General features: G+C 49.7%; 1 protein-coding gene across 3 annotated transcripts; it reads left to right on the forward strand.

Moving 5' to 3' along the window:
• The first annotated feature begins 4,574 nt into the window (after positions 1 to 4,574).
• On the forward strand, positions 4,575 to 106,918 carry LOC139273388 (high affinity immunoglobulin epsilon receptor subunit beta-like). 3 transcript variants are annotated; one of them, XM_070890234.1, is made up of 10 exons: positions 4,575 to 4,610; positions 46,605 to 48,015; positions 59,349 to 59,493; positions 63,130 to 63,249; positions 75,785 to 75,949; positions 78,046 to 78,159; positions 81,237 to 81,293; positions 87,977 to 88,090; positions 102,286 to 102,411; positions 106,047 to 106,918. In XM_070890234.1, exons 2-10 carry the CDS (start codon positions 47,969 to 47,971, stop codon positions 106,083 to 106,085), a joined length of 927 nt encoding a protein of 308 aa, XP_070746335.1. In that variant the 5' UTR covers positions 4,575 to 4,610; positions 46,605 to 47,968; the 3' UTR covers positions 106,086 to 106,918. The 3 variants fall into 3 exon arrangements, with proteins under 3 accessions (XP_070746335.1, XP_070746333.1, XP_070746334.1); XM_070890232.1 differs by lacking the exon at positions 4,575 to 4,610 and adding an exon at positions 24,601 to 24,685; XM_070890233.1 differs by lacking the exon at positions 4,575 to 4,610 and adding an exon at positions 24,601 to 24,685 and having other exon boundaries at positions 47,070 to 48,015.
• Positions 106,919 to 119,648: the final 12,730 nt, after the last annotated feature.

Here is a 119,648-nt window from a genome sequence, read left to right on the forward strand (position 1 = left end):
CCCCTTATTCTAAGACCATGCCCTCTAGTTCTAGTCTCCCCCATCAGTGGAAACATCCTCTCTGCATCCACCTTGTCAAGCCCCCTCATAATCTTATACGTTTCGATAAGATCACCTCTCATTCTTCTGAACTCCATTGAGTAGAGGCCCAACCTCCTCAACCTTTCCTCATAAGTCAACCCCCTCATCCCCGGAATCAACCGAGTGAACCTTCTCTGAACTGCCTCCAAAGCAAGTACATCCTTTCGTAAATATGGAAGCCAAAACTGCACGCAGTATTCCAGGTGTGGCCTCACCAATACCCTGTATAACTGTAGCAAGACTTCCCTGCTTTTATACTCCATCCCCTTTGCAATAAAGGCCAAGATACCAATGGCCTTGCTGATCACTTTATCCCATCCAATATTTCACTCTCTTCCTCCTTAACTTCAACGTTGGCATCGTCTCCCTCTTTTGTGAAGATAGCTGCAAAGTATTCATTCAGTACCTAACCCACATCCTCCGCCTCCACACATAGGTGACCATTTTGGTCCTGAATAGGCCCCACTCTTTCCTTAGTTATCCTCTTGCTCTCCATGTAATTATAAAACATCTTTGGGCTTTCATTGATTCTACTTGCCAGTATTTTTTCATGCCCTCTCTTTACTGTCCTAATTTCCTGTTTAATTTCACCCCTACACTTTCTATACTCGTCTAGGCTTTCTGCAGGATTCAGCTCTCAATGTCTGATATAAGCCAAAAAAAGGAACATTATCTTACCCTGTCGGAAGGAGGGGAGGAAGGGAAGGAGAAAGGAAGGAAGGAGGGGACAGAGGGAGGGAGGGAGAAAGGGAGGAAGGAGGGGACAGAGGGAGGGAGGGAGAAAGGGAGGAAGGAGGGGACAGAGGGAAGGAGGGAGGGAGAAAGGGAGGAAGGAGGGGAAAGAGGAAGGGAGGGAGGGAGAAAGGGAGGAAGGAGGGAGGAAGGGAAGGAGAAAGGAAGGAAGGAGGGGACGGAGGGAGGGAGGGAAGGAGGGAGAAAGGAAGGAAGGAGCGGACAGAGGGATGGAGGGAGGGAGAAAGGAAGGAAGGAGGGGACGGAGGGATGGAGGGAGGGAGAAAGAGAGGAAGGAGGGGACAGAGGGATGGAGGGAGGGAGAAAGAGAGGAAGGAGGGGACAGAGGGAAGGAGGGAGGGATGGAAGGAATGGAGGGAGAGAGGACGGGTTGGAGGATTCTACATTTATGACTTTCTCGACCTGATGATGCAGCAAAGCCCTTCACAGCCAATGAAGTAGTTTTGAAACGCAGACACTGCTGTAATGTAGGAAATGTGTCGGCAGCCAATATGCGCGCAACAAGCTCCCACAAACAACAATATCATAAGTGAGCAGACCATCTGTTTTACTGATGCTGGTTGAAGGATAAACGTTGACCTGATCTTCCAATTGTGTCGTGGGACACAACACTTGGTGTCGTTTCCAACACTGCTGATCGTTATTGAAGATGACGGGACAAGATGATAAAAAAACGGATCCTTGTCTTTATAAACAGAGGCGTGCAGTACAAAAGCATGGAAGTTATTGCTAAACCCTTTATAAATCACTGCTCCGGCCCCAGCTGGTGTATTGTGTCCAATTCTGGGCACCACACTTTAGGAAGAACACAAAGGCCTTGGAGAGGATGCAGAGATTTACCAGAATGGTACCAGGGCTGAGGGAATTCAGTTACGTGAGGAGACTTCGAGAAACTGGGATTATTCTCCTGAGATCAGAGTAGTGATGGGACTCAAACCCACAACTTTCTGGCTCAGAGGGGAGACAGTGTTACCCACTGTTAGTATGTAGGTACAGCAAGTGATCAGGAAGGCAAATGCAATGTTGGCCTTTATTGCAAAGGGGGATGGAGTATAAAAGTAGAGAAGTTTTGGGAGCACTTGTTTTGGGAGTCTCGTGTCGGGCATGCAGGCGATGTGGCCCGCCCAGCGGAGCTGATCGAGGGTGATCAGTGCTTCGATGCTGGAGATGTTGGCCTGAGAGAGGACACTGACGTTGGTGTGCCTCTCCTGCCAATGGATTTGCAGAATCTTGTGGAGGCAGCGGTGGTGGTACTTCTCCACTGTTTGAGGTGCCTGCTGTACATGGTCCATGTCTCTGAGCCATACAGGATGGCGGGTATCACCACTGCTCTGTAGACATTGAGCTTGGTGCTGGGTTGGAGGTCCTGGTCTTCAAACACTCTCTTCCTCAGGCGACCGAAGGCTGCACTGGGACACTGAAGGCGATGTCTGCCCTTGTTGACAGTAGTTTCCCGAGGTATGGGAAATAGTCCACATTGTCCAAGGCCTCGATGTGGATTTTGATAACCGGGGGATAGTGCTGCGTGGCGGGGGTCTTTGTCTTACGGATGTTTAGTGTAAGGCCCGTGTTCTCGTACACCTCGGTGGAGGTGTTGACGATGGGTTGGAGTTCGTCCGCCGAGTGTACACAGACACAGGCGTCGTCCGCGTACTGTAGTTCAATGATGGAGGACGGGACGGCCTTGGATCTGGCCTGGAGGTGGCGGAGGCTGAACAGGTTCCCGTTTGTCCTGCAATTTAGCTCCGCTCCAGCGGGCAGCTTGCCGAGGGTGAGATGGAGCATTGAACCAAGGACGATCGAGAAGGGCGTTGGTGCGATGACACTGCCTTGCTTAAGCCCCGGTCCGAATGTGGAATGGGTGGATCAGTTGGTCAGGATCATGGCTTGCATGTTATCGTGGAGCAGGTGGAGAATGATGAACGACGAGTTCGGGGCGAAGGAGCTGTGAGAGACTGTGGAGGGAGCGGCCGAGGCCCGGGAGAGGCGCGGGTTCGGGGCCAGGGGACAGCACGGGCCCAGCCCACACTGCGATATGTGTGCGCGCACTAGGTCCGTGCAGCAGAGCTGGTCTCCAGTTAGTCCTGGTTAACCCTTGCCACTGGACCAAGACCTAGCTCTGTCAAGCCCGTGTGGTGGCTGGTGTGCAACGGTCACCCCACGTTAAAAAAATCCACACACAGGCATCTTCCACCATCGTTGGTTCGATGGTGTAATGGTGAGCACTCTGGATTTTGAATCTAGCGATCCGAGTTCAAAACTTGCAAAGGTTCACCAGACTGATTCCCGGGATGGCGGGACTGACCTATCAAGAAAGACTGGATCAACTGGGCTTGTATTCACTGGAGTTCAGAGAATGAGAGGGGACCTCATAGAAACGTTTAAAATTCTGACGGGTTTAGACAGGTTAGATGCAGGAAGAATGTTCCCAATGTTGGGGAAGTCCAGAACCAGGGGTCACAGTCTAAGGATAAGGGGTAAGCCATTTAGGACCGAGATGAGGAGAAACTTCTTCACCCAGAGAGTGGTGAACCTGTGGAATTCTCTACCACAGAAAGTAGTTGAGGCCAATTCACTAAATATATTCAAAAAGGAGTTAGATGAAGTCCTTACTGCTCGGGGGATCAAGGGGTATGGCGAGAAAACAGGAATGGGGTACTGAAGTTTCATGTTCAGCCATGAACTCATTGAATGGCGGTGCAGGCTAGAAGGGCCGAATGGCCTACTCCTGCACCTATTTTCTATGTTTCCACCCTTTGAGGATGTAGTTCGGGATCTTCTTCCAAAACTCCTGTGAACTCGTCTTTTTTTTTTGGCGTGGAAGCAAGTCATCCGCGTTTCGAGGGACCGCCTATGATGATGATGGAGAATGGTAACAAACTTTTGAGGGCAGCCGAATCTGAGGAGGACATAGAAACATAGAAAATAGGTGCAGGAGCAGGCCATTCAGCCCTTCTAGCCTGCACCGCCATTCAATGAGTTCATGGCTGAACATGAAACTTCAGTACCCCATTCCTGCTTTCTCGCCATAACCCTTGATCCCCCGAGTAGTAAGGACTACATCGAATCCTTCTTGAATATATTTAGTGAATTGGCCTCAACAACTTCCTGTGGTCGAGAATGCCACAGGTTCACCACTCTCTGGGTGAAGACGTTTCCAGGACGCCCCCTAGTCCCTCACGGTTGACGGTGACGAAGGCGTTTGTGAGGTGGAAGGGGCGCGGTGTCGGCAGGAGGGGAAAGCGAGCGGGCACGGGCTCGACGGGCCGAATGGCCGCCTTGTGGGCAATGACCGTTGTGTGATTGTCTGGGTCTAAACGGCCGGCGGGCCAAGGATCGGTGACAAATGTGCATTGTTCAGTCTGGCCAAGAGAGGGGGGATTGGAACAAAACCAATTCTTGCTGATTGACATCAGTCCTGCCCCTTTAACAACTCATCAAGTTCAAAACTATCAAAATGGCGCCTTCTCTCCAACCGCCCCCCGCCGTTCAAATCCCGCCGCGCGCCCGGTGACGCAGCGGGTGCAGAACGTCACTACGTCTGTGACGTAGGGAGGTGATTGATCATTGCCAACAGAGAGGGGGCGGGGACTGACGCTTTTCCCAGGCAGCGAGGGAGCGCGAAGGGAGGCGGGGTCAAAGTGCTGCTGCGCGCGCAGCGGCTGATTGGCAGCTCCAGGCCGGGCGGCGCCGTGACGTCAGCGCGTGTTCGGGGGCGGGCGCGCGGCGCGGTTTGAACAAAGTGTCGGCGGTTCGAGAGGGAAGCGCGAGAGCGGGTGAGTGATTGTCTGACGTAATGAGGGATTGTCTGACGTAGTGAGGGAGTGAGTGATTGTCTGACGTAATGAGGGAGTGAGTGATTGTCTGACGTAGTGAGGGATTGTCTGACGTAGTGAGGGATTGAGTGATTGACGTAGTGAGGGATTGTCTGACGTAGGGAGGGAGTGAGTGATTGTCTGACGTAATGAGGGATTGTCTGACGTAGTGAGGGAGTGAGTGATTGTCTGACGTAATGAGGGAGTGAGTGATTGTCTGACGTAGTGAGGGATTGTCTGACGTAGTGAGGGATTGAGTGATTGACGTAGTGAGGGATTGTCTGACGTAGGGAGGGAGTGAGTGATTGTCTGACGTAATGAGGGATTGTCTGACGTAGTGAGGGAGTGAGTGATTGTCTGACGTAATGAGGGAGTGAGTGATTGACGTAGTGAGGGAGTGAGTGATTGTCTGACGTAGTGAGGGATTGTCTGACGTAGGGAGGGAGTGAGTGATTGTCTGACGTAATGAGGGATTGTCTGACGTAGGGAGGGAGTGAGTGATTGTCTGACGTAATGAGAGTTTGTCTGACGTAGTGAGGGATTGTCTGACGTAGGGAGGGAGTGAGTGATTGTCTGACGTATGAGGGATTGTCTGACGTAGGGAGGGATTGTCTGACGTAGGGAGGGAGTGAGTGATTGTCTGACGTAGTGAGGGATTGTCTGACGTAGTGAGGGAGTGAGTGATTGTCTGACGTAATGAGTGATTGTCTGACGTACGGAGGGAGTGAGTGATTGTCTGACGTAATGAGGGATTGTCTGACGTAGGGAGGGAGTGAGTGATTGTCTGACGTAATGAGGGATTGTCTGACGTAGTGAGGGATTGTCTGACGTAGGGAGGGAGTGAGTGATTGTCTGACGTAGGGAGGGAGTGAGTGATTGTCTGACGTAGTGAGGGATTATCTGACGTAGTGAGGGAGTGAGTGATTGTCTGACGTAGTGAGGGATTGTCTGACGTAGGGAGGGAGTGAGTGATTGTCTGACGTAGTGAGGGATTGTCTGACGTAGAGAGGGAGTGAGTGACGTAGTGAGGGAGTGAGTGATTGTCTGACGTAGTGAGGGATTGTCTGACGTAGAGAGGGAGTGAGTGACGTAGTGAGGGAGTGAGTGATTGTCTGACGTAGTGAGGGATTGTCTGACGTAGAGAGGGAGTGAGTGACGTAGTGAGGGAGTGAGTGATTGTCTGACGTAGTGAGGGATTGTCTGATGTAGAGAGGGAGTGAGTGACGTAGTGAGGGAGTGAGTGATTGTCTGACGTAGTGAGGGATTGTCTGACGTAGGGAGGGAGTGAGTGATTGTCTGACGTAGTGAGGGATTGTCTGACGTAGAGAGGGAGTGAGTGACGTAGTGAGGGAGTGAGTGATTGTCTGACGTAGTGAGGGATTGTCTGACGTAGAGAGGGAGTGAGTGACGTAGTGAGGGAGTGAGTGATTGTCTGACGTAGTGAGGGATTGTCTGACGTAGGGAGGGAGTGAGTGATTGTCTGACGTAGGGAGGGAGTGAGTGACTGTAAGACGTAGTGAGGGAGTGAGTGACGTAGTGAGTGATTATCTGACATAGTGAGGGAGTGAGTGAGGTAGTGAGTGATTGTCTGACGTAGTGAGGGAGTGAGTGAGGTAGTGAGTGATTGTCTGACGTAGTGAGGGAGTGAGTGAGGTAGTGAGTGATTGTCTGACGTAGTGAGGGTGTGATTGTCTGACGTAGTGAGGTAGTGAGTGAGGTAGTGAGTGATTGTCTGACGTAGTGAGGGAGTGAGTGACGTAGTGAGTGATTGTCTGACGTAGTGAGGGAGTGAGTGACGTAGTGAGTGATTGTCTGACGTAATGAGGGATTGTCTGACGTAGTGAGGGAGTGAGTGATTGTCTGACGTAATGAGGGATTGTCTGACGTAGTGAGAGAGTGAGTGATTGTCTGACGTAGTGAGGGAGTGAGTGATTGTCTGACGTAATGAGGGATTGTCTGACGTAGTGAGGGATTGTCTGACGTAGTGAGTGATTGTCTGACGTAGTGAGGGAGTGAGTGATTGTCTGACGTAGGGAGGGAGTGAGTGATTGTCTGACGTAATGAGGGATTGTCTGACGTAGTGAGGGAGTGAGTGATTGTCTGACGTAGGGAGGGAGTGAGTGATTGTCTGACGTAGGGAGGGATTGTCTGACGTAGGGAGGGATTGTCTGACGTAGTGAGGGAGTGAGTGATTGTCTGACGTAGGGAGGGAGTGAGTGATTGTCTGACGTCGTGAGGGATTGTCTGACGTAGGGAGGGAGTGAGTGATTGTCTGACGTAGTGAGGGAGTGAGGGATTGTCTGACGTAGTGAGGGAGTGAGGGATTGTCTGACGTAGGGAGGGAGTAAGTGATTGTCTGACGTCGTGAGGGATTGTCTGACGTAGGGAGGGAGTGAGTGATTGTCTGACGTAGTGAGGGATTGTCTGACGTAGGGAGGGAGTGAGTGACGTAGTGAGTGATTATCTGACGTAGTGAGGGAGTGAGTGAGGGAGTGAGTGATTGTCTGACGTAGTGAGGGAGCGATTGTCTGAGGTAGTGAGGGAGTGAGTGACATAGTGAGTGATTGTCTGAGGTAGTGAGGGAGCGATTGTCTGAGGTAGTGATGGAGTGAGTGATTGTCTGACGTAGTGAGGGAGTGAGTGATTGTCTGACGTAGTGAGGGAGTGAGTGAGGTAGTGAGTGATTGTCTGACGTAGTGAGGGAGTGAGTGATTGTCTGACGTAGTGAGGGAGTGAGTGAGGTAGTGAGTGATTGTCTGACGTGGTGAGGGAGTGAGTGAGGTAGTGAGTGATTGTCTGACGTAGTGAGGGAGTGAGTGACGTAGTGAGTGATTGACGTAGTGAGGGAGTGAGTGAGGTAGTGAGTGATTGTCTGACGTAGTGAGGGAGTGAGTGACGTAGTGAGTGATTGTCTGACGTAGTGAGGGAGTGAGTGAGGTAGTGAGTGATTGTCTGACGTGGTGAGGGAGTGAGTGAGGTAGTGAGTGATTGTCTGACGTGGTGAGGGAGTGAGTGATTGTCTGACGTAGTGAGGGAGTGAGTGAGGTAGTGAGTGATTGTCTGACGTGATGAGGGAGTGAGTGATTGTCTGACGTAGTGAGGGAGTGAGTGAGGTAGTGAGTGATTGTCTGATGTAATGAGGGAGTGAGTGATTGTCTGACGTAGTGAGGGAGTGAGTGAGGTAGTGAGTGATTGTCTGATGTAATGAGGGAGTGAGTGATTGTCTGACGTAGTGAGGTAGTGAGTGACATAGTGAGTGATTGTCTAAGGTAGTGAGGGAGTGAGTGAGGGAGTGAGTGATTGTCTGACGTAGTGAGGGAGTGATTGTCTGAGGTAGTGAGGTAGTGAGTGAGTGATTTACGTAGTGAGGGAGTGAGTGACGTAGTGAGTGATTGTCTAAGGTAGTGAGGGAGTGAGTGAGGGAGTGAGGGATTGTCTGAGGTAGTGAGGGAGTGAGTGACGTAGTGAGTGATTGTCTGATGTAGTGAGGGAGTGAGTGAGGTAGTGAGTGATTGTCTGAGGTAGTGAGGGAGTGAGTGAGGGAGTGAGGGATTGTCTAAGGTAGTGAGGGAGTGAGTGAGGGAGTGAGGGATTGTCTGAGGTAGTGAGGGAGTGAGTGACGTAGTGAGTGATTGTCTGACGTAGTGAGGGAGTGAGTGAGGTAGTGAGTGAGTGATTGTCTGAGGGAGTGAGGTAGTGAATGAGTGATTCTCTGACGTAGTGAGAGAGTGAGTGACGTAGTGAGTGATTGTCTGACGTAGTGAGGGAGTGAGTGAGGGAGTGAGGGATTGTCTGAGGTAGTGAGGGAGTGAGTGATTGTCTGACGTAGTGAGGGAGTGAGTGACGTAGTGAGTGATTGTTTGACGTAGTGAGGGAGTGAGTGAGGGAGTGAGGGATTGTCTGAGGTAGTGAGGTAGTGAGTGATTGTTTGACGTAGTGAGTTAGTGAGTGAGGGAGTGAGTGATTGTCTGACGCAGTGAGGGAGTGAGTGAGGTAGTGAGTGATTGTTTGACGTAGTGAGGGAGTGAGTGAGGGAGTGAGGGATTGTCTGAGGTAGTGAGGGAGTGAGTGACGTAGTGAGGGATTGCCTGACGTAGTGAGGGAGTAAGTGACGTAGTGAGTGATTGTCTGAGGTAGTGAGGTAGTGAGTGAGGTAGTGAGTGATTGTCTGACGCAGTGAGGGAGTGAGTGAGGTAGTGAGTGATTGTCTGACGTAGTGAGGGAGTGATTGTCTGACGTAGTGAGGGAGTGAGTGATTGTCTGACGTAGTGAGGGAGTGAGTGATTGTCTGACGTGGTGAGGGAGTGAGTGAGGTAGTGAGTGAGTGATTGTCAGACTTGAGGTAGTGATTGTCTGAGGGAGTGAGTGAGTGATTATCTGACGTAGTGAGGGAGTGAGTGATTGTCTGACGTAGTGAGGGAGTGAGTGATTGTCTGACGTGGTGAGGGAGTGAGTGATTGTCTGACGTAGTGAGGGAGTGAGTGAGGTAGTGAGTGATTGTCTGATGTAGTGAGGGAGTGAGTGAGGTAGTGAGTGATTGTCTGACGTAGTGAGGGAGTGAGTGATTGTCTGACGTAGGGAGGGAGTGAGTGATTGTCTGACGTAGTGAGGGAGTGAGTGAGGTAGTGAGTGATTGTCTGACGTAGTGAGGGAGTGAGTGAGGTAGTGAGTGATTGTCTGACGTAGTGAGGGAGTGAGTGAGGTAGTGAGTGATTGTCTGACGTAGTGAGGGAGTGAGTGAGGTAGTGAGTGATTGTCTGACGTAGTGAGGGAGTGAGTGAGGTAGTGAGTGATTGTCTGACGTAGTGAGGGAGTGAGTGAGGTAGTGAGTGATTGTCTGACGTAGTGAGGGAGTGAGTGAGGTAGTGAGTGATTGTCTGACGTAGTGAGGGAGTGAGTGACGTAGTGAGTGATTGTCTTACGTAGGGAGGGAGTGAGTGATTGTCTGACGTAGTGAGGGATTGTCTGACGTAGGGAGGGAGTGAGTGATTGTCTGACGTAGTGAGGGATTGTCTGACGTAGGGAGGGAGTGAGTGATTGTCTGACGTAGTGAGGGAGTGAGTGATTGTCTGACGTAGGGAGGGAGTGAGGGATTGTCTGACGTAGTGAGGGATTGTCTGACGTAGTGAGGGAGTGAGTGATTGTCTGACGTAGTGAGGGATTGTCTGACGTAGGGAGGGAGTGAGTGATTGTCTGACGTAGTGAGGGATTGTCTGACGTAGGGAGGGAGTGAGTGACGTAGTGAGGGAGTGAGGGATTGTCTGACGTAGTGAGGGATTGTCTGACGTAGGGAGGGAGTGAGTGATTGTCTGACGTAGTGAGGGATTGTCTGACGTAGGGAGGGAGTGAGTGATTGTCTGACGTAGTGAGTGATTGTCTGACGTAGTGAGGGAGTGAGTGACGTAGTGAGGGAGTGAGTGATTGTCTGACGTAGTGAGGGATTGTCTGACGTAGGGAGGGAGTGAGTGATTGTCTGACGTAGGGAGGGAGTGAGTGATTGTCTGACGTAGTGAGGGAGTGAGTGATTGTCTGACGTAGGGAGGGAGTGAGTGATTGTCTGACGTAGGGAGGGAGTGAGGGATTGTCTGACGTAGTGAGGGATTGTCTGACGTACGGAGGGAGTGAGTGATTGTCTGACGTAATGAGTGATTGTCTGACGTACGGAGGGAGTGAGTGATTGTCTGACGTAATGAGGGATTGTCTGACGTAGTGAGGGATTGTCTGACGTAGGGAGGGAGTGAGTGATTGTCTGACGTAATGAGTGATTGTCTGACGTACGGAGGGAGTGAGTGATTGTCTGACGTAATGAGGGATTGTCTGACGTAGGGAGGGAGTGAGTGATTGTCTGACGTAGTGAGGGAGTGAGTGATTGTCTGACGTAATGAGGGATTGTCTGACGTAGTGAGGGAGTGAGTGATTGTCTGACGTAATGAGTGATTGTCTGACGTACGGAGGGAGTGAGTGATTGTCTGACGTAGTGAGGGAGTGAGTGATTGTCTGACGTAGGGAGGGAGTGAGTGATTGTCTGACGTAGGGAGGGAGTGAGGGATTGTCTGACGTAGTGAGGGATTGTCTGACGTAGGGAGGGAGTGAGTGATTGTCTGACGTAGTGAGGGATTGTCTGACGTAGGGAGGGAGTGAGTGATTGTCTGACGTAGTGAGGGAGTGAGTGATTGTCTGACGTAGTGAGGGATTGTCTGACGTAGGGAGGGAGTGAGTGATTGTCTGACGTAGTGAGGGATTGTCTGACGTAGGGAGGGAGTGAGTGATTGTCTGACGTAGGGAGGGAGTGAGTGATTGTCTGACGTAGTGAGGGATTGTCTGACGTAGAGAGGGAGTGAGTGACGTAGTGAGGGAGTGAGTGATTGTCTGACGTAGTGAGGGATTGTCTGACGTAGAGAGGGAGTGAGTGACGTAGTGAGGGAGTGAGTGATTGTCTGACGTAGTGAGGGATTGTCTGACGTAGGGAGGGAGTGAGTGATTGTCTGACGTAGTGAGGGATTGTCTGACGTAGGGAGGGAGTGATTGTCTGACGTAGTGAGGGATTGTCTGACGTAGGGAGGGAGTGATTGTCTGACGTAGTGAGGGATTGTCTGACGTAGGGAGGGAGTGAGTGATTGTCTGACGTAGTGAGGGATTGTCTGACGTAGGGAGGGAGTGAGTGATTGTCTGACGTAGGGAGGGATTATCTGACGTAGTGAGGGAGTGAGTGATTGTCTGACGTAGTGAGTGATTGTCTGATGTAATGAGGTAGTGAGCGGTTGTCTGACGTAGTGAGGGAGTGAGTGATTGTCTGACGTAATGAGGGATTGTCTGACGTAGTGAGGGAGTGAGTGATTGTCTGACGTAATGAGGGATTGTCTGACGTAGGGAGGGAGTGAGTGATTGTCTGACGTAGGGAGGGAGTGAGTGATTGTCTGACGTAGGGAGGGAGTGAGGGATTGTCTGACGTAGTGAGGGAGTGAGTGATTGTCTGACGTAGTGAGGGAGTGAGTGACGTAGTGAGTGATTGTCTGACGTAGTGAGGGAGTGAGTGACGTAGTGAGTGATTGTCTGACGTAGTGAGGGAGTGAGTGAGGTAGTGAGTGATTGTCTGATGTAATGAGGGAGTGAGTGATTGTCTGACGTAGTGAGGGAGTGAGTGAGGTAGTGAGTGATTGTCTGACGTAGTGAGGGAGTGAGTGATTGTCTGACGTAGTGAGGGAGTGATTGTCTGAGGTAGTGAGGTAGTGAGTGAGTGATTTACGTAGTGAGGGAGTGAGTGAGGTAGTGAGTGATTGTCTGACGTAGGGAGGGAGTGAGTGATTGTCTGACGTAGGGAGGGAGTGAGTGATTGTCTGACGTAGTGAGGGAGTGAGTGAGGTAGTGAATGATTGTCTGACGTGGTGAGGGAATGATTGTCTGAGGTAGTGAGGTAGCGATTGTCTGAGGTAGTGAGGGAGTGAGTGATTGTCTGACGTAGTGAGGGAGTGAGTGACATAGTGAGTGATTGTCTGAGGTAGTGAGGGAGCGATTGTCTGAGGTAGTGAGGGAGTGAGTGATTGTCTGACGTAGTGAGGGAGTGAGTGACGTAGTGAGTGATTGTCTGACGTAGTGAGGGAGTGAGTGAGGTAGTGAGTGATTGTCTGACGTAGTGAGGGAGTGAGTGAGGTAGTGAGTGATTGTCTAAGGTAGTGAGGGAGTGAGTGAGGGAGTGAGTGATTGTCTAAGGTAGTGAGGGAGTGAGTGAGGGAGTGAGTGATTGTCTGACGTAGTGAGGGAGTGAGTGAGGTAGTGAGTGATTGTCTAAGGTAGTGAGGGAGTGAGTGAGGGAGTGAGTGATTGTCTGACGTAGTGAGGGAGTGAGTGAGGTAGTGAGTGATTGTCTGACGTAGTGAGGGAGTGAGTGACGGAGTGAGTGATTGTCTGACGTAGTGAGGGAGTGAGTGAGGTAGTGAGTGATTGTCTGACGTAGTGAGGGAGTGATTGTCTGAGGTAGTGAGGTAGTGAGTGAGGTAGTGAGTGATTGTCTGACGTAGTGAGGGAGTGAGTGAGGTAGTGAGTGATTGTCTGACATAGTGAGGGAGTGAGTGAGGGAGTGAGTGATTGTCTGATGTAGTGAGGGAGTGAGTGAGGTAGTGAGTGATTGTCTGACGTAGTGAGGGAGTGAGTGAGGTAGTGAGTGATTGTCTGACGTAGTGAGGGAGTGAGTGACGTAGTGAGTGATTGTCTGACGTAGTGAGGGAGTGAGTGAGGTAGTGAGTGATTGTCTGATGTAATGAGGGAGTGAGTGATTGTCTGACGTAGTGAGGGAGTGAGTGAGGTAGTGAGTGATTGTCTGACGTAGTGAGGGAGTGAGTGATTGTCTGACGTAGTGAGGGAGTGATTGTCTGAGGTAGTGAGGTAGTGAGTGAGTGATTTACGTAGTGAGGGAGTGAGTGAGGTAGTGAGTGATTGTCTGACGTAGTGAGGGATTGTCTGACGTAGTGAGGGAGTGAGTGACGTAGTGAGTGATTGTCTGACGTAGTGAGGGAGTGATTGTCTGAGGTAGTGAGGTAGTGAGTGATTGTCTGACGTAGTGAGGGAGTGAGTGTCTGACGTAGTGAGGTAGTGATTGTCTGAGGTAGTGAGGGAGTGAGTGAGGTCACGAGAGTCTGAGGTAGTGAGGGAGTGATTGTCTGACGTAGTGAGGGAGTGAGTGAGGTAGTGAGTGAGTGATTGTCTGAGGGAGTGAGGTAGTGAATGAGTGATTCTCTGACGTAGTGAGAGAGTGAGTGACGTAGTGAGTGATTGTCTGACGTAGTGAGGGAGTGAGTGAGGGAGTGAGGGATTGTCTGAGGTAGTGAGGGAGTGAGTGAGGGAGTGAGGGATTGTCTGAGGTAGTGAGGGAGTGAGTGATTGTCTGACGTAGTGAGGTAGTGAGTGAGGGAGTGAGTGATTGTCTGACGTAGTGAGGGAGTGAGTGAGGTAGTGAGTGATTGTTTGACGTAGTGAGGGAGTGAGTGAGGGAGTGAGGGATTGTCTGAGGTAGTGAGGGAGTGAGTGATTGAGGTAGTGAGGGAGTGAGTGATTGTCTGACGTAGTGAGGGAGTGAGTGACGTAGTGAGGGATTGTCTGACGTAGTGAGGGAGTGAGTGATTGTCTGACGCAGTGAGGGAGTGAGTGATTGTCTGACGTGGTGAGGGAGTGAGTGATTGAGGTAGTGAGGTAGTGAGTGAGTGATTGTCAGACTTGAGGTAGTGATTGTCTGAGGGAGTGAGTGAGTGATTATCTGACGTAGTGAGGGAGTGAGTTACGTAGTGAGTGATTGTCTGACGTAGTGAGGGAGTGAGTGAGGTAGTGAGTGATTGTCTGACGTAGTGAGGGAGTGAGTGAGGTAGTGAGTGATTGTCTGACGTAGTGAGGGAGTGAGTGAGGTAGTGAGTGATTGTCTGACGTAGTGAGGGAGTGAGTGACGTAGTGAGTGATTGTCTGACGTAGTGATGGAGTGAGTGAGGTAGTGAGTGATTGTCTGACGTAGTGAGGGAGTGAGTGAGGTAGTGAGTGATTGTCTGACGTGATGAGGGAGTGAGTGACGTAGTGAGTGATTGTCTGACGTAGTGAGGGAGTGAGTGACGTAGTGAGGGATTGTCTGAGGTAGTGAGGGAGTGAGTGATTGTCTGACGTAGTGAGGGATTGTCTGACGTAGTGAGGGATTGTCTGACGTAGTGAGGGATTGTCTGACGTAGTGAGGTAGTGAGGGAGTGATTGTCCGACGTAGTGAGGTAGTGAGTGAGTGAGGTAGTGAGTGAGTGATTGACGTAGTGAGCGAGTGATTGTCTGACATAGTGAGGGAGTGAGTGATTGAGGTAGTGAGGTAGTGAGTGAGTGATTGTCAGACTTGAGGTAGTGATTGTCTGAGGGAGTGAGTGACGTAGTGAGTGATTGTCTGACGTAGTGAGGGAGTGAGTGAGGTAGTGAGTGATTGTCTGACGTAGTGAGGGAGTGAGTGAGGTAGTGAGTGATTGTCTGACATAGTGAGGGAGTGAGTGAGGTAGTGAGTGATTGTCTGACGTAGTGAGGGAGTGAGTGAGGGAGTGAGTGATTGTCTGACGTAGTGAGGGAGTGAGTGACGTAGTGAGTGATTGTCTGAGGGAGTGAGGTAGTGATTGTCTGACATAGTGAGGGAGTGAGTGATTGAGGTAGTGAGTGATTGTCTGACGTAGTGAGGGAGTGAGTGATTGTCTGACGTAGTGAGGGAGTGAGTGATTGAGGTAGTGAGGTAGTGAGTGAGTGATTGTCAGACTTGAGGTGGTGATTGTCTGAGAGAGTGAGTGAGTGATTGTCTGACGTAGTGAGTGATTGTCTGACGTAGTGAGGGAGTGAGTGAGGTAGTGAGTGATTGTCTGAGGGAGTGAGGTAGTGAGTGAGTGATTGTCTGAGGGAGTGAGGTAGTGAGTGAGTGATTGTCTGATGTAGTGAGGGAGTGAGTGAGGTAGTGAGTGATTGTCTGAGGGAGTGAGGTAGTGAGTGAGTGATTGTCTGAGGGAGTGAGGTAGTGAGTGAGTGATTGTCTGATGTAGTGAGGTAGTGAGTGATTGACGTAGTGAGGGAGTGAGTGACGTAGTGAGTGATTGTTTGACGTAGTGAGGGAGTGAGTGACGTAGTGAGTGATTGTTTGACGTAGTGAGGGAGTGAGTGAGGGAGTGAGGGATTGTCTGAGGTAGTGAGGGAGTGAGTGACGTAGTGAGGGATTGTCTGAGGTAGTGAGGGAGTGAGTGAGGTAGTGAGTGATTGTTTGACGTAGTGAGGGAGTGAGTGATTGTCTGAGGTAGTGAGAGAGTGAGTGACGTAGTGAGTGATTGTCTGAGGTAGTGAGGGAGTGAGTGAGGTAGTGAGGGATTGTCTGAGGTAGTGAGGGAGTGAGTGAGGTAGTGAGTGATTGTCTGATGTAGTGAGGGAGTGAGTGACGTAGTGAGGGATTGTCTGAGGTAGTGAGGGAGTGAGTGAGGTAGTGAGTGATTGTCTGATGTAGTGAGGGAGTGAGTGAGGTAGTGAGTGATTGTCTGACGTAGTGAGGGAGTGACTGAGGTAGTGAGTGATTGTCTGACGTAGTGAGGGAGTGAGTGAGGTAGTGAGGGATTGTCTGACGTAGTGAGGGAGTGAGTGAGGTAGTGAGGGATTGTCTGAGTAAGTGAGGGAGTGAGTGAGGTAGTGAGTGATTGTCTGACGTAGTGAGGGAGTGAGTGAGGTAGTGAGTGATTGTCTGATGTAGTGAGGGAGTGAGTGAGGTAGTGAGTGATTGTCTGACGTAGTGAGGGAGTGAGTGACGTAGTGAGGGATTGTCTGAGGTAGTGAGGGAGTGAGTGAGGTAGTGAGTGATTGTCTGAGGTAGTGAGGGAGTGAGTGACGTAGTGAGGGATTGTCTGAGGTAGTGAGGGAGTGAGTGAGGTAGTGAGTGATTGTCTGAGGTAGTGAGGGAGTGAGTGAGGTAGTGAGAGATTGTCTGACGTAGTGAGGTAGTGAGAGATTGTCTGATGTAGTGAGGGAGTGAGTGAGGTAGTGAGTGATTGTCTGACGTAGTGAGGGAGTGAGTGAGGTAGTGAGAGATTGTCTGATGTAGTGAGGGAGTGAGTGACGTAGTGAGTGATTGTCTGAGGTAGTGAGGGAGTGAGTGAGGTAGTGAGAGATTGTCTGACGTAGTGAGGTAGTGAGGGAGTGATTGTCTGACATAGTGAGGTAGTGAGTGACGTAGTGAGTGATTGTCTGAGGGAGTGAGGGAGTGAGTGATTGAGGTAGTGAGGTAGTGAGTGAGTGAGGTAGTGAGTGATTGTCAGACGTGAGGTAGTGAGTGAGTGATTGTCTGACGTAGTGAGGGAGTGAGGGTCTGAGGTAGTGAGTGAGTGAGGCAGTGAGGGAGTGACTGAGTGAGGGAGTGCAGTGAGGGTCTGAGAGAGTGAGGGTCTGAGGTAGTGAGTCAGTGAGGGAGTCAGGGTCTGAGGTAGTGAGGGAGTAACGGAGTCAGGGAGTGAGGTAGTGAGGGAGTCAGGGTCTGAGGTAGTGAGGGAGTGTAGTGAGGTAGTGAGGGACTTAGGGTCTGAGGGAGTGAGGCTCGAAGGGCTGAATGGTCTACTCCTGCACCTATTTTCTATGTTTCTTCCACAGCTCTCTGAGGCAGCGAATTCCACAGATTTACAACCCTCTGAGAGAAGAAATTTCTCCTCATCTCAGTTTTAAATGGGCGGCCCCTTATTCTAAGACCATGCCCTCTAGTTCTAGTCTCCCCCATCAGTGGAAACATCCTCTCTGCATCCACCTTGTCAAGCCCCCTCATAATCTTATACGTTTCGATAAGATCACCTCTCATTCTTCTGAATTCCATTGAGTAGAGGCCCAACCTCCTCAACCTTTCCTCATAAGTCAACCCCCTCATCCCCGGAATCAACCGAGTGAACCTTCTCTGAACTGCCTCCAAAGCAAGTATATCCTTTCGTAAATATGGAAACCAAAACTGCACGCAGTATTCCAGGTGTGGCCTCACCAATACCCTGTATAACTGTAGCAAGACTTCCCTGCTTTTATACTCCATCCCCTTTGCAATAAAGGCCAAGATACCATTGGCCTTCTTGATCACTTTATCCCATCCAATATTTCACTCTCTTCCTCCTTAACTTCAACGTTGGCATCGTCTCCCTCTTTTGTGAAGATAGCTGCAAAGTATTCATTCAGTACCTAACCCACATCCTCCGCCTCCACACATAGGTGACCATTTTGGTCCCGAATAGGCCCCACTCTTTCCTTAGTTATCCTCTTGCTCTCCATGTAATTATAAAACATCTTTGGGCTTTCATTGATTCTACTTGCCAGTATTTTTTCATGCCCTCTCTTTACTGTCCTAATTTCCTGTTTAATTTCACCCCTACACTTTCTATACTCGTCTAGGCTTTCTGCAGGATTCAGCTCTCAATGTCTGATATAAGCCAAAAAAATTAACATTACCTTACCCTGTCGGAAGGAGGGGAGGAAGGGAAGGAGAAAGGAAGGAAGGAGGGGACAGAGGAAGGGAGGGAGGGAGGAAGGAGGGGAGGGAGGGAGGAAGGACGGGAGGGAGAAAGGGAGGAAGGAGGGGACAGAGGGAGGGAGGGAGGAAAGAGGGGACAGAGGGAGGGAGGGAGAAAGGGAGGAAGGGGGGGACGGAGGGAGGGAGGGAGAAAGGAAGGAAGGAGGGAAGGAGGGAGGAAGGAGGGGACGGAGGGAGGGAGGGAGAAAGGAAGGAAGGAGGGGACGGAGGCATGGAGGGAGGGAGGGAGGAAGGAGGGGACAGAGGGAAGGAGGGAGGGATGGAAGGAATGGAGGGAGAGAGGACGGGTTGGAGGATTCTACATTTATGACTTTCTCGACCTGACGATGCAGCAAAGCCCTTCATAGCCAATGAAGTAGTTTTGAAACGCAGACACTGCTGTAATGTAGGAAATGCGTCGGCAGCCAATATGCGCGCAACAAGCTCCCACAAACAACAATATCATAAGTGAGCAGACCATCTGTTTTACTGATGCTGTTTGAAGGATAAACGTTGACCTGATCTTCCAATTGTGTCGTGGGACACAACACTTGGTGTCGTTTCCAACACTGCTGATCGTTATTGAAGGTGACGGGACAAGATGATAAAAAAACGGATCCTTGTCTTTATAAACAGAGGCGTGCAGTACAAAAGCATGGAAGTTATTGCTAAACCCTTTATAAATCACTGCTCCGGCCCCAGCTGGTGTATTGTGTCCAATTCTGGGCACCACACTTTAGGAAGAACACAAAGGCCTTGGAGAGGATGCAGAGATTTACCAGAATGGTACCAGGGCTGAGGGAATTCAGTTACGTGAGGAGACTTCGAGAAACTGGGATTATTCTCCTGAGATCAGAGTAGTGATGGGACTCAAACCCACAACTTTCTGGCTCAGAGGGGAGACAGTGTTACCCACTGTTAGTATGTAGGTACAGCAAGTGATCAGGAAGGCAAATGCAATGTTGGCCTTTATTGTAAAGGGGGATGGAGTATAAAAGTAGAGAAGTTTTGGGAGCAGGAGCAGGCCATTCGGCCCTTCGAGCCTGCACCGCCATTCAATGAGTTCATGGCTGAACATGAAACTTCAGTACCCCATTCCTGCTTTCTCGCCATAACCCTTGATCCCCCGAGTAGTAAGGACTACATCGAATCCTTCTTGAATATATTTAGTGAATTGGCCTCAACAACTTCCTGTGGTCGAGAATGCCACAGGTTCACCACTCTCTGGGTGAAGACGTTTCCAGGACGCCCCCTAGTCCCTCACGGTTGACGGTGACGAAGGCGTTTGTGAGGTGGAAGGGGCGCGGTGTCGGCAGGAGGGGAAAGCGAGCGGGCACGGGCTCGACGGGCCGAATGGCCGCCTTGTGGGCAATGACCGTTGTGTGATTGTCTGGGTCGAAACGGCCGGCGGGCCAAGGATCGGTGACAAATGTGCATTGTTCAGTCTGGCCAAGAGAGGGGGGATTGGAACAAAACCAATTCTTGCTGATTGACATCAGTCCTGCCCCTTTAACAACTCATCAAGTTCAAAACTATCAAAATGACGCCTTCTCTCCAACCGCCCCCCGCCGTTCAAATCCCGCCGCGCGCCCGGTGACGCAGCGGGTGCAGAACGTCACTACGTCTGTGACGTAGGGAGGTGATTGATCATTGCCAACAGAGAGGGGGCGGGGACTGACGCTTTTCCCAGGCAACGAGGGAACGCGAAGGGAGGAGGGGTTAAAGTGCTGCTGCGCGCGCAGCGGCTGATTGGCAGCTCCAGGCCGGGCGGCGCCGTGACGTCAGCGCGTGTTCGGGGGCGGGCGCGCGGGGCGGTTTGAACAAAGTGTCGGCGGTTCGAGAGGGAAGCGCGAGAGCGGGTGAGTGATTGTCTGACGTAGTGAGGGATTGTCTGACGTAATGAGGGATTGTCTGACGTAGTGAGGGATTGTCTGACGTAGTGAGGGAGTGAGTGATTGTCTGACGTAGTGAGTGATTGTCTGACGTAATGAGGGATTGTCTGACGTAGTGAGGGAGTGAGTGATTGTCTGACGTAGTGAGGGAGTGAGTGATTGTCTGACGTAATGAGGGATTGTCTGACGTAGTGAGGGAGTGAGTGATTGTCTGACGTAATGAGGGATTGTCTGACGTAGGGAGGCAGTGAGTGATTGTCTGACGTAATGAGGGATTGTCTGACGTAGGGAGGGAGTGAGTGATTGTCTGACGTAGTGAGGGAGTGAGTGATTGTCTGACGTAATGAGGGAGTGAGTGATTGTCTGACGTAGGGAGGGAGTGAGTGATTGTCTGACGTAGTGAGGGAGTGAGGGATTGTCTGACGTAGGGAGGGATTGTCTGACGTAGTGAGGGAGTGAGTGATTGTCTGACGTAGTGAGGGAGTGAGGGATTGTCTGACGTAGTGAGGGAGTGAGTGATTGTCTGACGTAGTGAGTGATTGTCTGACGTAGTGAGTGATTGTCTGACGTAGTGAGGGAGTGAGGGATTGTCTGACGTAGTGAGGTAGTGAGTGATTGTCTGACGTAGTGAGGGAGTGAGTGAGGGAGTGAGTGATTGTCTGACGTAGTGAGGGAGTGAGTGAGGGAGTGAGTGATTGTCTGACGTAGTGAGGGAGTGAGTGAGGGAGTGAGTGATTGTCTGACGTAGTGAGGTAGTGAGTGAGGTAGTGAGTGATTGTCTGACGTAGTGAGGTAGTGAGTGAGGTAGTGAGTGATTGTCTGACGTAGTGAGGTAGTGAGTGATTGTCTGACGTAGTAAGGGAGTGAGTGACGTAGTGAGTGATTGTCTGACGTAGTGAGGGAGTGAGTGAGGTAGTGAGTGATTGTCTGACGTAGTGAGGGAGTGAGTGACGTAGTGAGTGATTGTCTGACGTAGTGAGGGAGTGAGTGATTGTCTGACGTAGTGAGGGAGTGAGTGATTGTCTGACGTAGTGAGGGAGTGAGTGAGGGAGTGAGTGATTGTCTGACGTAGTGAGGGAGTGAGTGATTGTCTGACGTAGTGAGGGAGTGAGTGAGGGAGTGAGTGATTGTCTGACGTAGTGAGGGAGTGAGTGATTGTCTGACGTAGTGAGGGAGTGAGTGAGGGAGTGAGTGATTGTCTGACGTAGTGAGGGAGTGAGTGAGGGAGTGAGTGATTGTCTGACGTAGTGAGGGAGTGAGTGAGGTAGTGAGTGATTGTCTGACGTAGTGAGGGAGTGAGTGAGGTAGTGAGTGATTGTCTGAGGGAGTGAGTGACGTAGTGAGTGATTGTCTGACGTAGTGAGGGAGTGAGTGAGGTAGTGAGTGATTGTCTGACGTAGTGAGGGAGTGAGTGATTGTCTGACGTAGTGAGGGAGTGAGTGATTGTCTGACGTAGTGAGGGAGTGAGTGAGGGAGTGAGTGATTGTCTGACGTAGTGAGGGAGTGAGTGAGGGAGTGAATGATTGTCTGACGTAGTGAGGTAGTGAGTGAGGTAGTGAGTGATTGTCTGACGTAGTGAGGGAGTGAGTGACGTAGTGAGTGATTGTCTGACGTAGTGAGGGAGTGAGTGATTGTCTGACGTAGTGAGGGAGTGAGTGAGGTAGTGAGTGATTGTCTGACGTAGTGAGGGAGTGAGTGAGGGAGTGAGTGATTGTCTGACGTAGTGAGGGAGTGAGTGACGTAGTGAGTGATTGTCTGACGTAGTGAGGGAGTGAGTGAGGTAGTGAGTGATTGTCTGACGTAGTGAGGGAGTGAGTGAGGTAGTGAGTGATTGTCTGACGTAGTGAGGGAGTGAGTGATTGTCTGACGTAGTGAGGTAGTGAGTGATTGTCTGACGTAGTGAGGGAGTGATTGTCTGAGGTAGTGAGGTAGTGAGTGAGGTAGTGAGTGATTGTTTGATGTAGTGAGGGAGTGAGTGACGTAGTGAGTGATTGTCTGATGTAGTGAGGGAGTGAGTGACGTAGTGAGTGTCTGACGTAGTGAGGGAGTGATTGTCTGAGGTAGTGAGGTAGTGAGTGAGGTAGTGAGTGATTGTCTGACGTAGTGAGGGAGTGAGTGACGTAGTGAGTGATTGTCTGATGTAGTGAGGGAGTGAGTGACGTAGTGAGTGTCTGACGTAGTGAGGGTCTGAGGTAGTGAGTGAGTGAGGGAGTGACTGAGTGAGGGAGTGCAGTGAGGGTCTGAGAGAGTGAGGGTCTGAGGTAGTGAGTCAGTGAGGGAGTCAGGGTCTGAGGTAGTGAGGGAGTAACGGAGTCAGGTAGTGAGGGAGTCAGGGTCTGAGGTAGTGAGGGAGTGTAGTGAGGTAGTGAGGGACTTAGGGTCTGAGGGACTGAGGCTCGAAGGGCTGAATGGTCTACTCCTGCACCTATTTTCTATGTTTCTTCCACAGCTCTCTGAGGCAGCGAATTCCACAGATTTACAACCCTCTGAGAGAAGAAATTTCTCCTCATCTCAGTTTTAAATGGGCGGCCCCTTATTCTAAGATCATGCCCTCTAGTTCTAGTCTCCCCCATCAGTGGAAACATCCTCTCTGCATCCACCTTGTCAAGCCCCCTCATAATCTTATACGTTTCGATAAGATCACCTCTCATTCTTCTGAATTCCAATGAGTAGAGGCCCAACCTACTCAACCTTTCCTCATCAGTCAACCCCCTCATCCCCGGAATCAACCGAGTGAACCTTCTCTGAGCTGCCTCCAAAGCAAGTATATCCTTTCGTAAATATGGAAGCCAAAACTGCACGCAGTATTCCAGGTGTGGCCTCACCAATAACCTGTATAACTGTAGCAAGACTTCCCTGCTTTTATACTCCATCCCCTTTGCAATAAAGGCCAAGATACCATTGGCCTTGCTGATCACTTTATCCCATCCAATATTTCACTCTCTTCCTCCTTAACTTCAACGTTGGCATCGTCTCCCTCTTTTGTGAAGATAGCTGCAAAGTATTCATTAAGTACCTAACCCACATCCTCCGCCTCCACACAAATAGGCCCCACTCTTTCCTTAGTTCTCCTCTTGCTCTTCATGTAATTATAAAACATCTTTGGGCTTTCATTGATTCTACTTGCCAGTATTTTTTCATGCCCTCTCTTTACTGTCCTAATTTCCTGTTTAATTACACCCCTACACTTTCTATACTCGTCTAGGCTTTCTGCAGGATTCAGCTCTCAATGTCTGATATAAGCCAAAAAAAGTAACATTACCTTACCCTGTCGGAAGGAGGGGAGGAAGGAAGGAGAAAGGAAGGAAGGAGGGGACAGAGGAAGGGAGGGAGGGAGGAAGGAGGGGACAGAGGGAGGGAGGGAGGAAGGAGGGGACAGAGGGAGGGAGGGAGAAAGGAAGGAGGGGACAGAGGGAGGGATGAAGGAGGGGAGGGAGGGAGAAAGGAAGGAAGGAGCGGACAGAGGGATGGAGGGAGGGAGAAAGGAAGGAAGGAGGGGACGGAGGGAGGGAGGGAGGAAGGAGGGGACAGAGGGAAGGAGGGAGGGATGGAAGGAATGGAGGGAGAGAGGACGGGTCGGAGGATTCTACATTTATGACTTTCTCGACCTGACGATGCAGCAAAGCCCTTCACAGCCAATGAAGTAGTTTTGAAACGCAGACACTGCTGTAATGTAGGAAATGTGTCGGCAGCCAATATGCGCGCAACAAGCTCCCACAAACAACAATATCATAAGTGAGCAGACCATCTGTTTTACTGATGCTGGTTGAAGGATAAACGTTGACCTGATCTTCCAATTGTGTCGTGGGACACAACACTTGGTGTCGTTTCCAACACTGCTGATCGTTATTGAAGATGACGGGACAAGATGATAAAAAAACGGATCCTTGTCTTTATAAACAGAGGCGTGCAGTACAAAAGCATGGAAGTTATTGCTAAACCCTTTATAAATCACTGCTCCGGCCCCAGCTGGTGTATTGTGTCCAATTCTGGGCACCACACTTTAGGAAGAACACAAAGGCCTTGGAGAGGATGCAGAGATTTACCAGAATGGTACCAGGGCTGAGGGAATTCAGTTACGTGAGGAGACTTCGAGAAACTGGGATTATTCTCCTGAGATCAGAGTAGTGATGGGACTCAAACCCACAACTTTCTGGCTCAGAGGGGAGACAGTGTTACCCACTGTTAGTATGTAGGTACAGCAAGTGATCAGGAAGGCAAATGCAATGTTGGCCTTTATTGTAAAGGGGGATGGAGTATAAAAGTAGAGAAGTTTTGGGAGCAGGAGCAGGCCATTCGGCCCTTCGAGCCTGCACCGCCATTCAATGAGTTCATGGCTGAACATGAAACTTCAGTACCCCATTCCTGCTTTCTCGCCATAACCCTTGATCCCCCGAGTAGTAAGGACTACATCGAATCCTTCTTGAATATATTTAGTGAATTGGCCTCAACAACTTCCTGTGGTCGAGAATGCCACAGGTTCACCACTCTCTGGGTGAAGACGTTTCCAGGACGCCCCCTAGTCCCTCACGGTTGACGGTGACGAAGGCGTTTGTGAGGTGGAAGGGGCGCGGTGTCGGCAGGAGGGGAAAGCGAGCGGGCACGGGCTCGACGGGCCGAATGGCCGCCTTGTGGGCAATGACCGTTGTGTGATTGTCTGGGTCGAAACGGCCGGCGGGCCAAGGATCGGTGACAAATGTGCATTGTTCAGTCTGGCCAAGAGAGGGGGGATTGGAACAAAACCAATTCTTGCTGATTGACATCAGTCCTGCCCCTTTAACAACTCATCAAGTTCAAAACTATCAAAATGACGCCTTCTCTCCAACCGCCCCCCGCCGTTCAAATCCCGCCGCGCGCCCGGTGACGCAGCGGGTGCAGAACGTCACTACGTCTGTGACGTAGGGAGGTGATTGATCATTGCCAACAGAGAGGGGGCGGGGACTGACGCTTTTCCCAGGCAACGAGGGAGCGCGAAGGGAGGCGGGGTCAAAGTGCTGCTGCGCGCGCAGCGGCTGATTGGCAGCTCCAGGCCGGGCGGCGCCGTGACGTCAGCGCGTGTTCGGGGGCGGGCGCGCGGGGCGGTTTGAACAAAGTGTCGGCGGTTCGAGAGGGAAGCGCGAGAGCGGGTGAGTGATTGTCTGACGTAGTGAGGGATTGTCTGACGTAATGAGGGATTGTCTGACGTAGTGAGGGATTGTCTGACGTAGTGAGGGAGTGAGTGATTGTCTGACGTAGTGAGGGATTGTCTGACGTAGTGAGGGAGTGAGTGATTGACGTAATGAGGGATTGACGTAGTGAGGGAGTGAGTGATTGTCTGACGTAATGAGGGATTGTCTGACGTAGTGAGGGAGTGAGTGATTGACGTAGTGAGGGATTGTCTGACGTAGTGAGGGAGTGAGTGATTGACGTAGTGAGGGATTGTCTGACGTAGTGAGTGATTGTCTGACGTAGTGAGTGATTGTCTGACGTAGTGAGGGAGTGAGGGATTGTCTGACGTAGTGAGGGATTGTCTGACGTAGTGAGGGAGTGAGTGATTGTCTGACGTAGTGAGGGATTGTCTGACGTAGTGAGGGAGTGAGTGATTGTCTGACGTAGTGAGGGATTGTCTGACGTAGTGAGTGATTGTCTGACGTAGTGAGGGAGTGAGTGATTGTCTGACGTAGTGAGGGATTGTCTGACGTAGTGAGGGAGTGAGTGATTGTCTGACGTAGTGAGGGATTGTCTGAGGGAGTGAGTGATTGACGTAGTGAGGGAGTGAGTGATTGTCTGACGTAGTGAGGGATTGTCTGACGTAGTGAGGGAGTGAGAGATTGTCTGACGTAGGGAGGGAGTGAGTGACTGTCTGACGTAGGGAGGGAGTGAGTGATTGTCTGACGTAGTGAGTGATTGTCTGAGGGAGTGAGGGATTGTCTGACGCAGTGAGGGAGTGAGTGATTATCTGACGTAGTGAGGGATTGTCTGACGTAGTGAGGGAGTGAGAGATTGTCTGACGTAGGGAGGGAGTGAGTGACTGTCTGACGTAGGGAGGGAGTGAGTGATTGTCTGACGTAGTGAGTGATTGTCTGACGTAGTGAGTGATTGTCTGAGGGAGTGAGGGATTGTCTGACGCAGTGAGGGAGTGAGTGATTATCTGACGTAGTGAGGGATTGTCTGACGTAGTGAGGGAGTGAGAGATTGTCTGACGTAGGTAGGGAGTGAGTGACTGTCTGACGTAGGGAGGGAGTGAGTGATTGTCTGACGTAGTGAGTGATTGTCTGACGTAGTGAGTGATTGTCTGACGTAGTGAGGGAGTGAGTGATTGTCTGACGTAGTGAGGGAGTGAGGAATTGTCTGACGTAGTGAGGGAGTGAGTGAGGTAGTGAGTGAGTGATTGTCTGAGGTAGTGAGGGAGTGAGTGATTGTCTGACGTAGTGAGGGAGTGAATGAGTGATTGTCTGACGTAGTGAGTGATTGTCTGACGTAGTGAGTGATTATCTGACGTAGTGAGGGAGTGAGTGACGTAGTGAGTGAGTGATTGTCTGAGGTAGTGAGGGAGTGAGTGATTGTCTGACGTAGTGAGGGAGTGAATGAGGGATTGTCTGACGTAGTGAGGGAGTGAGGGATTGTCTGACGTAGTGAGTGATTGTCTGACGTAGTGAGGGAGTGAGTGATTGTCTGACGTAGTGAGGGATTGACGTAGTGAGGGAGTGAGTGACGTAGTGAGGGAGTGAGTGATTGTCTGACGTAATGAGGGAGTGAGTGATTGTCTGACGTAGTGAGGGAGTGAGTGATTGTCTGACGTAATGAGGGAGTGAGTGATTGTCTGACGTAGGGAGGGAGTGAGTGATTGTCTGATGTAGTGAGGGATTGTCTGACGTAGTGAGGGAGTGAGGGATTGTCTGACGTAGTGAGGGAGTGAGGGATTGTCTGACGTAGTGAGGGAGTGATTGTCTGAGGTAGTGAGGGAGTGATTGTCTGACGTAGTGAGTGATTGTCTGACGTAGTGAGGGAGTGATTGTCTGAGGTAGTGAGGGAGTGATTGTCTGACGTAGTGAGTGATTGTCTGACGTAATGAGGGAGTGAGTGACGTAGTGAGCGATTGTCTGACGTAGTGAGGGAGTGATTTTCTGAGGTAGTGAGTGATTGTCTGACGTAGTGAGGTAGTGAGTGAGTGATTGACGTAGTGAGGGAGGTAGTGAGTGAGTGATTGTCTGAGGTAGTGAGTGATTGTCTGAGGTAGTGAGTGAGTGAGGTAGTGAGTGAGTAATTGAGGGAGTGAGGGAGGGAGTGAGTGAGTGAGGTAGTGAGGGAGTGAGTGAAGTGAGTGAGGGAGTGATGTAGTGAGTGATTGTCTGAGGTAGTGAGGGAGTGAGTGATTGTCTGAGGTAGTGAGGGAGTGATTGACGTAGTGAGTGATTGTCTGACGTGAGGTAGTGAGTGATTGTCTAACGTAGTGAGGTAGTGAGTGATTGACGTAGTGAGGTAGTGAGTGATTGTCTGACGTAGTGAGGTAGTGAGTGATTGACGTAGTGAGGTAGTGAGTGATTGTCTGACGTAGTGAGGTAATGAGTGAGTGATTGTCTGATGTAGTGAGGGAGTGAGTGATGTAGTGAGTGAGTGATTGTCTGAGGGAGTGAGTGAGTGATTGTCTGAGGTAGTGAGTGAGTGATTGTCTGAGGGAGTGAGTGATTGTCTGAGGTAGTGAGCGAGTGATTGTCTGATGTAGTGAGTGAGTGAGGTAGTGAGTGAGTGATTGTCTGAGGGAGTGAGTGATTGAGGTAATGAGGTTGAGTGAGTGAGGGAGTGATTGTCTGAGGTAGTGAGTGAATGATTGTCTGAGGTAGTGAGGGAGTGAGTGAGGGAGTGATTGTCTGGGGTAGGGAGTGAGGGAGTGATTGTCTGAGGGAGTGAGGTAGTGAGTGATTGTCTGAGGGAGTGAGGTAGTGATTGAGGTAGTGAGGTAGTGAGTGATTGTCTGAGGTAGTGAGTGATTGTCTGAGGTAATGAGGTAGTGAGTGATTGGTTGAGGTGGTGAGTGAGTGATTGTGTGAGGGAGTGAGGTAGTGAGTGATTGTCTGAGGTAGAGTGAGTGAGGTAGTGAGTGAGTGAGGTTGAGAGGGAGTGAGTGAGGTGGGGAGTGAGTGAGTTGGCGAGTGAGTGAGGTAGTGCGTGAGTGGTTGAGGTAGTGAATGTAATCCTCAGGTAGTGAGGGAGTGAGGTAGTGAGTGACATCCTGAGGTAGTGAGGGGGGGACTGAGGTAGTGAGGGAATGAGGTAGTGAGTGAGGTAGTGATGGAGTGAGTGGGTGAGGGAGCGAGGTAGTGAGGAAGAGAGGTAGTGAGGGACTGAGGTAGTGAGGGAGAGAGGTAGTGAGGGACTGAGGTAGTGAGGGTCTGAGGTAGTGAGGGAGAGGGAGAGAGGTAGTGATGGAGTGAGGTAGTGAGTGACATCCTGAGGTAGTGAGGGTCTGAGGTAGTGAGGATCTGAGGGAGGGAGTGAGTGAGTGAGGTAGTGAGGGACTGAGGTAGTGAGTGAGGGAGTGAGTGAGAGAGCGAGGAAGTGAGGATCTGAGTAGTGAGGGTCTGAGGGAGTGAGGTAGTGATTGTCTGAGGGAGTGAGATAAGAATTAGGAACAGGAGTAGGCCATCGAGCCCCTCGAGCCTGCTCCGCCACTCAAAGATCATGGCTGATCTGGCTGTGGACTCAGCTCCACTTACCCGCCCGCTCCCCGTAACCCTTAATTCCCTTATTGGTTAAAAATCTATCTATCTGTGACTTGAATACATTCAATGAGCTAGCCTCAACTGCTTCCTTGGGCAGAGAATTCCACAGATTCACAACCCTCTGGGAGAAGAAATTCCTTCTCAACTCGGTTTTAAATTGGCTCCCCCGTATTTTGAGGCTGTGCCCCCTAGTTCTAGTCTCCCCGACCAGTGGAAACAACCTCTCTGCCTCTATCCTGTCTATCCCTTTCATTATTTTAAATGTTTCTATAAGATCACCCCTCATCCTTCTGAACTCCAACGAGTAAAGACCCAGTCTGCTCAATCTATCATCATAAGGTAACCCCCTCATCTCCGGAATCAGCCGAGTGAATCGTCTCTGTACCCCCTCCAAAGCTAGTATATCCTTCCTTAAGTAAGGTGACCAAAACTGCACGCAGTACTCCAGGTGCGGCCTCACCAATACCCCGTACAGTTGCAGCAGGACCTCCCTGCTTTTGTACTCCATCCCTCTCGCAATGAAGGCCAACATTCCATTGGCCTTCCTGATTACCTGCTGCACCTGCAAACTCACTTTTTGGGATTCATGCAGGTCTGTGATGCCCTTAGATGTCCGGGGCTGCACGCGCGCTACACTGAATGGATCAGCGTGTGTCTACCCTACGCCGCCAGGTGTGGGTAACCCGTTGAACCCCATTCGTGATAGGGATTGGAAATTGCGATTATTTCCCATGAACGAGGAATTCCCAGTAAGTGCGGGTCATAAGCTCGCGTTGATTAAGTCCCTGCCCTTTGTACACACCGCCCGTCGCTACTACCGATTGGATGGTTTAGTGAGGTCCTCGGATCGGCCCCGCCGGAGTCGGCAACGGCCCTGGCGGAGCGCCGAGAAGACGATCAAACTTGACTATCTAGAGGAAGTAAAAGTCGTAACAAGGTTTCCGTCGGTGAACCTGCGGAAGGATCATTATCGGCCGGGGGCCCGCACGTGGCGGCCCGTCACACCCGTTTGACACTTCAGCCTGAGGCGTGGTGGCCAGCAGGAGTGCTTCCCGGGATGCTGCAGGCCCGGAGCCTTGGTCGACCGCGTCCGGCGCCTCTTGCGCGGGCGAGAGGTTGGTTCCGGAAAAAAAAGCACAACGAAGAACCGAACTCGCACGAACAGGCACACGTCGCACCCAACCGGCTCGGCCCGGATGTGAAACGAGCGAGATGTGGGTCAGCAGATGAGAGTCGTGTTACAGAGAGAGAGCGAGAAGAGAGTTGAACGTTCGCGCACGCACACAGAAGACGTTTCGGTCGGCTTGAGACAGGGACGGCCCTGGCATGCTTGGTCTTTTCGGTCAGCTGGTCTGCGGTTGCACGACGGGCAGAGCAAGGTAGAGGTGTCCTGGCTTTTGATACAAATGCCTCGCCCTCGTCTTTCTGCTGCCTACTGCCGCTCCACACCGCACGACCCCCGCTGTTCGTTGGTCCTGTGTGTACCTTGGCCTGCGGCCCTTCTTTCGACTTCCGTCTCGTCCAGTCTTGTGCGTGTGGCTGTCTCTCTCTCTCTCGCTCTCTCGCCATTGCTCCCGCTGTTTTCCCCGCACCGCACACTGCTCGTCCGGACCGGCAATGGACTTGCCACCGTCTTGCAACATTACACCGCAGTCGAATTGAAGGGAGCTTCTGCGGGCTCGAATGTTGCCTGGCGGCTCGTCGTCGGGACCTCGGCGAACGGCCACTGTGAGCTCCGCAGGGACTGAACCGGTGATGCAGGCCCGGCTTTCTTTCCCCACGCGGTGACACTTTGGTCGCACTAGTCACTCTCCCTTTACTGGTACAGGGTACCTAAACGCTCCCCTGAGGTGGTGAGATAGTGAGGGGCATCGTGAGATAGTGAGAAACTGAGATAGTGAGGGACATCCTGAAATAGTGAGAGACTGAGATAGTGAGGGACTGAGATAGTGAGGGGCATCCTGAGATAGTGATTGACTGAGATAGTGAGGGACTGAGATAGTGAGGGACATCCTGAGATAGTGATTGACTGAGATAGTGAGGGACATCCTGAAATAGTGAGAGACTGAGATAGTGAGGGACTGAGATAGTGTGGGGCATCCTGAGATAGTGATTGACTGAGATAGTGAGGGACATCCTGAAATAGTGAGAGACTGAGATAGTGAGGGACTGAGATAGTGAGGGACATCCTGAGATAGTGATTGACTGAGATAGTGAGGGACATCCTGAAATAGTGAGAGACTGAGATAGTGAGGGACTGAGATAGTGAGGGACATCCTGAGATAGTGATTGACTGAGATAGTGAGGGACATCCTGAAATAGTGAGAGACTGAGATAGTGAGGGACATCCTGAGAAAGTGAGGGACATCCTGAGATAGTGAGAGACTGAGATAGTGAGGGACATCCTGAAATAGTGAGAGACTGAGATAGTGAGGGACTGAGATAGTGAAGGACATCCTGAGATAGTGATTGACTGAGATAGTGAGGGACATCCTGAAATAGTGAGAGACTGAGATAGTGAGGGACACCCTGAGATAGTGAGGGACATCCTGAGATAGTGAGAAACTGAGATAGTGAAGGGCATACTGAGATAGTGAGGGACACCCTGAGATAGTGAGGGACTGAGATAGTGTGGGAAATCCTGAGCTAATGAGGGACTGAGATAGTGAGGGGCATCCTGAGAAAATGAGGGGCACCCTGACGTGGTGAGATAGTGAGGGGCATCCTGAGATAGTGAGTGACACCCTGAAATAATGAGGGACTGAGATAGTGAGGGACTGAGACAGTGAGAAACATCCTGAGATAGTGAGGGACATCCTGCCGTAGTGAGGGACTGAGATAGTGAGGGGCATCCTGAGATAGTGAGGGACACTCTGAGGTAGTGAGCGACTGACATAGTGAGGGACATCCTGAGATAGTGAGGGACACCCTGAGATAGTGAGGGACTTCCTGAGATAGTGAGGGACATCCTGAGATAGTGAGGGACTGAGATAGTGTGGGACATCCTGAGATAGTGAGGGACATCCTGAGATAGTGAGGGACTGAGATAGTGTGGGACATCCTGAGATAGTGAGGGACATCCTGAGATAGTGAGGGACTGAGATAGTGAGGGACTGAGATAGTGTGGGACATCCTGAGATAGTGAGGGGCATCCTGAGATAATGAGGAACACCGTGAGGTGGTGAGATAGTGAGGGGCATCGTGAGATAGTGAGGGACATCCTGAGATAGTGATTAACTGAGATAGTGAGGAACATCTTGAAATAGTGAGAGACTGAGATAGTGAGGGACTGAGATAGTGAGGGGCATCCTGAGATAGTGAGCGGCACCCTGAGATAGTGAGAGACTGAGATAGTGAAGAGCATCCTGAGATAGTGAGGGACACCCTGAGATAGTGAGGGACTGAGATAGTGTGGGAAATCCTGAGATAGTGTGGGAAATCCTGAGCTAGTGAGGGACTGAGATAGTTAGGGACTGAGATAGTGAGGGGCATCCTGAGAAAATGAGGGGCACGCTGACGTGGTGAGATAGTGAGGGGCATCCTGAGATAGTGAGGGACATCCTGAGATAATGAGGGACTGAGATAGTGAGGGACTGAGACAATGAGAGACATCCTGAGAAAGTGAGGGACATCCTGACGTAGCGAGGGACTGAGATAGTGAGGGGCATCCTGAGATAGTGAGAGACACCCTGAGGTAGTGAGGGACTGACATAGTGAGGGACACCCTGAGGTAGTGAGGGACATCCTGAGATAGTGAGGGACATCCTGAGATAGTGACGGACATCCTGAGATAGTGACGGACATCCTGAGATAGTGAGGGACTGAGATTGTGTGGGACATCCTGAGATAGTGATTGACTGAGATAGTGAGGGACATCCTGAGATAGTGAGGGACTGAGATAGTGAGGGGCATCCTGAGATAGTGTGGGACACCCTGAGATAGTGATTGACTAAGATAGTGAGGGACATCCTGAGATAGTGAGGGACTGAGATAGTGAGGGGCATCCTGAGATAGTGAGGGACATCCTGAGATAGTGAGGGGCATCCTGAGATAGTGAGAGACGTCCTGAGATAGTGAGGGACATCCTGAGATAGTGAGGGGCATCCTGAGATAGTGAGTGACATCCTGAGATTGTGAGAGATTGATTAGTGAGGGACTGAGATAGTGAGGGGCATCCTGAGATAGTGAGGGACATCCTGAGATAGTGAGGGACTGAAATAATGAGGGGCATCCTGAGATAGTGAGGGACTGAGATAGTGAGCGGCAACCTGAAATAGTGAGGGACATCCTGAGTGAGGGACTGAGATAGTGAAGGGCATCCTGAGATAGTGAGGGACACCCTGAGATAGTGAGGGACTGAGATAGTGAGGGACTGAGATAGTGAGGGGCATCCTGAGAAAATGAGGGACAACCTGACGTGGTGAGATAGTGAGGGGCATCCTGAGATAGTGAGGGACACCCTGAGATAGTGAGCGACATCTTGAGGTATTGAAGGACTGAGATAGTGAGGGACATCCTGGGGTAGTGAGCGACATCTTGAGGTATTGAAGGACTGAGATAGTGAGGGACTGAGATAGTGAGGGGCATCCTGAGATAGTGAGGGACTGAGATAGTGAGGGACATCCTGAGATAGTGAGGGACAGAGATAGTGAGGGACTGAGATAGTGAGGGACATCCTGAGTTGTGAGGGACTGAGATAGTGAGGGACATCCTGAGATAGTGAGGGACTGAGATGGTGAGGGGCATCCTGAGGTAGTGAGGGACTGAGATAGTGAGGGACATCCTGAGGTGGTGAGGGACTGAGATAGTGAGGGACATCCTGAAATAGTGAGGGAGTGAGATAGTGAGGGACTGAGATAGTGAGGGGCATCCTGAGATAGTGAGGAACACCCTGAGATAATGAGGGACTGAGATAGTGAGGGACATCCTGATAGTGAGGGACACCCTGAAATAATGAGGGACTGAGGTAGTGAGAGACTGAGATAGTGAGAGACATCCTGAGATAGTGAGGGACTGAGATAATGAGGGACATCCTGAGATAGTGAATGACTGAGATAGTGAGGGACATCCTGAGATAGTGAGGGACTGAGATTGTGAGGGACATCCTGAGGTAGTGAGGGACTGAGATAATGAGGGACATCCTGAGTTAGTGAGGGACTGAGATAGTGATGGACCTCCTGAGATGGTGAGGGAAATCCTGAGATAGTGAGGGACTGAGACAGTAAGAGAAATCCTGAGATAGTGAGGGACACTCTGAGATAGTGAGGAACTGAGATAGTGAGGGACATCCTGAGATAGTGAGGGACTGAGATAGTGAGGGACATCCTGAGATAGTGAGGGACAGAGATAGTGAGGGACATCCTGAGATAGTGAGGGACTGAGATAGTGAGGGACATCCTGAGATAATGACGGACACCCTGAGATAGTGAGGGACTGAGATAGTGAGGGACATCCTGAGTTAGTGAGGGACTGAGATGGTGAGGGGCATCCTGAGGTAGTGAGGGACTGAGTTGGTGAGGGACATCCTGAGGTGGTGAGGGACTGAGATAGTGAGGGACATCCTGAAATAGTGAGGGAGTGAGATAGTGAGGGGCATCCTGAGATAGTGAGGAACACCCTGAGATAATGAGGGACTGAGATAGTGAGGAACATCCTGATAGTGAGGGACATCCTGAGATAGTGAGGGACTGAGATAGTGTGGGACACCCTGAGATAGTGATTGACTGAGATAGTGAGGGACATCCTGAGATAGTGAGGGGCATCCTGAGATAGTGAGGGACTGAGATAGTGTGGGACACCCTGAGATAGTGATTGACTGAGATAGTGAGGGACATCCTGAGATAGTGAGGGACTGAGATAGTGAGGGGCATCCTGAGATAGTGAGGGACATCCTGAGATAGTGAGAGACGTCCTGAGATAGTGAGGGACATCCTGAGATAGTGAGGGGCATCCTGAGATAGTGAGTGACATCCTGAGATAGTGAGAGATTAATTAGTGAGGGACTGGGATAGTGAGGGGCATCCTGAGATAGTGAGGGACTGAGATAGTGAGGGGCATCCTGAGATAGTGAGGGACTGAGATAGTGAGCGGCAACCTGAAATAGTGAGGGACATCCTGAGTGAGGGACTGAGATAGTGAAGGGCATCCTGAGATAGTGAGGGACACCCTGAGATAGTGAGGGACTGAGATAGTGAGGGACTGAGATAGTGAGGGGCATCCTGAGATAATGAGGGACAACCTGACGTGGTGAGATAGTGAGGGGCATCCTGAGATAGTGAGGGACACCCTGAGATAGTGAGCGACATCTTGAGGTATTGAAGGACTGAGATAGTGAGGGACATCCTGGGGTAGTGAGCGACATCTTGAGGTATTGAAGGACTGAGGTAGTGAGGGACTGAGATAATGAGGGACATCCTGAGTTAGTGAGGGACTGAGATAGTGATGGACCTCCTGAGATGGTGAGGGAAATCCTGAGATAGTGAGGGACTGAGACAGTAAGAGAAATCCTGAGATAGTGAGGGACACTCTGAGATAGTGAGGAACTGAGATAGTGAGGGACATCCTGAAATAGTGAGGGACTGAGATAGTGAGGGACATCCTGAGATAGTGAGGGACAGAGATAGTGAGGGACATCCTGAGATAGTGAGGGACTGAGATAGTGAGGGACATCCTGAGATAGTGACGGACACCCTGAGATAGTGAGGGACTGAGATAGTGAGGGACATCCTGAGATAGTGAGGGACTGAGATGGTGAGGGGCATCCTGAGGTAGTGAGGGACTGAGATAGTGAGGGACATCCTGAGGTGGTGAGGGACTGAGATAGTGAGGGACATCCTGAAATAGTGAGGGAGTGAGATAGTGAGGGGCATCCTGAGATAGTGAGGAACACCCTGAGATAATGAGGGACTGAGATAGTGAGGAACATCCTGATAGTGAGGGACATCCTGAGATAGTGAGGGACTGAGATAGTGTGGGACACCCTGAGATAGTGATTGACTGAGATAGTGAGGGACATCCTGAGATAGTGAGGGACTGAGATAGTGAGGGGCATCCTGAGATAGTGAGGGACATCCTGAGATAGTGAGAGACGTCCTGAGATAGTGAGGGACATCCTGAGATAGTGAGGGGCATCCTGAGATAGTGAGTGACATCCTGAGATAGTGAGAGATTGATTAGTGAGGGACTGAGATAGTGAGGGGCATCCTGAGATAGTGAGGGACATCCTGAGATAGTGAGGGACTGAGATAGTGAGGGGCATCCTGAGATAGTGAGGGACTGAGATAGTGAGCGGCAACCTGAAATAGTGAGGGACATCCTGAGTGAGGGACTGAGATAGTGAGGGACACCCTGAGATAGTGAGGGACTGAGATAGTGAGGGGCATCCTGAGATAATGAGGGACAACCTGACGTGGTGAGATAGTGAGGGGCATCCTGAGATAGTGAGGGACACCCTGAGATAGTGAGCGACATCTTGAGGTATTGAAGGACTGAGATAGTGAGGGACATCCTGGGGTAGTGAGCGACATCTTGAGGTATTGAAGGACTGAGATAGTGAGGGACTGAGATAGTGAGGGACATCCTGAGATAGTGAGGGACTGAGATAGTGAGGGACATCCTGAGATAGTGAGGGACTGAGATGGTGAGGGGCATCCTGAGGTAGTGAGGGACTGAGATAGTGAGGGACTACCTGAGGTGGTGAGGGACTGAGATAGTGAGGGACATCCTGAAATAGTGAGGGACTGAGATAGTGAGGGGCATCCTGAGATAGTGAGGAACACCCTGAGATAATGAGGGACTGAGATAGTGAGGGACATCCTGATAGTGAGAGACATCCTGAGATAGTGAGGGACTGAGATAATGAGGGACATCCTGAGATAGTGAATGACTGAGATAGTGAGGGACATCCTGAGATAGTGAGGGACTGAGATTGTGAGGGACATCCTGAGGTAGTGAGGGACTGAGATAATGAGGGACATCCTGAGTTAGTGAGGGACTGAGATAGTGATGGACCTCCTGAGATGGTGAGGGAAATCCTGAGATAGTGAGGGACTGAGACAGTAAGAGAAATCCTGAGATAGTGAGGGACACTCTGAGATAGTGAGGAACTGAGATATTGAGGGACATCCTGAGATAGTGAGGGACTGAGATAGTGAGGGACATCCTGAGATAGTGAGGGACATCCTGAGATAGTGAGGGACTGAGATAGTGTGGGACATCCTGAGATAGTGAGGGACATCCTGAGATAGTGAGGAACACCCTGAGATAATGAGGGACTGAGATAGTGATGGACATCCTGATAGTGAGGGACACCCTGAGATAATGAGGGACTGAGGTAGTGAGAGACATCCTGAGATAGTGAGGGACTGAGATAGTGAGGGAGTGAGATAGTGAGGGACATCCTGAGATAGTGACGGACACCCTGAGATAGTGAGGGACATCCTGAGATAGTGAGGGACTGAGATGGTGAGGGGCATCCTGAGGTAGTGAGGGACTGAGATAGTGAGGGACATCCTGAGGTGGTGAGGGACTGAGATAGTGAGGGACATCCTGAAATAGTGAGATAGTGAGGGACTGAGATAGTGAGGGGCATCCTGAGATAGTGAGGAATACCCTGAGATAATGAGGGACTGAGATAGTGAGGAACATCCTGATAGTGAGGGACATCCTGAGATAGTGAGGGACTGAGATAGTGTGGGACACCCTGAGATAGTGATTGACTGAGATAGTGAGGGACATCCTGAGATAGTGAGGGACTGAGATAGTGAGGGGCATCCTGAGATAGTGAGGGACATCCTGAGATAGTGAGAGACGTCCTGAGATAGTGAGGGACATCCTGAGATAGTGAGGGGCATCCTGAGATAGTGAGTGACATCCTGAGATAGTGAGAGATTGATTAGTGAGGGACTGAGATAGTGAGGGGCATCCTGAGATAGTGAGGGACATCCTGAGATAGTGAGGGACTGAGATAGTGAGGGGCATCCTGAGATAGTGAGGGACTGAGATAGTGAGCGGCAACCTGAAATAGTGAGGGACATCCTGAGTGAGGGACTGAGATAGTGAAGGGCATCCTGAGATAGTGAGGGACACCCTGAGATAGTGAGGGACTGAGATAGTGAGGGACAACCTGACGTGGTGAGATAGTGAGGGGCATCCTGAGATAGTGAGGGACACCCTGAGATAGTGAGCGACATCTTGAGGTATTGAAGGACTGAGATAGTGAGGGACATCCTGGGGTAGTGAGCGACATCTTGAGGTATTGAAGGACTGAGATAGTGAGGGACTGAGATAGTGAGGGGCATCCTGAGATAGTGAGGGACTGAGATAGTGAGGGACATCCTGAGATAGTGACGGACACCCTGAGATAGTGAGGGACTGAGATAGTGAGGGACATCCTGAGATAGTGAGGGACTGAGATGGTGAGGGGCATCCTGAGGTAGTGAGGGACTGAGATAGTGAGGGACATCCTGAGGTGGTGAGGGACTGAGATAGTGAGGGACATCCTGAAATAGTGAGGGAGTGAGATAGTGAGGGACTGAGATAGTGAGGAACACCCTGAGATAATGAGGGACTGATATAGTGAGGGACATCCTGATAGTGAGGGACATCCTGAGATAATGAGGGACTGAGGTAGTGAGGGACTGAGATAGTGAGAGACATCCTGAGATAGTGAGGGACTGAGATAATGATGGACATCCTGAGATAGTGAATGACTGAGATAGTGAGGGACATCCTGAGATAGTGAGGGACTGAGATTGTGAGGGACATCCTGAGGTAGTGAGGGACTGAGATAATGAGGGACATCCTGAGTTAGTGAGGGACTGAGATAGTGATGGACCTCCTGAGATGGTGAGGGAAATCCTGAGATAGTGAGGGACTGAGACAGTAAGAGAAATCCTGAGATAGTGAGGGACACTCTGAGATAGTGAGGAACTGAGATAGTGAGGGACATCCTGAGATAGTGAGGGACTGAGATAGTGAGGGACTGAGATAGTGAGGGACATCCTGAGATAGTGACGGACACCCTGAGATAGTGAGGGACTGAGATAGTGAGGGACATCCTGAGATAGTGAGGGACTGAGATGGTGAGGGGCATCCTGAGGTAGTGAGGGACATCCTGAGGTGGTGAGGGACTGAGATAGTGAGGGACATCCTGAAATAGTGAGGGAGTGAGATAGTGAGGGACTGAGATAGTGAGGGGTATCCTGAGATAGTGAGGAACACCCTGAGATAATGAGGGACTGAGATAGTGAGGGACATCCTGATAGTGAGGGACACCCTGAGATAATGAGGGACTGAAGTAGTGAGGGACTGAGATAGTGAGAGACATCCTTAGATAGTGAGGGACTGAGATAATGAGGGACATCCTGAGATAGTGAATGACTGAGATAGTGAGGGACATCCTGAGATAGTGAGGGACTGAGATAGTGAGGGACTGAAATTGTGAGGGACATCCTGAGGTAGTGAGGGACTGAGATAATGAGGGACATCCTGAGTTAGTGAGGGACTGAGATAGTGATGGAACTCCTGAGATGGTGAGGGAAATCCTGAGATAGTGAGGGACTGAGACAGTAAGAGAAATCCTGAGATAGTGAGGGACACTCTGAGATAGTGAGGGAATGAGATAGTGAGGGACATCCTGAGACAGTGAGGGACTGAGATAGTGAGGGACATCCTGAGATAGTGAGGGACTGAGATAGTGAGGGATATCCTGAGATAGTGAGGGACTGAGATAGTGAGGGACATCCTGAGGTAGTGAGGGACACCCTGAGATAGTGAGGGACTGAGATAGTGAGGGACATCCTGAGATAGTGAGGGACGTCCTGAGATAGTGAGGGACATCTTGAGACAGTGAGGGGCATCCTGAGGTAGTGAGGGGCATCCTGAGATAGTGAGGGGCATCCTGAGATAGTGAGGTAAATCCTGAGATAGTGAGGGACTGAGATAGTGAGGGACATCCTGAGGTGGTGAGGGACTGAGATAGTGAGGGACATCCTGAAATAGTGAGGGAGTGAGATAGTGAGGGACTGAGATAGTGAGGGGTATCCTGAGATAGTGAGGAACACCCTGAGATAATGAGGGACTGAGATAGTGAGGGACATCCTGATAGTGAGGGACACCCTGAGATAATGAGGGACTGAAGTAGTGAGGGACTGAGATAGTGAGAGACATCCTTAGATAGTGAGGGACTGAGATAATGAGGGACATCCTGAGATAGTGAATGACTGAGATAGTGAGGGACTGAAATTGTGAGGGACATCCTGAGGTAGTGAGGGACTGAGATAATGAGGGACATCCTGAGTTAGTGAGGGACTGAGATAGTGATGGAACTCCTGAGATGGTGAGGGAAATCCTGAGATAGTGAGGGACTGAGACAGTAAGAGAAATCCTGAGATAGTGAGGGACACTCTGAGATAGTGAGGGAATGAGATAGTGAGGGACATCCTGAGACAGTGAGGGACTGAGATAGTGAGGGACATCCTGAGATAGTGAGGGACTGAGATAGTGAGGGATATCCTGAGATAGTGAGGGACTGAGATAGTGAGGGACATCCTGAGATAGTGAGGGACACCCTGAGATAGTGAGGGACTGAGATAGTGAGGGACATCCTGAGATAGTGAGGGACGTCCTGAGATAGTGAGGGACATCTTGAGACAGTGAGGGGCATCCTGAGATAGTGAGGGGCATCCTGAGATAGTGAGGTAAATCCTGAGATAGTGAGGGACTGAGATAGTGAGGGACATCCTGAGATAGTGAGGGACACCCTGAGATAGTGAGGGGCTGAGATAGTGAGTGGCACCCTGAGATAGTGAGGGACTGAGATCGTGAGGGTCATCCTGAGATAGTGAGGGACTGAGATAGTGAGGGTCATCCTGAGGTAGTGAGGGACTCAGATAGTGAGGGACTGAGATAGTGAGGGACATCCTGAGATAGTGAGGGACTCAGATAGTGAGGGACTGAGATAGTGAGGGACATCCTGAGATAGTGAGGGACATCATGAGATAGTCAGGGACTGAGATAGTGAGCGACATCCTGCTATAGTGAATGACTGAGAAAGTGAGGGACATCCTGAGATAGTGAGGGACATCATGAGATAGTGAGGGACTGAGATAGTGAGCGACATCCTGAGATAGTGAGTGACTGATATAGTGAGGGACATCCTGAGATAGTGAGGGACATCCTGAGATAGTGAGGGACTGATAGTGAGGGACATCCTCCGGTAGTGAGGGACTGAGATAGTGAGCGACATCCTGAGTTAGTGAGTGACTGAGATAGTGAGGGACATCCTGAGATAGTGAGGGACTGAGATAGTGAGGGACATTCTGTGGTTGTGAGGGACATCTTGAGATAATGAGTGGCATTCTGAGATAGTGAGGGACACCCTGAGATGGTGAGGAACACCCTGAGATAGTGAGCGACTGAGATAGTGAGGGACATCCTGAGATAGTGAGAGTGAGGGACAGCCTGAGAAGTGAGGGACTGAGAAAGTGACGGACTGAGCTAGTGAGGGACATCCTGAGAAAGTGAGCGACATCTTGAGGTATTGAAGGACTGAGAAAGTGAGGGACATCCTGAGATAGTGAGTGACTGAGATAGTGAGGGACATCCTGAGATAGTGAGGGACTGAGATAGTGAAGGGCATCCAGAGATAGTGAGGGACACCCTGAGATAGTGAGGGACTGAGATAGTGAGGGACATCCTGAGGTGGTGAGGGACTGAGATAGTGAGGGACATCCTGAGATAGTGAGGGACATCCTGATATAGTGAGGGACTGAGATAGTGAAGGGCATCCTGAGATAGTGAGGGACTGAGATAGTGAGGGACTGAGATTATGAGGGACACCCTAAGATAATGAGGGACTGAAGTAGTGAGGGACATCCTGAGATAGTGAGGGACATCCTGATATAGTGACGGACCTCCTGAGATAGTGAGGGACTGAGATAGTGAGGTACATCATGAGATAGTGAGGGACTGAGATAGTGAGGGACACCCTGAGATAGTGAGGGACCTCCTGAGATAGTGAGGGACTGAGATAGTGAGGTACACAGATAGTGAGGGACATCCTGAGATAGTGAGGGACATAAGAGAGATAGAGGTGACAACACCTGAGAGAGAAGGAGGTGTCAACACCTGAGAGAGATAGAGGTACCAACACCTGAGAGAGATAGAGGTGACAACACCAGAGAGAGATAGAGGTGTGAACACCTGAGAGAGATAGAGGTACCAACACCTGAGAGAGATAGAGGTACCAACACCTGAGAGAGATAGAGGTGTGAACACCTGAGAGAGATAGAGGTACCAAAACCTGAGAGAGATAGAGATGTCAACACCTGAGAGAAATAGAGGTACCAACACCTGAGAGAGATAGAGGTGTCAACTTCTGAGAGAGATAGAGGTACCAACACCCCTGAGAGAGATAGAGGTGACAACACCAGAGAGAGATAGAGGTGACAACACCAGAGAGAGATAGACGTGTGAACACCTGAGAGAGATAGAGGTCTGAACACATGAGAGAGATAGAGGTACCAACACCTGAGAGAGATAGAGGTCTGAACACCTGAGAGAGATAGAGGTGTGAACACCTGAGAGAGATAGAGGTGTGAACACCTGAGAGAGATAGAGGTGTGAACACCTGAGAGAGATAGAGGTGACAACACCTGAGAGAGATAGAGGTGTGAACACCTGAGAGAGATAGAGGTACCAACACCTGAGAGAGATAGAGGTACCAACACCTGAGAGAGATAGAGGTACCAACACCTGAGAGAGATTGAGGTGACAACACCTGAGAGAGATAGAGGTACCAACACCTGAGAGAGATAGAGGTACCAACACCTGAGAGAGATAGAGGTACCAACACCTGAGAGAGATAGAGGTGACAACACCTGAGAGAGATAGAGGTACCAACACCTGAGAGAGATAGAGGTACCAACACCTGAGAGAGATAGAGGTACCAACACCAGAGAGAGATAGAGGTACCAACACCTGAGAGAGATAGAGGTACCAACACCTGAGAGAGATAGAGGTACCAACACCTGAGAGAGATAGAGGTACCAACACCTGAGAGAGATTGAGGTGACAACACCTGAGAGAGATAGAGGTACCAACACCTGAGAGAGATAGAGGTACCAACACCTGAGAGAGATAGAGGTACCAACACCTGAGAGAGATAGAGGTGACAACACCTGAGAGAGATAGAGGTACCAACACCTGAGAGAGATAGAGGTACCAACACCTGAGAGAGATAGAGGTACCAACACCTGAGAGAGATAGAGGTACCAACACCAGAGAGAGATAGAGGTACCAACACCTGAGAGAGATAGAGGTGTGAACACCTGAGAGATAGAGGTACCAATACCTGAGAGAGATAAAGATACCAACACCAGAGAGAGATAGAGGTGTGAACACCTGAGAGAGATAGAGGCACCAACACCTGAGAGAGATAGAGGTGTGAACACCTGAGAGAGATAGAGGTACCAACACCTGAGAGAGATAGAGGCACCAACACCTGAGAGAGATAGAGGCACCAACACCTGAGAGAGATAGAGGTGTGAACACCTGAGAGAGATAGAGCTGTGAACACCTGAGAGAGATAGAGGCACCAACACCTGAGAGAGATAGAGGCACCAACACCTGAGAGAGATAGAGGCACCAACACCTGAGAGAGATAGAGGTGTGAACACCTGAGAGAGATAGAGGTACCAACACCTGAGAGAGATAGAGGCACCAACACCTGAGAGAGATAGAGGCACCAACACCTGAGAGAGATAGAGGTACCAACACCTGAGAGAGATAAAGATACCAACACCTGAGAGAGATAGAGGTCTGAACACCTGAGAGAGATAGAGGTGTGAACACCTGAGAGAGATAGAGGTACCAACACCTGAGAGAGATAGAGGTGTGAACACCTGAGAGAGATAGAGGTGTGAACACCTGAGAGAGATAGAGGTACCAACACCTGAGAGAGATAGAGGTGTGAACACCTGAGAGAGATAGAGGCACCAACACCTGAGAGAGATAGAGGCACCAACACCTGAGAGAGATAGAGGCACCAACACCTGAGAGAGATAGAGGTGTGAACACCTGAGAGAGATAGAGGTACCAACACCTGAGAGAGATAGAGGCACCAACACCTGAGAGAGATAGAGGTACCAACACCTGAGAGAGATAAAGGTACCAACACCTGAGAGAGATAGAGGTCTGAACACCTGAGAGAGATAGAGGTGTGAACACCTGAGAGAGATAGAGGTACCAACACCTGAGAGAGATAGAGGTGTGAACACCTGAGAGAGATAGAGGTGTGAACACCTGAGAGAGATATAGGTACCAACACCTGAGAGAGATAGAGGTGTGAACACCTGAGAGAGATAGAGGTGTCAACACCTGAGAGAGATAGAGGTGCCAACACCTGAGAGTGATAGAGGTGTGAACACCTGAGAGAGATAGAGGTGTGAACACCTGAGAGAGATAGAGGTGTCAACACCTGAGAGAGATAGAGGTACCAACACCTGAGAGTGATAGAGGTGTCAACACCTGAGAGAGATAGAGGTACCAACACCTGAGAGTGATAGAGGTGTGAACACCTGAGAGAGATAGAGGTGTCAACACCTGAGAGAGATAGAGGTACCAACATCTGAGAGAGATAGAGGTACCAACACCTGAGAGAGATAGAGGCACCAACACCTGAGAGAGATAGAGGTGTGAACACCTGAGAGAGATAGAGGTACCAACACCTGAGAGAGATAGAGGCACCAACACCTGAGAGAGATAGAGGTACCAACACCTGAGACAATATACTTGAGAGAAGCATACTTGTGAGAGAGGAGCTTACACCTGAGGGAGTTGCTTATACCTGAGGGAGGAGCACATAACGAAGAAAGGTGCATATACCTGAGCCAGGATATCGAGTGGAGCAAACATCCCAGAGACGAGCTTACACCAAAAAAGGATACCCGAGAGAGATCGAAGAACATGCATCTGTGAGAGTGGTGGAAATACCTGCCTGGGAAATAAATAAAGACATGAACGAGATTTGAACAAATACAGGAATAAGAACATAAGAATTAGGAACAGGAGTAGGCCATCGAGCCCCTCGAGCCTGCTCCGCCATTCAACAAGATCATGGCTGATCTGGCCGTGGACTCAGCTCCACTTACCCGCCCGTTCCCCATAACCCTTAATTCCCTTATTGGTTAAAAATCTATCTATCTGTGACTTGAATACATTCAAATGAGCTAGCCTCAACTGCTTCCTTGGGCCGAGAATTCCACAGATTCACATCCCTCTGGGAGAAGAAATTCCTTCTCAACTCGGTTTTAAATTGGCTCCCCCGTAATTTGAGGCTGTGCCCCCTAGTTCTAGTCTCCCCAACCAGTGAAAACAACCTCTCTGCCTCGATCTTGTCTATCCCTTTCATTATTTTAAATGTTTCTATAAGATCACCCCTCATCCTTCTGAACTCCAACGAGTAAAGACCCAGTCTACTCAATCTATCATCATAAGGTAACCCCCTCATCTCCGGAATCAGCCGAGTGAATCGTCTCTGTACCCCCTCCAAAGCCAGTATATCCTTCCTTAAGTAAAGTGACCAAAACTGCACGCAGTACTCCAGGTGCGGCCTCACCAATACCCTGCACAGTTGCAGCAGGACCTCCCTGCTTTTGTACTCCATCCCTCTCGCAATGAAGGCCAACATTCCATTCGCCTTCCTGATTACCTGCTGCACCTGCAAACTAACTTTTTTTGGGATTCATGCACAAGGAAACTTGGGGGGTGTCAGGACCACCCTCCAGGAGCTGCCTGTCTTTTACAGGGACCTCATCAGGGTCTGGAACAAAGTCTCCACCAAGCGCAGCTCTCCGCCGGCTGGAGTGGCGGCTGTCCTGCAGGAGCCGCTGCTCGGGAATCCGTACCTCCACGGCCGAGGTTTTATGTGGCGGTCGGAAGAGAGGGCTGTGGCGGGTGAGGTGACCAGGGTCAGGGACCTGCTCGATGGCGGAGGAGCGGGCTGGATGGCGCCAGGCACGCTGGCGCGGCGCCTAAATTCAACCGACGTCCGCCACGCGGCCGAAGCCATCGAGTCGCTAAAAACAGCTCTGGGCCCTGACTCCGTTAGGTGCATCGAGGAGGCTCAAGCACGTGGGGAGATCCCGTCAGAACTGACCCCCGTCCGGACGGAATTCCTCATTGGCGCCAAATCCCGGAACCTCCCTCGGGGGCCGGCGCCTCACAACTTGAGCCGCCTCGGGGAAATCCCCTCCGTGCCTTTCAGTTCCGCGCGGAGGGGTTTCCTGTACGGGCTGCTCCTCCACACTCTCAACTTTGCCATCCTCGCCGGCCGTCCGGACACGCCATGGCGTACCATCTTGCCATCCGGAGGAGGCGGGGGTCCCCGATGGAGGGCACTCTACGCGGGGGTCCTCCCACTATTCATCGGGGACTTGGCCTGGAGGGTGGTGCACGGAGCAGTGCCGTGCAACAAATTTTTAAGCCGGTTCACGGACTCCCAGGCCGCCTGCAATTTCTGCGGTCTGGAGGAGTCCGTGTTCCATGTTTTTACTGAGTGCACGAGGTTGCAGCCCCTGTTTCATTATCTAAAGGGGCTGCTCCTGAAATTCTGGCTGCACTTCAGTCCCACTCTCCTGATCTTTGGGCACCCTGTGCGGAGGGGAGCGGGTAGGTCCGAGGGCCTCCTCGTAGGACTGCTCCTGGGCACGGCCAAGGGTGCCATCAGCCGGTCCAGGCAGCGGGCGGTCGAGGGGGTCGTTCAACCTGACTGCCTGCCTCTCTTCCGCGCGTACATCCGCGCCAGGGTGTCCCTGGAGATGGAGCACGCGGTGTCCACCGGTACGCTCGCGGCCTTCCGCGAGAGGTGGGCACCGGAGGGACTGGAGTGCATCATCACGCCCGGCAACCAAATTTTAATTTGATTTTACGTTTTAAAGTTTAATTTGTTTTAATTGCCGGTGCTTTTAGTGTCCCCCTCCCCTTTTATAGGGGGCACTGGAAAAAATTTGATTTTAGCGCCCAAAAAAAAAAACCAAAAAAAAGAAAACCACAAAAAAAAACCACAAAAAAGAAAAAAAAGGCCTTGTAAATGTCTGCTGTGTCATCCAGGGCGGGTGGCACGGTTTAATGTTTTATGTTTTACAGGTAGACTCTAAAAGAGTTTCATGCACAAGGACCCCCAGGTCCCTCTGCACTGCAGCATGTTGTAATTTCTCCCCATTCAAACAATATTCCCTTTTACTGTTTTTTTTCCAAGGTGGATGACCTCAAATTTTCCGACATTGTATTCCATCTGCCAAACCTTAGCCCATTCGCTTAACCTATCCAAATCTCTTTGCAGCAAACAACTCCGATTTGAGAAGGAGAATAGGGCACCTGAGAGAAGCGGGATGAGGATATACAACCTGAGAGTGGAGTAATCAACCCAAGGGAACGACTAGTGAGAGACAGAGCTTACAGCATCTATGAGAGGAACTTACACCTGAGAGAGGCAAAAACATTTGAGATAGAAGATTGCCTTACTTGAAGGGGAACGGGGTACAAATACTTGAGATTACAGCATCCGAGAGTGGGGAACAATACCTGAGGGAGAGGATTACAACATGTGAGAGAGATAGAGGGACACAACACTTGAGAGAGAGGGAACAGCTGAGAGCAAATACAGTAACTAAGAGAAGGTACTGTTCCTGAGAGAAGGGACTGTACCCGAGAGAGAGATTACAGCCAAAAGCATACAGCACCTGTGAGAGGTGATTATCTTTGAGGGAGGAGCATTCACCTGAAAGAAGCATATACTTCTTTGCAGAGCATTGCGATCGGGGCCCAGGAGAGGCGTGAGGACTGTACACTTCTGAGAGACGCATACAACACCTGACAGAGGAGTAGACAACACCTGGAAGGAGAGCATACATGTGAGAGAGGAGCATAGAGCACCTGAGAGTGGAGGGAACACCTCAGAAAGAGTGATATTCACCCGAGAGAGTGATATATACCTGAGAGTGATATACACCTGAGAGTGATATATCCGAGAGAGTGATATACATCTGCAAGAGTGATATACAACAATTGAGAGTGATTTCCACATGAGAGAGTGATATACAACACCTGAGAGAGTGATATACACCTGCAAGAGTGATATACAACAATTGAGAGTGATTTCCACATGAGAGAGTGATATACACCTGAGAGAGTGATATACAACACCTGAGAGTGATAAACACATGAGAGAGTGATATACACCTGAGAGTAATATACAACTCCTGAGAGAGTGATATACACCTGCAAGAGTGATATACAACACCTGAGAGAGTGATATACATCTGAGAGTGATATACACCTGAGTGATACACCTAAGAGAGTGATCTACACCTGAGAGAGTGATATACACCTGCAAGAGTGATATACAACACCTGAGAGAGTGATATACACCTGAGAGAGTAATATACATCTGAGTGATACACCTGAGAGAGTGATATACAACACCTGAGAGAGTGATATACATCTGAGTGATACACCTGAGAGAGTGATATACAACACCTGAGAGAGTGATATACAACACCTGAGAGAGTGATATACATCTGAGTGATACACCTGAGAGAGTGATTATACACCTGAGAGAGAATCATATACCTGAGAAAGAGACTACAACGCCTGGGAAACGAGAAAATCAAACACCCAGAGCGTGAATTCACCTGAGCAAGCGTGATGAACCTGAGAGAGGATGCCACTGATAGAGAGGATTCAAGCTCCGAGTGAGTATTAATTGGAGATGACAAATATTTAACCTATTTGTGTGACATTACTCTGTGCACTATTTTAATGCAGGTCTGAAGACAAAGCCCCAACCTTTCTGATGGAGCCATTTTGGACTAATAGGGAGGTTCCCTGGCAGTGACATGTGTTGGGCTCTCGGAGGGGCAGTACTGAGGGAGCGCCACACTATCGGAGGGGCAGTACTGAGGGAGCGTTGCACTGTCGGAGGGGCAGTACTGAGGGAGCATCGCACTGTCGGAGGGGCAGTACTGAGGGAGTGCTTCACTGTCGGAGGGGCAGTGTTGAGGGAGTGCTGCACTGTCAGAGGGACAGTACTGAGAGAATGTTGCACTATCGGAGGGGCAGTACTGAGGGAGCAACTGTGGGAGGGGCAGTACTGAGCGACCAATCTGTTGAATCTTCTGATGCCAGCTGGGGAGGCATTAGGGGCTTACAACAGACCTCACCCTCTCCGGGGTAAGAGGAGTACAATTAGCCAGCTTTCTGTGAGCCATGATAGAAGTGCGGGCATTGGTCGAGGACAGTTTGTGTCATAGGAGCAGGAGTCGGCCATTTAGCCCCTCGAGCCTGTTCCCCATTCAGTGAGATCATGGCTGTTCTGTGACCTAACTCCATATTCCTGCCTTTGCCCCATATCCCTAAATACCTTTGGTTTACAAAAATCTATTCTTCTTCGATTTAAAATTAACAATTTACCTATTAATAAATGGCCATTTGTGGAAGAGATTGCCAAACTTCTGCTACGGTTTGCGTGTTGAACTGTTTCCTAATCTACATATAGATTGGGCTAACCTAACTGGTAGCAATGCGGTGGAGGAGGATTTCCTGGAGTGTATCAGGGATGGTTTTCTAGACCAATATGTCGAGGAACCAACCAGAAAGCTGGCCATCCTAGACTGGGTGATGTGTAATGAGAAGGGACTAATTCACAATCTTGTTGTGCGAGGCCCTTTGGGGAAAAGTGACCATAATATGGTGGAATTCCTTATTAAGATGGAGAGTGACAAAGTTAATTCGGAAACTAGGGTCCTGAACTTGAGGAGGGGTAGCTTCGACGGTATGAGGTGTGAATTGGCTAGAATGGACTGGCAGAGGATACTTAAAGGGTTGATGGTGGATAAGCAATGGCAAACCTTTAAAGATCACCTGGATGAACTTCAGCAATTGTTCATCCCTGTCTGGAGTAAAAATAAAACTGGGAAGGTTGCTCAACCATGGCTAACAAGGGAAATTAAGGATAGTGTTAAAACCAAGGAACAGGCATATAAATTGGCTAGAAAAAGCAACAAACCTGAGGACTGGGAGAAATTTAAAATTCAACAGAGGAGGGCTAAGGGTTTAATTAAGAAGGGGAAAATCGAGTACAAGAGGAAGCTTGCAGGAAACATAAAAACTGACGGTAAAAGCTTCTATAAATATGTGAAGAGAAAAAGATTAGTAAAGACAAACGTAGGTCCCTTGCAGTCGGATTCAGGTGAATTTATAATGGGGAACAAAGAAATGGCAGACCAATTGAACCAATACTTCGGTTCTGTCTTCACAAAGGAAGATACAAATAACCTTCCGAATGTACTAGGGGACAGTGGGTCTAGTGAGAATGAGGAACTGAAAGATATCCTTATTAGGCGGAAAATTGTGCTAGGGAAATTGATGGGATTAAAGGCCGATAAATCCCTGGGTCCTGATAGTCTGCATCCCAGAGTGGCCCTAGAAATAGTGGATGCATTGGTGATCATTTTCCAACAATCTATCGACTCTGGATCAGTTCCTATAGACTGGAGGGTAGCTAATGTAACGCCACTTTTTAAAAAAGGAGGGAGAGAGAAAGCGGTAATTATAGACCGGTTAGCCTGACATCAGTAGTGGGGAAAATGTTGGAATCAATCATTAAGGATGAAATAGCAGCACATTTGGAAAGCAGTGACAGGATCGGACCGAGTCAGCATGGATTTATGAAAGGGAAATCATGCTTGACGAATCTTCTGGAATTTTTTGAGGATGTAACTAGTCGAGTGGACAAGGGAGAACTAGTGGATGTGGTGTATTTGGACTTTCAAAAGGCTTTTGACAAGGTCCCACACAAGAGATTGGTGTACAAAATCAAAACGCATGGTATTGGGGGTAATGTACTGACGTGGAGAGAGAACTGGTTAGCAGACAGGAAGCAGAGAGTCGGGATAAACGGGTCCTTTTCAGAATGGCAGGCAGTGACTAGTGGGGTGCCGCAGGGCTCAGTGCTGGGACCCCAGCTCTTTACAATATACATTAACGATTTAGATGAAGGAATAGAGTGTAATATCTCCAAGTTTGCAGATGACACTAAACTGGGTGGCGGTGTGAGCTGTGAGGAGGACGCTAAGAGGTTGCAGTGTGACTTGGACAGATTAGGTGAGTGGGCAAATACATGGCAGTTGCAGTATAATGTGGATAAATGTGAGGTTATCCATTTTGGGGGAAAAAAACACAAAGGCAGAATATTATCTGAATGGCGGCACACTAGAAAAAGGGGATGTGCAACGAGACCTGGGTGTCATGGTACATCAGTCACTGAAAGTGGGCATGCAGATACAGCAGGCGGTAAAGTTGGCCTTCATAGCTAGGGGATTGGACTATAGGAGCAGGGAGGTCTTACTGCAGTTGTACAGGGCTTTAGTGAGGCCTCACCTGGAATATTGTGTTCAGTTTTGGTCTCCTAGTCTGAGGAAGGATGTTCTTGCTATTGAGGGAGTGCAGCGAAGGTTCACCAGACTGAATCCCGGGATGGCAGGACTGACATATGAGGAGAGACTGGATCAACTGACCCTTTATACACTGGCGTTTAGAAGGATGAGAGGGGATCTCATAGAAACATACAAGATCCTGACAGGACTGGACAGGTTAGATGCGGGAAGAATGTTGCCGATGTTGGGGAAGTCCAGAACCAGGGGACATAGTCTTAGGATAAGGGGTAGGCCATTTAGGACTGAGATGAGGAGAAACTTCTTCACTCAGAGAGTTGTTAACCTGTGGAATTCCCTGCCGCAGAGAGTTGTTGATGCCAGTTCATTGGACATATTCAAGAGGGAGTTAGATATGGCCCGTACGGTTCAGGGGATCAAGGGGTATGGAGAGAAAGCGGGAAAGGGGTACTGAAGGAATGATCAGCCATGATATTGAATGGTGATGCAGGGTCCTAGGGCCGAATGGCCTACTCCTGCACCTATTTTCTATGTTTCGATGTTTCTAACTTTACTCCCGAAGACATGGCTCGAATTTTTAGACTCTGTCCCCTAGTCCTAACTCCCTAAGCTGTGGAAATAGTTTTTCTCCACCCTATCCGTTCCCATTAATATTTTTAAAACTTTGATCAAATCACCCCTTAACCTTCTGATTTCCAGTGAATACAACCCTAGTTTGTGTAATCTCTCCTCGCAATTTAACCCTTGAAATCCAGGTATCATTCTGGTGAATCTACGCTGCACTGCCTCCAAGGCCACATCTACCTCTGGAACATCGCCCTGCCTCAGCCCATCTGCTGCTGAAACCCTCACCTGTGCCTTTGTTACATCCAGACTTGACTATTCCAAAGCTCACCTGGCTGGCATCCCATCTTCCACTCTCTGTAAACTTCAGTCATCCAAAACTCTGCTGCCCGTTTCCTAACTCGCACCAAATCCTGTGCACCCAGCAACACGCCCCGGTGATCACTGACCAACATCGGCTCCATTTTCAAATTCTCATCCTTGTATTCAAATCCCATCGTGGCCTCACCCCTCCATATCTCAGCAACCTCCTCCAACCCTACACCCCTCCCTATCTCTGTAACCTCCTCCAACCGTTCAACCCTCCCTATCTCAGCAACCTCCTCCAGCCCTACACCCCTCCCTATCTCTGTAACCTCCTCCAGCCCCTACAACACTCCCTATCTCTGTAACCTCCTCCAACCGTTCAACCCTCCCTATCTCTGTAACCTCCTCCAACCGTTCAACCCTCCCTATCTCTGTAACCTCCTCCAGCCCTACAACCCTCCCTATCTCTGTAACCTCCTCCAACCGTTCAACCCTCCCTATCTCTGTAACCTCCTCCAGCCCCTACAACCCTCCCTATCTCTGTAACCTCCTCCAACCGTTCAACCCTCCCTATCTCTGTAACCTCCTCCAACCGTTCAACCCTTCCTACCTCTGTAACCCCCTCCAACCGTTCAGCCCTCCCTATCTCTGGAACCTCCTCCAGCCCTACAATCCTCCCTATCTCTGTAACCTCCTCCAACCGTTCAACCCTTCCTACCTCTGTAACCCCCTCCAACCGTTCAACCCTCCCTATCTCTGTAACCTCCTCCAGCCCTACAATCCTCCCTATCTCTATAACCCCCTCCAACCGTTCAGCCCTCCCTATCTCTGGAACCTCCTCCAGCCCTACAATCCTCCCTATCTCTGTAACCTCCTCCAACCGTTCAACCCTTCCTACCTCTGTAACCCCCTCCAACCGTTCAACCCTCCCTATCTCTGTAACCTCCTCCAGCCCTAAAACCCTCCCTACCTCTGTAACCCCCTCCAACCGTTCAACCCTCCCTATCTATGTAACCTCCTCCAACCGTTCAACCCTCCCTATCTCTGTAACCCCCTCCAGCCCCTACAACCCTCCCTATCTCTGTAACTTCCTCCAGCCCCTACACCCCTCCCTATCTCTGTAACCCCCTCCAGCCCTGCACTCCTCCAATTCCAGCCTCTTGTGCATCCCCCGATTTCCATCGCTCCAACATTGGCGGCTGTGCCTTCAGCTGCCTGGGCCCCTGAGCTCTGGAATTCCCTCTCTAAACCGTCTGTCCACCTCTTCTCCTTTAAGTACGTTCCTCTTTGACCAAGCTTTTGGGTCCCCCGCCCTAATATCTCCTTATGTGGCTCGGTATGAACTTTTGTTTGATTTACGCTCCTGTGAAGTGCCTCGGAACATTTTTACTGCATTAAAGGTGCGGTATAAATGTTAAGTCGTTGAGTGTTCCGCGAGTTATGACGTACATATATCGTGTCAAGCTTGCACCTCACGTGATAGTTAAAAAAAAACGAATGGGACTAAAGGTGGACAAGTCCCCTGGACCTGATGGCCTGCATCCTCGGGTCTTAAAAGAAATGGCTGTTGAGATAGTGGATGCATTTGTTGCAATCTACCAAGATTCCCTGGACTCTGGAGAGGTCCCAGCGGATTGGAAAACCACAAATGTAATGCCCCTATTTAAGGGCTCAATTTTCCCCAGTGATTTGCGCCGTTTTATTGGAGCAGGCTGCTTTTTTTGGCCTAAGTTAAAAAGCCACAGTTTCCTCAATCAAGCGTAACTCAGTTAGTGACGATTTCTTTAGGTACGTTTTTCTTTCAGCCAAAGGGGACGTAAGGCAAGTTTGGCCAGCTGAGAGTTACTCCAGTTCTTCTTAGGCCAGCGTATGTGGCCTCGGCAGAAAAACCTTCTGGACAGTTAAAGGAATTGGCGCAGGTAAGTGCAGCAGATGCCCAGACAGCAGGAAAGGTGGGAGAGGGAGAGATCGGGACTGGGAGAAGCGGACCGGCAAGCCCTTCGACCAGGATGGGGGTAGCGGGACCGGCTTTAATAGATTGGAGGTAAGTTGCTGCAATATATTTTAATGCGGTTTTTAAATTGCTTTAATGTGTTGGGAGCTGGCTGTATGTTTCACTTTGCAGCCTTGGCTTGCAATGTGTCCCTGGTTCCCGTGGCAACCCCGATCTTTTTGGCGCCGATCAAGGCTCCACCTCCAAAACTAAAGAACAGGTTAGGCCAGGCTAAAATGAAGAAATACAACTTAGAGCTTTTTTTTTGGCGTACTTGGGGCCCCCAAAAACGGGCATAACTCTTCAAGTTCGCCACAAAAAAGCTTTGGTGAAAATTGAGCCCGAAGAAAGGAGGGAGACAGAAAGCAGGAAACTATAGGCCAGTTAGCCTAACATCTGTGGTTGGGAAAATGCTGGAGTCCATTATTAAGGAAGCAGTAGCAGGATCTTTAGAAAATTATAATGCAGTCAAGCAGAGTCAGCGTGGTTTTATGAGAATCCTGGGGTTGCGATTGGATTTGGAGGCGGCGAGCGCTTCCAGTTCACCGTCATGGTCGCGGGTTCTGGCCGGTTGTGGGCAGTGTGCAGCCCGCGCCTTGGCTCCGGGTCCCGGAGTTAGCGGGATCGTGACACGGCTTGAGGTTCATTTGAATAAATGGGAAGTGGGAGCAGGGGTGGGCCGTTCGGCCCCTCGAGCCTGCTCAGTGGAGATCGTGGCTGGTCATCTGCCTCGATTCCTGCACTATCCCCATAATATCTAAAGTCCTATCGACCTGTCTTGGGTGTGCTCGGTGACTGGGCCTCCGCGGTCCTCTGGGGTGAAGAGTCCCGGGACTTCGCCGCGCTCTGGGTGAGGGGGTGTCTCCTCGTCTCGGTCCTGGATGGCCGACCCCTTGTTCTGGGACTGTGTGATCCCTGGCTCTGGACTCTCCAGCCAGGGGAAACATCCTCCCTACATCTGCCCTGTCGGGCCCTGTGGGAGTTTTGTGAGTTTCAGTGCGAGCATCTCATTCAACTAAATTCTACAGAAACCCGGAGATCTTTGTGGGAAGCTTACTTCTGGGCCAGTGGCGAATGCCTTCATTTCGCTGCTGGCTGCAAATTCTGGGCAATATCTTCGTCCTTCCAATGAGCTGTCGATTGTGGAAGTGGTGATTTTGTAGTCTCAGATGTTTCCTTCTGCAGAACTTCTTAGCAATGAATTAAAACACGGGAGTGTCTTTTAATTAGGTTTATTGTCTAAACTGACCATTGCTTTAAGGTTACTTTATTTTGGGGAGGGCACCAGTAAATGGGGGGAATAGGGCAGGCGCACTAGTAAATGGGGGGAATAGGGGAGGGGCACCAGTAAATGGGGGAATAGGGGAGGGGCACCAGTAAATGGGGGGAATAGGGGAGGGGCACCAGTAAATGGGGGGAATAGGGGAGAGCACCAGTAAATGGGGGGAATAGGGGAGAGCACCAGTAAATGGGGGGAATAGGGGAGGGGCACCAGTAAATGTGGGGGAATAGGGGAGAGCACCAGTAAATGGGGGGAATAGGGGAGGGGCACCAGTAAATGGGGGGAATAGGGGAGAGCACCAGTAAATGGGGGGGAATAGGGGAGGGGCACCAGTAAATGGGGGGAATAGGGAGGGGCACCAGTAAATGGGGGGAATAGGGGAGAGCACCAGTAAATGGGGGAATAGGGGAGGGGCACCAGTAAATGGGGGGAATAGGGGAGGGACACCAGTAAATGGGGGGAATAGGGGAGGGGCACCAGTAAATGTGGGGGAATAGGGGAGAGCACCAGTAAATGGGGGGAATAGGGGAGAGCACCAGTAAATGGGGGGGAATAGGGAGGGGCACCAGTAAATGGGAATAGGGAGAGCACCAGTAAATGGGGGGAATAGGGAGGGGCACCAGTAAATGAGGGGAATGGGGAGAGCACCAGTAAATGGGGGGGAATAGGGAGGGGCACCAGTAAATGGGGGGAATAGGGGAGAGCACCAGTAAATGAGGGGAATAGGGGAGGGGCACCAGTAATGGGGGGAATAGGGGAGGGGCACCAGTAAATGAGGGGAATGGGGAGGGGCACCAGTAAATGGGGGAATAGGGGAGGGACACCAGTAAATGGGGGGAATAGGGGAGGGGCACCAGTAAATGGGGGGAATAGGGGAGAGCACCAGTAAATGTGAGGGGAATAGGGGAGAGCACCAGTAAATGGGGGGAATAGGGGAGAGCACCAGTAAATGGGGGAATAGGGGAGGGGGCACCAGTAAATGGGGGAATAGGGAGAGCACCAGTAAATGGGGGGGAATAGGGGAGAGCACCAGTAAATGGGGGGGAATAGGGGAGAGCACCAGTAAATGGGGGGGAATAGGGGAGAGCACCAGTAAATGGGGGGAATAGGGGAGAAGCACCAGTAAATGGGTGGGAATAGGGGAGAGCACCAGTAAATGGGGGGGAATAGGGGAGGGGCACCAGTAAATGGGGGGAATAGGGGAGGGGCACCAGTAAATGGGGGGAATAGCGGAGAGCACCAGTAAATGGGGGGAATAGGGGAGAGCACCAGTAAATGGGGGGAATAGGGGAGAGCACCAGTAAATGGGGAGAATAGGGGAGAGCACCAGTAAATGGGGGGAATAGGGGAGAGCACCAGTAAATGGGGGGAATAGGGGAGAGCACCAGTAATTGGGGGGAATAGGGGAGAGCACCAGTAAATGGGGGGAATAGGGGAGAGCACCAGTAAATGGGGGGAATAGGGGAGAGCACCAGTAAATGGGGGGAATAGGGGAGAGCACCAGTAAATGGGGGGGGAATAGGGGAGAGCACCAGTAAATGGGGGGGAATAGGGGAGAGCACCAGTAAATGGGGGGAATAGGGGAGAGCACCAGTAAATGGGGGGAATAGGGGAGAGCACCAGTAAATGGAGGGAATAGGGGAGGGGCACCAGTAAATGGGGGGGGAATAGGGGAGAGCACCAGTAAATGGGGGGGAATAGGGGAGAGCACCAGTAAATGGGGGGGAATAGGGGAGAGCACCAGTAAATGGGGGGGAATAGGGGAGAGCACCAGTAAATGGGGGGGAATAGGGGAGAGCACCAGTAAATGGGGGGGGAATAGGGGAGAGCACCAGTAAATGGGGGAATAGGGGAGGGGCACCAGTAAATGGGGGGGAATAGGGGAGAGCACCAGTAAATGGGGGGGAATAGGGAGGGGCACCAGTAAATGGGGGGGAATAGGGGAGAGCACCAGTAAATGGGGGGGAATAGGGGAGAGCACCAGTAAATGGGGGGGAATAGGGGAGAGCACCAGTAAATGGGGGGAATAGGGGAGAGCACCAGTAAATGGGGGGAATAGGGGAGAGCACCAGTAAATGGGGGGAATAGGGGAGGGGCACCAGTAAATGGGGGGGAATAGGGGAGAGCACCAGTAAATGGGGGGAATAGGGGAGAGCACCAGTAAATGGGGGGAATAGGGGAGGGGCACCAGTAAATGGGGGGGAATAGGGGAGAGCACCAGTAAATGGGGGGAATAGGGGAGAGCACCAGTAAATGGGGGGAATAGGGGAGAGCACCAGTAAATGGGGGGAATAGGGGAGAGCACCAGTAAATGAGGGGAATAGGGGAGAGCACCAGTAAATGGGGGGGGAATAGGGGAGAGCACCAGTAAATGAGGGGAATAGGGGAGAGCACCAGTAAATGGGGGGAATAGGGGAGAGCACCAGTAAATGGGGGGGAATAGGGGAGAGCACCAGTAAATGGGGGGGAATAGGGGAGAGCACCAGTAAATGGGGGGAAATAGGGGAGAGCACCAGTAAATGGGGGGGAATAGGGGAGAGCACCAGTAAATGGGGGGGAATAGGGGAGAGCACCAGTAAATGGGGGGAATAGGGGAGGGACCAGTAAATGGGGGGAATAGGGGAGAGCACCAGTAAATGGGGGGAATAGGGGAGGGGCACCAGTAAATGGGGGGAATAGGGACCAGTAAAATGGGGGGGAATAGGGAGGGGCACCAGTAAATGGGGGGAATAGGGGAGGGGCACCAGTAAATGGGGGGAATAGGGGAGAGCACCAGTAAATGGGGGAATAGGGGAGAGCACCAGTAAATGGGGGGGAATAGGGGAGAGCACCAGTAAATGGGGGGAATAGGGGAGAGCACCAGTAAATGGGGGGGAATAGGGGAGAGCACCAGTAAATGGGGGGGAATAGGGGAGGGGCACCAGTAAATGGGGGGGAATAGGGGAGAGCACCAGTAAATGGGGGGGAATAGGGGAGAGCACCAGTAAATGGGGGGGAATAGGGGAGAGCACCAGTAAATGGGGGGGAATAGGGGAGAGCACCAGTAAATGGGGGGGAATAGGGGAGAGCACCAGTAAATGGGGGGGAATAGGGGAGAGCACCAGTAAATGGGGGGAATAGGGGAGGGGCACCAGTAAATGGGGGGAATAGGGGAGGAGCACCAGTAAATGGGGGGAATAGGGGAGAGCACCAGTAAATGGGGGGAATAGGGGAGAGCACCAGTAAATGGGGGGAATAGGGGAGAGCACCAGTAAATGGGGGGAATAGGGGAGAGCACCAGTAAATGTGGGGGAATAGGGGAGAGCACCAGTAAATGGGGGGGAATAGGGGAGAGCACCAGTAAATGTGGGGAATAGGGGAGAGCACCAGTAAATGGGGGGGAATAGGGGAGAGCACCAGTAAATGGGGGGGAATAGGGGAGAGCACCAGTAAATGGGGGGAATAGGGGAGAGCACCAGTAAATGTGGGGAGATGAGGACGAAAAGAATCTGCAAAGGGTTATATATAGACAGGCTAAATGAGTGGGCAAACTTTTTGCAGAAGTATAATGTGGGAAAGTGTGAGATTATCCACTTTGGTAGGAAAAATAATAAAGCAAATTATTATATAAATGGGGAGAGATTACAAAGTGCTGCAGTACAGCGGGACCTGGGGGTCCTTGTGCATGAAACACAAAAAGTTAGTATGCAGGTAAAGCAAGTGATCAGGAAGGTAAATGGAATGTTGGCCTTTATTGCAAGGGGGGATAGAGTATAAAAGCAGAGAAGTCCTGCTACAACTGTACAGGGTATTGGTGAGGCCACACCTGGAGTACTGCGTACAGTTTTGGTCTCCGTATTTAAGGAGGGACACACTTGCATTGGAGGCAGTTCAGAGAAGGTTCACTAGGCTGATTCGGGAGATGAAAGGGTTGTCATGAAGAAAGGTTGAGCAGATTGGGCCTATACGCATTATGTTTAGAAGAATGAGAGTTGATCTTATTGAAATGTATAAGATACTGAGGGGGCTGGACAGGGTAGATGCAGAGAGGATGTTTCCCGTCGTGGGGGAATCTAGAACTAGGGGGCATAGTCTCAGAATAAGGGGCCGCCCATTTAAAACTGAGATGAGGAGGAATTTCTTCTCTCAGAGGGTTGTAAATCTGTGGAATTCTCTGCCCCAGAGAGCTGTGGAGGCTGGGTCATTGAATATATTTAAAGTGGAGATCGTCAGATTTTTTGATTTTTGAGCGATAAGGGAGTAAAAGGTTATGGGGAGCGGGCGGGGAAGTGGAGCTGAGTCCATGATCAGATCAGCCATGATCGTATTGAATGGCGGAGCAGGCTCGAGGGGCCGATTGGCCGACTCCTGTTCCTATTTCTTATGTTCTTAAAGTTCCGTTTTCTGCAGTATGCATTGCAGCTCCCTTCAGTGAGGATTCGCTTCAGTTAGAAACACTCCGGGTCAGAAAATGTTGTGAAATCTGTTGCTCTTTTTCTAATTTTGCAGCTTGGATGATCCGACTACAGGCAACTGGGCCAATGATCTGCCAGCAACAGCCCCAGAGAGTGGAATGGTAACGCCAGCCCCCAGTGCTGTCACCACACCACCAAATACACCCAAGCTGCAACACCCTAACACCCTAACGTTCAGTGTAAGCACACCCAATCTGTTCGCCAAGCGTGCCCTGTAATCTGCAGGCAGTCATTGTATCTCGCTGTCTGTCTTTGCGCCCGCTGGGCATGTGCTCGCCGTTTCTCCGTCCTGTTTGTGTCCCTCTGCCCCATCCCAGCCCCTTCTCTCTCGCTGAGTGTATGTCAAGAGCGACTATGTGCTGCCCCGTGTCCTAACTCGCACCAAGTCCCATCACCCCCCCCATCTGTGCTCGCTGACCTACATTGGCTCCCAGTCCGGGCAGCATCTCCATTTTTAAGTTGTTATCCTTGTTTTCAAATCCCTCTATCACCTCGCACCCCTCCTTGTGATGTCTTTAATACTCTTATAAATGACGCCACGAGGTCTAGTATTGTACTTGAGCTGTTGTGACCTTAGTCCCATTTATTGTAACTCCAGAGTGAGGCACAAGCACAGTGGGCAGCCTTTTATACTGGGCCCTGCACACCTACGCAGGTGACCCTCAGGTCTCCCACTGCAATGCCCTCTGGTGGCACACCTTATGTGACTACAGTTAGTATACATGGTCTACACACATGACATTCCTTATGTCTGTAACCTCCTCTAATTTTGAAGTTAAAGCTGCTCTAGAGGGGAGCCTTTGAATGTTTATTTTATTGTTAAAGCTTACCGAGAAATTCTCCGCGATCCTCAGGGCTTCTAAATGTGCGTCGTTGTTGGAATAATGAATCCAGTTCCACTCAATTCCTGCAGCAAAAATCGCTGCTGAAGGAAGATGGATAAACCCAGAAACAAGAGTCGGCCATTCAGCCCCTCGAGCCTGCGATTTAAAAGAACCTCACCCACTTCTTGGAATAGTGACTATGGGCCCAAGTTTGCCCAGGAGTTGCTCCTATTTTTTTGGAGCAACTAGATTTTTTTTTGGAGTATCTTAAAAATTGCAATTCTGCCCATTTAATCTGCTCCATTCTAAGTGAGTTAGTTAAGTTTTTTTTTTAAGTTTAGTTTTTTTTTTCAAAAGGGGGCGTTACCAGCCACTTACGCCTGTTTTGGCCATTTAAGCAAGTTTAGACAGCTAAAAGTTACTCCAAACTAACTTAGGCCAGCGTATGTGGCCACTTGTGACCGCACAGAAAAACCTTGCTGTGAGCTAAGAAATCAGCGCAGGTAGCCAGAGATGGCGAAGCGGAGGGGGGGGGCGGGGGGGGGGTGAAGGGAAGTGAGAGGACCTTGCAAAGCACTAAACACCTTCACAACAACATTGAAGAAGCATAAGTACATTTAAAGCACCAAGCACTAAACAAAGCACAAAAATAAGCATTCAATAACAAATAAAAAATACAAGGAAGCTGGGAGGACCTGCTCCTAGCACCCAGACTTACAAAGCACAAAAAGCAACAAGCAATTAATTAACAAATAAAAAGTAGAAGGAACCCTGCACCAAACGCACCGAGACCAAAGTAATAAGCAATCAATCAATCAATAAATAACAAATAAAAAATACAAGTCCTACCTTAGGGCAGGCAGCGGGTCACCGATGAGGGAGCCCATTCGGCCAGGGCGAGGGGCCCCTCCCACACAGCCTGCAGAGCGTCACAGAGATTCGCACTGCCAGGAGCTACTGCACATGCGCGCACACTCTAGCGCGCATGTGCAGAGCTCCCGGCACTGTTTTCAACGTTGGGACCTGGCTCCGCCCCCCCTCCCCCCCCCCCCCCCTCTGGATTTGGTGCGCTACGCCGAAAGTCGAAGAAGCCCTGAGGAGTGCGGAGAATTCCTCGGTAAGTTTTAGGCGCGGTTTATCTTCTACAGAGTCGGCGCACCTCACGGAGGTGCTCCGTTCGAAGCGGGGGGGGCGGGGGCGGGGCCAAACTTGGGCCCATAGGATCTTTAACTTTAACAGCTCAATTTTAAAATTCTCCTCCTTGTGCTCAAATCCTTCGTGGCCTCGCTCCTCCCTATCTCTGTAACCTCCTCCAGCCCCACAATCCTCCATAATCTCTGCGCTCCTCCAATTCTAGCCACCTGGGCATCGCCGATTTTAAGCGCTCCACCATTGGTGGCCGTGCCTTCAGCAGCCCAGGCTTTTTAAGCTCTGGACTTCCCTCCCTAGACCTCGCTACCTTTCTACTCCTTTGAGACACTCCTTAAAACCTACCTCTACGATCCAGCCTTTGTCATCTGTCCTAACAGCTCCTTACGTCTCTCGGTGTCAAATCTTGTTTGTTCAGCGTTCCTGTGAAGCATCTTGGGACATTTTACGATGTATAAATACAATGTAGGGAGCAGGGTCGCCGGGGGGGAGGGGGGAGGCCACGGAGGGCTTTGAACACCAGGATGAGAATTTTAAAATCATGGCTTTGCCGGACTGAGAGCCAGTGTAGGCCAGCGAGCACGGGGTGGGGTGGGGTTTTGGTGGGTGGGGTGGGGGGGGTTTGATGGGTGGAGTGGGGGGGGGGTTTGATGGGTGGGGTGGGGTGGGGGGGTTTGATGGGTGGGGTGGGGAGGGTTTGATGGGTGGGGTGGGGTGGGGGTTTTGATGGGTGGGGTGGGGGGGTTTGATGGGTGGGGTGGGGGGGTTTGATGGGTGGGGTGGGGGGTTTGATGGGTGGGGTGGGGGGGGTTTGATGGGTGGGTGGGGGGGGTTGATAGGTGGGGTGGGGGGGGGGTTTGATGGGTGGGGTGGGGTGGGGGGGTTTGATGGGTGGGGTGGGGGGGTTTGATAGGTGGGGTGGGGGGGGGGTTTGATGGGTGGGGTGGGGTGGGGGGGTTTGATGGGTAGGGTGGGGGGGTTTGATGGGTGGGGTGGGGAGGTTTGATGGGTGGGGTGGGGTGGGGGGTTTGATAGATGGGGTGGGGGAGGGGTTTGATGGGTGGGGTGGGGTGGGGGGGTTTGATGGGTGGGGTGGGGGGGTTTGAGGGCTGGGGTGAGGTCGGGGGTTTTGATGGGTGGGGTGGGGTGGGGGGTTTTGGTGGGTAGGGCGGAGTGAGGGGGGAGGTTTAGGGGGGTTGGTGAGTGGGACTGGGGGGGGCGTTGGGGGTGTTTGGTGGGTAGGGCGGAGTGGGGGGTGGGGAGAGGTTTAGGGGGGTTGGTGAGTGGGGCTGGGGGGGGGTTTGGTGGGTAGGGCGGAGTGGGGGGGGAGAGGTTTAGGGGGGTTGGTGAGTGGGGCTGGGGGGGGGGGTTTGGTGGGTAGGGCGGAGTGGGGGGGGAGAGGTTTAGGGGGGTTGATGAGTGGGGCTGGGGAGGGCGTTGGGGGTGTTTGGTGGGTAGGGCGGAGTGGGGGGTGGGGAGAGGTTTAGGGGGTTGGTGAGTGGGGCTGGGGAGGGCGTTGGGGGTGTTTGGTGGGTAGGGCGGAGTGGGGGGTGGGGAGAGGTTTAGGGGGGTTGGTGAGTGGGGCTGGGGGGGGTGTTTGGTGGGTAGGGCAGAGTGAGGGGGGAGGTTTATGGAGGATGGTGAGTGGGGCTGGGGGGGGGGTGGTTTGGGGTTGTTTGGTGGGTAGGGCGGAGTGGGTGGGTTGGGGCTTTGGTGGGGGTTTGAAGGTTGAACGGGACTTGGTGCTCGTTAGGATACGGGGCCAGCAGAGTTTGGGATGTTGTGAGTTTTGTTTCTGTCAGAGACACTGTATTAAAAGAAAGTATGCATTCCCTCTTCTAGCCCAGTGCCCAGGAACAGCCAGTGGATACCAGTGCCTTTGAGATGCAACCACCACCACCATCTCCCCATTTCACCAGGTTGGCACCAAGTACACCTCAACAAAGTCCGCAGCAGTTTAATGTAAGACTATCCTTCCATCCAAGTGCTTGAACTGTTTGTCACGCAATTTATAAACGCTCCTGATCGTCATAAGAAATAGGAGCAGGAGTCGGCCATTCGGCCCCTCGAGCCTGCTTTGCCATTTAATGAGATCACGGCTGATCTGATCATGGACTCAGCTCCACTTCCCTGCCCGCTCCCCATATCATTCAAAATTCTGTCAACCTTCGCCAATGACCCAGCCTCCATAGCTCTCTGGGCCAGAGAATTCCACAGATTTACAACTCTCTGAGAGTTCTAAATGGGCGGCCCCTTATTCTGAGACTATGCCCCCTAGTTCTAGATTCCCCCATGAGGGGAAACATCCTCTCTGCATCTACCCTGTCCAGCCTCCTCAGAATCTTATACATTTCAATAAGATCACCTCTCATTCTTCTAAACTCCAATGAGTATAGGCCCAACCTGCTCAACCTATCTTCATAAGTCAGCCCCTTCATCTCCGGAATCAATGTGGTGAACCTTCACTGAACAGCCTCCAATGCAAGTATATCCCTCCTTAAATACGGAGACCAAAACTGTACGCAGTACTCCAGGTGTGACCTCACCAATACCCTGTACAGGTGTAGCAGGACTTCTCTGCTTTTATACTCTATCCCCCTTGCAATAAAGGACAACATTCCATTTACCTTCCTGATCACTTGCTGTACGTGTTTCATGCACAAGGACCCCCAGGTCCCTCTGTACTGCAGCATTTTGTAATCTCCATTTAAATATTAATTTGCTTTTTAATTTTTCCTGTCACAGTGGATAACCTCACACTTTCCCACATTATACTCCATCTGCCAAATGTTTGCCCACTCACTTATCCTGCCAATATCCCTTTGCAGATTCTTTGTGTCCTCCTCACAACTTGCTTTCCCACCTATCTTTGTATCATCAGTAAACTTGGCTACATTACACTCAGTCCCTTCATCCAAGTCATTAATATAGATTGTAAATAGTTGGGGCCCCAGCACCGATCCCTGTGGCACCCCACTAGTCACTTTGCCAACTGGAAAATGACCCATTTATCCCGACTCTCTGTTTTCTGTTAGTTAGCCAATCCTCTATCCATGCTAATGTGGAAAGAAACCACCCAGAGTCATGCGTAAGCTATGATGTGAGAAACTTTATTACAAGCATGCAGGGGGAAAGAACTTTAGCAAAGACTCTCTCCGATCGAACAATTACATCAGATTTTATATATGATTGGGCAGAAGCGTAAACTTGACAATTTACAAAGATAAGAAATGTCCATATATGTCTGTGACTGACAGCTGCTCGACCATTGGCTCTGTCCATGTGACAGGTTAATGTCGATGTCCATGTCTCTTCCACAACTAGAACAGAGTCTAGCACGTAGGCTTTGAAAGATGCTTTCCGTTATCGCAAATGTTTCAGTTTCAAGGCCTTTACATCTCACTTTCTGTGGTTCTTCAACCACCATATCTGAAGTCACAAGTTCAACATAATGTCCTTTGTTCTAAACTGTTGAAGCCTGCAGTTTTAACATTGTTAGCTTACAAATGGCCAAGTTACCCATCAAGCCTTGCGATTACAATGGCTTGTTACTAACATAGCCATGGCATCCATTAAAAGGTCATCCTGACTTACACGTGATGGAATAATCACAGGTTCTCATCACATCAGCACATTAGATCTTATGATCAGCCATGATCTTATTGAATGGTGGTGCAGGCTCAAAGGGCCGAATGGCCTACTCCTGCACCTATTTTCTAAGTTTCTATTAAGCAATGCTACTATGCTATTAGCCCCTTAAGCCAGCTCCAGACCCTCCAGGTCGCCACATCAGCCCCTCCTGTTAGCCCCCCCCTGATCGGACCTTGTCTGATCCAGGTAGGACACACCAAACCCCGAACTCTCTACCCGTGAGTTTGTCCAGGGATCCTACTGGACTCCCGCGAGTGTCTAATTCATAAATTTCAAGGTTCTCTCAGAGCTTCACCGATGTCCTGGTGACATTGGCTGGACTTGGAACCATAGAAAGGCCAGTCCTAAATGACAGACTGATTCATTGGTACCTCCTTCTCTGGGAGCGGTTCTGTGACTATGGACACTGGGGCGTACCCTTTGTTTGGCATCGCTACCATCTGCACCGCTTGTGACAGCATGAGTGTTTGGTAGCACAGACTGACAATCAGGACAAGCACTGAGGCGATTGCGGCTGCCATTCTCCCTATTTCCAACCAATGATACTGCATTCGGCCTGTTCAGCGGTGCAATTTCGGCCTCCTCCAGTGCCTTGGCCATTCCTTTGACCAACTCTCGCTGAACCTGCCCCCTAGCGATGATCTGCCAACGTTGACGGATGTATTGTGGTCAGGGCCTTTGCTACCGCTGCCCGAGCGACCTTCCCTGGTATGTCATCCACCTCCAGCTCAACATCCCACCGTGGGCTAAAGACCGGGCCTGTGAGGGCTCCACCTGCCAGGTGGAAGTCTCCCAAGGTGAAGGAGGCTGAGATTCGGAGACAGGAAGTATAATTATTCTCACATATCAATCCTCCGTTAGAGGTAGTTCTTTTTGTCAGACAGAAGACACCACAGGGTCAGAGATGCTTGTACTGCCCTGGAAGCACCTTCTAGAGGCTCGACTGCAGAGTTATTATCTATTGGTTTCAGGGTATTGCACTATGTAGTGCTACGATTCGGTGCAGCACTTGCCCGTAGTCATAAGGAGTGTGTTACTGGTGCCTGGTACAGTACACCCTCTGGTCCCTACTCGGTAAAACCAACTTGTCTGTGACCACTCCCCAGAAATTCAAATTTATATCCCTCTGGATACATCCCATTCTTGTGTGCCTGCGGTATCATCATTAACAATTAAACATGTCTGTTGAAACCCCCACCCCATTTGCGGGTCGTGTTACCAACAGCTCCTGTTTATTTTCCTCTACATTCGTCAGATCTGAACTCCTGACCGCCCCGTATGCATGCCGGGATACTGTCCCAAACCTGAAGTGTTCGATGTCTGATTCCACACTATCAATCAGGTCCCGAGCCAGCATGCCACATGGACTGTAAATCCGTTGGCCACCATTAGGGCTTTCCCTCGGTCTTCTGTGCCTCGGTGTAACCCTGTTCCCTGCACTCCTACTGCGCCACCCAGGAGGCGTAGCTAGCCAGGCCCGTGATTTGCCACGAACTTAGGACCGAGTTGGCACTTCCAAACAAGCCCCCCTACTTCCCCCAAAATACCCGGCCTCAGCCGCCCCTTGCGAGTCCCTACTTCGGGGGCTGTGCAGTCCTTATAATCACTAAGTAATTGCTGCAATTTATGTTTCGCCCAGGTAATTAATGCTGGGTGATCATTACAATGCCGGCACTATACTGCTCAGGTTATCTGTAAAGTGAGTACAGTTACATCATATAATAGTGCCTTCGGGCCCCCGACTCTGATCATGCCATCCGCTGGAGGCGACACCGTGGTGGGACACCGCGACGGCTTTCGATATCCACATGTTGTTAAGTCACAGCATCAAAGTACGTCCCAACCGCTTCATGACATCGCTGCACAATTCTTGCCGATATTGTCCCTCAAGTCCTGGTCCCCACATGAATGGGGGCAATTCAGTCCACCCTGCGACAATATTATCACACCCGTCTCATTTCCGCTCAGCCCCGGATGTGGCGAGCAGCAGTACTACCAATGTCGCAGTCCCGTGACCGTTCTATCTCCAACCGAATCCACGCTAGTTTGCAGTTGTGTATAGAAACATAGAAAATAGGTGCAGGAGCAGGCCATTCGGCCCTTCAAGCCTGCACCGCCATTCAATAAGATCATGGCTGATCATTCACCTCAGTACCCCTTTCCTGCTTTCTCTCCATAACCCTTGATCCCTTTAACCATAAGGGCCATCTCTCACTCCCTCTTGAACTTTCTCTCCATACACCTTGATTCCTTTAACCGTAAGGACCATATCTAACTCCCTCTTGAACTTTCTCTCCATACCCCTTGATCCCTTTAGCTGTAAGGGCCATATCTAACTCCCTCTTGAATATATCCAATGAACTGGCCTCAACAACTTTCTGTGGTAGAGAATTCCACAGGTTCACAACTCTCTGGGTGAAGAAGTTTTTCCTCATCCTGGGCCTAAATGGCTTACCCCTTATCCTTAGACTGTGTCCCCTGGTTCTGGACTTCCCCAACATCGGGAACATTCTTCCTGCATCTAACCTGCCCAGTCCCGTCAGAATGATCACTTCTGGATCTGGTGACAGGGACCCAGACCTGATTGACGGCGCCTCCTTGCGTGGTGCTGGGACGAACCTCGAGTTCACATGACCAGCCGCCTGGGGCCTTTGTGATGAGCAAAGAGGTCGTTCCAGTCGGGCTGGTTGTCTGGGTGCGGACAGTTCATAGTCGCTGGAACTGATAGAGTCCCAATATGCTTGTCCCGTATTACACTCAGGATTTGTTTTCCATACCTTCGTCTTATGGGTATGTGAGGTGACTGGATCCGTGATCCATATATTGGGTTACTTCAATCACTCCCCTTGTCCTTCCTGTGGCAGTTGCACATTTTGTCCAAAGTGCAAACAAGTGCTCTTATCAATGTGCACGGTGGACACCTCCCACACTGTTGCAGTTGTCAGGAGGGTGATCACTGCTGTTGCTGTCCAACAGGCCGCCATTGAGCTATGGATTTATCTGAAATAAAGTCATGTTGGTAGAAACAGAATGTGAATTATATGTCTTAACATAGAAACATAGGAACATAGAAAATAGGTGCAGGAGTAGGCCATTCGGCCCTTCGAGCCCGCACCACCATTCAATGAGTTCATGGCTGAACATGCAACTTCAGTACCCCATTCCTGCTTTCTCGCCATACCCCTTGATCCCCCGAGTAGTAAGGACTACATCTAACTCCTTTTTGAATATATTTAGTGAATTGGCCTCAACTACTTTCTGTGGTAGAGAATTCCACAGGTTCACCACTCTCTGGGTGAAGAAGTTTCTCCTCATCTCGGTCCTAAATGGCTTACCCCTTATCCTTAGACTGTGACCCCTGGTTCTGGACTTCCCCAACATTGGGAACATTCTTCCTGCATCTAACCTGTCTAAACCCGTCAGAATTTTAAACGTTTCTATGAGATCCCCTCTCATTCTTCTGAACTCCAGTGAATACAAGCCCAGTTGATCCAGTCTTTCTTGATATGTCAGTCCCGCCATCCCGGGGATCAGTCTGGTGAACCTTCGCTGCACTCCCTCAATAGCAAGAATGTCCTTCCTCAGGTTAGGAGACCAAAACTGTACCCAATACTCCAGGTGTGGCCTCACCAAGGCCCTGTACAACTGTAGCAACACCTCCCTGCCCCTGTACTCAAATCCGCTCGCTATGAAGGCCAACATGCCATTTGCTTTCTTAACCACCTGCTGTACCTGCATGCCAACCTTCAATGACTGATGTACCATGACACCCAGGTCTCGTTGCACCTCCCTTTTTCCTAATCTGTCACCATTCAGATAATAGTCTGTCTCTCTGTTTTTACCACCAAAGTGGATAACCTCACATTTATCCACATTATACTTCATCTGCCATGCATTTTCCCACTCACCTAACCTATCCAAGTCATTCTGCAGCCTCATAGCATCCTCCTCGCAGCTCACACTGCCACCCAACTTAGTGTCATCCTCAAATTTGGAGACACTACATTTAATCCCCTCGTCTAAATCATTAATGTACAATGTAAACAGCTGGGGCCCCAGCACAGAACCTTGCGGTACCCCACTAGTCACTGCCTGCCATTCTGAAAAGTACCCATTTACTCTTACTCTTTGCTTCCTGTCTGACAACCAGTTCTCAATCCACGTCAGCACACTACCCCCAATCCCATGTGCTTTAACTTTGCACATTAATCTCTTGTGTGGGACCTTGTCGAAAGCCTTCTGAAAGTCCAAATACACCACATCAACTGGTTCTCCCTTGTCCACTCTACTGGAAACATCCCCAAAAAATTCCAGAAGATTTGTCAAGCATGATTAACCTGGGACCAAAGTTTCCATCCACTTCCTCCTGGCGTACGTATCCAAGTATACGCACGTAATACCCTGTATCTAACCTCAGGCAGTCCCGATGGCTTGGGTTTGGATTCTTGCCTATCCTGATCCGCTGCTTCTTGCTGCTGTTTTACTTCCACACTCCTGAAGTTGTTTGCACGGTTCTGTTCCATACCGCGTAATCCTATCCCTCAGCGGCCCTGTTTCACTATTCCCCCTTCTATCACACCTTCCGGTAGTCTCACAGCCCTCCCAGTCATCAATTCGTAGTAGGCAGGCCTATCGTCCGGCTGGGGTTTGCCCGCAGACTCATTAATACGGTCGGGAGCACCTATCCAGTTTTTACCCGTGCTTGCAATCGCTTTGGCTACAGCTGTTTTCAAGGTTCTTACTCATACGTTCTACCATTCCGGAACTTTGAGGGTGGTAAGGGATGTGGAACCTCTGTTTTACCCCCCCAATAACTGACATGTCCTGTTTATGACTCTACCCGTAAAGTGGCTCCCCCTCTCCCCCATCGAGGTATCACTTCCTCCGCTACAATTCTTGCAGCAGTATCGGCGGTTCAATTTCACGTTGGAAAGGCCTCCACCCAATGGGTGAAATGGTCCATTATCACCAGACAGTCAGTTTTGCTTCTCTTTGGAAGGGGGAACCGGTGAGGTCAATTTGTAGATTCTCCCACGGTCCCTTCGGCCTTGGCCGATTTCCCAAATGGCCCTTTATTTCCTTCCCTGGGTTATACTGCGCCCGGATCAAGCAGCTCTGGCAGCACTTTGCCACATCTCTGCCCAATCCCGACCACCACCAGTACCTCCTCAGTGAGTGTAGCATCCCATGCTTTCCCTGATGTATATTCCCATGATAGATTCCCAGTCGATTCTGCCTGATACACTCAGGGGGGGCTACCACCTGTTCTGTCCCTTCCAACTTCCACACTCCAGTCACATCTTCCTTCGCCCCGTCTCAACTTCCATACCTCTCTCTTCCTCTGACGTATCTTTGAGTAGCTGCACCATATTTACTTCCTCTGGTCTGAGCGGCCCCCAAGGCCGGAGAAGGGGGCGTATTTTCGGTGGCCTCTTTATCCGCCATGCCAGCCCATTCGTTTCCTTTCTGTATCCAATCGCCGCCCCTCTGATACACCTCTACCTTAAATACTGTCACCTCCACTGATAATTAGAACATAAGAATTAGGAACAGGAGTAGGCCATCTAGCCCCTCGAGCCTGCTCCGCCATTCAACAAAATCATGGCTGATCTGGCCGTGGACTCAGCTCCACTTACCCGCCCGCTCCCCGTAACCCTTAATTCCCTTATTGGTTAAAAATCTATCTATCTGTGACTTGAATACATTCAATGAGCTAGCCTCAACTGCTTCCCTGGGCAGAGAATTCCACAGATTCACAACCCTCTGGGAGAAGAAATTCCTTCTCAACTCGGTTTTAAATTGGCTCCCCCGTATTTTGAGGCTGTGCCCCCTAGTTCTAGTCTCCCCGACCAGTGGAAACAACCTCTCTGCCTCGATCTTGTCTATCCCTTTCATTATTTTAAATGTTTCTATAAGATCACCCCTCATCCTTCTGAACTCCAACGAGTAAAGACCCAGTCTACTCAATCTATCATCATAAGGTAACCCCCTCATCTCCAGAATCAGCCGAGTGAATCGTCTCTGTACCCCCTCCAAAGCCAGTATATCCTTCCTTAAGTAAGGTGACCAAAACTGCACGCAGTACTCCAGGTGCGGCCTCACCAATACCCTGTACAGTTGCAGCAGGACCTCCCTGCTTTTGTACTCCATCCCTGATGCCTTCACTAATGCTTCATGTTTAATGTGGCCCTCCCTGAGAATGTTACAAACCTCCTGTGGCCCCATGAGGCCACATAGACATGGATGATGCCAAACGCATGCCGACTATCGCTGTAAATATTCACTCGTTTCCCTCGGCAAGCCTGTAACCCTTCAACGAGGGCTACCAGTTTGGCTAGAAGGGCCGAATGGCCTACTCCTGCACCTATTTTCTATGTTCTATGTTTCTGTGCTACCTGGACGGAATCCCCTCCTTCCAGTGCCCCTTATCGGACCCACCCGACCATCCTTCCTCACGACTGCCCACCCTGTGTAAATTTCCTGGGAACCATCGACAAACATTACTTCACATTCCCCTTCAAGTGGGCTATCTTTTACCCCACAACTATCCTCATCCGCTACTGCTCGCTCACATTGATGACCCTCGCCTTCCGTTAGTATGGCGCCTGCGGGGTTTAATCCAACTATATGGACTTATCCTTTGGGATAAGCACTGCTTCCCACGTGGCTCTTCGGCTATCCGACACTGCTCTTAACCTTCCGGTCCGGGGAAGTGTGAGGTTATCCGTTTTGGCAGGAAAAATGAAAAAGCAAATTGCAAAATGCTGCAGTACAGAGGGACCTGGGAGGTCCTTGTGCAGTTAGTATGCAGGTGTAATGTTGGCCTTTATTGCAAGGGGGGATGGAGTATCAAAGTAGGGACGTCCTGCTACAACTGTACAGGGTATTGGTGGGACCACACCCGGAGTACTGCGCGCAGTTTTGGTCTCTTTATTTTAGGAAGGATATACTTGCACTGGAGGTTCACGAGGTTGATGCCTGAGATGAGGGGGTTGACTTATGAAGAAAGGTTGACCTGGTTGGGCCTCTACTCACTAAGTTTAGAAGAATGAGAGGTGATCTTATGGCGGGGGGGGGGGGTTCCACATGGTAGATGCAGAGAGGATGTTTCCCCTCGTGGGGGAATCTGGAACTAGGGGGCATAGTTTCAGAATCAGTGGTAACTGACGAGGAGGAATTTCTTCTCTCAGAGGGTTGTAAATCTGTGGAATTCTGTGCCCCAGAGAGCTGTGGGGGCTGGGTCATTGAATATATTTAAGGTGGAGATAGACAGATTTTTGAGCGATTTTGTTATGTACTGAAGCACTGTACTCCCATACGGGGTCAAGTTCACGCCGGCCAAGGCTTAGATCATCGCTTGGTGGAATATAGCGGGACTATTGTAGAATCCCTGTGGCAGCCGAGTCCAAGAGTACTGCTGGTCTGCCACAGTGACCACAAGCTTGCTTTGTGACTCCGGAGCCAAGACAGGCTCCAAAATCCACTGGAGACATCTAATACTGTAAAAATGTTATGTTCTGGGCTTAGACCATTGAGAATTGTGGCCGGGCTCGCTACAATTGGGCGCAGTCTCGGGATGCATTTATTTAACGCCGGATAATCTATCGTAAGGCGCCCAAGAGTCGTCCGGTTTCCTAACCGGCCATACCGGGGAGTTGGTTGTTGAAATGGTCTTTTTTAATAGACCTGCCTTCGGTAATTCCTGAACGATTGACCTCACCGCTGATCTTGCCTCTGGTTTAATAGGATACTGTTTATGTGGTTTCTGGGTTTCCACCCTCGACCGCGGCGGGTGTCATATTGACCCTCCCGCAATCCTGTTTGTGTCGAGCCCATAGCTCCGAAACTTGGGAACGCACAAGCCCAAAGACTCCCTCAGCCGTCCAGTCCCGGGGTCACAGGGGTAGCGGAAGCCCACCCAGGCCGTATGTTGGGCGACGCCTCCCGGCCCGTGACTGTGCTTTCTGGTTCCTCGGCCAGTTCCGCCACACGACCTCCCCCTGCCCTGGGTCAGTTGTAGCTCCCGCTTCTCGTAAAATATGTCCGTCCCCAATATTGTTCCCTCGTTATTCAGACAAACCCAGAAGTTAGAATTCTTCCCAATTCCAACAATTGTGACTCACTCCTTCTTGCCTGAAATGGTTTGCTTCCTACCCCAGTTCTGTACGTTGTCTTATTCGTAAAGGTTGGTCGGCTATCGACACAGCCGTTCCCGCATCCACATCACATCTCACACTGCCGGCCCCCTAACAGTGCTATGGTGTACATCCAGAGGTGGCCTGAGCCGGCTGAGGTGCCGAGGCGACCTATTTATCGACCTTGGAGGCCGGTTTAATTATCTCCAGGATCTGATCTAGGGTGAGCGTGGTTATTGAGGGTGCAGGTGACGCTGTTCCTATCTGCTGCCAGGGAGCCTCTCCTTGGCTCCCCCCGCCCTTCGCATAACATTGTTGTTATTCTTCTTGAGGCGTCGCCCAACATACGGCCCGGGCGGGCTTCCGCTACCCCTGTGACCCCGGGACTGAGGGCGTCTTTGGGCTTGTGTGTTCCCAATTTTCGGAGGTATGGGCTCGACACGAACGGGATTGCGGGAGGGTCAATTCGGAATTTCTTCTCCCAGAGGGTTGTGAATCTGGAATTCTCTGCCCAGGGAAGCAGTTGAGGCTAGCTCATCGAATGTGTTCAAGTCACAGATAGATAGATTTTTAACCAATAAGGGAATTAATAAGGGTTACGGGGAACGGGCGGGTAAGTGGAGCTGAGTCCACGGCCAGATCAGCCATGATCTTGTTGAATGGTGGAGCAGGCTCGAGGGGCTAGATGGCCTACTCCTGTTCCTAATTCTTACGTTCTTATGTTCTTATGTTTGGTGTGTCCCACTTTCCCGCAGTTATCACATTCCATCGTGAACCTTTCCTTTCTCCGCTCTGTTTTACCTCTTCCATGCGGACATTCCCGTGCCATGTGGCCTGGCTTCCCGCAGTTAAACCAATCGTCTATTCCTCCTCCAGTAGCAGCCCCTACAGTGTCTGTTCTCCTGGAAGGCTTTTTCTCTTTCCTTCTATCTACCAACCCGCCACCATGGCATACGTATTCCCGACCGGAATTCCCATTTCTAAAATTTCTTGATGCGCAGCGCTCAATCCCCCCCTTTAAAATTTTTTTAATATACCACATCGTCCCTCCCGGGATCTGGCAACCCCGAAAATTCCTCATATGCCTTAAACTTCCTTTTCTGTGACTTCTGCTCGCAGGGCGGGAGATTGGCGGAGCGCGCTTTGATGACGCGCTTAGGAAGGTTCGGCAGGAGTGGGGCAGGAGTGGGGGCCACCGGGAAAAAAACCATCGAGGAGAATTTCCCGAGCGGCAGTCATTCGACAGAAAATTGTCAGCCGTTCGACACCGCTGTGTGGCCGCCACTCTCCGGCAGTAACAGGCCTTATCGGGGGGGGGGGGGGGGCTGGATTTCGGCCCCTCTGGCTCTCTGCGCAATGATTTTAACCTAATCCACCCGCCTTGGGGCTTGGCGACTATTTTCCCCACCTGGTCCGTGTTGCCTTTTTTCAGTTCAATGTGGAAATACCAGCAAGGGCTTCCTTGTCCTGTGGTGGGTGGGTACTCACAATGTCCCTCCTGCTTCCAAATGGTCGCCTCGTGTAGCAATCGTGCTCCATTTCCATGAACCCTTGTCCTTGGTTCCAAAGGGAACGTCAGCATTGTTGGGATCTGGTGCTCCCCACAGTGCAAACCAAGTGGACCAAGAAACATAGAAACATAGGAAATAGGTGCAGGAGTGGGCCATTCGGCCCTTCGAGCCTGCACCGCCATTCAATATGATCATGGCTGATCATGCAACTTCAGTACCCCATTCCTGCTTTCTCTCCATACCCCTTGATCCCTTTCGCCGCAAGGGCCACATCTAACTCCCTTTTGAATATATCTAACGCCCTGGCCTCAACAACTCTCTGTGGTCAAGAATTCCACAGGTTCACCACTCTCTGAGTGAAGAAGTTTCTCCTCATCTCGGTCCTAAATGGCTTACCCCTGATCCTTAGACTGTGACCCCTGGTTCTGGACTTCCCCAAGGCTGAGAGTGAACCGATAAGTCATTGGGGCCAGTCTTGGTCGGTGACTTGACGTTGGGATCTTGTAGACTGGCAGTTCCATGACTCATGTTGAGTTAATTATCTATTACTTCCATCCGTCAGCCCCTGTATTGGTCGTGCATGGTCAGATACTGTGCTGAGAATCGGCAACTCAATGCTACCATGTACAGAGGCCTTCTTGTCCTCAAAACTCACAGAACCAACCACACCAAATAGAAATGCTTGAAGCTAACCATGTTGTTGAGTATATTCTCTGGAGCTTAGAAGAATGAGAGGCGATCTCATTGAATCGTATCAAATTCTTAAAGGGTTTGACAGGGGAGATGCTGAGAGGATATTTTCTCCCTGGCTGGAGAGTCTAGAACTAGAACCAGGGTTCACAGTATCAGGAGAAGGGGTCGGCCATTTAGGACTGAGATGAGGAGACATTTTTTCACTCAGAGGGTGGTGAATCTTTGGACTTCTCTACTCCAGAGGGCTGTGGATGCACAATCGTCGAGTACATTCAAGACAGTGATCGAGCGCTGTTTGGATACTAAGGAAATCGAGGGATTATGGAGATCGGGCAGGAAGCTGGAGTTGAGGTAGAAGATCAGCTATGATCGAGTGAATGGCGGTAGCAGGCTCGAGGGGCCGTGTGGCCTATTCCTGCTCCTGTTTCTTACGTTCTTAAATGCTTTCTCTTATCAAGACTGACAAAATTCCCAACAGGGTGATGACTGATGTTGTTCTCTCTGCAGAAACCGTCTGTCTCCAAACCGGCAGATACTCGAGAAGTTGACAAGGAAGCTCACCACGAAGCGCCGGAGCCTACAGCAGTCCCAGTGGCGATCCAGGTCACCTCCAGTGCATCTGCAGCCTCGGCTGAGCTGTGGGTTCTTCGGAGAGAACTGAAAGCTTTGGGAGTAAACATCAAATCTCTTTTCTTTCCTAAGTTTGAAATGATGGCAGTACTTGGTGTGCACCCGCCCCCTTTCTCTGCTCGCGATGCAAGCATCACGAGGGTTCATTAAAGAACCGCTTTCCCAGAATTGTGTACATTAAGTGGGGCTGTGAGACATTCTGAACCCTGGTTACGCACGGAATCAAAGTGCCCCTACCCACTTTATATTCTCGTCCTGTGGCATTGCTCACAGGCAGAGTTTTTTTTTTTAAATAGGTAGGTGTGACGAGCTGACGCCTCTCCATGGGCTAGGTCATAAATTGAGTCCCAGGGGCCCAGGGTCTTGACCAGGCCTTTATTTTCAACATGGTTAAAATTTCAGTTCCGATGTTGAAGTTTTCATTGTTTACATTTATTTCAACTTCTTTCGTTCAGCCAAATGGTGTCGATTTATTTCAACTTTCTCAAAAGTTCAGTTTCTGGAGGTTTAAATTGGCTTTCTTCTGTTTTTGTTGCACCAAGTTACTCTTGGAGCACTGTGCACAGTTTCGATCTCCATATCACACTGGAAGTTACTGTGTACAGTTCTGGTCTCCATATCACACTGGGAGTTACTGTGCACAGTTCTGGTCTCCATATAACACTGGGAGTTACTGTGTACAGTTCTGGTCATATCACACTGGGAGTTACTGTGCAGAGTTCTGGTCATATCACACTGGGAGTTACTGTGCACAGTTCTGGTCATATCACACTGGGAGTTACTGTGCACAGTTGTGGTCTCCATATCACACTGAGAGTTACTGTGTACAGTTCTGGCCATATCACACTGGGAGTTACTGTGTACAGTTCTGGTCTCCATATCACACTGGGAGTTACTGTGCACAGTTCTGGTCTCCATATCACACTGGGAGTTACTGTGCACAGTTCCAATCTCCGTATCACACTGGGAGTACTGTGTACAGTTCTATTCTCCATATCACACTGGGAGTTACTGTGCACAGTTCTGGGCTCCATATCACACTGGGAGTTACTGTGCACAGTACTGGTCATATCATACTGGGAGCACTGTGCACAGTTCTGGCCATATCACACTGGGAGTTACTGTGCACAGTTCTGGTCTCCATATCACACTGGGAGCTACTGTGTACAGTTCTGGCCATATCACACTGGGAGCATTGTGCACAGTTCTGGTCATATCACACTGGGAGTTACTGTGCACAGTTCTGGTCTCCATATCACACTGGGAGCATTGTTCACAGTTCTGGTCATATCACACTGGGAGTTACTGTGCACAGTTCCGATCTCCATATCACTCTGGAGTTACTGTGCACAGTTTTGGTCTCCATATCACACTGGGAGTTACTGTGCACAGTTCTGGTCTCCATATCACACTGGGAGTTACTGTGCACAGTTCTGGTCTCCATATTACACTGGGAGTTACTGTGCACAGTTCTGGTCTCCATATCACACTGGGAGTTACTGTGTACAGTTCTGGTCTCCATAATCACACTGGGAGTTACTGTGCACAGTTCTGGTCTCCATATCACACTGGGAGTTACTGTGCATAGTTCTGGTCTCCATATCACACTGTGAGTTACTGTGCACAGTTCTGGTCTCCATATCACACTGGGAGTTACTGTGCATAGTTCTGGTTTCCATATCACACTGGGAGTTACTGTGTACAGTTCTGGTCTCCATATCACACTGGGAGTTACTGTGTACAGTTCTGTTCTCCATATCACACTGGGAGTTACTGTGCATAGTTCTGGTTTCCATATCACACTGGGAGTTACTGTGTACAGTTCTGGTCTCCATATCACATTGGGAGTTACTGTGTACAGTTCTGGTCATATCACACTGGGAGTTACTGTGTACAGTTCTGGTCTCCATATCACATTGGGAGTTACTGTGTACAGTTCTGGTCTCCATATTATAGACCAATCTTACCCCCAAGGCATCAACCAGCAAGCAGTAGAGCGAGGTAGCGCAGTCTATACTGATGTACGATCATCTGTTGAGGTTTCCTCCAAATATCTAAAACGTTTCAGTAATTAATTGCTTTATCTTTGCCTTGTAAAATTATCCTTTTTCTGTTTTTCATCGTTCCCTTCTATTCAGGCCACCCAGATATTGATTGGCTTTATCCAGCTTGTCTTCGGTGTCCCTCTCTCCATGTCTATGATCTATTCAGTAGCAGGAAAATCTGGAGTCTCGTTCTGGACCGGAATTTGGGTCAGTTTGCCCCTTGACCTCCTGGTCAAACCGCGGCGGTCTTGTTTACATAAGAACATAAGAATTAGGAACAGGAGTAGGCCATCTAGCCCCTTGAGCCTGCTCCGCCATTCAACAAGATCATGGCTGATCTGGCCGTGGACTCAGCTCCACTTACCCGCCCGCTCCCCGTAACCCTTAATTCCCTTATTGGTTAAAAATCTATCTATCTGTGACTTGAATACATTCAATGAGCTAGCCTCAACTGCTTCCCTGGGCAGAGAATTCCACAGATTCACAACCCTCTGGGAGAAGAAATTCCTTCTCAACTCAGTTTTAAATTGGCTCCCCCGTATTTTGAGGCTGTGCCCCCTAGTTCTAGTCTCCCCGACCAGTGGAAACAACCTCTCCGCCTCTATCTTGTCTATCCCTTTCATTATTTTAAATGTTTCTATAAGATCACCCCTCATCCTTCTGAACTCCAACGAGTAAAGACCCAGTCTACTGTTGAAGGCAGCGGCGGCCATTGTTACAGTACCACACAGAGGACCTTTACAGAGAGCGCTAATCGAAACTCCCGGAGAGAGCTCCTGAAGAGATTGGGTAGATTTTATCGAATTAGGAATTAGCAGACACTTCTGCACCCAAAGGGTGGTAGAAGTGTGGAACCCTCTCCCACAGGGTTTTGAGAAACAAGGGTAAGGGATATGGAGCCAACGGTGGCTTGGATGGAGTTAGGATACAGACAATCTCACTGAATGGCGGACCAGGCTCGAGGAGCTGAATGGCCTCCTCCTGTTCTTATTGGCTGCAGAGTGCAAAGCTCAGTGGCCACTGGGTGGGTGGAGGGTGACCCGAGGCAGGCCGACCTCCCAACAAATTCTGGCCGTGGGCACTCCGATCTACCCCAGTCTGTCAACTCCTCTTTGTATGACCAAGATGAGTTGGCCGCAGTTGTACAAAAGCTGCTCTGGTAATGCTCCAGCTTCCTGCGCCAGCTTTATACTCATCCCCACGTGGCCCAGAGGAAGAGACCTTTCCACACCAGGGATCGTTTCTGTATAAAGTCCTTGCATCCTGTCAACCTATCAAAACCGTTTAAGGTCCCTCATGTCCGCAGGGCCGAGTCCCTCTGGTCGCTGCACCCAGCGGCGTTGCAAACATATCTGGAGAGATTTTGGGGATGAAGTCAGACATGGGTGTTGCTGGTGGGGGTGACAGGAGAAACAGACAGAATCGCCCATTGTAGGACACGGCCCGGTATTCAGTCCTATTGAAGCCAGCAGAGCTCAGTATCGGGCTGAGTATGTCATGGGCGAGCGATGCAATAGCGCCAGTTTTGTGTCACCCTTCCTGCCCAAAAGCCAATTTCAGCCCCTTTATCCAATCAGAATCACTGGGGTCCATGGATGCTGGTGACCTCAGGGTGACCCTAACCTTTGAGTGTTTGGTTGCGGAAGATACCACAAGCCGAACTCGATCCTGTGCTCGCCTGAGGTCCAAACACACGCACTTTCCAGCGGGGATCACTGGATCGTGTGATCAGGAGCAGGATCGCTGGATGATTTTTTTTTAAAATTCATTCGCGGAATTTGGGCTGCACTGGCAAGGCCGGGGCATTTATTGCCCATCTCTAATTGCCCCTTGAGAAGGTGGTGGTGAGCTGCCTTGTGGAATGGCTACAGTCTGTGTGGCGAAGGTTATTCCCACAGTGCTGTTCGGGAGGGAGTTCCAGCATTTTGATCCAGCGACGATGACGGAACGGCCGATATATTTCCAAGTCAGTGACTCGGAGGGGAACGTGGAGGTGGTGATGTTCCCATGCGCCTGCTGCCCTTGTCCTTCTAGGTGGTAGAGGTCACGGGTTTGGGAGGTGCTGCAGAAGAAGCCTTGGCGAGTTGCTGCAGTGCATCTTGATAGTACGCACTGCATGTTATGGTCTTCCCTAATCCAGGGACGCTAAGGTCAGTTACAGGATCCCTGCTTAGCAAACCTCAGTGAATGAATCCTGGGTTCGGACCGGTCAATAAAATACATTCCACAACATACAGCACACTTAGCTCCGTTTGAACCCCTTTCACTCACCATCCTGAGACGCGTTGACAGGGGCAGGGAGTTCCTGTCATGGCCGTATTGATAGCAGCGGGTAGAGATTCTACTTTACCGCAATCGGCAATCCGGGAGCAAACTGCATTCAAAATAGTGCCAGTTTTCCAAATTGAATTTTTGGCTCAAATTTCCACTCAAACTCATTTGCCGATCACCACATGCAAAATCCTCCACCAACCAGCACAATCGGGCAGCACGTAATTGTTCTTTGGTTTTTTTTTTGCATTAAAAAATATTCCTTGATGCAAGTTTGTGGTAACCTGTTGTAGTTGATCAATGGGTTTATCACCAAAAATAAGCATTTTTAATCTAGAACGTCTGCTCCACCACCTGTGAGTAACCCAATTTTAAATAACTTCAAATGAATTTTAAAAAACTGCACAGAACCATTCACTGGTTACATTAATATTTTTTAATAATTGGAAACTTTTAAAGGTTCCCATTAGTGCCCTTGAGCCTAAAAAAAATCACCTTCATTTTACGAGCCGCCTCGAAGGCCCGCAAACGGCCACAATTTAGCGGAAACTTGCCACGGCGATTAGTTTGATCTGGGGCACGGCCAGGTTTGTGGGCTGGGATGGCGTTTGGCACAATGCTTTTTTAAACCGACATCACAGATCGCGCAAACTCGATTTGCGTCGGCTGAAACTTGTGCTTGAAATGCCTCGATCTTTGGCTTGTGCTTCGCCAGATTTCGGGCGTATTGCCCTGGAAGAAACGAGCGGAAAGTCTACTCCCCAGATTTGGGGAAAGAATCGGGTGTCAACAGATTGAGGGGTTGAGGTTCCACTGTGCTATATTTGTATCGCGTTCATTGATGCGTTCATCTGGAACTACGGTGTAAACGGCGATGAACAGAGGAACAAATGTATAACAAATATATTGCACGTTAACCCCAGCATGTGTTTGAGTGACTTTGAAGGGCAGCTAATTCTAACCAATTCCAAACCAGCGCTAACATTTTGCCTTCTGACTGGTTTCTCTTGCAGTATATTATTTCAGGATCCTTAACAGTTGAGCTGAAGAGGAAGCCGACCAGATGGATTGTAAGTAGCAGTGAGCTTGTGTCGAAAGTCTAGCGGGCCCCAAATTGCCTCTTTCCGAGAGGCCCACTCTGGCCTCCGGGAGGCGCTAACGCTGCGATAAGTACTGTCCGCCCGGAAGCGACCGGCCTGGAATTTCCCTCCCCGGGGATTGCCCCGCGGGCGAAAACGTTTTTGTGCCGCGCCCCGGTAGTTTTCACCCTGGGCGGCAGCGCACACGGCGATGATGTCATCACCTTGCGCGCCGACCCCTTTGCCCCCTGCGAGAGCGAGGTTGGCGTGGGGGGCGATGCCACTGAAAGATTTGCGGCTCACAAAGCTGTGGTGGTTGGGGCGTCCCGGCCGTCCTTAAAGGGGAGGGCCTTGCACCGCGGCCGCCATCTTAACTTTATTGGCGGCCGACTTTGGAGACAGCCCAACAATGGCGGCCTTTGGTTTGGCCGGGCCCCCAACAGCCGAAACCCTCCCTGGTGACCCAGTGGGTGTCATGGAGCTGGCTCCAGGGTTCGCAGCGTCCTTCCCTTTTAAGAGAAGGGGACTGACTCACAGCGCCCCGCTCCCGCCTCCCTCCCGGCCCAAGAGCGCCCGGATGATTTTTTTAAATCACAGTGCCCAATTCCAGGGCTCTTATATCCGCCTGGCCGCCTACTGCTGGGTGAAAAAAAAATCACTTAATTCGAATGAAACGCCCCGAACCGAATGCGGGGCAACTTTGTCCCCTTGGTGTTATAAGCAAGACTGTGCAATTGCTGTTTCCACTTGGAACCTGTGCGTGCAATTTTACAAAGTATTGACAGCACAGAAAAGGGCCATTCAGCCCAACAGGTCAATGCCGGTGTTTCTGCTCCACAAAGCCTCCTCCCACCCTTCGTCATCTCAGCCGTCAACATATCCTATTCCTTTCTCCCTCGTGTGCTTATCCAGCTTCCCCTTAAATGCATCTACTCTATTCACCTCAACCACTCCCTGTGATAACGAGTTCCACATTCTCACCACTCTCTGGGTAAAGAAGTTTCTCCTCCACCTATAAGACTGTGTTTTTTGTATCTACCATCTGGGGAGTGCACCCCAGCAACACCCACCCAGCACTGTGACGGGAGACCTGCCCTCACAGCTTCCCTCTTTCCCACCCCCCTCTCTGTCTCTCCGAAAAGAAAAAAGAAAAAGAGAAAGAAGTTTCTCCTGAACTCCCCATTGGATTTATTAGTGACTATCTCATAGTTATGGTTCTGGTTTCGCCCGCAAGTGGAGACATCCTCTCCACATCTACCCGATCAAAGATCTTTATCAAGTTAGCCCACAGTCTTCTCCTTTCTAGAGCAAAGAGCCCCATCCAGTCTGTTCATTATCATCAAATCATAGGCAATCCCTCGGAATCGAGGAAGACTTGCTTCCACTCTAAAAGTGAGTCCTTAGGTGGCTGAACAGTCCAATACGAGAGCCACAGTCCCTGTCACAGGCGGGACAGATAGTCGTTGAGGGAAGGGGTGGGTGGGACTGGTTGGCCGCACGCTCTTTCCGCTGCCTGCGCTTGATTTCCACACCACTCGGCGAAATCTGTTCAATTTGTTAAATCTTTGCTGATAGGTCCACCTCTCAGTTCTGGTACCATTCTAGTCAATCTTTTTTCAATCTTCGCCAATGTTTTTTCTTGGCTAAAATTATCAACAGGAGGAATATTAGCCTCCAAGGTTGCGGGTTGATGCCTTGAAAAATTCTGGCTCCATGTGTTTGTGATCATTTATTTTGAAGGGTTTTATGGATTGTGCCCAGTACACTGCATTGTGCAGTGGTACAACACATGTTTGCACCTCGATTGCACATGCCTGTCATTCTCCAGTGATACGGAAGGCGGGGGGGGCAATTCTTCCCCCACAGAACAAACACCCACAGCAATGGCTTGGAAGGATCCAGCGGCATAAAGACCGAGGGGAGTTTTCTGTATTCTTGTCTCGGCATTTCTGCCGTGAAATTTGCACGTGCTCATCCCAACAATTTTCCAGCCATCCGTTTTAATGGATGCAAGATCAATATTCGAGAAATTTAACATTTTTCCCATCTCAATTTTTAACACTTTTATATCGGCCGTTTCTTCCCCAGCTATTTTAATGAAGGGGTTAACCTGTTTATAAAGCATAGGGGATCCTTGGCCTTATTAATAGAGGGATAGAGTACAACAGCACGTAAGTTATTGCTAAGCCTTTATAAAACACTGGTTAGCCCTCAGCTGGTGAACCGTGTCCCATTCTAGGCACCACACTTTAGGGAGGATGTGAAGGCCTGGGAGATTGCCCAGAATGGTACCAGGGATGTGGGACTTCAGTTACATGGAGAGACTGGAGAAGCTGGGATTGTTCTCCTTAGAGCAGAGAAGGTTAAGGGGAGATTGACCAGAATGGTACCGGGGATGTGGGACTTCAGTTACATGGAGAGACTGGAGAAGCTGGGATTGTTCTCCTTAGAGCAGAGAAGGTTAAGGGGAGATTGACCAGAATGGTACCAGGGATGTGGGACCTCAGTTACATGGAGAGACTGGAGAAGCTGGGATTGTTCTCCTTAGAGCAGAGAAGGTTAAGGGGAGATTGGCCAGAATGGTACCGGGGATGTGGGACCTCAGTTACATGGGGAGACTGGAGAAGCTGGGGTTGTTCTCCTTAGAGCAGAGAAGGTTAAGGGGAGATTGACCAGAATGGTACCAGGGATGTGGGACCTCAGTTACAGGGAGAGACTGGAGAAGCTGGGATTGTTCTCCTTAGAGCAGAGAAGGTTAAGGGGAGATTGACCAGAATGGTACCAGGGATGAGGGACTTCAGTTACATGGAGAGACTGGAGAAGCTGGGATTGTTCTCCTTAGAGCAGAGAAGGTTAAGGGGAGATTGACCAGAATGGTACCAGGGATGTGGGACCTCAGTTACAGGGAGAGACTGGAGAAGCTGGGATTGTTCTCCTTAGAGCAGAGAAGGTTAAGGGGAGATTGCCCAGAATGGTACCAGGGATGTGGGACTTCAGTTACATGGAGAGACTGGAGAAGCTGGGATTGTTCTCCTTAGAGCAGAGAAGGTTAAGGGGAGATTGACCAGAATGGTACCAGGGATGTGGGACCTCAGTTACATGGAGAGACTGGAGAAGCTGGGATTGTTCTCCTTAGAGCAGAGAAGGTTAAGGGGAGATTGGCCAGAATGGTACCGGAGATGTGGGACCTCAGTTACATGGAGAGACTGGAGAAGCTGGGATTGTTCTCCTTAGAGCAGAGAAGGTTAAGGGGAGATTGACCAGAATGGTACCAGGGATGTGGGACCTCAGTTACAGGGAGAGACTGGAGAAGCTGGGATTGTTCTCCTTAGAGCAGAGAAGGTTAAGGGGAGATTGACCAGAATGGTACCAGGGATGTGGGACTTCAGTTACATGGAGAGACTGGAGAAGCTGGGATTGTTCTCCTTAGAGCAGAGAAGGTTAAGGGGAGATTGACCAGAATGGTACCAGGGATGTGGGACCTCAGTTACAGGGAGAGACTGGAGAAGCTGGGATTGTTCTCCTTAGAGCAGAGAAGGTTAAGGGGAGATTGACCAGAATGGTACCGGGGATGTGGGACCTCAGTTACATGGGGAGACTGGAGAAGCTGGGGTTGTTCTCCTTAGAGCAGAGAAGGTTAAGGGGAGATTGACCAGAATGGTACCAGGGATGTGGGACTTCAGTTACATGGAGAGACTGGAGAAGCTGGGATTGTTCTCCTTAGAGCAGAGAAGGTTAAGGGGAGATTGACCAGAATGGTACCAGGGATGTGGGACCTCAGTTACATGGAGAGACTGGAGAAGCTGGGATTGTTCTCCTTAGAGCAGAGAAGGTTAAGGGGAGATTGACCAGAATGGTACCAGGGATGAGGGACTTCAGTTACATGGAGAGACTGGAGAAGCTGGGATTGTTCTCCTTAGAGCAGAGAAGGTTAAGGGGAGATTGACCAGAATGGTACCAGGGATGTGGGACCTTAGTTACAGGGAGAGACTGGAGAAGCTGGGATTGTTCTCCTTAGAGCAGAGAAGGTTAAGGGGAGATTGACCAGAATGGTACCAGGGATGAGGGACTTCAGTTACATGGAGAGACTGGAGAAGCTGGGATTGTTCTCCTTAGAGCAGAGAAGGTTAAGGGGAGATTGACCAGAATGGTACCAGGGATGTGGGACCTCAGTTACAGGGAGAGACTGGAGAAGCTGGGATTGTTCTCCTTAGAGCAGAGAAGGTTAAGGGGAGATTGACCAGAATGGTACCCGGGATGTGGGACTTCAGTTACATGGGGAGACTGGAGAAGCTGGGATTGTTCTCCTTAGAGCAGAGAAGGTTAAGGGGAGATTGACCAGAATGGTACCGGAGATGTGGGACCTCAGTTACATGGAGAGACTGGAGAAGCTGGGATTGTTCTCCTTAGAGCAGAGAAGGTTAAGGGGAGATTGACCAGAATGGTACCAGGGATGTGGGACCTCAGTTACAGGGAGAGACTGGAGAAGCTGGGATTGTTCTCCTTAGAGCAGAGAAGGTTAAGGGGAGATTGACCAGAATGGTACCAGGGATGAGGGACTTCAGTTACATGGAGAGACTGGAGAAGCTGGGATTGTTCTCCTTAGAGCAGAGAAGGTTAAGGGGAGATTGACCAGAATGGTACCAGGGATGTGGGACCTCAGTTACATGGGGAGACTGGAGAAGCTGGGGTTGTTCTCCTTAGAGCAGAGAAGGTTAAGAGGAGATTGATCAGAATGGTATCAGGGATGTGGGACTTCAGTTACATGGAGAGACTGGAGAAGCTGGGATTGTTCTCCTTAGAGCAGAGAAGGTTAAGGGGAGATTGACCAGAATGGTACCAGGGATGTGGGACCTCAGTTACAGGGAGAGACTGGAGAAGCTGGGATTGTTCTCCTTAGAGCAGAGAAGGTTAAGGGGAGATTGACCAGAATGGTACCAGGGATGAGGGACTTCAGTTACATGGAGAGACTGGAGAAGCTGGGATTGTTCTCCTTAGAGCAGAGAAGGTTAAGGGGAGATTGACCAGAATGGTACCAGGGATGTGGGACCTCAGTTACAGGGAGAGACTGGAGAAGCTAGGATTGTTCTCCTTAGAGCAGAGAAGGTTAAGGGGAGATTGACCAGAATGGTACCGGGGATGTGGGACCTCAGTTACATGGGGAGACTGGAGAAGCTGGGGTTGTTCTCCTTAGAGCAGAGAAGGTTAAGGGGAGATTGACCAGAATGGTACCAGGGATGTGGGACTTCAGTTACATGGAGAGACTGGAGAAGCTGGGATTGTTCTCCTTAGAGCAGAGAAGGTTAAGGGGAGATTGACCAGAATGGTACCAGGGATGAGGGACTTCAGTTACATGGAGAGACTGGAGAAGCTGGGATTGTTCTCCTTAGAGCAGAGAAGGTTAAGGGGAGATTGACCAGAATGGTACCAGGGATGTGGGACCTTAGTTACAGGGAGAGACTGGAGAAGCTGGGATTGTTCTCCTTAGAGCAGAGAAGGTTAAGGGGAGATTGACCAGAATGGTACCGGGGATGTGGGACCTCAGTTACATGGGGAGACTGGAGAAGCTGGGGTTGTTCTCCTTAGAGCAGAGAAGGTTAAGAGGAGATTGATCAGAATGGTATCAGGGATGTGGGACTTCAGTTACATGGAGAGACTGGAGAAGCTGGGATTGTTCTCCTTAGAGCAGAGAAGGTTAAGGGGAGATTGACCAGAATGGTACCAGGGATGTGGGACCTTAGTTACAGGGAGAGACTGGAGAAGCTGGGATTGTTCTCCTTAGAGCAGAGAAGGTTAAGGGGAGATTGACCAGAATGGTACCGGGGATGTGGGACCTCAGTTACATGGGGAGACTGGAGAAGCTGGGGTTGTTCTCCTTAGAGCAGAGAAGGTTAAGAGGAGATTGATCAGAATGGTATCAGGGATGTGGGACTTCAGTTACATGGAGAGACTGGAGAAGCTGGGATTGTTCTCCTTAGAGCAGAGAAGGTTAAGGGGAGATTGACCAGAATGGTACCGGGGATGTGGGACCTCAGTTACATGGGGAGACTGGAGAAGCTGGGATTGTTCTCCTTAGAGCAGAGAAGGTTAAGGGGAGATTTGATCGAGGTGTTCCAAATCATGAAGGGTTTTGAAGAGTAAATAAGGAGAAACAGTTTCCTCTGGCAGAAGGGTCGGTAACTAACGGACACAATTTAAGGTGATTGGCAAATGAACAAGAGGTGGCATGAGGGAACATTTTGTTTACGCAGCGAATCATTGCGATCGGGAACGCGCTGCCTGAAAGGGCGGTGGAAGTAGGTTCAATAGTGACTTTCAAAAGGAACTTGGATAAATACGTGAAAGAAATAATTTTACAGGGCTATAGGGAAAGAGCAGAGGATTGGAACGACATGGATAGCTCTACCATAGAGCGGAACAGGCACAATGGGCTGAATGGCTTCCTTCTGTGCTGTATCATTCCATGATTCTATGTTTTGAAATACATGGGTGACCGGCTTTGTTAAAATAGCAGACAAAATAACGACCTACAACATCACCCGGTAATATCGCTTAGCTCAATTTCGGGACATCCCAGAAAAACTTAATAGGTCGCCAGTATTGTCGATTGTGAAATGGACACCATTACACTATCTATTTGAAGCATCATGTGCCCTGTGTTGTATTGTACTTAGATGAAGGCAGGACTTCTCATGAACAGCGTTAGTGCTGGTGCAACTACAATTGGCATCATACTATATTCCATCTCGCTGCTTTTTACACCAACGCCTGAAGCTCTCTACTATTCCGTAAGTACTATATTCTATGGGTCTAACAGTCAATTGTAATTTGTACCATTTATATTGGACACTATTCACCTGTCCAGGAGATAGTTAATGAGTTGTCAAATATTTTTTTTTTAAGTTGATCTTATATAACAGGAAAATTTGCCATAAGAAATGCAGAGGCACTTTCAAAATATGAGATAAAATGGAATTAAAAAACTTCTTGCAGTCCATGCAATGTATGTACAGTAGTCTGATCATTGTCTGTACCCATCATACAGACCATGTACAATTATCCTTTCATTGACTTTGCCCAACCCACAGACCATGTACAATTATCCTATCATTGACACTACCCAACCCACAGACCATGTACAATTATCCTATCATTGACTTTGCCCAACACACAGACCATATATAATTGTCCTATCATTGACTTTGCCCAACACACAGACCATATATAATTGTCCTATCATTGACTTTGCCCAACACACAGACCATGTACAATTGTCCTATCATTGACTCTACCCAACCCACAGACCATGTACAATTATCCTATCATTGACTCTACCCAACCCACAGACCATGTACAATTGTCCTATCATTGACTGTACCCAACACACAGACCATGTACAATTCTCCTATCATTGACACTACCCAACCCACAGACCATGTATAATTATCCTATCATTGACACTACCCAACCCACAGAACATGTACAATTATCCTATCATTGACTCTACCCAACACATAGACCATGTACAATTATCCTATCATTGACACTACCCAATCCAGAGATCATGTACAATTGTCCTATCATTGACTCGACCCAACACACAGACCATGTACAATTATCCTATCATTGACACTACCCAACACACAGACCATGTACAATTGTTCTATCATTGACTGTACCCAACCCACAGACCATGTACAATTGTCCTATCATTGACTGTACCCAACCCACAGACCATGTACAATTATCCTATCATTGACTCTACCCAACACACAGTCCTTCCGCTGCCTGCGCTTGGCCTCTTCGTGCTCTTTGCGTTGAGACTCAAAGAGCTCAACGCCCTCCCGGTGGATGGGCTTTCTCCACCTCGGGCGGTCTGCGGCCAGGGTCTCCCAGGTGTCAGTGGTGATGTCGCACTTTGAGGGTGTCCTTATAACATTATCGCTGTTCTCCTTTGGCTCGTTTACCATGAAGGAGCTCAGCATAAAGCATTTGCTTAGGGTGTCTCGTATCTGGCATGCGAACTATGTGGCCTGCCCAGCGAAGCTGATCGAGTGTGGTTAGTGCTTCAATACTGAGCATGTTAGCCTGGTCGAGGACACTGATGTTGGATCGCCTGTCCCCGCAGGGGATTGGCAGGATCTTGCGGAGACATCGTTGGTGATATATCTCCAGCGACTTGAGGTGCCTTTTATACATCGTCCATGCTTCTGATCCATACAGGAGGGCGGATATTACTACAGCCCTGTAGCCCATGAGTTTGGTGGTAGATCTGAGGGTCTGGTCTTCAAACACTCTTTTCCTCAGACAGCCGAAGGCTGCACTGGCGCACTGGAGGCGATGCTGAATCTCCGCATCAATGTCTGCCTTTGTTGATAAGAGGCCCCCGAGATATGGGAAATGGTCCACGTTGTCCAGGGCCATGCCGTGGATCTTGATGATTGGAGGGAAGTGCTGTGCGGCGGTGACAGGCTGGTGGAGGACCTTTGTCTTACGGATGTTAAGCATAAGGCCCATGCTTTTATATGCTTCAGTGAATACATTGACTATATCCTGGAGTTCGGCCTCTGAATGTGCACAGACGCAGGCATCGTCCACATACTGCAGCTCAACGACAGAGGTTGGGGTGATCTTGGACCTGGCCTGGAGGCGGCGTAGGTTAAACAGCTTCCCACTGGTTCTGTAGTTCAGTTCCACTCCAGCGGGGAGCTTGTTGATTGTGAGGTGAAGCATGGTGGCGAGGTTGAGAAGAGCGTTGGAGCAATTACACAGCCCTGTTTGACCCCGGTCTGGACGTGGATTGGGTCTGTAATGGAACTGCTGGTAAGGATCTCGGCTGTATGTCATTGTGAAGCAGGCAAAGGATGTTGACAAACTTTTAGGGACTTCCGAAACGGAGGAGGACGCTCCATAGACCCTCTCAGTTGACAGTGTCCAAGGCCTTTGTAAGATGGAAAAAGGCCATGCATTGACACTACCCAACCCACAGACCATGTACAATTATTCTATCATTGATACTACCCAACCCACAGACCATGTACAATTGTCCTATCATTGACTGTACCCAACCCACAGACCATGTACAATTATCCTATCATTGACTCTACCCAACACACAGACCATGTACAATTATCCTATCATTGACACTACCCAACCCACAGACCATGTATAATTATCCTATCATTGACTCTACCCAACCCACAGACCATGTACAATTATCCTATCATTGACGTTAATCACCCCACAGACCATGTACAATTGTCCTATCATTGACAATCATCATCATCATAGGCAGTCCCTTGGAATCGAGGAAGACTTGCTTCCATTCCCAAAGTGAGTTCTTTGATGGCTGAACAGTCCGATACGAGAGCCGCAGACCCTGTTACAGGTGGGACAGACATTCATCGAGGGAGGGGGTCGGAGGGGCTGGTTTGCCGCGCGCTCCTTCCGCTGCCTGCGCTTGGCCTCTTCGTGCTCTTTGCGTTGAGACTCAAAGAGCTCAACGCCCTCCCGGTGGATGGGCTTTCTCCACCTCGGGCGGTCTGCGGCCAGGGTCTCCCAGGTGTCAGTGGTGATGTCGCACTTTGAGGGTGTCCTTATAACATTATCGCTGTTCTCCTTTGGCTCGTTTACCATGAAGGAGCTCAGCATAAAGCATTTGCTTAGGGTGTCTCGTATCTGGCATGCGAACTATGTGGCCTGCCCAGCGAAGCTGATCGAGTGTGGTTAGTGCTTCAATACTGAGCATGTTAGCCTGGTCGAGGACACTGATGTTGGATCGCCTGTCCCCGCAGGGGATTGGCAGGATCTTGCGGAGACATCGTTGGTGATATATCTCCAGCGACTTGAGGTGCCTTTTATACATCGTCCATGCTTCTGATCCATACAGGAGGGCGGATATTACTACAGCCCTGTAGCCCATGAGTTTGGTGGTAGATCTGAGGGTCTGGTCTTCAAACACTCTTTTCCTCAGACAGCCGAAGGCTGCACTGGCGCACTGGAGGCGATGCTGAATCTCCGCATCAATGTCTGCCTTTGTTGATAAGAGGCCCCCGAGATATGGGAAATGGTCCACGTTGTCCAGGGCCATGCCGTGGATCTTGATGATTGGAGGGAAGTGCTGTGCGGCGGTGACAGGCTGGTGGAGGACCTTTGTCTTACGGATGTTAAGCATAAGGCCCATGCTTTTATATGCTTCAGTGAATACATTGACTATATCCTGGAGTTCGGCCTCTGAATGTGCACAGACGCAGGCATCGTCCACATACTGCAGCTCAACGACAGAGGTTGGGGTGATCTTGGACCTGGCCTGGAGGCGGCGTAGGTTAAACAGCTTCCCACTGGTTCTGTAGTTCAGTTCCACTCCAGCGGGGAGCTTGTTGATTGTGAGGTGAAGCATGGTGGCGAGGTTGAGAAGAGCGTTGGAGCAATTACACAGCCCTGTTTGACCCCGGTCTGGACGTGGATTGGGTCTGTAATGGAACTGCTGGTAAGGATCTCGGCTGTATGTCATTGTGAAGCAGGCAAAGGATGTTGACAAACTTTTAGGGACTTCCGAAACGGAGGAGGACGCTCCATAGACCCTCTCAGTTGACAGTGTCCAAGGCCTTTGTAAGATGGAAAAAGGCCATGCATTGACACTACCCAACCCACAGACCATGTACAATTATTCTATCATTGATACTACCCAACCCACAGACCATGTACAATTGTCCTATCATTGACTGTACCCAACCCACAGACCATGTACAATTATCCTATCATTGACTCTACCCAACACACAGACCATGTACAATTATCCTATCATTGACACTACCCAACCCACAGACCATGTATAATTATCCTATCATTGACTCTACCCAACCCACAGACCATGTACAATTATCCTATCATTGACGTTAATCACCCCACAGACCATGTACAATTGTCCTATCATTGACAATCATCATCATCATAGGCAGTCCCTTGGAATCGAGGAAGACTTGCTTCCATTCCCAAAGTGAGTTCTTTGATGGCTGAACAGTCCGATACGAGAGCCGCAGACCCTGTTACAGGTGGGACAGACATTCATCGAGGGAGGGGGTCGGAGGGGCTGGTTTGCCGCGCGCTCCTTCCGCTGCCTGCGCTTGGCCTCTTCGTGCTCTTTGCGTTGAGACTCAAAGAGCTCAACGCCCTCCCGGTGGATGGGCTTTCTCCACCTCGGGCGGTCTGCGGCCAGGGTCTCCCAGGTGTCAGTGGTGATGTCGCACTTTGAGGGTGTCCTTATAACATTATCGCTGTTCTCCTTTGGCTCGTTTACCATGAAGGAGCTCAGCATAAAGCATTTGCTTAGGGTGTCTCGTATCTGGCATGCGAACTATGTGGCCTGCCCAGCGAAGCTGATCGAGTGTGGTTAGTGCTTCAATACTGAGCATGTTAGCCTGGTCGAGGACACTGATGTTGGATCGCCTGTCCCCGCAGGGGATTGGCAGGATCTTGCGGAGACATCGTTGGTGATATATCTCCAGCGACTTGAGGTGCCTTTTATACATCGTCCATGCTTCTGATCCATACAGGAGGGCGGATATTACTACAGCCCTGTAGCCCATGAGTTTGGTGGTAGATCTGAGGGTCTGGTCTTCAAACACTCTTTTCCTCAGACGGCCGAAGGCTGCACTGGCGCACTGGAGGCGATGCTGAATCTCCGCATCAATGTCTGCCTTTGTTGATAAGAGGCCCCCGAGATATGGGAAATGGTCCACGTTGTCCAGGGCCATGCCGTGGATCTTGATGATTGGAGGGAAGTGCTGTGCGGCGGTGACAGGCTGGTGGAGGACCTTTGTCTTATGGATGTTAAGCATAAGGCCCATGCTTTTATATGCTTCAGTGAATACATTGACTATATCCTGGAGTTCGGCCTCTGAATGTGCACAGACGCAGGCATCGTCCACATACTGCAGCTCAACGACAGAGGTTGGGGTGATCTTGGACCTGGCCTGGAGGAGGCGTAGGTTAAACAGCTTCCCACTGGTTCTGTAGTTCAGTTCCACTCCAGCGGGGAGCTTGTTGATTGTGAGGTGAAGCATGGTGGCGAGGTTGAGAAGAGCGTTGGAGCAATTACACAGCCCTGTTTGACCCCGGTCTGGACGTGGATTGGGTCTGTAATGGAACCGCTGGTAAGGATCTCGGCTGTATGTCATTGTGAAGCAGGCAAAGGATGTTGACAAACTTTTAGGGACTTCCGAAACGGAGGAGGACGCTCCATAGACCCTCTCAGTTGACAGTGTCCAAGGCCTTTGTAAGATGGAAAAAGGCCATGCATTGACACTACCCAACCCACAGACCATGTACAATTATTCTATCATTGATACTACCCAACCCACAGACCATGTACAATTCTCCTATCCTTGACACTACCCAACCCACAGACCATGTACAATTATCCTATCATTGACTGTACCCAACACACAGACCTGTACAATTATCCGATCATTGACACTACCCAACCCACAGACCATGTACAATTATCCTATCATTGACTCTACCCAACCCACAGACCATGTACAATTGTCCTATCATTGACACTACCCAACACACAGACCATGTACAATTGTCCTATCATTGACACTACCCAACAGATAGACCATGTACAATTGTCCTATCATTGACACTACCCAACACACAGACCATGTACAATTGTCCTATCATTGACACTACCCAACACACAGACCATGTACAATTGTCCTATCATTGACACTACCCAACACACAGACCATGTACAATTATCCTATCATTGACACTACCCAACACACAGACCATGTACAATTGTCCTATCATTGACTATACCCAACACACAGACCATGTACAATTATCCTATTATTGACTGTACCCAACCCACAGACCATGTACAATTATCCTATCATTGACTCTACCCAACACACAGACCATGTACAATTATCCTATCATTGACTATACCTAACACACAGACCATGTACAATTATCCTATCATTGACACTCATCATCATAGACAGTTCCTCGGAATCGAGGAGGACCTGCTTCCATTCCCAAAGTGAGTTCTTTGATGGCTGAACAGTCCGAAATGAGAGCCGCAGACCCTGTTACAGGTGGGACAGACATTCGTCGAGGGAGGGGGTGGGTGGGGCTGGTTTGCCGCGCGCTCCTTCCGCTGCCTGCGCTTGACCTCTTCACACTCTTTACGTTGAGACTCGAAGAGCTCAGCGCCCTCCCGGATGGACTTTCTCCACCTCGGGCGGTCTGCGGCTAGGGTCTCCAAGGTGTCAGTGGTGATGTCGCACTTTACCAGCGAGGATTTGAGGGTGTCCTTATAACGTTTCCGCTGTCCTCCTTTGGCTCGTTTACCAAGAAGGAGCTCCGCATAAAGCACTTGCTTGGGGAGTCTCGTGTCTGGCATGCGAACTATGTGGCCTGCCCAGCGAAGCTGATCGAGTGTGGTCAGTGCTTCAATACTGAGCATGTTGGCCTGGTCGAGGACACTGATGTTGGTGCGTCTGTCCTCCCAGGCGATTTGCAGGATCTTGCGGAGACATCGTTGGTGATATATCTCCAGCGATTTGCGGTGCCTTCTATACATCGTCCCTGCCTCAGATCCATACAGGAGGGCAGGTATCACTACAGCCCTGTAGACCATGAGCTTAGTGGTAGATTTGAGGGCCTGGTCTTCAAACACTCTTTTCCTCAGAAGTTCGAAGGCTGTAATGGTGCACTGGAGGTGATGCTGAATCTCTGCATCAATGTCTGCCTTTGTTGATAAGAGGCTCCCGAGATATGGGAAATGGTCCACGTTGTCCAGGGCCGCGCTGTGGATCTTGATGACTGGGGGGCAGTGCTGTGCGGCGGTGACAGGCTGGTGGAGGACCTTTGTCTTACGGATGTTAAGCGTAAGGCCCATGCTTTCATATACCTCGGTGAATACATTGACTATATCCTGCAGTTCAGCCTCTGAATGTGCACACACACAGGCATCACCCGCATATTGCAGCTCAACAACAATTGTCCTATCATTGACACTACCCAACACACAGACCATGTACAATTGTCCTATCATTGACACTACCCAACACACAGACCATGTACAATTGTCCTATCATTGACACTACCCAACACACAGACCATGTACAATTGTCCTATCATTGACACTACCCAACACACAGACCATGTACAATTGTCCTATCATTGACTGTACCCAACCTACAGATCATGTACAGTTGTTCTGACGAGCGGGCGTCGGCCCGAAATGTTAACTCTGCTTCCTCTTCACAGATGCTGCCTGACCTGCTGAGATTTCCAGCATTTTCTGTTTTTATTCCAGATTCCAGTATTCGCAGTATTTTGCTTTTGTAAGATTGTTCTACCATTGACTGTACCCAACCCACAGGAAATGTACAATCGTACTGCAACGGCTTCTCTTCCCGATCCCGCATCGTTACCTCTGGTGTCCCCAAAGGATTTGTCGTTGGCCCCCTCCTAATTCTCATCTACATGTTGCCTCTTGGCCACATCATCCGAAAACACAGCATCAGATTCCACATGTAGGCTGATGACACCCAGCTCTACCTCGCTACCACTTCTCTCGACCATTCCATTGTCTCTAAATTGTCAGACTGCTTGTTCAACATTCATTTCTGGATGAGCAGAAATTGTCTCCAATTGAATATTGGGAATCCATTGTTTTCGGTCCCCGCCACAATCTCCGTTCCCTCGCGACTGACTCCCTCACTCTCACCAACATCTGTCTGAGGCTGAACCACACTGTTCTCAACCTTGTTGTCATATTTGACCCTGAATTAGCTTTTGACCACATATCCGCAGCATAACTAAGTCCGCCTATTTCCACCTCCGTAACATCACCCATCCCCGCCCTTGCCCCAGCTCATCTTCTGCTGAAACCCTCATCCATGTCTTTGTTACCTCTAGACTTGACTATTCCAACGCACTCCTGGCTGGCCTCCCACATTCTATCCTATGTATACTTCAGGTGATCCAAAACTCGGCTGCCCGTGTCCTAACTCACACCAAGTCCCGCTCACCCATCACCCACTGTGCTCGCTGCCCCGTGTCCTAACTCACACCAAGTCCCGCTCACACATCACCCCCTGTGCTCGCTGCCCCGTGTCCTAACTCACACCAAGTCCCACTCACCCATCACCCACTGTGCTCGCTGCCCCGTGTCCTAACTCACACCAAGTCCCGCTCACCCATCACCCCCTGTGCTCACTGACCTACATTGGCTCCCAGTTAAGCAATGCCCCGATTTCAAAATTCTCATTCTTGTTTTCAAATCCCTACATGGTATCGCCCCTCCCTATTTCTGTAATCTCCTCCAGCCACACAACCCCCTGAGATATCTGCACTCCTCTAATTCTGCCCTCCTGACCATCCCTGATTATAATCGCTCAACATTTGATGCCCTTGCCTTCGGTTGCCTAGGCCCTAAGCTCTGGAATTCCACCCCCCCCCCACCCTAAACCTCTCCACCTCTCTATCTCTCTTTCCTCCTTTAAGACGCTCCTTAAAACCTACTTCTACGACCAAGCTTTTGGCCACCAGCCCTTATTTCTTCTCATGTGGCTCGGTGTCAAATTATTTGTCTCATAATACTCCTGTGAAGCACCTTGGGATGTTTTACTATGTTTAAGGTGCTATTTAAATACAAGTTGTTGTTGTTGTTATCCGATCATAGCCTCTACCCAACCCATAGACCAGGTACAATTATCTTATCATTCACTCTATCTAACCCACAGACCAGGTACAATTATCTTATCATTCACTCTATCTAACCCACAGACCAGGTACAATTATCTTATCATTCACTCTATCTAACCCACAGACCAGGTACAATTATCTTATCATTCACTCTATCTAACCCACAGACCAGGTACAATTGTCCTTACATTGAATCCACAGCATCGGAATAGGCCATTTGGTCTTCGCAATATTTAGTTGGAGGATGTTCCTGCCCGTCCAGTATTGGATGTCGGACAAGCAGCGTGACAAATCAGAAAGTGTGGTCGACAGAGGTGGTGGTGAGGTAGAACTGGATGGTGTCAGTGTACATATGGAACCTGCCGTGTTTCCAATCATGTTGAAATATTGGCACTCTGATGGTTGGGGCTGAGATATTGGCAGTCGGAGGGTGACACTGCAGATATTGACACTCGGAGAGGGTGGGTCTGCAGATATTGACACTCAGAGGGGATGAGTTGCAGATATTGGGGGGTGTCAGATATCCGAAGGAATACAGTGCTATCCTTGCAGAAACATCTTTGCTCGTAGACAGCCACAGCCTTGATGTGCTCGTAACTCAACAAAGGCAGTAAAATACAGAATTCCCCAGATGCTGTCCTTCTGTGCCCAGTGCAAGAGATGCTAAGAGGCTGCAGGGTGACTTGGACAGGTTAGGTGAGTGGGCAAATGCATGGCAGATGCAGTATAATGTGGATAAATGTCAGGTTATCCACTTTGGGGGCAAAAACACGAAGGCAGAATATTATCTGAATGGCGGCAGATTAGGAAAAGGGGAGGTGCAACGAGACCTGGGTGTCATGGTACATCAGTCATTGAAAGTGGGCATGCAGGTACAGCAGGCGGTGAAGAAGGCAAATGGCATGTTGGCCTTCATAGCGAGGGGATTTGAGTATAGGAGCAGGGAGGTCTTACTGCAGTTGTACAGGGCCTTAGTGAGGCCTCACCTGGAATATTGTGTACAGTTTTGGTCTCCTAATCTGAGGAAGGACGTTCTTGCTATTGAGGGAGTGCAGCGAAGGTTCACCAGACTGATTCCCGGGATGGCAGGACTGACATATGAGGAGAGACTGGATCGACTGGGCCTGTATTCACTGGCGTTTAGAAGAATGAGAGGGGATCTCATAGAAACATATAAAATTCTGACGGGATTGGACAGGTTAGAGGCAGGAAGAATGTTCCCGATGTTGGGGAAGTCCAGAACCAGGGGACACAGTCTTAGGATAAGGGGTAAGCCATTTAGGACTGAGATGAGGAGAAACTTCTTCACTCAGAGAGTTGTTAACCTGTGGAATTCCCTGTCGCAGAGAGTTGTTGATGCCAGTTCATTGGACATATTCAAGAGGGAGTTAGATATGGCCCTTATGGCTAAAGGGATCAAGGGGTGTGGAGAGAAAGCAGGAACAGGGGACTGAAGGAATGATCAGCCATGATCTTATTGAATGGCGGTGCAGGCTCGAAGGGCCGAATGGCCTACTCCAGCACCTATTTTCTATGTTTCTACATCGCCAACCCTTTAGGGCCCTCTTTGGGTCTGCAGACCCCAGTCAGACTGATGTTCCACACATCCCCAAAAACAACAAAATGCAATTATTGCGTGCCTTTAACATAGTAAAACATCCCAAAGCGCTACACGGGACCATAAATCAGACAAAATTTCACACCGAGCTACCTAAGGAGTTATTAGGACAGGTGACCGAAAGCTCAGTCAATCATAGAATCATAGAAATTTACAGCACAAAAGGAGGCCATTTCGCCCCATCGTGTCCGTGCCGGCCGACCAAGAGCTACCCAGCCTAATCCCACTTTCCAGCTCTGGGTCCGTAGCCCTGTAGGTTACAGCACTTCAAGTGCACATCCAAGTACTGTTTAAATGTGGTGAGGGTTTCTGCCTCTACCACCCTTTCAGGCAGTGAGTTCCGCCCCAGACCTCTGGGTGAAGACATTTCCCCTCAAAACCTCCCCCCAATTACTTTAAATCTATGCCCCCTGGTTGTTGACCCCTCTGCCGAGGGAAACAGGCCCTTCCTATCCACTCTATCCAGGCCCCCTCATAATTTTAGACACCTCAATCAGGTCTCCCCTCAGCCTCCTCTGTTCCAAGAAAACAAACCCAGCCTACCCAAACTTTCCTCATCGCCAAAGTTCTCCAGTCCAGGCAACATTCTCGTAAATCTCCTCTGTACCCTCTCCAGTGCAATCACATCCTTCCTGTAATATGGTGATCAGAACTGCACGCAGTACTCCAGCTGTGGCCTAACCAGTGTTTTGTACAGTTGAAGCATAACTCCCTGCTCTTGTAGTCTATGCCTTGGCTAATAAAGGCAAGCATTCCATATGCCTTCTTAACCACCTTACCTACCATGCCTGCTACCTTCAGGGATCTGTGGACATGCACTCCAAGGTCCCTCTGTTCCTCTACACTTCTCAGTGTACTACCATTTAATGTGTATTCCCTTGCCTTGTTATTGTTGAATGGTGGTGCAGGCTCAAAGTATAAGCCTACTACTGTTCTTATTTTCAATTTTAGCCATCCCCAAATGCATTACCTCACACTTCTCTGGTTTAAATACCATTTGCCACTGTTCTGCCCAGCCGACCAGTTGATTGATATCTTCCTGCAGTCTACAGCTTTCTTCTTCATTATCAACCACACGGCCAATTTTAGTATCATCTGCAAACTTCTTAATTATACCCCCAATATTCAAGACTAGATCGTTGATGTATACCACAAAAAGCAAGGGACCTAGTACTGAGACTTGCTGAACCCCACTGGAAACAGCCTTCCAGTCACAAAAAACCCTCTGCTTCCTGCCTTTGAGCCAATTTTGGATCCAACTTTGTCCTGGATCCCTTGACCAGTCTGCCATGTGGGACCTTATCAAAAGCCTTGATGAAATCCATATACACTACATCAAACGCACTACCCTCATCGACCTACCTTGTTACCTCCTCAAAAAATTCAATTGTTAGTCAGACACGACCTTCTCTTAACAAATCCGTGCTGGCTGACCTTTATTAATCCATGTCTTTCTAAATGAAGATTTATCCTGTTCTACAGAATTTTTTCCAATAATTTCCCCACCAATTAGGCTGACTGGCCTGTAATTACTCAGTCTATCCTTTTCTCCCTTCTTAAACTAAGGTACCACATTAGCAGTCCTCCAGTCCTTTGCCACCACACCTGAAGCCAGAGAGGATTTGAAAATGATGGTCAAAGCCTCTGCTATTTCCTCTTTTGCTTCGCTTAACAGCCCGGGATACATTTCATCCGGACCTGGGGACTTATCCACTTTCAAAGCTGCTAAACTCCTTAATATCTTCTCTCTCACTGTTTAAATCATCTAATATTTCACATTCCTCCTCCCCAATAGCAGTGTCTGCATCACCCCTCTGCTTTGTGAAAACAGACACAAAGTATTCATTCAGAACCATACCCACATCTTCCGCCTCCACACACACATTACCCTCATGGTCTCTAATAGCCCCTACACTTTCTTTAGTTATTCTCTTGCTCTCAATATATTTATAAAACATCTTTGGGTTTTTCCTTGATTTTACTTGCCAAGAATGTTTCATGCTCTCTGTTTGCTTTCCTAATATCCTTTTTAATTTCACACCTGCACTTTCGATACTCATCTAGAGATTCTGCAGTATTTAGCCCTCAGTATCTGTCATAAGTCTCCCTTTTTTTCTTAGACATCCAGGGGACTCTGGATTAGTTAGTCCCACCCTTTTTCTTTAAGGACACATATTTGGTCTGAACGCTCCGGATCTCCTCCTTGAATGCCTCCCACTGCTCTGACACTGAATCACCTTCAAATAGCTTCCAGTCCACTACGGCTAAATCACCGCTCAGCTTAGCAAAGTTGGCTTTTCCCCAATTTAGAACTTTTATTCCTGGTCTATCCTTGTCCTTTTCCGTAACTACCTTAAATCTGACTGAGTTATGATCACTAGCACCTAAATGCTCTCCCACTGATACCCCTTCCATCTGCCCAGCTTCATTCCCTAAAACTAAATCCAGAACCGCCCCCTCCCGTGTTGGGCTTGCTACCTACTGGCTAAAAAAGTTCTCCTGAATGCATTTTAGGAATTCCGCACCCTCTAGACCTTTCACACTAATTTTATCCCGGTTAATATTAGGATAGTTGAAATCCCCTACTATTACTACTCTATAGTTTTTGCACTTCTCAGAAATGTTCCTACATATTTGCTCTTCTATTTCCCTCTCACTATTTGGGGGTCTATAGTACACTCCCAGCAGAGTGATCGCCCCTTTTTTGTTTTTCAGTTCAACCCATATAGCCTCGTTTGATGATCCCTCTAACATATCATCCCTCCTCACAGCTGTAATAGTTTCTTTAATCAATACCATGACCCCCCTTCCCTTTTACTCCCCTCTCTATCCCGTCTGAAAATCCTACAACCAGGAATATTGAGCTGCCATACCTGCCCCTCTTTTAGCCATGTCTCTGCAATAGCTATAATACCGTACTCCCAAGTGGCTACCTGTGCACTCAGCTCATCTGCCTTATTCCCTATATTCTCTGTATTGAAGTATCTTCCATTTAGTACAGCCAAACCACCTTGTTGACGACTTACTAGCCCTTGTTTCCTCTGTCCTTCAAATTCACTTTCTACATTTTTGTTTTCCAATTCCAGCTTTAGTTCCCTCCCTACCTAATCTATTCTCAGGTTCCCAACCCCCTGACAAGCTAGTTTAAACCTTCCCCAACAGCACTAGCAAACACCTCCGGCTCTGTTGAGGTGCAACCTGTCCGGCTTGTACAGGTCCCACCTCCCCCAGAAGCGGTCCAAAGAGGTAGGTTTTAAGGAGCATCTTAAAGGACGAGAGCGAGAGAGAGAGAGAGAGAGACGGAGAGGTTTCGGGAGGGAATTCCAGAGCTGAGGGCCCAGGCAGCTGAAGGCACGGCCGCCAATGGTGGAGCGATTAGAACCCGGGAATGCACACAAGGCCAGAATTGGAGGAGCGCAGAGATCTCGAGGCATGTTGGACTGCAGCTAGTTACCCTGTTTCAATTTAAAAGCCGTCTTTCTGTGTTATGCTTATTTCCATACTCATATTTGACAAGGCTCAGCTTAGCGAAGATTGAAATGTTGTCTTTATCTCCAACTTCACCAATACGAAGTGCCATAAAATGTGCAATTATTATACAAGAGCTAAGAGCTAATCGATACTGTGCCTTGCTTCCAACAGATGACGACATTTTCCTTAACGATAGCTCTCCTGCTCTTCACAGTGTTGGAGATGGGCGTCGCGGTTATCATTGCCTTTTATAACTACAAGAGCTTATTTCATTTTGAGAATGCTTACGCAATTCTGGTAAGAGCAGTGCCCAGTTGTGTAGAGAAGGTGGGAGGAGCATAGTCCAAATAGAAAGTAAAACGTGTTGCTAGCGATGGGTCAGTTAGTAACAAATTGAAGGAGAAACATAGAAAATAGGTGCAGGAGTAGGCCATTCGGCCCTTCTAGCCTGCACCGCCATTCAATGAGTTCATGGCTGAACATGCAACTTCAGTACCCCATTCCTGCTTTCTCGCCATACTCCTTGATCCCCCTAGTAGTAAGGACTACATCTAACTCCTTTTTGAATATATTTAGTGAATTGGCCTCAACTACTTTCTGTGGTAGAGAATTCCACAGGTTCACCACTCTCTGGGTGAAGAAGTTTCTCCTCATCTCGGTCCTAAATGGCTTACCCCTTATCCTTCGACTGTGTCCCCTGGTTCTGGACTTCCCCAACATTGGGAACATTCTTCCTGCATCTAACCTGTCTAAACCCGTCAGAATTTTAAACGTTTCTATGAGGTCCCCTCTCATTCTTCTGAACTCCAGTGAATACAAGCCCAGTTGATCCAGTCTTTCTTGATATGTCAGTCCCACCATCCCGGGAATCAGTCTGGTGAACCTTCGCTGCACTCCCTCAATAGCAAGAATGTCCTTCCTCAAGTTAGGAGACCAAAACTGTACAGAATACTCCAGGTGTGGCCTCACCAAGGCCCTGTACAACTGTAGCAACACCTCCCTGCCCCTGTACTCAAATCCCCTCGCTATGAAGGCCAACATGCCATTTGCTTTCTTAACCGCCTGCTGTACCTGCATGCCAACCTTCAATGACTGATGTACCATGACACCCAGGTCTCGTTGCAACTTCCCTTTTCCTAATCTGTCACCATTCAGATAATAGTCTGTCTCTCTGTTTTTACCAGCAAAGTGGATAACCTCACATTTATCCACATTATATTTCATCTGCTATGCATTTGCCCACTCACCTAACCTATCCAAGTCACTCTGCAGCCTCATAGCATCCTCCTCGCAGCTCACACTGCCACCCAACTTAGTGTTATCAGCAAATTTAGAGATACTACATTTAATCCCCTCGTCTAAATCATTAATGTACAATGTAAACAGCTGGGGCCCCAGCACAGAACCTTGCGGTACCCCACTAGTCACTGCCTGCCATTCTGAAAAGTGAGGGACACTAAAAAGTTCACAAAGTATTTACAGCACAGTAACAGGCCATTCGGCACAGCAGACCCCACCCTTCCTCATCTAACTCCAGTAATGTATCTTTCTATCTTACATTCATGGTGCTGCATTGTCGGAGGTGCTGGCTCTCTGATGAGACATTAAACTGAGGCCCCGTCTGCTCTCTCAGGTGCACCTAAGGGATCCCGTGGCACTATTTCAAAGAAAATCAAGGGAGTTCTCCCCGGTATCCTGGGGCCATCATTTATCCCGCAGCCAATACCATTAAAAGCAGATGATATTGGATGTACAGGGTATTGGTGAGGCCGCACCTGGAGTACTGCGTGCAGTTTTGGTCACCTTACTTAAGGAAGGATATACTAGCTTTGGAGGGGGTACAGATACGAATCACTAGGCTGATTCCGGAGATGAGAGGGTTACCTTATGATAGATTGAGTAGATTGGGTCTTTACTCATTGGAGTGGGGTGATCTTATAGAAACATTTAAAATAATGAAAGGGATAGACAAGATAGAGGCGGAGAGGTTGTTTCCACTGGTCGGGGAGACTAGAACTAGGGGGCACAGCCTCAAAATACGGGGGAGCCAATTTAAAACCGAGTTGAGAAGGAATTTCTTCTCCCAGAGGGTTGTGAATCTGTGGAATTCTCTGCCCAAGGAAGCAGTTGAGGCTAGCTCATTGAATGTATTCAAGTCACAGATAGATAGATTTTTAACCAATAAGGGAATTAAGGGTTACGGGGAGCGGGCGGGTAAGTGGAGCTGAGTCCACGGCCAGATCAGCCATGGTCTTGTTGAATGGCGGAGCAGGCTCGAGGGGCTCGATGGTCTACTCCTGTTCCTAATTCTTATGTTCTTATGATCTGCTTGTTATCACATTGCTGTTGGTGGGATCTTGCTGCGGGAATTGGCCGCTGCGTTTCCCACAATACAACACTTGGCTGTGAAGTGCGTTGGGACATCCTGAGATCATTTAAGGTGCTGAAGAAATGCAAGTCTTTCTCTCTCTGACTTGCTGTGCACAGGATTGTCCGTTAGTTAAACCGAGGTCCCCGTCTACTGGTGGTGCAGGTGGGCGTTAAAGTTCCCATGGCACTGTTGGAAGAGAAGGGAGTTCTTCTGTACATTCATCTTACTATTATTTGTGGAATGTTGCTGTGCGCAAAGCAGCTGCCATATTTACCGACAGGGCAACAGTTCCTGCCCTTCAAACGTCCTGCATTGGCCGTATTTTTGACTTTGGACAATAGTGTAAAATAGATGACGTATCAGATCACTCACCCGTTTTCCCGAAATTTGTTGAATGTAAATGAAAATGAGAAGAGCTGTATCAATCATAGATTCGCAGAATCTTACAGCACAGAAGGAGGCCACTCGGCCCATCATGCCTGTGCTGGCTCTTTGAAAGAACTATTCAATTAGTCCCACTCCCCCCCCCTGCTCTTTCCCCCATAGCCCTGAAACTTTTGCTTTTCACATAAATATCCAATTGGCTTTTGAAAATTACGATTGAATCTGCTTCCACCTCCCTTTCAGGCAGTGCACTCCAGATTATAACAAAAATTCTCCTCGTCTCCCCTCTCGTTCTTTTTGCCAATTATCTTAAATCTGTGTCCTCTGGTTACTGACCGTCCTGCTCGTGGAAAGTTTCTCCCGATCTACACTATTAAAAACCTTCATGATTCTGAACACCTATTAAATCTCCCCTTAACCTTATCTGCTCTGAGGAGAACAACCCCAGCTTCTCCAGTCTCCCCATGTAACTGAAGTCCCACATCCCTGGTACCATTCTGGTCAATCTCCCCTTAACCTTCTCTGCTCTAAGGAGAACAATCCCAGCTTCTCCAGTCTCCCCGTGTAACTGAAGTCCCACATCCCCGGTACCATTCTGGTCAATCTCCCCTTAACCTTCTCTGCTCTAAGGAGAACAACCCCAGCTTCTCCAGTCTCCCCATGTAACTGAAGTCCCACATCCCTGGTACCATTCTGGGCAATCTCCCCTTAACCTTCTCTGCTCTAAGGAGAACAATCCCAGCTTCTCCAGTCTCTCCATGTAACTGAAGTCCACATCCCTGGTACCATTCTGGGCAATCTCCCCTTAACCTTCTCTGCTCTAAGGAGAACAATCCCAGCTTCTCCAGTCTCTCCATGTAACTGAAGTCCCACATCCCTGGTACCATTCTGGTCAATCTCCCCTTAACCTTCTCTGCTCTAAGGAGAACAATCCTAGCTTCTCCAGTCTCTCCATGTAACTGAAGTCCCACATCTCCGGTACCATTCTGGGCAATCTCCCTCTGCACCCTCTCCCAGGGGCGACTGATCCAATAATCATCAGTTTTACACTATAGTCCCCCACATTGTCTTTGAAGCACTTTCAGACATTTTTGAGCGTTTTGATAGGCAGTATATAAATGAAAGTCTATCCTTTTTGTTGCATGCAACTCACGTCTCATCTTTTATTCTTTTGCAGCATGACGTGATTGCAAAGCATCCAAGCCCGTCCAGTTGAAATGTGAACCTAGACGCTGGAGCAGAGTTTGCTTGTTGACGGACCTACATTGGGAAGTTGTACAGGTTTTGGTCTGAAAGTGCAGTGCAGGATGCTCTTGTTCTGTTGCATATTACATTGGTACACAAATGATTAGTAAATTGTTATGGTTCCTTAACCGACTGGCCGAGGATACCTCTGATTTCCATATGGTTCAGGATCTTCTCCTGTTTGGTACAAAGTTGTTGTCAAAGCTTGTTCTAAACGTTTGGGTAGGTGGTGGCCTCTGGAATTCTTACCGTGCTATGTTTTAGAGACTGTGGTTAGAAGGGGCGGGTTAGGGGCAACAGGTTAATCTTGACATGAACAAATGTGTGTTAAAAAGAAAAAACACTCTTTTCTGAGTGACGGATGCTTCCGATGCAGAGAAGAGGTTGATCCGAGAGGCTGATCGGGAATGTCTGAGGTGTGACCGAGTTGCTTGCGCTATAGCGTTTCTGGCTAACTGATGCTATTGTGTAGCTGTGAGGAGGAGCCAGATAAAACGAGTAAATACTTTACAGCTAGCGACAACCACGGAAAACAATGATGAGCTTTTACTCTGTTTAAGAACAGCCGCTCACTTTGTTGCAGTGATCCAGCAGAAGACAGTTTGTGAGCTATTTTTATTGCCCAGCTTGGCTCTGTTGGGAGTAGGTGTGTTTAATACAACAGCAGAACAGAACTCCCTCACACGTCACCCAGATGACAAAGGGCTTACTACTTTTTGCAATAGTTCATGATTTTGTGCACACTTTTTTTTAAAACTGTTGTAATGGTTACAATTTCAATAAAGTTTTGCCTGGCAACAAAAATGTAATCTCATGAGTTTCAAACGTGACCATTTCTGTGCACTGTGAGGAGGGGAAGGGTTCAGGAACACTTAACGTACAACTCATGTCAGGAGGCCTCTGGGAAACACACCTTGGCTGAAATTTTATGATGTGATCTTGCCACCTGAATCCTAAAGGAAGGATATACTTGCCTTGGAGGCGGTACAATGGAGGAGGTTCACTAGATTGATTCCTGGGAGAAGAGGGCTGTCCTATGAGGAGAGATTGTGTAGAATGGGCCCTATACTCTCTGGAGTTTAGAAGAATGAGAGGTGATCTCATTGAAACAGACAAGATTCTGAAGGGGATTGACGGGGTAGATGCTGAGAGGATGGTTCCCCCGGGCCGGGGAGTCTAGAACCAGGGGGCTCTGTCTCGGGATAAGGGGTCCGCCATTTAAGACAGGGATGAGGAGGAATTTCTGGAATCTTTGGAATTCTCTGCCCCAGAGAGCTGTGGATGTTGAGTCTGAATATATTCAAGGCTGAGATAGATAGATTTTTGGAGTTTAGAGGAATCAAGGGATATGGAGATCGGGCGTGTCATGTATTCAACCATTCCTTAACACAGTACCTCTCCTCTGTTCTGCTAGTGACCATGCTCGCGTGGTTTAAATCCCAGTTTCTTGTCACCATTGATATATCCTTACTACACAGTATAAATGCACACGAGGTCCATGCTTGAGAGAAGGTCAGTCTGTGACCTGTCCTTTATTTCATAGCACTCAAGTGCAGGAAGTGGGTGGAGCTTCCCCTTTTATATCTGAAGGTCCAGGTTAGGAGTGTCTCCCACAAGTTCACCACCTAGTGGTCAGTGTTCTCACAGTGTACAACTTAGGTCAGATTATACATGGGTTACAATGCTGGTTGAATACATGACAGGGCGGGAAAGTGGACTTGAGGTCAATGATCAGCCAGGATCTTATTGAATGGCGGAGCAGGCTCGAGGGGCCTACTCCCGATCCTATTTCATGTTCTTAAACTCTGTACGGAATTTCTATATGTTATGTTCAGAATAACTCCACAAGACTGTATGCTGTAAGCTCAAACCGTTGTGACCTTGGTCTCTTTAATGTAACTCCAGAGTGAGGAAGCAGCATGGTAGACTGCCTTTTATAGTTGCTTGCCCGGGGTGTACAGGTGACCCTTGGGTCTCCCACAGGTACGCCCCCTGGTGACAAGTCTTACACTGGTAAAGTTTACATACATACCACTCGCCTGGAGGCTTTCAATGGTGACAGTGGACGTACATGATGACACTATACATTCAATCCATTTAGAGTAAGCGTCCACTGATACTAGGAACATCTTTCCTAGAAAGGGGCCAGCGAAATCTACGTAGACCCTGGCCCACGGTTTGGAGGGCCAGGACCACAGACTCAGTGGGGCCCTCCCTTGGTGCATTGCTCAGCTGTGAGCAAGTGTTACATTGGTGTACGCATGACTCCAATTCCAAGTCAATGCCGGGCCACCAAACGTGCGATCTGGCGATAGCCTTCATCATGACTCTGCCTGGATGGGTACTGTGTAGGTCGCGTATAAACGTTTCCCTGCCTTTTTTTGGCAAAACCACGTGATTCCCCCATAGGAGACAATCCGAATGGATGGCCATTTCGTCCTTGTGTCAGTGAAACGGCTTACTTTTGTCTTGCATTTTCCCAGGAACCGCCGAGCAGCTCCCATTAAGAACACAGTTTTTTTTACTAGTGATAGCACAGGGTCCTGGCTAGTCCAGGTCCTGATCTGGCGAGCTGTGACAGGTGACCTCTCGCTCTCAAAAGCATCCATTACAAGAAGCAAGTCTGCGGGTTGCACCATTTCCAATAGTAGCCGACTGAGGGCATCAGCACAGTTCTCAGTGCCTGGTCTGTGGCGGATTACGTAGTCATACGCAGATAATGCCCGTGCCCATCTTTGGATGCGGGATGAAGCATTGGTCTTAATACCTTTGCTTTCTGAGAACAGCGAAATGAGCAGTTTGTGGTCGGTTTCGAGCTCGAACCGGAGTCCAAATAAGTATTGATGCATTTTCTTAACCCCGTATACGCATGCTAATGCATCTTTCTCAACCATTCTGTAGTCTCTTTCAGCCTTAGATAAACTTCTGGACACATATGCAACCGGTTGCAGTTTGCCTGACACATTGGCTTGCTGTAATACACAACCGACCCCGTACGAAGATGCATCACAAGCTAGTACTAAACGTTTACACGGGTCATACAATACAGGAACTTGTTAGAGCATAGCAGGTTTCTGGCCTTATTAAAGGCTGTCTCTTGAGATTTGTCCCAAACCCAGTCGTCACCCTTGTGTAGCAATAAATGCAATAGTTCGAACAACGTGCTCAACCCGGGTAGAAAGTTACCAAAACAGTTGAGGAGTCCCAAGAACGAACGTAACTCTGTCACATTCTGTGGCCTGGGTGCATTCTTGATGGCCTCTGTCTTTGAGTCCGTGGGTCTGATGCCGTCCGCCACAATCTTTCTCCCCAAAAATTCGACCTCTGCCGCCAGGGAAACACACTTGGAGCGTTTCAGCCTGAGTCCCACTCTGTCTAGTCACTTTAGAACCTCTTCCAGGTTGTGTCGATGTTCGATGGTGTCACGACCGGTGATCAGGATGTCGTCTTGGAACACCACAGTGTGTGGAACCGATTTCAGCAAACTCTCCATGTTCCTCTGGAAAATGGCAACAGCCGAGCGAATCCCGATAGGGCACCTGTGGTATATAAACAGCCCTTTGTGCGTGTTGATGCAGGTCAATTTTCTCGAAGGTTCAGCCAGCTCCTGTGTCATGTAAGCGGAGGTTAGATCCAGCTTGGTGAATGACTTCTCCCCTGCTAGCATTGCGAACAGATCATCCGCTTTGGGTAGTGGATACTGGTCCTGTAACGAGACTCAGTTGATCGTTACCTTGTAGTCCCCGCAGATTCTGACCGTCCCATCGCTCTTCAACACCGGAACATTTAAACTGGCCCACTCGTTGAACTCGACTGGCGATATGAACCCCTCTCGTTGTTCTTTCCTCCCCTCTTCCTTGCTTAAAACCTGCTACACCGCTAACTTTTTCTGATGAAAGGTCAGCGACCTGAAACGTTAACTCTGTTTCTCTCTCTCCACAGATGTTGCCTAAGCTGCTGAGTATTTGCAGCATTTTCTGTTCTTAATATAAAAGTTATTCACAGTTATCTACAAATGGTGTTCACAGTGAGGTATCTACAGAACATGTTCACAGTAAGCTTCTATAGACGATGTTCACAGTCAGGCATCTGCCACAGAACTACAGCAGACACTAAGAAAGTTACTAACTCGTGAAATGTCTGTCCACTTATATCCTTATCCATGACCTGGTGCTACCCTTCTGCTGATGGTGTTCCCATGCTGATGTTGGTTGGGGAATTCCAGGATTTTGACCCTTTGACGAAGGAACAGCGATTTATGTCCCAGTCGGGACGGTGCGTGTATTTGGAGAGGAACCTAGAGGAGATGGTGTTCCCACAATATTGCTCCATCAGCAGAAGGGTAGCACCAGGTCATGGATAAGGATATAAGTGGACAGACATTTCACGAGTTAGTAACTTTCTTAGTGTCTGCTGTAGTTCTGTGGCAGACGCCTGACTGTGAACATCGTCTATAGAAGCTTACTGTGAACATGTTCTGTAGATACCTCACTGTGAACACCATTTGTAGATAACTGTGAATAACTTTTATATTAAGAACAATATTGCTGTTCTTGTCTTTCCAACACCTCAGTTTTAAAATTCTCATCCTTCCTTCCAAATCCCTCCATGGCCCTCGGCACCCCTCCCTATCTCTGTAATCACCTCCAGCCCCACAAGCCTCCGAGTTCTCTGTGCTCCTCCAATTCTGGCCTCTTGTATTTCGCCTGATTTTAATCGCTCCACCATTAGTGGCCGTGCCTTCAACTGCCTAGGCACCTCAACTCTGGAATTTCCTGCCTAAACCTCTTTGCCTCTCTACCTCTCTGTCCTTTAAGACACTCCTTAAAACCTTCCTAATTTCTCCTGATGTGGCTCTGTGTCAAATGTGTGTCTGATAATCGCCTTGGGATGTTTTACTATGTTAAAGGTGCTATTTAAATGAAAGTTGTTGTTGTGCTGGAGGTGCAGTAACCTTGGTGAGTTGCTAGCCACTAACCCCATACCCTAACCATTAACTCTATCCATTAGCCACAACTCTTAACATTCAAGCCTAACCCCAATTACTCGTTCTTAACCACTAACCCCATAATATAACCATTAAACCTAACCACTAGAACGTAACCACTAGTCCCTAACCATTAACCCCATACCCTAACCATTAGTCCCTAATCATTAACCGTATTTACTAACCCCCATTAACCCATACATAACCATTACCCCTAACCATTAGTCCCTAACCACTAAGTCTACACCCTAACCATTAACCCTAACCACTAGTCCCTAACCATTAAACCAATACGAGTCCATAATAATGACTTTTATTTATATAGTGTCTTTAATGCAGTAAAATGTCCCAAGACGCTTCACAGGAGTGTTTTAAGATAAAACAAATACATTTGACACCGAGTCACATAGAAAGAAATTATGGCAGATGACCAAAAGCTTGGTCAAAGAGGTCGGTTTTTAAGGAGCGTCTTAAAGGAGGAAAGAGAGGTAGAGAGGCGGAGAGGTTTAGGGAGGGAGTTCCAGAGCTTGGGGCCCAGGCAGCTGAAGGCACGGTCACCGATGGTGGAGCGATTATAATCAGGGATGGTCAAGAGGGCAGAATTAGAGGAGTGCAGACATCTCGGGGAGGGGGGGGGCGGGTGTGCGGTTGGAGGAAAGTACAGAGATAGGGAGGGCCGAGATCACAGAGCGATTTGAAAACAAGGATGAGAATTTTGAAGCATTGCTTAACCGGTGCCAATGTGGGTCAGCGAGCACAGGGGGTGATGGGCGAGCAGGACTTGGTGCGAGTTAGGACACGGGCTGCCGAGTTTTGGATGACCTCAAGTTTACATAGGGTAGAATGTGGGAGGCCAGCCAGGAGTGCGTTGGAATAGTTAAGTCTGGAGGTAACAAAGGCACGGATGAGGGCTTCAGCAGCAGATGAGCTGAGGCACTGGCGAAGATGCGCGATGTTATGGAGGTGGAAATAGGCGGTTTTAGTTATGCCACTGACATGTGGCCGGAAGCTCATTTCAGGGTCAAATATGACACCAATGTTGTGAACAGTCTGGTTCAGCCTCACAGACAGGAGTTGGGCAGAGGGATGGAGTCAGTGGCTAGGGAACAGAGTTTGTGGCAGAGACCGAAACGTTGGTCTTCCCAATATTTAACTGGCGAAAATTTCTGCTCATCCAGAACTGGGTGTCGGACAAGCAGTCTGACAATTTAAAGACCATGGAGGGGTGGAGAGAAGTGGTGGGGAGGTAGAGCTCGGTGTCATCAGCGTACATGTGGGAACTGACAACGTGTTTTCGGATGATGTCGCCAAGGGGCAGCATTTAGATGAGAAATAGGAGCGGGCCAAGGAGAGATCCTTGGGGACACCAGAGGTAACGATGCGGGAATGGGAAGAGAAGACATTGCAGGTGATTTTTTTGGGCTACGATTAATGGGCAAGTCCCCCAGTCATCAAGCTCCACGGCGCGGCCCTAGACAACGTGGACCATTTCCCATACCTCGGGAGCCTCTTATCAACAAAGGCAGACACTGACAACGAGATTCAAAACTGCCTCCAGCGCAGCCTTCGGCCGCCTGAGGAAAAGAGTGTTTGAAGACCAGTCCCTCAAATCTGCCACCAAGCTCATGGTCTACGGGGCTGTAGTAATACCCGCCCTCCTGTATGGCTCAGAGACATGGCCCATGTACAGTAGACACCTCAGGTTGCTGGAGAAATACCACCAGCGATGTCTCCACAAGATCCTGCAAATCCCCTGGGAGGACAGACGCACCAACGTTAGCGTCCTCGACCAGGCCAACATCCCCAGTATTGAAGCACTAACCACACTTGATCAGCTCCACTGGGCAGGCCACATTGTTTGCATACCTGACACGAGACTCCCAAAGCAAGCGCTCTACTCGGAACTCCTTCACGGCAAACGAGCCAAAGGTGGGCAGAGGAAACATTACAAGGACACCCTCAAAGCCTCCCTGATAAAGTGCGACATCCCCACTGACACCTGGGAGTCCCTGGCCAAGGACTGCCCTCAGTGGAGGAAGTGCATCCGGGAGGGCGCTGAGCACCTCGAGTCTCGTCGCCGAGAGCGCGCAGAAATCAAGCACAGGCAGCGGAAGGAGCGTGTGGCAAAGCAGTCCCACCCTCCCTGACCCTCAATGACTATCTGTCCCACCTGTGACAGGGACTGTGGTTCTCATATTGGACTGTTCAGTCACCTTAGGACTCATTTTTAGAGTGGAAGCAAGTCTTCCTCGATTCCGAGGGACTGCCTGTGATGACGATGAAGAATGGAACTGGGCGAGTGCAGTCCCACCCAGCTGGACGGCGCTGAAAAGGCGCTGGAGGAAGATGGAGTGGTCAACCATGTCAATGGCAGCAGACAGGTCGAGAAGGATGAGAAGGGATAGTTTGCCTTTGTCAGTAACAAAGGATGCCATTTTGTGACTTTGATGTGAGCCGTTTTGGTACTGTGGCAGAGGTAGAAATCAGATTGAAGGGATTCAAACATGGAGTTCTGGGAAAGATGGGTACGGATTTGGGAGGCAACAACACTGTTATAATATGTGGACTTGTATTTACTCTGTACAACCACCAGAGGGCTCATCCCCTGGAGTCCCAAGGGATCCCATAATTGGTTGGGAACACAGGTATTTAAGGAGGCTTCACAGGTTGGAGAGGCACTCTGGAGACCTGCAATAAAAGACTAAGGTCACACTTTACTTTGAGCTCACAGTGTTCAGTCTGACTCTTTCTCCACACACAACAACTGGCGACGAGATACAGATGGTGAACCCAAAGCTGCAGAGAACAGTGGGCATCCTGGAGATATTCTCGGAGGGAGATGATTGGGAAACTTTTGTGGAGCGACTCGACCAATACTTCATGGCCAACGAGCTCGATGGGGAAGAGAGCGCTGCCAAACGAAGGGCGATCCTCCTCACCGTCTGTGGGGCACCAACGTATGGCCTCATGAAGAAGCTGCTCACTCCAGCGAAACCAATGGAGAAATCATACGACGAGTTGTACACACTGGTCCGAGAGCATTTGAACCCGAAGGAAAGCGTTCTGATGGCAAGGTACCGGTTCTACACCTACAAAAGGTCTGAAGGCCAGGAAGTGGTGAGTTATGTCGCCGAGCTGAGATGCCTTGTAGGACATTACGAATTTGAAGAACATTTGGAGCACATGCTCAGAGGCTTTTTCGTACTTGGCATTTGCCACGAAACTATACTTCGCAAACTTTTAACTGTAGACACCTCAACCTTGAGTAAGGCCACAGCAATAGCCCAGGCATTCATTGCCACCAGTGACAATACTAAGCGAATCTCTCAGCTACACATCCACAGATGTCTCAGAGTTCACCATCAAGGGTGATGAATGCAAGGCCATTAACACCTTGTTGGCACTGCGGGGGTGATCATCGTTTCCATTCATGCCGATTGCAAGGGCTGTGGAACAATGGGACATCTCCAACGAGTGTGCAGGCGAGCTGCTAATCCTGTTAAACCTGCAAACCACCATGTTGCAGAGGAGGACAGATCCACGGCGGATCACAGCGAACCAGAGCCTCAGATAGAGGAGGCAGAGGTACATGGGGTGCACACATTCACCACGAATTGCCCCCCGATAATGCTGAATGTTGAACTAAATGGACTCCCGGTGTCAATGAAGCTGCACACGGGCACAAGCCAGTCCATCATGGGCAAAAAAACTTTCGAAAGGTTTTGGTGCAACAAGGCCTCAAGGCTAGTCTTAACTACAATTCGCAGGAAACTAAGAACGTACACAAAGGAACTGATTCCTGTAATCGGCAGTGCTACCGTAAAGGTCTCCTACGATGGAGCGGTGCACAAGCTACCACTCTGGGTGGTACCGGGCGATGGTCCCACGCTGCTCGGCAGGAGCTGGCTGGGAAAGATACGCTGGAACTGGGATGACGTCCGAGCGCTATTGCCCGCTGATGACACTTCGTGTGCCCAGGTCGTAAACAACTTTCCTTCGCTGTTCGAACCAGGCATCGGGAAATTCCAAGGAGCAAAAGTGCAGATCCACCTAATTCTGGGGGCGCGACCCATCCATCACAAGGTGAGAGCAGTACCGTACACGATGAGATAAAGGATAGAGATCGAGCTAGACCGGCTGCAACGAGAGGGCATCATTTCACTGATTGAGTTCAGTGAGTGGGCCAGTCCTATTGTCCCAGTCCTCGAGGGAGAAGGCACCGTCAGAATCTGTGGCGATTACAAAGTAACTATCAATCGTTTCTCCCTGCAGGACCTGTTTATGGAGAAAGAGTCAGACTGAACACTGTGAGCTCAAAGTAAAGTGTGACCTTAGTCTATTACTGCAGGTCTCCAGAGTGCCTCTCCAACTTGCGAAGCCTCCTTAAATACCTGTACTCCCAAGGGATTATGGGACCCCTTGGGACTCCAGGGGATGAGCTCTCTGGTGGCTGTACAGAGTAAATACAAGTACACATATATAACAGGACCAATACCCACTACCAAAGGCCGACGACCTCTTTGCAACGCTAGCGGGAGTAAAGATGTTCATGAAGCTGGATCTGACTTCAGCCTACTTGATGCAGGAACTGGAGGAATCATCGAAGGCCCTCACCTGAATCAACACGCACAAAGGTCTTTTTGTTTAAACAGATGCCTGTTTGGAATCTGATCAGCGGCGGCGATATTCCAGAGAAACATGGAATGTTTATTGATGTCGGTCCAGCACACCGTGGTCCTCCAGGACGACATCTTGGTCACAGGTCGGAACACAGTCGAGTACCTGCAGAATCTGGAGGAGGTTCTTAGTCGACTCAACCGCATGGAGCTCAGGTTAAAACGCTCGAAGTGCATTTTCCTGGCACCTGAAGTGGAGTTCTTGGGAAGGAGGATTGCGGCGGACGGCATCAGGCCCACCAACGCGAAGACGGAGGCAATCGAGAACGCACCGAGGCCACAGAACGTGACGGAGCTGTGGTCGTTTCTGGAACTTTTGAACTACTTTGGTAACTTCTTACTGGGTCTCAGCACACTGTTAGAAACACTGCATGTCTTACTACGAAAAGGGGGCGAATGGGTTTGGGGCAAAAGCCAAGAAAATGAGAAAATACCTTTGTAAAAGCGAGAAAATTGTTATGCTCAAACAAATTGCTTGTGTTGTATGATCCATGTAAGCGTTTGGTACTAGCATGTGATGCGTGTTCATATGGCGTCGGGTGTGTATTGCAACAAGCTAATGATTTCGGGAAACTGCAACCGGTTGCTTATGCATCCAGGAGTCTGTCTAAGGCTGAGAGAGCCTGCAGCATGATTGAGAAAGAAGCATTAGCGTGTGTCTATGGGGTAAAGAAAATGCATCAATACCTGTTTGGGCTAAAATTCAAATTGGAAACTGACCATAAGCCACTTATATCCCTGTTTTCCGAGAGTAAAGGGATAAATACCAACGCATCGGCCAGCATCCAGAGATGGGCACTCACGTTGTCCGCATACAACTACGCCATCCGCCACAGGCCAGGCACGGAAAACTGCGCTGATGCTCTCAGTAGGCTGCCATTGCCCTCCACGGGGGTGGAAATGGCGCAGCCCGCAGATCTAGCCATGGTTATGGAAGCAATCACCCGTCACTGTCGGGCAGATCAAAACCTGGACAAGCTAGTCAAAAGCTGTGTGCTTCACGGGAGCTGGTCCAGTATCCCAGTGGAAATGCAGGAAGAGATAAAGCCGTTCCAGCGGCGCAAAGATGAAATGTCTATACAGGCAGACTGCCTTCTGTGGGGCAATCGAGTAGTGGTCCCCAAGAAGGGCAGAGACACCTTCATCAATGACCTCCACAGTATCCACGCTTTCATCGTAATGATGAAAGCGATAGCCAGATCCCACGTGTGGTGGCCCGGTATCGATGCAGACTTAAGAGTCCTGCGTGCACAGATGTAAAAATGCTCGCAGTTAAGCAATGTACCCAGGGAGGCGCCGCTAAGTTTATGGTCTTGGCCCTCCAAACCATGGTCTAGGGTACACGTCGACTATGCAGGCCCATTCTTGGGTAAAATGTTCCTTGTGGTTGTAGACATGTACTCCAAGTGGATTGAATGTGAGATAATGTGTGCTGCCACTACTGAAAGCCTGCGGGCCATGTTTGCCACTCACGGCTTACCCGATGTCCTGGTGACCGACAACGGGCCATGTTTTACCAGTGCTGAGTTCAGAGAATTCATGACCCGTAATGGGATCAAACATGTCACATCTGCCCCGTTTAAACCAGCGTCCAATGGTTAGGCAGAGAGAGCAGTGCAAACCATCAAGCAAGGCTTGAAGAGAGTAACTGAAGGCTCACTGCAGACTCGCCTATCCCTAGTCCTGCTCAGCTACTGCACGAGACCGCACTCACTCACTGGGATCCCACCTACTGAACTGCTCATGAAAAGAGCACTTAAGACAAGGCTCCCGTTAGTTCACCCTGATCTACATGAACAGGTAGAGAGCAGGCGGCTTCAACAAAGTGCTTACCATGATAGAGCAAATGTGTCATGTGAGACTGAAATCAATGATCCTGTATTTGTATTAAATTATGGACAAGGTCCCAAGTGGCTTCTCGGCACTGTCGTGGCCAAACAGGGGAGCAGGGTGTTTCAAATGGACTCATGCACCGGAAACACTTGGACCAAATCAAACTCAGATTCACGGACTATCCTGAGCAACCCACCTTGGACCCTACCTTTTTTGATCCCCCAACGTACACACCAGTGGCAACCGGCACCATGGTTGACCACGAAGAACCCATCATCCACAGCAGCCCAGCAGGGCCCAACACAACAGGCAGCCCAGCAAGGCCAGCTGCACATCAGCCCAGCGAGGGGCCCAACAAATGATTCAACAACACCAGCTTTCACACCGAGACGATCAACCAGGGCAAGGAGGGCCCCAGATCGACTCACATTGTAAATAGTTATACTATTGACTTGGCGGGGGGGGGGGGGGGGGAAAGTGTTATATATGTGGACTTGTATCCCATAATCCCTTGGGAGCACAGGTATTTAAGGAGACTTCACAGGTTGGAGAGGCACTCTGGAGACCTGCAATAAAAGACTACGGTCACACTTTACTTTGAGCTCACAGTGTTCAGTCTGACTCGTTCTCCATACACAACAAACACGTTCAAGGACTTTGGAAAGGAAAGGGAGGTTGGAGATGGGGTGTTAGCTTGCAAGCACAGTTGGGGGTCAAGAGATGTTTTTTTTTGAGGAGAGGGGTGATGACGGCAGAGTTGAAGGAGATGGGGACAAAACCCGAGGAGAGAGAACCGTTAATTATGTCAGATAAGATGGGAGCCAGAAAAGGAAGTTGGGTGGTCAACAGTTTACAGTGAATGGGGTCAAGGGAGCAGGAAGTGGGTCTCATGAACAAGGTGACCGTGGCGAGGTAAAGAGGGGAGATTAGAGAGAAACTGATGCGAGTTTAAGGCTAGGGCAGGGCGGGAACGTCAGAGGAAGTTTGGGCCGGTGGGCTAGGTAAGGGAGGGCAGAGGCAGCTGATCGCCAGGTCTCAATCTTTGAGACAAAGAAGTCCGTGAGCTCCTCACAATTGTGTTGGAGGCGAGTGTGGTGGAGACAGGGGAGAGGGGTTTACGAAGACATTTAGCAGTAGAGAATAGTAGCCGGGGGTTATCTTTGCATTCCAGAATGATCCTGGAATAGTGAGCAGCTTTTCCAGACAAGAGTAGGACCTGATAGTGCTTTATGTGGTCGAGCCAGATCTGGTGGTGGATGGCGAAACCAGTTGTCCGCCACATCTGTCCAAGTCTACGCCCTTTGGACTTGAGGGAGTGAAGATGAGGGCTGTACCAGGGGGAACGGCCAGGGAGGGAGAGAGAGTAATTGATTTAATAGGCATCAAACGTGGCAGTGAGGGTGTGCTTGAGCAGGTCGGTGGCTGCAGAAATACCATGGTGAGAAGGTCAAAGGTGGGTCAGCTTGGAGTTGGAAGAGAGTTTGGAGAGAGTTGGTTTTTCCCAGGGGCGGACTCAGGGTTGGGTGGGGGAAGGGGGTTGTGGGCGAGAGGGAATGGCCCGAGGTCTGCAACTGACACAGTCGGAGTAGTGAGGCCACGAGAGATGGCAAGGTCGAGGGGATGGCCGTGTGTACGGGTTGAGGGGTTCACACGGAGGGAGAGATTGAGGGAGGACAGGAGGGTAGCGAACTCAGAGGAGAGAGAGCACGATGAATTGAGATGGAGGTTGAAATCGCCGAGGATGAGAAGACGCTCGGTGCAGAGGCTGAGGGAGGAGAGCAGTGAAGATATCTCGGTGATAACGGTAGAGAACGAGAATTTTAAGTGAGAGGTGAGAGGGGTGGAATAGGACGCGATGTTCAAAGGAGGAGGAAGTGCCAGAGGAATAAGGGGGGACAGACCAAGGTGTGATTTGGTGATGAGAGCCACGGTGGTCTGGGTGGGACAAATGGGTACAGCCAAGCAGGGAGGCTTCGTTTAAAGGTAATGTGTCTTCATCCTTCAGCCAAGTTTCCGTCAAGGGCCGTGATGTCGATGC

The sequence above is a fragment of the Pristiophorus japonicus genome, chromosome 9 (genome assembly GCF_044704955.1).
Source record: "Pristiophorus japonicus isolate sPriJap1 chromosome 9, sPriJap1.hap1, whole genome shotgun sequence".
NCBI lineage: Eukaryota > Metazoa > Chordata > Chondrichthyes > Pristiophoridae > Pristiophorus > Pristiophorus japonicus.

Bases quoted from the DNA above. Each gene is read 5' to 3' on its own strand.
- LOC139273388 (XM_070890234.1), top strand. From the start codon at position 47,969: ATGAACCTGAGAGAGGATGCCACTGATAGAGAGGATTCAAGCTCCGA. The intron at 59,494-63,129 runs GTAAGCACACCC...TCCCTCTTCTAG, and splicing joins CTAACACCCTAACGTTCAGT to CCCAGTGCCCAGGAACAGCC. The intron at 63,250-75,784 runs GTAAGACTATCC...TTCTCTCTGCAG, and splicing joins AAAGTCCGCAGCAGTTTAAT to AAACCGTCTGTCTCCAAACC.